Source organism: Manis pentadactyla, chromosome 3 (assembly GCF_030020395.1).
Source record: "Manis pentadactyla isolate mManPen7 chromosome 3, mManPen7.hap1, whole genome shotgun sequence".
NCBI lineage: Eukaryota > Metazoa > Chordata > Mammalia > Pholidota > Manidae > Manis > Manis pentadactyla.
Genome location: NC_080021.1, coordinates 62,383,385 through 62,527,563, shown reverse-complemented (window position 1 = coordinate 62,527,563; position 144,179 = coordinate 62,383,385).

Genomic DNA, 144,179 nt, shown 5'->3' with positions numbered 1-144,179 from the left:
AGCTGTTCTGGTGGTGGGCTCTATTGCCAGCAAGGTGTGGTACACAGTAGCCAGTTGCTTCTCTATCAAGGTGTACTGGACCTCTGCTCCTTTCCATAGTGGTGACCAGAATCCAATAGCTTGGTGTGTCCATTAAACCTGCTGCCACAGACCCAACCCCATCCATAACCATCTTTGGTTACATGAATATGTAGCTCACAGGGCCTTGATGTGTGCATTACTTTCAAGGTCTGTATGGCCTTGACTGCCCGCTTAGCAGTAGTACAAGCAGCTGCACATGTTTCATCCCAGTCCCACCTGATGTCCTTTCATACCAACTGGTGTAAGGGCTTCAGAATGGGTGCCAAGTGTGGGATAAACACTCTGCAGTAGCCCAAGAGACCCCAAAACTCCTATACTACTGCCACAGTGGTAGGGGTAGGGAAAGCCTAGACCTTGTCTATGACTCAGGAATAACTTCAGTTTTACTCAACCAGACAACCCCCAAGAATTTTACAGACAAACAAGTCCCTGAACCTCTGTGCTGTTCACAACCGATCATTTCTCCTGTAGATGTTGCAGCAGTCTAGGACATGTCCCTTCTAATCTGCAAGAGAATCAGACGTGAGCATGGTATCATCAGTGTAGTGATACAGCCACACCATTTGTGGTTTCTTCCATGGCCCAGTCCTGGTCTACAAGTCCATGACAAATGGTGGGACTGTGGAGGTATCCCTGTGGAAGGACTGTGAATGTCCACTGCCAGCCTTCCCACATGAAGGCAAACTGTTCCTGACTTTCCTGAGCTATCTCAATAGAGAAAAAAGCATTACGCCCACAACATAATGTTATATCCCTAGTTCATGACTGAGGGTGTCCATAAGGGCTACTATAGAGGGGAGAGCAGCATGCAAAGGGGGTATGACTTTATCCAATTCCCTGTAGTCCATGGTCATGCTAGGAGCAGTCTGGCTTTTTCACTGGCTGCACTGGGGAATTAAAAGGACTATGAGTGTGCTTTATAATGCCTGTCTTCTCCAATTCCTGTAGAGTTTCTCCAATTTCCTTGTGCCCCCCCAGGAAATTTCTACTGCTTCGTATTTGTCACTTGCTGATGTACAGCAGAACTGCAGGTGGGTGCTTAGCCTGTCCCCTCAGAATTGCCTTTACTACACATACCCTCAGTCTGAACTCACCTGCAGTGCTCTGTAACCACAGGCCCTACATATCTATCCTCAAAATATATTCACGATGTGAGAAATGTAAATGGTATACTTCTTGGTTGTAAACCCCTATCCCCAATGGAATTTGGACTTTCTTCACTCTAATTGCCTTACCCCCATAGCCATCTATCACAGCAGGAGTCCCGGGAAACCGCTCAGGGTTGCCATGAATCAGAGAACACTCAGCTCCTATGTTCACCAGCATCAGGACCTATTGTACATTCACAGGGGACCAATGAATTGCTAATTCTACATGTGGCCTCTGGTCCCCACCACATCTCCCAAGGTGAGCACCTTGATTCCCCCATACCCAGTCAAACTGTGATGCCCAATTGTCCTGTGGTGATGAGGGCTCAGGTGGAGCCTGAGTACTGTCCCCCAGGAAGTCTTGCAGGGACACAGGCCGGACACGGGGCTTTCCCTCCGGCTTCTGTGTCCTGGACCTCAGTAGCTGGAACTGCTACTCTTATTTTAATTGGTGCCACAGTTCTAACAAGATCCTATTGGGCTGCCCATCAAGTTTTTCTTTCAGTACCCTGATCTTTATTAAATCAACCCACTGGTGTGTCCACGAGACCTTCACAGGTCCCTTTGCGCCTCTCCTTTCAGTCATAGCCCATACTTCCTTCCATGCTCTTATTGTTTCAACCTCCCCCAGATCTGCTAAAGTACAAGAAGCCTCACTTATGGGTTGCCCTATGTGGAGGGCAAGAATAGTCACTAGGGACCCAAAGACAGATGGGGGAGCTGTATGGGGAACCAGATTTTCATTCCTGTGGTGAACAACTCCTAATCAGGGCCCTGGGGGTCCATATTATAGATGATGTTTTTCATGCCAAGTTCCCATAATACCTGCCAGAGCTCTGCATACATTTTCCAGCTAGTGGGTTACTATGGTAGGACATCCTGATTAGGCCAAAGTGCCATGATGGCTGCTGTCAGCCAATCCAGAAGTGCCTGATTCCCTGAGATGTGACGGGCACTTTGTAACTGCTGCTGGAGGGAAGGGTGAGTCATCAGGGAAGCCAGTCCACCCATTTCAGAACCCAACATAACAATGTTTTCCACCCCCGTATCCCAGAGACATAAAACCATGTAGGCAGAGGTTCCAATGGCTTCTGCTGATACTGGATGCTCATGTCCACCAGCTCGTCCTGGGTATGGGGGCAGAGTATGGAGTGCTCCACAACCTGGGGAGGGGGCGGCTCCTCCACTTGAGGAGCCCATGGTTGTTGCGTTTTTATTTTCTTAATTACAACTGGGTGGGCCTTTAGTGGAGGAGAGGCTGGTATCTCAGGCAGTAGCCTTGTCAACAAATTGGCCCTTGTTCCCACTCTCTCATCCTCTCCCAGCATCTCTGGGGCTAAATGCACAGCTCTTTCTCCCCCTCTTCCCCAGTCTCCTGCAATGTGGCTCTCTCGCTGCCTCCTCCCTCGCTACTAACATATCTTCCAGGTGTGTGACCCGTCTTCTCAGGAACTGTCCCTCTTTCTTAAGGACATCCCATAGGTCATCGCCCAGCCCCTCCAAGCGATTCTGAAGTGTTTCTCTCTTCTGCCGAAGTCTCTTTTCCTCCTCAATTATCCTCTCTCTCTCCTCGATAGTACATTCCACTATCTTGAGGAAAAGTGATCCTACAATTCCGGCTGTTACACGGCCACTCAGGGCCTCTAGCTGTTTACTTTCTCATTGAGGGCTAATTCCACAGCTCTGGTGTCTCCACCCTTCCCCAGTTCTGGGGAAGGCCCCACCACTCTAGGAGGTGCTTTACTCTATACCAGTTCACCACTATTGGCTCCCCATTTGGAAGCCCCCAGACAGGGGTCTCCTGGGTGAACATGCATCCTCAACCACCGCAGCCACTGGGGGGGGTCTCCTCACCATCCACAGTGGGATTTCTGGAGATCTCCCCACAATCTCTAGGGGCAGCCTGCTCAAGGGTCACACCCATGTAGACAGATTTGGTTCAGAGATCCTGTTGATGATGCCAGGTGTATTCTGGGGGGAAAATCTTGGAGCAAATACCTTTGAAACTGAAATCAGTCAAAGGGAGAAATAAAGTTTATTTCTTATAAGCAGTCCACTTCTGCTCTCCCGTATCTCTTGTGTCCCAGGTGCAGAAGAAGGGTCTCTACCCAACCTCTCTGGCCCAGATACACCCTTGTAATTACCTATTCATGCGGAGATGGCTATTTCTCTCCACCCCTTGGAAATACCTATTGATATGGAGATGCTCTAAGGCTAGTCGAGGTATTCTGAAAAAATTGCAGTTTTACCATATCATATATTCTGTTTCCATTTTTTCTATAAGTTATATCCTAAATCATTCTTAGTAAAATGATTTGCATATCCAGTTCTTAATTGAACATCTCCATCTGGATATCCCATAAACTTTTTCTCCTGGGTTTTCATCTTTTGTCAGTGGCAGTATTGTTAATACAGTCCTCAGAGTAAAAAACTAAGAAATCACCCTTGGCCTCCTTCTTTTTCAGTGCCCACATCTAGCCAGTCACCAAAACCTATCACCTATCCCTCCTACCTTTCAAGTCTTTTCATTGTTTCCATTCTCCCTACCAATGCCCTTAGGTTAGGACATCATGTTCTCCTCTATAAACTATTATAATTATTTCCTGATTCTGCTTTTAGTTTTTCCCCTTGTTTAGTCCATTGTGGATAAATCTGAACACATCATTCCCTCCACTGCTTAAAACCTCTCATTTACCTAATTATAACCCCAGGGTAAATTCTTTTTTTTTGTATTAATCTCTTCTCATAGAAAATTACAAGCATATTGAAAGTTGTATAGTGAACCTCCTAGTATTCATCACCCAGGTTCATTTACGACCAGGCCTGTTTCATGTATATTTTCCTGTCTTCCATGCCTCCCAGACTACTTTGAAGTAAACCCCAGACATCATTTATCATCTACACAGACTTCATACATATTTATGAAAGGCAAGGATTCTTTGAAACACAAGTACAACACAATTATTATTTTAAAAATTTAACAATTCTTAAGATCATCAAGTATCTTTTTAAATTTCCCAGTGTTTCATACACATGCAATTTTAAAAATACTGTTTGAATAAGGAATTAAAGGCCTCTGCAATGCAATTGGCTGACAGTGGTTGATGTATCATTGCAGTCATTTTTAGTGTGTGTGTGTGTCTCTCCATCTCCTTTTCCTTACACTTGGTTTGTTGGAGACACTCATTATTGGACTGGTAGACTTCCCGACACTCTGCTCTTTGCTGATGGCATTCTCTGTGGCATAGTTTCTTTCTTTTTTTTTTTTATTAAGGTATTACTGATACACACTCTTCTGAAGGTTTCACATGAAAAACATTGTGATTACTACATTCACCCATATTATCAAGTCCCCTCCAGACCCCATTGAAGTCACTGTCCATCAATGTAGTAAGATGCCACAGAGTCACTACTTGTCTTCTTTGTGCTACACTGTCTTCGCCATGACCCTCTCCACACCACCTGTGCCAATCATAATACCCATCAATCCCCTTCTCCCTCCCTCCTGCACCCCTCCTCTTTGGTAACTGCTAGTCCCTTCTTTGAGTCTGTGAGTCTCCTGCTACTTTGTTCATTCAGTTTTGCTTCATTATACTCCACAAGTGAGGGAAATAATTTGGTACTTGTCTTTCGCTGCCTGGCTTATTTCACTGAGCATAATACCCTCTAGCTCCATCCATGTTGTTGCAAATGGTAGGATTTGTTTTCTTTCTTATGGTTGAACAACATTCCATTGCATATATATATATATACCATATCTTCTTTATTTACTCATCCACTGATGGACACTTAGGTTGCTTCCATTTCTTGGTTATGGTAAATAGTGCTGCGATAAACATAGGGGTGCATATGTCTGTTTGGATCAGGGGTCTTGTTTTCTTTGGGTAAATTCCTAGGAGTGGAATTCCTGGGTCAAATGGTATTTCTATTTTTAGTTTTTCAGGAACCTCCATATTGCTTTCCACAGTGGTTGAACTGATTTACATTCCCACCAGCAGTGTGGGAGGGTTCCCTTTTCACCTCACCCTTGCCAGTATTTGTTGTTCCTTGTCTTTTCGATGTTGGCCATCCTTACTGGTGTGAGGTGATATCTCATTGTGGTTTTAATTTGCATTTTCCTGAGAATTAGCAATGAGGAGCATCTTTTCATGTGCCTGTTGGCCATCTGAATTTCTTCTTTGGAGAAGTGTCTATTCATGTCCTCCACCCATTTTTTAATCAGGTTATTTGCTTTTTTGGTGTTGAGGTGTGTGAGTTCTTTATATATTTTAGATGTTAACCCCTTGTTGGGTATGTCATTTATGAATATATTCTCCCATACTGTAGGATGCCTTTTTGGTCTGCTGATAGTGTCCTTTGCTGTACAGACATTTTAGTTTGATGTAGTCCCATTTGTTCATTTTTTATTTTATTTCCCTTGCCCAAGGAGATGTATTCAGGAAAAAGTTGCTCATGTTTATATTCAAGAGATTTTTGCCTGTGTTCTAAGAGTTTTATGGTTTCATGATTTACATTCAGGTATTTTATCCATTTCAAGTTTACTTTTGTGTATGGAGTTAGACAATAATCCAGTTTCATTCTCTTACATGTAGCTGTCCATTTTTGCCAACACTATTTGTTGAGGAGGCTGTCATTTCCCCCCAGGGTAAATTATAAAGTTCTTTCTAGGCATATATGGCTGTTCAAGATTTGGTCACTCTTACTCCTAATTCGTAACTCATCTCTTACCGTATTTTCTGTTCTCACCAGACTGAGACATTTAAAGATCCTTGAACAAACATGTTTATTCCCCTTCCCTCCCTCCTTTTTCTCCTGGGCTTTCTCTTCTGTGTGCTTGGAATAGTCTTAGTTTCTTTTCCTTTCTGAGTTATAATACACACACATTCTGGTACTGAATGGATGCTGAATGATGGCACTGGTATTCTCTTTGGCAATGCTCACTGATGTATCTTCTCATGTAACTCTCCATCTCAACATCTGCTTCCAGGCTGTTTCTCTTTTCATGTCAAATTAGGAAGCCCCCCATGATCAACAAAGACTTAGTAGTGATCCTGCTTTGAGATACATAGAGAACCTATCTGGTATTTACCATGTAGCCATATCTGTTTTTAACCAATTATAATTATTTTGCTTACCAGGCAGTAACTTGAGGACACACTTAGTCTTTAGTTGTAGTGTTCCCAATGTTTAGACTGAGGTAGATAATTGTTTTTTTTGAATGAATGAATAGTATGCCCAAGGCCAGTTTAATGCTACCTAAAATTCATTCTCATGAGAACAAGTCCTGGTGAACTTACCAACAGTCCATGTGGCACTGGTTACTCAGTAATGCATGGGAAGAAAAGCTGTGGGTTGTTATTTGTTGCAATTTTCCTATAACCTTATCAGATGCTGCTGAATTCTTAGAGATATGAATTCTTGGAAAGAGAATAGAAATATATAGACAAAATTGAATGTGGTAAAGATTACACTAGAGATCCTCCCTCTTGCAGAAAGCTATAATATTAATTAATTACAGAGGCACATCATAGGTGTTAAAAAGACTGTTGTAATCCTGGAATGTTATAGCTATGGTCTGTAAACAAAGAAATTGGATTAGTTTTACTTGGAAGAAATACATATTTTCAAGCATACAGGTCATTGTCCAAAACTGGATCTGAGCATGCCTTTAGAATTTCCTTTTACTTCATGTCTGACTACATGTAAACAGATACTTTGAGCTCAAGTTGTTTATCTAAGATTAGACAAGGTTCACTGCCAATGAAAGTTGAAATTCCAAGTCCTACATTTCCTGTTTATAGGTCACAAAATTATCACTACATTAAAAAAAGTTTTGTTAGGTTTGCTACATGAAAAATTAAAACAAGAAAACTGCACATAAGAATAAAAATATTTGAGTAGAAATAAGGAATGTTGGGAGGAATGCGCTTAAAATAATGTAGTAAATTCAAACCAGAGAAAGACCAACTAAAGTGACTGCTGTTAAAAATAGTACTATTGTTTTCAGTTATTCTTCTGCATAAAGTTCTTTCTATTCAAAATTTATGTCTTTAACAATTTATGCCTGTGTGATGTTGCCTGATAGTTTCAACATTGAATTTACTTTTATAATATATATGCATGTAGGAAAAAAAAATTTCACTTAACTTTTGACTATAGTTTCTGTTATTATAGCCAGTTGTTTATTGCTTTATTTATTTTCTCAGTCTTCTTATTTTAACATGCTTTGTTTCTCAAAACCCAAGTTTCATTACTATGACTCTATGACTGAAATGATCTTTTAATGTACAGATTGTGTATTTTGTCTTCATTAAAACATACCATACTTGCATATAATGTCATTCATTGTTCTTTACCCTCAACAAACCTATTTTAAATGATTTTCAGGGACTTCTAGAAGTAGATTGAGAAATAAGTGTTGATAACAGTGATTTCTTAATGACTCATGCAGTTAAGCTATTAATAAAAAAGCTGGATTTACCTACCATTTGAAACAACATGGATGGAGCTAGAGGGTATTATGCCCAGTGAAATAAGCCAGGCAGACAAAGACAAGTATCAAATGATTTCACTTATCTGTGGAGTATAAGAACAAAGAAAAAACTGAAGGAACAAAACAGCAGCAGACTAACAGAACCCAAGAATGGACTAACAGTTACCAAGGGGAAAGGGACTAGGGAGGGTGGGTGGGAAGGGAGGGATAAGGAGGAAAATGGGGCATTACGATTAGCACACATAATGTAGGGGGGGGTCACAGGGAAGGCAGTATATCACAAAGAAGACAAGTAATGATTCTATAGCATCTTACTATGCTGCTGTACAGTGACTGCAATGGAGTATGTGGGGGGGACTTGATAATGGGGGGAGTCTAGTAACCATAATGTTCAAGTAATTATACATTAATGAGATCAAAATAAAAAAATTTAAAAACTAGATTTACCATCTGTAGTACAGTTAAAGACATTTTTGGAAACAATCACAGAATAATAGAATTTCATTTAATCTGCAGCTTGGTTGTATTTTGGCAACTGTCTTATTATCCACTGTCTAAGGACACGTCAATCTTCCTATTTCCACTTTGGACGTTATTTTCTAGCTCTCTTTTTAACTATCAGTTTTGTTGTAATATTGTTTCAAATATATAGCCTATATTGTAATTGATTTTTTTAAGTGATCTTTTAGTATTTGTCCCAAATTTGTATTTGTTTGGTTAATTTATATGGATATGCCAATAATTGCTTAAAAATACTTATTTGGATACTATATGAAATAGTTCATTATTATGCAGCATCATGGTAAAAAAAATAGTTGAAATAGTTGTGATATAGGAAACTTTCCAATGTCTGATGATCAATTGTAATGAACATTTAATTGTCCAGTGATCTGGTGGTATGACAAGGCAATTTCTTGAAGTATAGTTCCCAGACCAGCAGCATCAAAATCCACTGGGAATTTGTTTGAGACACAGATTCTCAAGACCCAATCCAGATCTACTGAATCAGAAACTCTGAGGCTGGAACCCAGGTAGATCTAGCAAATTACGGATAATGTACTAATCATGCAGAAACATATTTCAAGGTAGTAGAGTAACTATTACTGAGAGGTTTGCTTTGATACTCAGTTGATTCCTCCATAGAATTTAGGAAGATTCCTTAACTTCTAAAGACTGATCATCTTCATCAGCAAATAAAGATGATATGCTTATCTTCTAGGGGTAAGTGAAGATTAAGGGAAATAATGCATGTAACCTACTTATCCTAGGGTTTGATGCATGGTATCCATTCGATGAATAGGAAGTCTTGTTCCTATTACTATGGCTCAGATAACAGTTATATTTGACAGCCTAGTTTAAGACTCTTACAGTTCTAAATATTTTAGGTTAAACTTCCCAAGTCCAGTTGGTTCAGGGAAATTAGATAAAAAAAAAATTATTTTTATTGAAGTGTAGTTGATGGACAACATTCCTTATCTGCAAAGAACCAGATCATAGACTATGGACATTTCATTGTGCAAAATGCCACCATGCCAGATATTAATTCTAAGTACCATTTCCATCCACACTTTTAGACATCAGACACTTCTCTATACTGCTAAAGATGGAAGATTAGAAACTAGACTCTCTGCCAGTAGCATTCCAATTAGATCCCACCAACAAGAGACACTCTGAACTGAGGGAGTAGCCATTATTCTCAGGGAGCGCCTGTACATACAGAACATGTATGATAGTTCTGGCTGCTTCACATCCTCACCAACACTTTTGAATTATGGCCATTTTAGTGAGTGTAAGTGGAAACTTCAGTTTTCCTGTTGATATTTTATACTTTTTTATGTACCTACTGGCCATTCATAATCATTTTTTTAGTGAAGGGCCCAAATCAATGGTCTTTATTGGGTGTTTTGACTTTTTATTATTGTGCTCTAATAGTTCTTTATATATTTTGTAAACAAGTTTTTTATCAAGATATATGTTTAGCAAATATTTTCTCTCAATAGGTAATTTATCTTTTCATTTTCTCAAGGTACTTTATCTTTTTATTTTTCAAAGAGAAGATTTTAATCGTTACGGAAATTCACTCCTTTGCTGAGCTGAGTCTGAGGTTTTTGTTGATTTAGTTCCCATGGGTGACTCACAAGATTCAAATTCCTCTTTAGTGGTGGATGGAAGCCACCTTGCCCTCATTGTGAGGGCTACAATACTGGAGCATGTTTCTCAATGTTACTGCCGCCCTCTTCACTTTAAGTAGCCTGTGCTACCTATACCACCCAGGGGTCTCTGTCATCTGTGTCCCACAGGGTTCTCTGCCATTGTGCTCATCCTCCAGCAGCTGCTAGCTGTTGCTGATATTTTGGTATGAGGCTGAAGAGCCTGTTCATTTGTGTATTGCCTGTGCCTGCAGGTAGTTTTACCCATTGTTAAGGCAGGCTAGGGGGATAGGGAGGGTTTTTCTATCCATTTTTTCCCTAGAGGTAGCAGACTTTTGCCAGGTCTTGGGGGCAGGTGCATTTCCTGCCCTCTACCAGTGCTGAGGATGCCAATGCTGAGGACATTTGTCTTAAAGCATTATCAGGTCCACAGTGGGTGGGTTTCTCATTCTTCCTCCAAGAGTAGGTGGCTTTCCCTTTGTGTCCGAGAAGTGTCTGCACATGCAGTACATGCAGCTTTTGTCTGTGGACTAGTAATCACCGATCTCCACCTGGAACTCATAGAGCCCAGAGGTCAGACAGGCTTCTCACTTCACTTGCTCCACCCTCCAACTTTGGCAGGTCTGGCCCACCTGCATCACCAGTTCTCTCTGGCATTTTGCATTGTCCTAAATCTTCCTCCCAGGTACAGTGAAAGGCTGTGAGAAATGGTTGGCAATAGGCACAGACTCCTCTTGCATCTGGTCCTCCAGGGGATTCTAAACTATCATGTAGGCCAATGCTCAGCCTTAAAGGAACTGTTTAAAATTTTAGTTTTTTCTTAACTTTCACAGTTTGCCTCTTCTACCTCTCATATTTGTTAAGAAGTAGTTTATGTGCCCATCTTCCCTTGCCATGACTTATCACACTTTGGAATTCAAATAACTTGGTTGATTAGTGACCTCAGGTGTCTGGTAGGCTCCAAAACTTATTACTTTGGTGACTATATACATTTTTCCTTAATGTGAGGGTAATGTTCTCCTGTGGCTATTTACACTTTACGTCCCATTTGCTTTTACACAAATGTATCCTTAAAAAAAAAGGCATTCTCCAAGTCTCACATCTTCTAGCCAATGACCTTATATATCATCCCCTCACAGACATATTTTTTACTATTTTGTAGTGAGGATATGAAAACAAATTTGTGAAAATATGGCAAACAATTAGTGGTAGCTTTCACAGCACCATTAAATATTGGACTGTTTAATATCTCAAAGAGAAGTTGGAAAAATTGGCACAATTAAAGATTTTCTGAAGTAAAATATGTTCTTTGGAGTTAAAAGTTAGATTTTCTCTAGGAACAATGCTCAATATGAAATAATAAATGCAAATTTCATATCTATAATCCTTTCAGGATTTGGAGGTTTGGTTTTGGGCATATTGAAATGTTTAATTAGGAAAGGAAATTTTCAAACATCAGCTTTTTGTTTTTTAATACCGATTTCTATTTGATTTGGCAATGGAGAACATTTTTTCCTTTTTACCTAGCAGCTAAATCTGGTTTCCAAACTATATTCCAGGGAATTATTTTAGGCATAAATTCCTGTTGCTTTTAATTTTTTTAATGAAAAAGTCTCAATTCACAATTTTAAAAAGGTATCAAAAATCTTTTGCATTGAGTTTTCATATAAACATCCTAATAGGTATCTCTAAATCAAATAAACAAAACAGAAAAAGACTTGTAAACACAGAGAACAGGGGGTAGGGGGATGGGTGAAGTTGACAAATGGTAACTACACTTAATCCTGGTGAACATTTGGTAATGTATAAAATTGTGAAATCACTATGTTGTGCCTCTGAAACCAATGTGATATTGTTGGGAAGAAATTCGGTTCAGAGATTCAGGAAAGTCAGAGTGATAGGTAAAGAAGGAATTCATTAAAGTAAGAACTGCAGGGAATGGCAGCTGCCTTGCAAGCAGCAGAGAGCAAGGGAGAATGGAAGGAGGAAAGGGAATGCTCACTGAATTCCTGTTCAGCTTTGGGAAAATCCCTTGCCAATTCCTAGAGCCAGGGTTACCAGGCGTCCAGTGTCTGCTTGAATCTGCATGGCATGTGAACTAAGTCCCTACCACCCCAGGACAAGGGGAAACCGCAGAGCAATGGATGGAGTGAGATGATGTTCTGAGAACTAAAGGCAAAGAAAGGAGATTTTCAGGCAGGCTACTAAAGAACATGATTGTACAGCTGCCGTCCTGTCTGGGTCACCAAGGCAATGAGAACTTGCAAGCCCAAATCAGAACTCTCAGTTGCAGCTCCCTACCTATCTGGAATAGAACAGAGAGAGTGCACACTTGGAGAAAGGGGAGTGTGGGCAACCCCAGAGAGCAGGCATGCTTAAGGGTTTAGGGTTTTGGGTTTTATAAGGCCTTTAGGTAAGGATCAGCATAAGGCATGATGTATGCAGATAATTCATAATTCCTCAAGTTTTGTCTTAAGAATAGGGTTATTTAGGTGACTGTTGGTTCCCATCTTGGCATTCTTTATCCACATAGGTTTATTTGCTCTTCAGAGGTGCATCTCCTATCTTCGTTGCAAACTTACTTAATCAAGAAGCTGGAAGAAGAGGAAGAACAGCGTGTAGATTAAGTTGAAGAATAAGCTGGGCCTTTATCACAGGCTCCGTAAATTTTACAATGGCTTGACCTTGTCCCATTTCCCTGCCCTTTGAAACTTCAATTAATTAACTAATTAACTTTGTGAGTCCTTTATAGCTCTCTGGTTTTATCTGGTTAACTCTCTGAATCACTTTTAGTGGGATTTACTGGCTTTATTCTCTCTCCACCCCACACATGTCTTATTTTTCTGCCTAACAATATTGTCTATAAAGTGTATTTCAATTTGGCTGGAGCCAAGATGGCGGCATGAGTAGAGCAGCGGAAATCTCCTCCCAAAACCACATATATCTATGAAAATATAACAAAGACAACCCTTCCTAGAAAAAAGACCAGAAGACACAGGACACCATCCAGACCACATCCGCACCTGAGAGAACCCAGTGCCTTGTAAAGGGGGTAAGATACAAGCCCCGGCCCTGCGGGAGCCGAGCGCCCCTCCCCCCAGCTCCCGGCGGGAGAAGAGCAGGCAGAACGGGAGGGAGACGGAGCCCAGGACTGCTGAACACCCAGCCCCAGCCATCCGGGCCAGAGCACAGACACAGTGTGTGCGCGGGGGGACCTGGTTACTAGGGAAACAGGGCAGCAAGAACAGTGAGCGGTACTGGAGGCCTGGTGCCGGAGGACATAAGAAGAGTGAGCGGTTATTTTTTTTTTTGCTGTTTTGTTTTGGCGAGCACTTTATGGAATTCTTAAAGGGATAGGGACCCCAATACTAGGGAAACAGGGCAGCAAGACCAGTGAGCAGATGCCTGAGGCTGGCACTGGAGAATAAAGAAAAATGAGCGGCCACTTTTTATTTATATTTTAATTTTCTTAATTAAAAAAAATTTTTTTTTCTTTTATTTGTGGTCGTTTTGTTTTGGTGGGTGCTTCTTGGAAGTCTTAAAGGGGCAGGGCGGGACACTTAATCCAGAGGTAGAGAATCCGGGGATCTCTGGGCACCCTAATCCCCTGGGCTGCAGGGAGCTCGGAGGCCCCTTACGGAGATAAATAGCCTCCAGGCCGCTCCCCCTCCAACAGGAATCCACCATTTTGGAGCAGAAGCCCGAGCCAGGCCACGCCCACAGCAAGAGTGGAGATAAACTCCATAGCAGCCGGGCAGGAAGCAGAAGCCCTGTCTGCGCACAGTTACCCAGCACAAGCCACTAGAGGTCGCTGTTCTCCCAGGAGAGGAGGGCCACAAACCAACAACAAGGGAAGTTCTTCCAGCCATCACTCCTCCCAGCTCTGCAAACTATTCCTATCACCATGAAAAGGCAAAACTACAGGCAGACAAAGATCACAGAGACAGCACCAGAGAAGGAGACAGACCTAACCAGTCTTCCTGACAAAGAATTCAAAATAAGAATCATAAACATGTTGACAGAGATGCAGAGAAATACTCAAGAGATATGGGATGAAGTCTGGAGGGAGATCACAGATGCCAGAAAGGAGATCGCAGAAATGAAACAAACTCTGGAAGGGTTTATAAGCAGAATGGATAGGATGCAACAGGCCATTGATGGAATTGAAACCAGAGAACAGGAACGCATAGAAGCTGACATAGAGAGAGATAAAAGGATCTACAGGAATGAAATAATGTTAAGAGAACTGTGTGACCAATCCAAAAGGAACAATATCCATATTATAGGGGTACCAGAAGAAGAAGAGAGAGGAAAAGGGATGGAAAGTATCTTGGAAGAAATAATTGCTGAAAACTTCCCCAAACTGGGGGAGGAAATAATTGAACAGACCACGGATATACACAGAACCCCCAACAGAAAGGATCCAAGGAGGACAACACCAAGACACATAATAATTAAAATGGCAAAGACCAAGGACAAGGAAAGAGTTTTAAAGGCAGCTAGAGAGAAAAAGGTCACCTATAAAGGAAAACCCATCAGGCTAACATCAGACTTCTCGAAAGAAACCTTACAGGCCAGAAGAGAATGGCATGATATATTAAATGCAATGAAACAGAAGGGCCTTGAACCAAGGATACTGTTTCCAGCACGACTATCATTCAAATATGATGGTGGGATTAAACAATTCCCAGACAAACAAAAGCTGAGGGAGTTTGCTTCTCACAAACCACCTCTACAGGACATCTTACAGGGACTGCTCTAGATGGGAGCACTCCTAGAAAGAGCACAGAACAAAACACCCAACATATGAAGAATCGAGGAGGAGGAATAAGAAGGGAGAGAAGAAAAGAATCTCCAGACAGTGTATATAACAGCTCAATAAGCGAGCTAAGTTAGGCAGTAAGATACTAAAGAGGCTAACCTTGAACGTTTGGTAACCACGAATTTAAAGCCTGCAATGGCAATAAGTACATATCTTTCAATAGTCACCCTAAATATAAATGGACTGAATGCACCAATCAAAAGACACAGAGTAATAGAATGGATGAAAAAGCAAGACCCATCTATATGCTGCTTACAAGAAACTCACCTCAAACCCAAAGACATGTACAGACTAAAAGTCAAGGGATGGAAAAACATATTTCACGCAAACAACAGCAAGAAGAAAGCAGGGGTTGCAGTACTAATATCAGACAAAATAGACTTCAAAAAAAAGAAAGTAACAAGAGATAAAGAAGGACACTACATAATGATAAAGGGCTCAGTCCAACAAGAGGATATAAACATTAGAAATATATATACACCCAACACAGGAGCCCCAGCATATGTGAAACAAATACTAACAGAACTAAAGGGGGAAATAGACTGCAATGCATTCATTCAAGGAGACTTCAACACACCATTCACCCCAAAGGATAGATCCACCGGGCAGAAAATAAGTAAGGACACGGAAGCACTGAACAACACAGAAGAGCAGATGGACCTAATAGACATCTATAGAACGCTACATCCAAAAGCAACAGAATATACATTCTTCTCAAGTGCACATGGAACATTCTCCAGAATAGACCACATACTAGGCCACAAAAAGAGCCTCAGTAAATTCCAAAAGATTGAAATCCTACCAACCAACTTTTCAGACCACAAAGGCATAAAACTAGAAATAAACTGTACAAAGAAAGCAAAAAGGCTCACAAACACATGGAAGCTTAACAACACGCTCCTAAATAATCAATGGATCAATGACCAAATCAAAACGGAGATCCAGCAATATATGGAAACAAATGACAAGAACAACACTAAGCCCCAACTTCTGTGGGACGCAGCAAAACCAGTCTTAAGAGGAAAGTATATAGCAATCCAAGCATATTTTAAAAAGGAAGAACAATCCCAAATGAATGGTCTAATGTCACAATTATCGAAATTGGAAAAAGAAGAACAAATGAGGCCTAAGGTCAGCAGGAGGGACATAATAAAGATCAGAGAAGAAATAAATAAAGTTGAGAAGAATAAAACAATAGCAAAAATCAAAGAAACCAAGAGCTGGTTCTTCGAGAAAATAAACAAAATAGATAAGCCTCTAGACAGATTATTAAGAGGAAAAGAGAGTCAACACAAATCAACAGTATCAGAAACGAGATACCCCACAGAAATACAAAGAATTATTAGAGAATACTATGAAAACCTATATGCTAACAAGCTGGGAAACCTAGGAGAAATGGACAACTTCCTAGAAAAATACAACCTTCCAAGACTGACCCAGAAAGAAACAGAAAATCTAAACAGACCAATTACCAGCAACGAAATTGAAGCGGTAATAAAAAAAACTACCAAAGAACAAAACCCCCGGGCCAGATGGATTTACCTCGGAATTTTATCAGACATACAGGGAAGACATAATACCCATTCTCCTTAAAGTTTTCCAAAAAATAGAGGAGGAGGGGATACTACCAAACTCATTCTATGAAGCTAACATCACCCTAATACCAAAACCAGGCAAAGACCCCACCAAAAAAGAAAACTACAGACCAATATCCCTGATGAACGTAGATGCAAAAATACTCAACAAAATATTAGCAAACCGAATTCAAAAATACATCAAAAAGATCATACACCATGACCAAGTGGGATTCATCCCAGGGATGCAAGGATGATACAACATCATCCAACACATCAACAAACAGAAGGACAAAAACCACATGATCATCTCCATAGATGCTGAATAAGCATTTGACAAAGTTCAACATCCATTCATGATAAAAACTGTCAGCAAAATGAGAATAGAGGGCAAGTACCTCAACATAATAAAGGCCATCTATGATAAACCCACAGCCAACATTATATTGAACAGCGAGAAGCTGAAAGCATTTCCTCTGAGATCGGGAACTAGACAGGGATGCCCACTCTCTCCACTGTTATTTAACATAGTACTGGAGGTCCTAGTCACGGCAATCAGACAAAACAAAAAAATACAAGGAATCCAGATTGGTAAAGAAGAAGTTAAACTCTCACTATTTGCAGATGACATGATACTGTACATAAAAAGCCCTAAAGATTCCACCCCAAAACTACTAGAACTGATATCGGAATACAGCAAAGGTGCAGGATACAAAATCAACACACAGAAATCTGTGGCTTTCCTATACACTAGCAATGAACTAACAGAAAGAGAAATCAGGAAAACAACTCCATTCACAATTGCATCAAAAAAAATAAAATAGCTAGGAATAAACCTAACCAAAGAAGTGAAAGACTTATACTCTGAAAACTACAAGTCACTCTTAAGAGAAATTAAAGGGGACACTAACAGATGGAAACTCATCCCATGCTCATGGCTAGGAAGAATTAATATTGTCAAAATGGCCATCCTGCCCAAAGCAATATACAGATTTGATGCAATCCCTATGAAACTACCAGCAACATTCTTCAATGAACTAGAACAAATAATTCAAAAATTCATATGGAAATACCAAACACCCCGAATAGCCAAAGCAATCCTGAGAAAGAAGAATAAAGTAGGGGGGATCTCACTCCCCAACTTCAAGCTCTACTATAAAGCCATAGTAATCAACACAATTTGGTACTGGCACAAGAACAGAGCCACAGACCAATGGAACAGACTAGAGAATCCAGACATTAACCCAGACATATATGGTCAATTAATATTTGATAAAGGAGCCATGAACATGCAATGGTGAAATGACAGTCTCTTCAACAGATGATGCTGGCAAAACTGGACAGCTACATGTAGGAGAATGAAACTGGACCATTGTCTAAGCCCATATACAAAAGTAAACACAAAATGGATCAAAGACCTGAATGTAAGTCATGAAACCATTAAACTCTTGGAAGAAAACATAGGCAAAAACCTCTTAGACATAAACATGAGTGACCTCTTCTTGAACATATCTCCCCAGGCAAGGAAAACAGCAGCAAAAATGAATAAGTGGGACTATATTAAGCTGAAAAGCTTCTGTACAGCAAAAGACACCATCAATAGAACAAAAAGGAACCCTACAGTATGGGAGAATATATTTGAAAATGACAGATCCGATAAAGGCTTGATGTCCAGAATATATAAAGAGCTCACACGCCTCAACAAACAAAAAACCAATAACCCAATTAAAAAATGGGCAGCAGAATCACAGAACTCAAGAATGGACTAACAGGTACCAAAGGGAAAGGGACTGGGGAGGATGGGTGGGTAGGGAGGGATAAGGGGGGGGAGAAGAAGGGGGTATTAAGATTAGCATGCATGGGGGGGTGGGAGAAAGGAGAAGGCTGTAGAACACAGAGAAGACAAGTAGTGATTCTACAACATTTGCTATGCTAATGGACAGTGACTGTAAAGGGGTTTATAGGGGGGACCTGGTATAGGGGAGAGCCTAGTAAACATAATATTCGTCATGTAAGTGTAGATTAATGACACCAAAAAAAAAAAAAAAAAGGCATTTCCTGTGTGGAGACCTCCAATGAGTTCTACACAAGTGTATAAAGGTCATATAAAAGTGTAGGCAAAGGGTCTGTTTGTGTTTATACAGAGGATCAAAGCCTAATTGGGCTACCCTGAAAATTACGATATGAAAAAGAACTTCCAACATCAGCACTCTCTGGAAGACTCATGCCAGAAGATGATCATCAAAAAACCCCAGCAAAGATCCACGCACTGCTACAGCTGTAGATGCACTCATCCCACCAGTTCCTGGACTTGCCATGGGAATAAAGAAGGAGATATCTAAGCTGGCCTGTGCATACAGTAAAACAACAAATTTGACTGGATCTATACTGTTGGAACTCAACCAAGAATTAGGAGAAGTGCAAATTGTAGCGCTCCAAAATCTTACAACTACAGACTATTTACTTTTAAAAGAACATATGGGATATGAACAGTCCCCAGGAATGGGTTGTTTTAATTTGTCTGATTTCTCTCAGACTGTTCAAGTTCAGTTGGGCAATATCCACCATATCATAGATAAGTTTTCACAAATGCCTAAGGTGCCTAACTGGTTTTCTTGGTTTCACTGGAGATGGCTGGTAATTACAGGTACGCTTTGGTTATGTAACTATACTCCTATTATGTTAATGTGTGTGCGCAATTTAATTAGTAGTTTAAAACCTATACATGCTGAAGTTACTCTACAAGAAGATATGTCAAAGAAATAATCAATCTTCCCATGTTTTCTTCCGCCTGCTACTTCTATAGCTTTTCTTCTTCCTTCCTAACTACAACCCTTAAATAGAATTCGTGCCTCATATCAAATTTACCAAGTATCATAATTCTTCCAAGTGGTAAAGATATCTCAAGACAAATGCTGGGCATAGAAGCCACAGGGCATAAATATGCAAAGAAGTAAAAAGCTAACCTTTTCAAACAATAAGGCTTCTCTCTCACCAGCTTTACATTTCCCTGTATGGCCCCGGAAGACTGGTTAGCCAGAGACGGGTAAGATTCCTCAAGGGAGGAACAACCTAAGACAGGCACAGTCTCAGGGGGGTCATCAGGTGAGAAATTGGGGATCAACAGAGGTGAGGCTTAGAACCTCACCCCCCCTGTTCTGAGAGAAATCTTCTGCATCCGTGGATGTTTTATTGCCCTTGTCTAGCTTGGATTAACACATAGACTACAGGCACACACCTGTTCATCTACATTTGCTCCCTTACAACACTAAACTATGTTTTCTACCTTTATCTTGTATCTACCTACCACTTCAGCATTTTATTAAAAATAATAATAATAGAGAAATGTGGTATCCACATATAAATCAAGTATAAAAATCAAATGAGTATTCATATTTGAACTGACTGTTTATAGTTCATAATGCATGAGCAAAACCAAAAGTTTCTTTGATGACTGCCCATGTACTGCTCACCATGTAACTTATTCAATATGTAAGAATTTGTTCTCCATGTAATAACTTGGTCGTTATGCTTCAGAAGATTGGAGACTGACGAAAATTAGGCTTGGGGTGGATTAATGATTGTGCATTGAGCATTGACTCCCCTATACAGAATTTTACTGTTGTTAACAACCATTTGATCAATAAATTTGAGAGATGCCCTCACAAGAAAAAAAATAAAAATAAAAACAAAAAATACACACTTCCAATTGTAAAATAGTAAGTAACCGGTATGTAATGTATAGCATAAGGAATATAGTCAAAATATGGTAACAACTTGGTATGGTGATAGCTGGTACCTAGAATTATCATGTATATAAATGTTGAGTCACTGTGTTGTACACCTGAAACTAATGTAATGTAATACTTTGTGTCAACTACCCTTCAATAAAAAATAATTATCTACAAAAAAAATAAATAAATAAAAGATTTAGCCCATGATTGGAGAAATACTATAATAATCAAAGATGCTCTGGATCTAGGAAGAGATACAAGCATGAGTCTTCCCCTAGAAGACTTGTTCTTATGTTTTTTGATATCCAATTAATGAACAGTAATGGGATCATTACAGCATTCTCAAGAGCTTACTATGCGCTTATTATTTTATATACAAACGCACATGACTTTTTATAAAATAGGGACTATTACTGTCCCTATCTGACAGATGAGGAAACTGAGGCAGAGAGAAAAAAAAAAGAAAGTGTATTTCAATTTTAAAAATTACCTTTTGAATTATCAACCAAAATCCCATAGCTCTTAGTTTAGAGAAGATTGTCTTTATTTATGGAAATTAGGTCTCTCAAACTTGAATGAAATTATAGTCTGCTAATTTATTGATGGATAAAAATAATTCAACATGCAATTTTTACCTGCAGGGTATAATAAGCATTTGAGTCTATTACATTTCCATAATGTCAAATTAGAAACTAGAGTTCAAATTACCTACATTTCTTAAATGAGTTTTTTAAAAAAAGAGAAGTCCGTGTATAAATGATTTTCAAATCTTAGGTCCAAAATAAAGTCTTATACATTAAATGAAACACTTTCCTCCTTTACTCAGAGCTTTCATAATATTTATAAAATACATTTTTAAAGGGGTTGTTTTATATTGTTTTCCTTGTTGCTTTCTTTAAAACACTAAATTCCAATAGTTTTTGACAAGTTTTTACCAAATTTTAAATTCTCAACCAATTATAACTGTTAATGAGAATTGGTATTGGAACAAAATAGTAACTAATATTCATTAGGTTTGCCTCTATTATTCATTCATGATAGAGAAATTCTACCTCGAACTTTCTTAGGTAGGATTCTTATTTTTATTTTCTTCATACAGTTAAAATTCTTAATATAATCACTCCTTATTTTGTTTCTGTTTATTTATTAGTACAGATTTTGACAATAATTTAATGGTATCCATAGTATACCAGTACGAGATAATGTAGAAAGGAATGAATGAATAAATGAAAGGAAGGAAGGAATGATGGAAGGAAGAAAAGGGGAAAGGGGAAGGTGCAATTATAGCAAAATATTCTCTGTAGTCATACAGAGACTACTTTTCTATTTTTATCCTCTATTTTATCTATGTAATTTTTATTTATATTTGTCTTATTTCATAACTACTTATATTTCTGATAGCTCAAAACTAAAAACATGCTTCTTGAATTTATTTTGATTGTTGTTTATGTCTCAGTTCACTTGGTATTCAGAGTGTTAGTAGGTTTATGTTATTGAGGGGTCTTTAAAACATTTAAGTTATGTATTCTTACATGTCCATCCACGTGTGGCAAATGGTAGGATTTTCTTTATATTTAAAGGCTGAATAATATTCCATTGTATATATATGCCACATTTTGTTTATCTACTTATCTGTTCATGAAAGACATCATGTTAATTAAGTCAGTCACATGCAGAAGAACAAATGCCGAATGATTTCTCTTACATGAGGCATCTAATATTGTCAAAGGTATTTAGCCAAATAGTCAAATTTATTCTATGAGGCTAGCATTACCTTGATTCCAAAACCAGGCAAAGACACTGCAAAAAAGGAAATTACAGACCATTATCTCTGATGAACATGGATTCAAAAATCCTCAATGAAATATTAGCAAACCAAGTTCAAAAACACATTAAAAACATTGTTGACCGTGACCAAGTGGGATTTATTCCAGGAATGCAAGGAAAGTTCAATATTTTAAATCAATGTGATATACCATTTTAACAAAAGGAAGGATAAAAACCATATGGTCATCTCAGTAGATGCTGAAAAAGCATTTGACAAAATTCAGCATCCATTCATGATAAAAACCATTAATAAAGTGAGTACAAAGGAAGTATATCTCAAAATTACATAGGCCATATATGACAGACCCACAACTAGCATACTCATAACTCAATAGCAAAAAGCTAAAAGCCTTAACTCTAAGATCAGGAACAAGAAGAAGATGCCTACTCTCCCTACTTTTATTCAGCATAGAACTGGAAGTCTTAGACATAGCAATCAAGCAGGAAAAAAAATAAAAGGCACCTAAATTGGTAGGGAAGAAGTAAAATTGTCACTATTTGCAGGTGATATGGCTCCATGAAAACAAAAAAATCTAGAATTGAGGAATTCAGTCAAGTTACAGGATATGAAATCAATATACAGAAATCCGTTGTGTTTCTTTATACAAATAATAAACTAACAGAATGAGAATTAAGAAAACACGTTCCTGTACAATTGCATCAAAAAGAACAAAATACCTAAGAATAAATTCAGTCAAGAAGGTGAAAGACCTGTACTCCAAAAATTAAAGGACATTGATGAAGGAAATAGAAGAAGACACAAATAAATGGAAAACATGAAAATGGTCACGTTACCCAAAGTAGTCTACAGATTCAATACAATCCCTATCAAAGTAGCAATGGCATTTTTCACTGAACTAGAGCAATAATCCTAAAATATATATGGAACCACAAAAAACACCCAACAGCCTAGGCAATTTTGAGAAAGAAAACAAAGCTTGGGATATTAGTCTCCCTGACTTCAACCTATATTACAAAGCTACGGTAATCAAAACAGTATGTTACTGGCACATAAACAGACCCATAGGCCAATGGAATACGGAAGAGAACCCAGCAATGAACCCATGCCTATATGGTCAATTAATATATGACAAAGGAGGCAAGAATATACCAAGGGGAAAAGGTAGTCTCTTCAATAAATGTTGGAAAACTGGATAGCTGTGTGCAAAAGAATGAAACTGGAGCATTGTCTTTCCCCATATATAAAAATAAACTCAAAGTGGATTAAAAACCTAAATATGAGACCTGAAACCATAAAACTCCTACAGGAAAACATAGGCAGTAAATTCTGGAACATCAGCATTAGTAATTGTTTTCTGGATATGTCTCCTCAGGCAAGGAAATCAAAAGCAAAAATAAATAAGTGGGACTTCATCAAACCAAAAAGCTTTTACACAGCAAAGGACAACATTATTAAAACAAATAGGTAACCCACTGTATGGGAGAAAATATTTATGAATACTATATTCAATAAGGTCTAATATCTAAAAGATCTAAAGAACTCATACAACTTAACACAGAAAAAACAAATAATCCAATTAAAGAATGGACAGACAACCTGCATAGATATTTTTCCAAGGGAGACATACAGATGACTAACAGATACATGAAAAGATTCTCAGCTTAACTAACCATCAGGGAAATGCAATCAATACCACAATGAGATATCACTGCATACTAGTTTCAGAATGGTTAGTGTCAAAAAGATGTGAAATAGCAATTGTTGGTGAGGATGTGGAGAAAAATGGAACCCCCATGCTCTTCTGGTAGGATTGCAAACTGATGAAGCCACTATGACAGCAGTATGGAGGTTTCTCAAAAAACTAAAAATAGAAATACCATATGAACCAGTAATTTCTCTCTGGGAATTTACTCAAAGAAACCAAAATCACTAATTTGAAAGGGCATATGCACACCTGTGTTTACTATTGCATTATTTACAATAGAAAATATGGGAACAACCTAAATATCTATCAGTAGATAAATGGAATAAAAAAGATGTGGTACCTGTACACAATGGAACATTACTCAGTCATAAAATGAATGAAATCTTGCCATTTCCTACAACATGGATGGACCTAGAGGGTATTAGGTATGTGGAATAAGTCAGAGAAAGACAAATATCATATGATATCACTTATATATGGAATCTCAAAGACAATACAAATGAACAAACAAAACCGAAATAGACTTAAAAACACAGAGAACAGACTAGTGGTTACCATAGGGGAGGGATGTGGGGATGGGTGAAATAGGTGAAGGGGAAATAATAGAATGTTTGTTATCTTGACCTGGGTGATGGTTACATGAGTGTACGCACGTCAAAATTCATCAAGCTATTTACTAAGATTTGTGCGTTTTATTGTAGGTACCTCAGTATAAAAATTTTAAAAATAAAATAATCAAAGGTATAAAGGTAGACAACAGAATGCTTATCAAAGGATTAGAGGAGGAGGAGGATATGGGGAGTTGTTCAATGGGTATAAAATTACAGTTATACAAGATAAGTAAGTTCCAGAGATGTGCTGTACAGCATAGTGTCTACAGTTAACAGTAAGGTATTATGTACTTAAAAATGTGTTAACCTGGTAGATGTCATGTTAAATGTTCTTACCTCAGAAGGCAAACAAATAAAACAACAGAAAGACAGAAAGAAACTTTCATAGGTGATAGGTGTTACTACCTTAATTGTGCTGAAAGTAACTTGAGTGTATATAAATGTCCAAACTCAACAATTATGCACAGTAATTATGTGCATTTTTTCTATATTAACTATATCTGAATAATGTTGCTAAAAATAAATTACTTATTCTTAGACTCCTAAACACCTATTGCATGCCTGTTATGTAATTTAGACCAGACACTTTCAGATTTGTTACTTCACTTACTTTATGAGTAAAATGTTAATGCAACTCTACAGTTAAAGTTTTTATAAGCAAAACAAGTCAGTGGGAATCACCTGTTTAACCAGCATTTATTAATTACTTCCCATGGGCTGGAGGTAAAAGCATGGATCTGATGCCCTGAAATATTAGGCAGTCAGAAAAAAGGTTATTGTCGGAATAGCTGGATTACTTCTCTGACCTTCCTTGAATTGACCTTTTATGAAATACAGTCTCAAGCTCATCTTGGACTTGCTGAATTGAGGGAAATTAGTCTCAGTGGACTGAGACTTTCATTACACATGGTTCTTCCTTGTGCAGAGTTACTGAACCATTTCTTTGCCACAATACTTATATCTCAACTTAAGAATGTACTGTAGCAAAGCCTCGGACTCCCAGGTCTGTTCTGGGTAATAATACCCATTATGACCTTTTCCCTATTACTTCCTTTCCTCACCAGAACAGTGGAGGTGTCCTGGACTAAAACTATCCTCCTACATGATGACAGGTTTATATTCTTTTCAATAATGAGAAAGCAAGATCTTAAAGTCAACAATAAGGGAAACACAGTGACATGACTGGGCTAAGTGCCAGTAACTAGTTCAGAGAGATGGTTGGGAACAAGAAGTGGAAGTACATTTTATCTGATCTGGATAAGCATTCTTGGGGAACAAGTCTATTTCTGAGCCAAGGAAGTTGCTAGAGGTGTTTTTACTGAAACATAGGAAAAGAATTAATAATATTGATGGAACTGTTAAATAAATTAAAATATCTTAATTTTTTTACTATTTCTTTTGCTTATTGACTAAGCTTTTCAAACAGTTATTCAGGTTTCATTAGACCATGACAATCTTTTTTGTCTTTTCCGTAATTATTGCATTACTTTTTTTTAAAAGCAAAGTTAGCTGTTGGATTATAACCTGAGAAGGAAAATCTGGACACTGTGACCTTATCTTTGCCACTCACATAAGTAAAAACATTTGGATGTTTTCTGTATTTTCTTTTTCCTTCAGGGCTTCTAATGTGGTTACTTAATCTTGACCTGAATCTTTAGTAATTTTTTAAAGCAAAGGTACATTGTGAGGTACTGATTTTGGAAGAAGGAAAAGCCTAGTTGTTTCAGTAGTTATTGGCTTCCAGATAATTCTTTTATATGTAATTCTGAAATAGAATGTCCTAGAGACATAATACAGAAACATGAATGATTAACTTATTCATTAAAGTATTCAGTCAGTATTTACTGAGTGTTTTTGATATGCTAAACAGGAGCAAAGCCAGGCTTTGTGGAACCTGACACTCATGGTATTTGGGTTGCTTGTAAGATAAAAGATGCAAAAATATGATTGCTAAGTGAAATGCAAAAGTGAGTGTTCTATTTAGAATAAAAATCATATTAAAATAACTCCAAATGTTTACAAATGCCAGAAACATAACAAAATCCAGAAATATAACATTGAGTAACACAGATCTATAATATTTTCCTTATACTTTTGACTGCCTACACTTTGATAACATTGTTTATGTAATAATTACTTTATAATATTCTCACTATAGAAAAAAGAATGTAATTCTTTTTTTCTCCTCTAGCCTGGTATATAATCTAAAAAATACTGTTATTGATAATTTAGTTTGGGGCCTCATAAGTCATTCTTAAAAATTTTGTAGAAAATTTTATAATTGTCAACTTTGAGAAAACTCAGTTAAGTTTCTTTTACATGTGTCCCAAGAAATTCAGACCAAGTGTCCTTGCAACTCAAATTCTCCTCAGGAGAATTAAAAAAAACTCACAGCCACTCTCTCACAGCCTGACAGAAGTGTGATAGAGAAGGCGTCAGACTGGGAAGAGACAGTATTCTTAACCAATTGTAGTTAAAATATCTTAGTTTTGCATACAAAAAAGTCTGATTGTGTAGATAAATTGTTACAGCTTCTCCATGGCTTTGGAAAGGATCTGGGCAAATGAGAGTCCTGAAGCCGAAGCATCATTACCTTCACAACAAACTACCTCTGATAAGCAGCTTGCTAGATGAATAGTGGCATTATAGTGATGAACCAGATGAGTTCCTAACTCTGAATATTTTCCATTCTCCTGGGCAAGAGCAAATAAGCATATTTAAAAAAATTAATTGTGTTAAGTATAATAAAAGGAGAAATAAAAGGGGAAAATAAAAGGAGGTACAACAGACAATTACTTCATATAGGATGATGTGGCAAGTTCTCAAAGGAGGTAAAATTAGACTTAGGTGACTCCACAGTCCTTGAAGCAGTTCTACCAACTACAATAGCACTTCATTTAAAGTAACAGTTTTATTGGGATATAATTTACAGCCATATAGTTCACCCTTTATATGTATATAATCAATGGTTTTTAGTATATTCACAGTTGTGTTATCAGTGACTGTTTTCTAATTCCAGAATTTTCATCACCCCTGGCCCCCATCCCAGTCATTAGCAGTCGCTGTCTATCCCCTTATAACCCCAGCCCATATCAACCATTATTCTACTCTCTTTCTGTGGTTTTGCCTATTCTAGACATTCTATATAAATAGGACCATACAATATGTGGCCTTTTGAGTGTGGATTCTTTCACTTAGCATAATGTGTCTCTCTCAAGTTTCATCTGTCTTCTGACATGTATAACAACTTTATTCTTTTCTAGCTAAAATGTTTTATTGTATGGACTTATTTTTATCCACTTAAATATTGATTGAAATATGTGTTTTCACTTTTGTACAATTATGAATACTGTTATGATCATTTGTGTACACAAGTTTTTGGGTAGGTATATGTTCTCAGTTCTCTTGGGTATATATATCTAGGAGTAGAATTATTGGGACTTATGGCAACTCTACAATTAACATTTTCAGGAAATATTAAACTATTTTCTAAAGCTGCTGCATCATTTTGCATACCCTTTGCAATGTATGAGCATTCCAATTCACTGCCTCATCAATACTGATCATGTGACTTGTATGGCGAAAGGATCTTTGCAGATTTATTGGGGATCTTGAGATAGGAAGTTTATCTTGTATTATCCAGGGAGAAACAAGTCTAATTGTAAGAGTCCTTATAAGAGAAAGGCAGGAGTACCAGACTCAGAGAAAGATAGGTGATGCCCGGAGCAAAGGTTGGAGCTATGAGACCACAAGCCAGGAAGTGCCAGCAGCATCTAGAAGCTGGCAAAGGCAAGGAAGATTGTCCCCTAGAGTTCCCAGAGGGAGCACAGTCTTACTGATACCTTGAGTTTAGTGCAGTAATACTGATTTCAGGCTTCTGACTTCCAGAACTGTAAAATAATAAAGTTGTACTGCCTTAAGTTGGTAATTTATTGCAGCAGCAAGAGGAAACTAATAGACTTCCCATCTTTTATTTTTTCCTTCTTTTTTACCATGGTCCTCCCTGCTAATTTACTCAGATACCTTGGCATTAAGGACCAGTAATTATTAATAACTGTAATAATAGCATGCACTTATTTTTTATTCTTTGCTCTGTTATCCCATTGTGTGCTTTCTTTATGTGGCAGTGCCATGGATGTCAGCAATGTGGGTGTCCCTAAAGTCTCTGACTTTCTAGGTTTACTCTTTCTTTTAATATTTGAAATAAATTTGCTACAGAATACAATTCTGGTAATTAAAAAAGTACAGCATTCCCCTTGAAAGTCTCATGGTTTATCAGGAAATTTAATTTATTTCAGTATCTTTTACCTGTTTTTTGCTGAATTATTTCTTTCTTCTCTAAGCTTTCACTCTGTGAGTATAATAGTAGTTGTCAGAGACTAGGGGGTGGGGGAAGTGGGGAGATGTTGTTCAAGGAATGTAAACTTCTAGCTATAAGATGAATACATTCTAGGGATCTAATTTACAGCATGGTGACTGCAGTTAACAAAACTGTATTATATGCTTGAATTGCAGAGGCAGATCTTAAATGTTCTCACTATGCATATACAAATGATAACTATGTGAGGTGATAGATGTATTAACTAATCTTATTATGGTAACCTTTTTATAATATATACATGTATCAAATCATCGGGTTGTACAACTTAAATTCACACCATGGTGTGTCAATTATATGTCAATAAAACTGGAGACAATTTGTCACTCCCTGTGGCTATAGTTCTTTCTGTGCCATGTCAAACTACATGTGAGACACAGACCCATTTGTCCCTATTCACTACCTATTTAGTTTATTCAGAGGGTAAATTAATTACAACATGAAGTACTAGAAATAGCAGAACTTTCCCAAAAGTTGGAGTAAACATAGTGCATTGAGTTTCAAGGCAGCAATGTATGAAATGTTTAATACTACCTTGCCAATTGGAAAACGTCTTTGCTTGTTTCCAACATTGGGAATTTCTTACTGTGTCTCCACTCCCACCCCTCATGTTAGTGAACCTGTGTCTTTTCTTAAATTTCCTCCTCCTTTACCTGGTTGCCACTATCCATTACTAAAGTGGTTTTTCTCATCTAGAACTTGCCCAAATTCTATGAACAACCACCTCCAGGGAAAGTGGTTTGTTATGAAACTCCCTGAGGAAAGAGAGTATCAATTTGAAGGAGTTTCTCAAAAGGTGAGAGTTAGGGATGGGTTTTTACAAGGATTTGAGGTTTGGGGTGTTAATCACTGGATGGTGTTAGGGCAGCAGTTAGGAAGAAAGATCTTTCAAACTAAGAGATTTGCTACAACAGTCAGTGGTCATATTTTTGAATCATGCTTGCCCTTGTAGGGTTACTCTGAAATCAGCTTGCCTTTGGTCTGATACTGGGACACAAAAGACTGAAGTAGCTGGTATTAAAATATTTTTAGCTTTTAACTCTACTCCAAACTATTCCAAGGTCTATTTTAAACATCCACACATTCTTTTAGGGACTTTCTAAAACAAACAGCACTTCCCTTTGTTTCTCCACACTTTATTGGCATATAGCAGTACCAGAAGCATTAAAATTATAGCCTTTGCTAAAATCAATTCTTAGAAATGCTGTCTTCCAGGCTTTGTTAGGGACATGAAAAATATGCCCCCTATTGGAGGGCAGAATCAAGAGTGTTAGGTTCTTTTGTTTAAAATAACATAGTTTCTCTCCTGTGACATTGTAGAGTGGGTTTTATTCTATTATTCTCGGTTTTCAGATGAGGAAACTGATGCTTATAGATGGTAAGTAACTTGCCTAAGTGGCAGCATAGAGATGCGATGTATCATTGCTATTAGAGCTACTATTTATTGAGAACTTCCTGCGAGAAAGCACACAGCGTGTGAGCCCCTTGCACTCTGTGGTTCCTCATTTCTCCAGGCTTTGGGACTTTTTTTTATAGATAAATCCTACTATGGATTTATGTTATGTCTTTGTCATGGAAAATGCAATTCTAAAGTATGGAAGTTTTTCAGTTAAAAAAAAATGGTTCCTAGAATGAACTCTTCTAATTTTTGCCTTGACGGGGAAGCTGAAGTTACCTGTGGTTTGTTCTGTTTGTAAAGGGCTGATGAGGAATCTTGAGAAACACTTCTGTCTATTCACCTACTCTCCCCTCCTCACTCTCACTCAGGATCTGTCTGTGTTGTTCAGTGCTTAAGGGAGGAATATGCTTCAGAGCAGTACTTCCTTTTTCCTTCTGTCAGACCAGCCCCTGCGGATGTAGGGTCAGCTGAACTGCAGCTACTTTATGGAATGTTCACACTGTGACTAGCACTCTGCTGAAACATGGTTGATTGACAAGTGTCCCTGGTTCATTTGATGGGGTGTGCAACTATAATACATTATCAGACAGAAGGCGGCCATCTGCTTATCAAGAACATACCTGGTGTCAAGAGAGGGCATTAGAATTTTGTTATTGTTCCAGTAAGATTTCCTTCAGACATACTTGATGCTAAGATGGGCATGTAGATGTCCATTGTGATAGAGTGAGGCAGAGAAATGGGGAAAGAGAAGAATGGAGGGAAGATGGGAGAGAGGGGGAAGGAGAGAGAGAGACTGACTATTGTATCTGATAATAAGGAAAACAGTCTCTCCATTACAGGAGGAAAATGGGAGTCTTCTGCAAGAAGGGCCTTTTTCCTGCTATTACTGGTCACTTTTCATGGCATCACTTCAGCCAACAAGGGTTGAAGATAGAAGTGAAAGGTGCATAACACAGGGATCCTGTTCTGCTGTTCTTACATACTCAAATTTACTATTTACAAAAACTCCATGATGTAGATATTTTAATAAACTTCTTACAAATAAGAACACTGTTCTCGGAGAGCAATTAATTTGTTGGAATTAGAACGACTATATACTGAATTTGAGTTGTTTCCAGGTTGGTTAAGTAAACTGCCCAAAGTTGGTATACTTTGGAATCAACTCAGTTCAGTGGAAATAAACAAAAAAATAGGTTTATGTCCATCATATTCTGCGGACCTTTTTGTGTATTTTAAGACAAGTTACCACACAGTTTCTTTAATACCACTGTGCTTCTTGGAATCCAAGTTTTTTAGGGTTTCTCCTCTCTGTAATAACTCATCTAACCTAGGAATTATATGAAAATATAAGCATCAGAAACCCAAAACTAATGAAAGTAAATGTTTTTGATAAATTCACACTTGTCTGAGGCAAACTACTTTCTTATTTGTTGATTTTCCTGGGTTGCAATGTTCTGTATTCTCTCTTACCATCTCAGTCCGGTTTCTCTGGAAACGTGTCCAAATCTCTTTGAAAGGTAATGAGAGTCATACAGTGGCCACATTTATATACCTCAGAGAAAAGGAAAAAGTGTCCTGATTTCACTGAGGGCACGATTAGTTACTGGTATAGCAGATAATCAAGGCTTACTGAGAGTTAAAAATGAATCAGTCTTTAAATCAATATATAAAATTAATCATTATTTTTAAAAATTCTGTTAACACTTTCAAGATTGAACGACTGCTGTCTTTAGTCATGTGTAAAGGTGGCTTTTCTTGTTTGAAAACTTAGGAATATAATATTGTTTCTGAAGCTAAAATTTAGTCACTCGTGAGGTGGAATTTATCATGAATTATGTAGGTCATGTAAACGTTATTTCTGGCTTTCACAAAATCCTGAAGACTTCACCACTTCCATTTGGAAAATAAAGTCAAGCAAGGGAAATCAGGAAAGAGGATTATAAAAACAAAAACACAATGTTCCCTTCAGCTGGCTTCTCTCCCTACTTACCCATTACAGCTATTATGTTTAAAGAACAATTGAAGGAAAATTATCAGGAAACCTTCTAGGCACTCTTGTAACTGTTCATTGAATCCAGGAGATAAGTTATTGCCATCATCAACTAAAGGCAAGACAATTGGGAGTTCCATGTTTTTACAAAAAGATGGCTTTCCTTACTTAGTAAATAATTATTATTTTCTAGATATACAGAAGTATATCATAGCAAAGATTTGGACATGTTTCCAGAGAAACTGGAATGGGATGGTGAGAGATAATACAAGACACTACTTTACTTAGTAAATAATTATTATTTTCTAATAAATACTTAAGTATATCACAATCATAGGAGACATGATTATTGTCATTATCACCTAAGAGGCAAGCCAATTGAGAGTTTCCATGTGTTTGCGAAAGATGGCTTTCCTTACTTAGTAAATAATTATTATTTTCTAGTAAATACAGAAGTATATCACTAGCAAGTTACCTAGAATTTTCTGCCTACTATTGTCAAAACAGTGCACACAGCTTATTCCTTAGTCCCATGTTTCTCCATTTTATCATGTCAAATTGTGTGATAAAGTGATGATTATAGAACCCTACCCCTAGAGAATCTGATTGAGTATATCTGAGTTTGGGCCTAAGCATTTGTACTGTGCTTTTCTAAAAGTTCCCAACTGTTACTGACACTACTGGTTTGGGTAACCAACATTTTAAACTCTGAGGATACTATTAGGACATAAACTATCATTTAAAAATAAATATTTAGTATTTTTTTGAGGAATAATACTGCTTCAGCATTTTCAAAGAGCTGCTTTATTTCTTGCAATGTGTACTTATCCAGGTGAAATATAGAAGACTTTCTAAACTTTCTCATATTTATACCAGAAATTCTTAACACCTGTAAGGAATATTTAACCTGAGGAAGAGAGGATTAAGGGGAAACAAGGTCTTCAGATATTCTTAGAATATCATGTAGAAGAGAAAATGGACACAGCAGAACTGAAATAAATAGAAATCAAGAGGAGTCAGATTTTGCCTTATGAGGATTTTTGAGCCAGGTAACATCATGTAATAGGACTTCTGTCAATGGAAATATCCCAATCATCACCTGAATGACCACCTTGCAGAAAAATTATTGAGAGGATTCCTTTATATTAGACTGTTTCTATACACCTAAGATTCTCTTTTAGACAATACAGAATTAAAAAAAATATAGTTGAGGGGCTCAGCATCTAAAGAAATATAAAGCTTTTATACATTTAAACTCCATTTATAAGTATTTAAGAATTCAGATGTCATATATGGGAAGAATATGTACTGGCCTCTCCTAAGTCTGTTTTCCTGTTTTTCCTGGGAAAATGGCTCCTTAGCCAGACTATATTTCTCATCTCCCCTTAACTAGGCATGTCTAAGTGTGGCCATGAGGCTAAGATCTAACAAATGGGTTATAATTGAATGAATGAATACAATATCCACTTCACTTAATGAGAAGGCTCTTAGTGAGGAGGCTCTTGCAATATGATGACTCTCTCTTTCCCTCCTAATGGCTGAAGCGGTTGACATCTGGAGCACCAATGGAAGCCTTGTGTTTAGGGATGGATTTTTCTGAATTCCTGGAGCCAGAGCCATCTCCTACCGTTCTCCACTGAGAGAGAAACAAGCTAACTTGTTTCAAAATTAACTTGTGGATCTTTTTTGTTACTGCAGCATATCCTCTTCTCTACCAACTACACTATAGTTTAAGAATTTGGGAGGATAGCTTTTGACTTAAATGTAGAAAAAAATATATAACCATTCATTTGTTAAGCTGGCCTAATGGTATAACAATTATTTGCAAACTGTTGAAATTGAAAGGACACCACTTATTTTTGTTCCATTTAAAGCTCTCTGAGTAAAAAGCAGTATGTGTATGTATGGAGCTGTCCTGAGGTAAATTTTAGTGGCACATAATCTGAATGAAAATTATGGATTCTATTCCATGATGATATTATAAGAAAAGATAAAATTCTCTAAATAGGATATTTGTAGTATAACACAAGTTTTAAAAAGAATGCTCATTAGATTTTTCATTCATATATTAAGTGGTATAGAAAATATGTACATTTTATAATTCTAAATGATACATAAAATAATTTTATAATTCATTGGAATTTTTAACATAAAATAAGAATTTAGTCATTTATTTTTTTATTAAGTATCATTGATATACAATCTTATAAAGGTTTCACATGAGCAGCATTGTGGTTGCAACATTCACCCATATTATCAATTCCCCCCCACATACACCATTGCAGTCACTGTCCATCAGTGTAGTAAGATGCTATAGAGTCACTACTTGTCTTCTCTGTGCTATACTGCCTTCTCCATGACCCACCTACATTTTGTGTGCTGATGATAGTGCCCCTTAATCCCCTTCTCTGTCCCCATCCAACACACCCTCCCCAAACCATCCCCTTTCATAACCGCTAATCCCTTCTTGGAGTCTGTGAGTCTGTTGCTATTTTGTTCCTTCAGTTTTGCTTCGTTGTTAAACTCCACAAAAGAGGGAAATCATTTGGTACTTGTCTTTCTTCACCTCGCTTATTTCACTGAGCATAATACCCTCTAGCTGCATCCATGTTGTTGTAAATGATAAGATTTGTTTTATTCTTATGGCTGAATAGTATTCCATTGTGTATATGTACCACTCTTTTTTATCCATTCATCTACTGATGGACACTTAGGTTGCTTCCATATTTTGGCTATTGTAAATAGTGTTGCAATAAACATAGGGGTGCATATGTCTTTTTGAATCTGTGATCTTGTTTTCTTTGGGTCAATTCCTAGGAGTGGAATTACTGGAGCAAATGGTATTTCTATTTTTAGTTTTTGGAGGAACCTCCATATTGCTTTCCACAGTGGTTGAACTGATTTACATTCCTACCAGCAGTGTAGGAGGGCTCCCCTTTCTCTGCATCCTCGCATGCATTTATTTTCCTTGTCTTTTGGATGTTAGCTATCCTAACTGGTGTGAGGTGATATCTCATTGTGGTTTTAATTTGCATTTCCCTGATGATTAGCGATGTGGAGCATCTTTTCATGTGCCTATTGGCCATCTGAATTTCTTCTTTGGTGTAGTGTCTATTCAGATCCTCCACCCACTTTCTAATCAGGTTATTTGCTTTTTTGGTGTTGAGGTGTGTGTGCTCTTTATAAATTTTGGATGTTAACCTCTTATCAGACATGTCATTTATGAATATATTCTCCCATACTGTAGGATAACTTTTTGTTCTGCTGATAGTGTCCTTTGCTGTACAGAAGCTTTTTAGTTTGATATAGTCCCACTTGTTCATTTCTTTATTCTGTTTCCCTTGCCCAAGAGGGTGCATTCAGGAAAAAGTTGCTCATGTTTATATTTAAAAGATTTTTGCCTATGTTTTCTTCTAAGAGATTTATTGTTTCATGAGTTACATTCAGGTCTTTGATCCATTTCGAGTTTACTTTTGTAAACTGTTCAATTTTGCCAAAACCAGTTGTGAATAGGCTGTCATTTCCCTGTTGTATACCTGTGGCTCCTTTATTGTATATTAATTGGCTGTATATGTGTGCGTTTATATCTGGGCTCTGTGTTCTGTTCCATTGATCTATACATCTGTTCTTGTGCCAGTACCAAATTGTTTTGATTACTGTGAATTTGTAGTAGAGCTTGAAGTTGTAGAGCATAAACCCCCAACTTTTTTCTTCCTTCTCAGGATTGCTTTGGCTATTCAGGGTCTTTTGTGGTTCCATATGATTTTAGAACTATTTTCTCTAGTTCATTGAAGAATGCTGTTGGTATGTTGATAGGGATTGCTTTGAATCTGTAGATTGCTTTAGGTATGATGACTACTTTGACAATATTAATTCTTCTTATCCATGAACATTATATATATTTCCATTTATTGGTGCATTAATTTCTCTCATGGGAGTTTTGTAGTTTTCAGGGCATAGGTCTTTCACCTCCTTAGTTAATTTTATTCCTAGGTATTTTATTCTTTTTGATGCAATTGTGAATAAAATTGTTTTCCTGATTTCTCTTTCTGTTAGTTCATCATTGGTGTATAGGAATGCAACAGATTTCTGTGTATTAATTTTTTATCCTACACCTTTGCTAAATTCAGATATTAGTTCTAATAGTTTTTTGGTGGATTCTTTAGGGTTTTCTGCATACAGTATCATGTCATCTTCAAACAGTGACAATTTAACTTCTTCCTTACCAATCTGGATGCCTTTTGTTTCTTTGTGTTGTCTGATTGCCATGGCTAGGACCTCCAGTAGTATGTTGAATAAAAGTGGTGAGAGTAGCGTCCTTGTGTTGTTCCCAGTCTTAGAGGAAAACCTTTCAGCTTTTTACTGTTAAGTTTGATGTTGGCTGTGGGTTTGTTGTTTCATGTATGACCTTTATTATGTTGAGGTACTTGCCCTCTATACCCATTTTGTTGGGAGTTTTTATCATGAATGGATGTTGAATTTTGTCAAATGCTTTTTCTGCATCTATGGAGATGACTATGTGGTTTTTGACCTTCTTTTTGTTGATATGGTTTATGATGTTGGTGGATTTTCAAATATTGTACCATCCTTACATTCCTGGAATAAATGCCATGTGGTCATGATGGATGATATTTTTTGATATATTTTTGAGTTAGGTTTGCTGATATTTTGTTGAGTATTTTTGCATCTGTGTTCATCATGGATACTGGCCTGTAATTTTCTTCTTTTTGTGGTATCTTTTTCTGGTTTGGTAGTAGGGTGATGCTAGCCTCATAGAATGAGTTTGGAAGTATTCCCTCCTCTTCTACTTTCTGGAAAATTTTAAGGAGGATGGTTATTAGGTCTTCTCTAAATACTTGATAAAATTCAGCAGTGAATCCATCTGGTCCTGGATTTTGTTCTTAGTTTTTTGATTACCAGTTCAGTTTCATTGCTGGTAATTGGTCTGTTCAGATTTTCTGTTTCTCCCTGGGTCAGCTTTGGAAGGTTGTATTTTTCCAGAAAGTTTTCCATTTCTTCTAGTTTATCCAATTTGTTAGCATATAATTTTTTGTAGTATTTTCTAATAATTCTTTGTATTTCTGTGCTTTCTGTAGTGATTTTTACTTTCTCATTTCTGTTTCTGTTTATGTGTATACTCTCTTGTTTTTTTCTTGATATGTCTGGCTAAGGGTTTATCTATTTTGTTAATTTTCTCCAAGAACCAGCTCCTAGTTTCATTGATTCTATTATTTTATTCTTCTTAATTTTATTTATTTCTGCTCTGATCATTATTATATCCCTCCTTCTACTGACTTTGGGCCTCCTTTGTTCTTCTTTTTCTAGTTTCAATAATTGTGAGTTTAGAGTGTTCATTTGGGATTGTTCTTGTTTCTTGATGTGAGCCTGTATTGCTATATACTTTCCTCTTAGAACTGCCTTTATTGCATCCCATGTGTTTTTGGGTGTTGAGCTGTTATTTTCATTTGTCTCCATATATTGCTTGATCTCTGTTTTTATTTGGTCATTGATCTATAGGTTATTTAGGAGCATGTTGTTAAGCCTCCAGGTGTCTGTGTACTTTTTTGTTTTCTTTGCATAATTTACTTCTAGTTTCATACCTATGTAGTCTGAGAATGTGGTTGGCACAATTTCAATCCTTCTTAATTTACTGAGGCTCTTTTTGTGGGCTAGTATATGATCTATTCTGGAAAATGTTCCATGTCCACTTGACAAGAATGTGTATTCTGATGCTTTTGTGTGGAGTGATATCTATTTTTTCTGACACAAGTACTACAACTCCTGCTTTTTTCTCCCTATTATTTGCATGAAATATCTTTTTCCCATCCCTTCACTTTTAGTCTGTGTATGTCTTTGGCTTTGAAGTGAGTCTCTTTTAGCCTGCATAAAGATGGGTCTTGATTTTTTATCCATTCCATAACTCTATGTCTTTTAATTGGTGCATTCATTCCATTTACATTTAGGGTGCTTATCGATAGATATGTACTTATTGCCATTGCAGGTTTTAGATTCATGGTTACCAAAGGTTCAAGGGCAACTTCTTTAGTATCTAACAATTTAACTCAACTTGCTTACTATGCTATTTTAGTCACAATCTAAAGGTTCTTTGTTTTTCTGCCTTCTTCTTCTTCCTCTTCTTTATATATTAGGTGTCATATTCTGTACTCATTGTGTATCCCTTGACTGACTTGGTGGGTAGTTGATTTAATTTTTTTGTTTGTTTAGTCATTTATTGGTCTACTTCCTTTACTGTGGATTTGTTGTTTCTGGTGACTGGTATTTCGCCTTACGAGTACCTACATCTAGAGCAGTCTCTCTAAGATACTATAGAGATGGTTTGTGGGTGATAAATTCCCTCAATGTTTGCTTATCTGGAGATTGTTTAATCCTTCCTTCAAAGTTAAATTATAATTTTTCCAGGTTGAGTATTCTTTGTTGGAGGCCCTTCTTTTTCATTTAGTAACTATATCATGCCACTCCCTTCTGGCCTGTAAGGTTTCTGCTGAGAAGTCTGATCATAGCTTGATGGGCTTTCCTTTGTATGTGATCTTTTTTCTCTGTCTGGCTGCTTTCAATACTGTGTCCTTGTCCTTGATCTTTGCCATTTTAATTATTATATATCTTGGTGTTGTCTTCCTTGGGTCCCTTTTGTGGGGAAATCTCTGCACTTTCATGACCTGGGAGACTATTTCCTTCCCCACAATCGGGAAGTTTTCAGCAGTTATTTCCTCAAAGAGACTTTCTATCCCTTTTTCTGTCTCTTCTGGTACCCCTACCTTGCGAATATTGTTCTGTTTGGATTGGTTGCACAGTTCTCTTATTATTCTTTCATTCCTAGATATCCTTTTTTCTTTGTGCCTCAGGTTCTTTTTATTCCTGTTCTGTAATTTCTATTTCATTTGCTGTCTCCTCTTCATCATCTAATTTGCTTTTAAATCCCTCCATTGTATGTTTCATTTCAGATACTATATTTTTCAAAGTTTCTATCTCTTTCTTGAAGTCCTTCCTGAGATCTTGAATATTTTTTGTAGCTCCATGAGCATGTTTATGATTTTTATTTTGAAATCTTTATCAAGAAGATTGGTCATTTCACTTTCACCTAGCCCTCTTTCTGGTATTTGTGAGGTTTTTGTTTATTCAAAATACTTTTGCCATTTTATAATTCTAATGAAAAATGTGGAATAATCACTCTTTGTAGACAGCACCCTTTGGTGCCCAGAAGCTCTACTGTCTGAGATGCCCAGCACCTGGTGCAATGGCCAGGGTCACAAGTGCATGTTGCCAGCACCTGCCAGGAGGAGAGCTCTTATCCCCAGTTGCAGGGCCTGTCTCCACTGTCAGGTCCAGTGAGACAAATGTGCAGGGAGGAGCCTCTGCGTTATGCCCCTGGAGCTGCCATAGGCACGGCCACCCTCTGGCTGGCCTGGTTTCATGGTGGCAGCAGCAGGTGTGAAGACTGGCCTGCTAGGAGGAAGAAGCAGGAGGCTGCACATTGCAGTGGGAGGCCTTGGCACTGCATTGCCAAGCAGGGGGATGGAGCATCTGAAGTTCCTGAAAGTTTCCAACGTGCTTGGCTGAGTGTGCTAGGAGGATTTTGTCCCCTTGTTCTTTTTCCTGAGCAGCAAACTCTGTTTCATCCTTGCCCTGTTAGCACCCCTCTCACTGTTGTGAAGTCTTTCAAAATGCCCACTTTTCTTTTGTCCTGGAGTGGCCTGTTGTGGCTACCTATTCTCCACAAGCAATTGGAATCTCCCTCTCTCTGAGTATTCTTCCTGTCTTTGCTTTCCCTCCTCACTAATCTCCAGAGCACCATGGAATGTGAGTTCATGCTCCCAGAGCAGATCTCTAGGGCTGGATGTTTAACAGTCCTGGGCTTCTACTCCCTTCCTGCTCCATTCTCTTCCTCCTGCCTGTGAGCTGGGGTGCAGGGAGGTTTGGGTCTTGCCAGATTGCAGCTTTGCTACTTGACCCTTTTCTGTGAGATATTCTCTTTTCCCCAGATATAGCAAGTCTGTTGCAGTCTTTGGGTCACTCTTTCAGGGTTAGTTGTATTTGCTGTATTTTCATGGTACATGGGTTTTTGGGAGGAGGTTTCTGCCTCACTTGTCAGGCTACCATCTTTTCCACAGCAACCCCTAATCATTTACTTTTGTTTTGTGAATTTTACTTTAAATAATTTATAAAACTTAACTTTTTTGTGTGCTAATACATTTTCTCACCTTATCTTCATTATCTCTATTATTATGTTGTTTTACCTAAGAGGAATCTGAGACACACAGAGTGGTATTTCTGAAGTCACACAACTAGTTAGTCATTGAGCTACAGGTTTGAGCCTTATGTGTGGATGGCCCAGTTTTGTTTAGGTTCCCACTAATCATGCTACCTTAATAAATTTAGTTGGCTTTTATGGTAGATTGTTGCAGTGATGGCTCCTTGTGGGTAATGTCTGCATTTTGTTGTCCTTCTCTCACTAATCTCTGTGACTTGCTCTAATCGGTGGGTATTAGTGAATGAGATGCCCACAGGTATGTGAAAAGTTCATCTGAAGTAGGACTGGGGCTGCCTTGCGTTTGGGAACACTGCTGCCATAGAGATGACTGTGCTAGCCCACTTGCGGACATGACCATGAGAAGCAGACATGAGTTTTCCCAGCTAAGGCTCCAAGCTGACCCATCAGCTGATTGTAGCCATGAGTGACCATAGGCAAGACCAGCCAGTGAGCTAGCAAGGTGGGCCTAGCTAGCCAAATCATAAGCAAATAAAGTGATGGTTCTTTTAAGTCACCAAGTTTTGGAGTGGTTTAATTCACAGCAATAGATAACTGATACAGCTTGTAGGTCAAGAGCAATTGTTTTATGTTATCATATTATCTGGCTAATTTTCCATGACTTTAGGATATGATCATTACTGGTAAAATTTCAATCTCATTTTTTGAGGCTCTCCATGTTCCCTCTGAGGCTCTATTTAATATATTGTGATTTTTATTATTTGTTTTTGAATCTTACTTGATTTGAAATTTTTCAGGAAACTAAGTATGAACTTAACATCAACAACAATGTTAATACTTTTAAAATTGTTCACATAATCCATGGAGTTGTACATTCCTAATATGTACACTTTTCTATATGTGTCTTTTACTTCATAAAAAGAAAGAAAATAAATTTATCTATAAGGTAATCAGAGCAAGAGAATTTAGTGCACTATTCTCTAAACCAGTGTGGTTGGCCACCTTTTAAGAGAAGTGTATCATGGTTTAAGCCTGAGGATGGCTTATTCATTTATTTGGCAACTTTAGGCCACCAAAGTGGTTCTTGGAAGAGAGTAGAGAATATGTGACCATCAGTTCTAACAACTGGAGCTGTCACAAGAAGTATAAAGGAAATTCTGTAGGTGGTACAGAATATCATTCCCTCTACTGTTACCATGCTGTCTTTGGCAAACATCATAGGACCTTGATTATTGCACTGAATCCTAAAATACAAGTGGAGCTGTGGGAGATTTTATGTTGAAAACTTTACAGGGTGGCATGGTTTTAACTTAATGTCTTTTTTTAAAAAGAAAATTATAATGCTACATAACAGTGATGAAAAGTTTAGTGGGATATGGGGTTAGTTTTGTGAACTTAGTTCCAGATAACTCTTGGAATGCTATTCCAGGCCTGTTGATATATAGTTGCATTGGCACAAAAGGGTTGGATAGTTTAATTTCTTTTAAAGTCAAAGAAGGTCAATCATTTTTCAAACTTTCCATGGCATGCCTGTCCTAATGATAGTTGTCTTTTCATAGAGGAAAACATCATTTGATAAATTCATAAATGTAAGAATGAATGAGTAGATAAAATGTACCTTAATCAAATTTCTGTCTTTCTCTTTGATTTGCTTTATCTGTAATTTTCTCTGTATTATCCCAACTTTTATTGTGTGTATGGCTGAAATGAGCACTCACTTAAAAACAGACCATATCATTTTGAGCTAAATTTTCTGCAAAATAATAACTGAAATTGTAATACTATGATCTTCACAGTACAATACTCTTTTGCATATATTACAATAAACCTTTAATGTACTATGATTATATATATATAATCACATTATTAAATAATATGTATTATATTATATAATAATGTTATTATTAACTTTCTATGGATGAAGAAACAAATTCAGAGAGTTAAATGACTTGTCCAGATTTCCACAGCTAGTAAGTGGAAGAAATGGTAGTAGGCAAATCTAGGCTTTCTGGTACAAAGTCACATGACTATTTTTCCTTTGTGAGATGGATGCTGTAGTATACTGCCTAGATTTTCTACTACCTCCTCCCAGAACTGAACCATGCATTTATCCAGTTGCTGGGAGTGCTTATACCCAACACTCCAAGCTCAGTCCACCAGTCTTCTTGAGACTTACTAGCCCAACAAAAGCATGGCTTAGTCCATGATCACACCCCTTGGTAGGATGTCAGTCCGCATCCAATTACGATTTGATGTAGTGATATAAAAGCCTGTTACTCTCTTCAGTTTTGGACAACTCATAAGAACCATTTTAGCTCTAGAACTTTCCTGGTATTACCAGCTGATGCCTTTGTTGCATGCACACCACAGTTCAGCTTTCCTCATTGCCCAATCCAGGTATCAACCCTGAGAGCATCTGCCCATTAACTAACCGTGCAAATCTCTGTCTTAGAGTCTGCTTCCTGGGAAATCCCAACAAGTGGACTTTCTTTCTAGTGTTGTTTTCTTTTTTAATGTATTAGGCTTCCTTAGAACTGTATTCATTCAGTCAACAAAAAACTGAGTGCCCGTCTATCAGTCTGAAATGAATTGTGAAAAACAGAAACCACTCTATTTTTGGCAAAAATGGATTTAATATGAGGAATTGGGTCCCTTCTAAACAATTGGATGGCTGGTCCCCTCTGCTAACTGACATATCTGCCACAATAAAAAAGATGGCAATCAAATCATCATGTTGTGCACCTTAAATATATACATTTTTTTTTTAATTTGAAAAAGAGAAGATGGGCAATCAGGGAGAATTGTCTAATTGATGAGTGCAGATCTTAGCACCTTAGCTGCAATTCCAAGATTAGAAAGCAACTGCTAGAACCATCAGACCTGCTATATCTGCACCAGAAAAATGGATGCCTTGTAAAATCTCTGCTCCTTTCTTCCATCCAATGTAATTCCAAATTTAAGTAGATGCATGTATATGATTCAAGAACATAAATAAAATCTGGAAGCTTACCTGGAATGTATTTAGAAAAGGTTTTTTATTTTTTACACTTTCTGGCTTTTGCAGTATAAGAAGTCATTCCAGAAAGAAGTTGGAACACATAAAGTATGAGCCAATCTATTATAATTACCACAGATAATCCTTGCCTTCACCAGGGTTACATTTTAGACAAAATGTAAGATAAAAAAAATGAATAGATATAGCATAAACTTAGTAACACTCTTAGATACTGTAATTAGACCAACATACCTTAAAACAGAAAAATATTTAGGTTTGATAACACAATGTGTTCCTTATAGTAACTCATATAATAGTGTCAGTATAATACAATTAATTGAGATATACCATTTGGCAATGGAAGAGATTTGTGCCTTGAAGGGCAGTGTGCAAGATTAGACATTTGCTACTACTTTTGAAAGAATTCTACTCAACTCAGCAAAATTGGAAATTAAATATGGCGAATTAAATATGGGAATTAAACTTGATGAGGACGTCACCTAACTAACATTTCTCTAGATTTAGATGTGAAAGATTTAGACTAAAGAATACAGACTATAGATTATTCTATCCAAAAATGTTGGATGTTTTCACTCCTCTCCACCAAAACAAAAAGGAAAGAAGCTTTTTTTGCCAAGTGAGTGAGTCTGGCAAATTATAAAAAATTGAGTATAGAATACAGATACTTTAATTATTCTTGGCAAAAGACCCCTTTGAAAATCTTGTAAAAGCTATAAACTCATTATATTCCAGAAATGCAAAAATGTACACATATATGCATATACAAACTATTTTTCAAATATCAGCTGGTTCACAGACCCTTTGTAAGCCTGAGATCTCCTAAAATTCTTGGGTCTTGTTTTAAGAAGTTCTAGTCTAGAGTGGCATGCTCTCTTAAATTTCTGAGGTATTTGTGAGTTTTAAATTCTCAAAAAGTAATATGTGTACATACATGACAGGCATATATGATTTATGTCTACATATATAAATACATATATAATGTATAATATATATTTACATATTATACATTATATATGTACATATATAATATATATGCATACATCTACATTAATATGTGTTTTCTTTTTCATGCGGGCAAAGAAGTATGGCCTGTCAGTTGTCCCAAAAGATTTTTGACCTCATCTCATCAGGAGAACATCTTTTAGAATATTCTACTACCAAGTTTCCCAGAGGCTACAAACTTATTCCATTTGTTTTTGTTTCCCTCTCTTACACACTAATAAAATAGAAGCAGATTACCTAATACCAACTGATTAGTGGTGTCATCTTGAGCAAGTTATGGATTTCCTTTAGTCTTTATGTCTTCATCTATAAACTTCTTTTGTAATGTGATTTATATCCTGTTAAGTGCTAAGATTTTGTAGTTGTTTCAGTTGCTACTAAAATATGGGGTTGCATTTATTGGATTGATTTTTATAGACACAGACAATATATGGCTTAGCACGGGTCCTGCTGTATATTGTGCCTCAACAACATGAAATACTAAAATGAAGAAATAGGGAAATTTCTTATGTCCTTATTCCAACCCACAAAATAAATGAGTAAAATGAGCTTCTCTAGGAACAAATGTAACCTCTTTAACTCATGATAATAAAGCTATCATGTAGTCTATGACCCAAGTCCCAGTCTCAGAGCAGAATAGGTAGTGATAATGCCCCAGAGGACCTGGTCTATGTTTTTCATCCTAAATTTGCCAAAGGAGTTCAGTGGTTAAGGAACTAAAATAGAATAGCTGTGGCTAAATATGCTTAGATATGGAATTGCTTGGGGTGTGGCCTCAAAGATGCTAATTGGCCAGGAAAATATGAATAATCAGTGACCATAATAAAGTTAGCTCAGGACATGAATAACAGTGTGAAAAGCTAAAAAATATCTGTGCCTGCATCTAGAGAGTAGATTTAGAAAACTTGGTTTATTTTATTATTTCATGGGATAGAGTGCTGGAAACTAAAATGCTGTGTCACCAATCCAAGGAGAGGGTGCTGGAATGAGGAATAGTATGACATTTGATAGCAGGGTAGGATGCTTAAGTGGGAGGCAGCACTGGTGGCTTTATAATTTGCTGTTTCGTTTCTGTGTTTGGCTTCTGCTGTAACCAGCTGGCATAAAGGGTCTCTCTGATGTTTTGAATCAACAAGGGAATAAAACTCACTCAGGCTTCACTGTAGATAACCTGAATATTTTGACTTTGGTTCATGGCAAGAGAAATAGGATTTATTTAATAATCGTGGTGGTGTGTTGTTTGAATTGATCTTCTTTATGACTTGGGGATTAATTTGTTAAGGAGTGCCTGGATTTAATAAAGGCAATATATACCTACAGAAGGAAATTTTTATCACATCTGAAAATAATTGTCATCTATGAACAATGACTGCTTAAGATATTTTGTATTATCTGTTGGCAAGTAGTAGAAATTGTTGAATTTTGATTGAAGGATTAAGCAATGGTTCTTCCTAGTTTCACCTTGATCTACTTTGATTAGGATTTTTACTTGAAATTAGTATCACTGTTATACAGTCATGAAAAAGAGAAATGTTGTATGTCCTTTGTCTTTGAAATGATCTCTACTTTTTCTTTAATTTTTTCTATTGATGTGTAATGCATAACAAATAAATTTACATGTATATAAATTTAAAGTGTTTCAGCTCAATTATTTTTATATGTTAATGACACCTTTATAATCAATGTCCATGTCAGGATGTACAAGAAGCTTCCTTTGTACTCTCCTACTCATCACCTTCCTCCCACCTCCCCAAAGAGAACAGTTATTTTGACTTCCATTATACAGGTTGTTTTTGCCTATTGAAGACATTTATATAAGTGTAATCACATTGTATATTTTATTATACTACATAAATTGTGCCTGACTTTTTTCAGTCAGTGCTGTTGTGAGACTATCCTGTTGATACATTTAGAAGTAGATTGCTTATGTTCATCACTGTGCAATATTCCATTGCATCTTTATTCTGAATTACATTCTTCTATTCATGAATATTTGGGTTGTTTCTAGGTTTTCACTATATCAAATAATGATATTGTTGAATTTTTGTACATGTCTTTCAGTGCACACATATACACATTTTTAAAATCTAGTATATTTGCTGTGTCAAGGTATTCGTGTGTTTTACATTAGGAGATAACTGTCAGCTTGCCAAAAAAGATTATACCAGTTTTTACTCACTGGTGCTACTTGTCCCCAGCATTTCTGGTAGATGTATACTGTTGTCATTGTGTGTGTGTATATGTTTTTTCATTTAATGTTTTTCTAAGGACTTTAATTTGCTTATAGCAGTTTTAGGTTCACAGCAAACCAAGAGAAGGTACAGAGTTTCCCATGTATCCCCTCCCTCACGTATGCATAGTCTCTCCCATTATCAACATCTTCCACCACAGTGGAACATTTATTGCTATTAAAGACCTACATTGGCTCATCATAGTCACCCAAAGGTCATAGTTCACCTTAAGGTTCACTCTTGGTGCTATACATTCTTGTGTGTTTGGACAAATGTGTAATGACATGTATCCATCATTAACATATGATATGGAGTATTCTCACTGTCATAAAAATCTCTGTGCTCTGCTTGTTTTATCCCTCCCCTCTCAACTACTGATAACCAGTGATCTTTTTACTGTTTCCACTGTTTAGCCTTTATCAGAATGTCATATAGTTGGATTCACACAGTATGTAGCCTTGACAGGTTGGCTTCTTTCACTTAGTAATATGTGTTTGAGGTTCCTCCATGTCTTTTTATAGCTTGATAGCTCATTTATTGTTAGTGCTAAATAATATTCCATTGTCTGGATGTTTCACAGTCTATTAATTCATTTACCTACTGAATGACATATTGGTTGCTTCCAAAATGACAAATTTTGGCAGTTCTGGATAAAGCTGCAAAATGTCTGTGTGCTGGTTTTTGTGTAGATGTAAGTTCTCAACTCCTTTGGAGAATTATAAAGGAGAGTGATTGCTGGATCATATGATAAGAGTATGTTAGCTTTGTAAGAAACTGCCAAGCTGTCTTCCAAGGTGGCTGTACCATTTTGCATTCCCACCAGAAATGAATGAGAGTTTCTGTTGCTCCACATCTTTGTCAGCATTTGGTGTTGTCAGTGTTTTTTATTTTGGCCAGGTGTATAGAGATAGTTCACTGTTGTTTTAATTTGCATTTGTCTGATGGCATATGATCTAGAGTATCTTTTAATATGCTTACTTACCATCTGTATATCTTGTTTGGAGAAATGTCTGTTCAGATCTTTGGCCCATTTTTCAATCAATGGTTCATTTTACTTACTGTTGGATTTTAAGAGTTCTTTGTACATTTTGGAGAACAGTCCTTTGTCAGTTCCAGGACTCCAAATATGTTTTGCAAATATTTTCTCCCAGTCTGTAGCTTTTATTCTTATTCTCTTGAAGTTGTCTTTCACAGAAACTTTAATTTTAATGAAGTCCAGATTATTATTTATTTTTTTCATGGATCATGCCTTTGGTGTTGTATCACAAAACCATTGCTTTTTAGATTAATGTTCATGAACCTAACTTTTTTCTTCACTGTGATTCAGTGTCACCTTTACCGTAAGTCAGTGGCTATATGGATGACCCTGTTTCTAGACTCTTTATTATATGCTTTTAGTCAGTTTTTCTATTCTTATGTCAATAATATAAAGCCTTAATTATTGTGTTTTGGATAAGTCTTCATATCTGGTAATGTAAATACTCTTTGTTCTTGTTCAAAATTACCTTGCCTTATCTTGGCTGTTTTGCATTTTCATATGAATTTTCAAATTTATCAATGTCTATAAGAACAATGCTATGACTTTAATTGGGATTGCATTGAATCTAATTAATTTGAGGAAGAACTGATATATTTACAGTCTTAGTTGATTTCTCTGTTTATTTAGCTCTTTAATTTTTTCAGTAATATTTTATGATTTTATGTGCAAAGACTTTACACGGTTTTCATTACATATATATCTAGAAATTTGATGTGTTTGATGCTAAAACTAATGCTCTCTTTAAAATTTTTTTATTTTTGAGTTTTTTTATCCAGCAGCTGCACTAGATTTATTTATTGATTCTAACACTTACAACACCTTTTGGATTTTTTTATGTGCACAATCATGCCATCTGCAAACAATGCTCCTTTTATTTATGTCATTCCAAAACTTAAGATTTTCATTTCTTTTTATAATATTGCACAGACTAGGGTACCCAGTACAAAATTGAACAGAAATGATGATATCACACTTTCTTACTCTGTTTCCAGTCTTGCTATGTCTTTGTTAAATATAATGCTTGCTATAGAGTTTTGTAGATATCCTATATCAGATTAAGAAGAGTCTCACCCATTCCTAGTTTGCTAAAAATTTTTATCATGAAAGAATATTGAACTTTATCAAAAGCTTTCCCTGCATCTATTGAGATAATTATGGCATTTTCCCCCTTTATTCTGTCATTGTGATGCATGAGATTTATTGCTTTATGATTGTTATAATTCTCTTACAGATCTATAATAAACTTAGTTACTGTTGTATTATCTGTTTTATGATTTCATTTGCTTACATTCATGTAGGAATTTTCAATTGTGTTCTTCAAAGAAATTTGTCTGTAATTTTCCTCTGTTAATGGCCTTTTAAAATTTAGAGTAAAAGGCTCTGCAGACCCCATAAGATGAGACGGGAACCATTCCTTGTTTTTCCTCGTCTCTGAAAGTGTTGTGTATAATTATTATTTCTTCTTAAATGCATGGAATAATTCAGTGGTGGAGCCATCTGGGGCAGGGATTTTTAAGCATGAAAGTTGTTAATAACATATTCAATTGCTTTATTAGATATTGGGATAAGATGAATTTTTATTTATTTTTTCTATCAGCTTTCATATATTTTATTATTTTCCCTTTGGTGAATGTTTTTCCATTTCATTCAAATTAAAGAAAAAATAACTAGGACTATATTTCATTATACAAAGAAAAGTTTTTTTTACATATTTTACCAATTACTTCAAATATGTTAAATGTTATGTAATATCAAAAGGATATTTTGCTAATAGGTAAGCCTTCATATGCTACTTTGATCAAAATGTGTTCATTTTCAGTGAGACATTAGATTAATTAAAATAAAAATATGTTTTAAATAAATTTTATTGGTAACCCATGATACCTGCATTTCACAAAACTGTAAAAGCTACATAGTTCCAACAAAGCCTCTTTTTGTTTGCTATTGGGTGTTCTTAAGATTTCTATTTTCTTCTTTTTAAGTTAAAGTTCTTGCTACTATGAAAGGCTTCTTAACAATCGAAAGTTTAATTATTTTTAAAATTCATGGCTTCATTGTCTATCAGTATTTCATAAAATAAACTTATACTGCATCTATTGCCTATATCCTAGCCACTGTCATGAATTTCAGATATTTTTTATTATATGTACATTTATTTTTTTCAAACATTTAGATTAAAAAGTGACAAAAATTATAAATTTAATCTAGTTTTTCCAAGAGAATTAATACAGATTTCAGTCCCTCCAGAAATATCACCCTAGGTTGTAAAGTCCCCTCAGTGTTATTTACATTTCTCTCCTTAGGAATGGGTTCAGAGTGAAACAAACCACAGGTAAACTCACAGGGTTTCAGTAGTGATGGTGACATGAGGTGAGAAATAGTAAGGGCAACATTCAGGATCTAGGTCAAGAATATTAGTGAGGGCACCAGCAATTCAAATTTAGGGTAACTTGTATGAAGTCCAGAGGCAAGGACTACACAGGCTGCCTCTATTAGGAGTTTAATTATACAAGTTTTGGGTCAGCTCCCATTTTTTGTGGCTATCCAGGCAAGCCCTCTCACCTATTTAGCATGGCCTGGTGGACCAAGGAAAGCACCAACAACTGGGTGCTTTTTATTGCTAATCCTGGCCTTGACTCACTCCATGACCTCTCTTGATGTGTTTCTTCTGCTGGAAAGTGGAGATGATAATGACCTACTTAACAAGGGGTGTTGTGTGGATCAACAGTTAATAACATGTTTCACAAGACAAGGAAGCATTGAGCTTGTAAATGCTAGGAAAGAGTTTCTCCACACTACAAAGTAAATTAGTGCTTCTCTTGAAGAAACCCCAATATGCCAGAACATGAACATACAAAGCAGTTGAAATAAGGTGAATTTTTACTTGACAGAAGTAACTTCATTTTCCAAAAGAATATACCACAATTTTCCTTTTGATAGTTGGTTCACTCTTTTGCATCTAAAAGCTTTTATGAAATTCATCCATACCTATTCCATCATTTTAGTGTTTAGTGCATTGTACTTGTGTTTTTCTCCTAAATAGTCAACTAATAACTAATTATCATATAGCCTGTCACCTGTATGTAATCATAGGCATTAGTAAAAGCAGCTCAACTTTCATAAACCTTTTTGTTACTTTGGTTGCTTCATCATGAAGGACTCTTGGGGAAGTTGTGTTAAACTTAATGAAATTTTAATTTATGAATAGCTTTCTAGGACTCTCTAGCATATCACATTAGGTAATTTACTTACAGTACTTTAGCACTGAGTCAGCTGTTTGCAGGCAAAATTACATATGCCTGCCAAATTAATTCTCCATACAATGCATTCCATTTCCTTTGTGTCTGCTTTGTTATTCACAAAGATGAAGAAAAGTGACAGATGTAAATGTAAAAGAACTATGAGTTACTTTACTAAAAAATTAAAGGTAGTGATAATTTCTAGCCACAAAAAGTACTTAGCAAATTCTGAAACTATTGTTGACATTACCAAGAGGAGGTCAAGTACAAAGACAAAAAATTGTCCTGGTAAAGGAATCTGCAAATAGAAAAGTGAATCCCATGTTTAGTAAGTGTTAAAATAGTTTGAAAACCATGAAAGGGAATGACTATGCATTTAGTTGAAATTTTGCCCAGGCTATGGCCTAACATTTTTTTTATAGTGCTAGTAATATTTGTCTTTTTGTAAATTTATGGATATTTTAATGGAAATTTGAACGTGTTTATATAATACATATATTATTTGATCTTTAAAAATAAAGTACTTGTAAGCTCATTAGTTCATTTGATCTTTATAAGTTTCTTGAGTAATACGAAGAGTACATATACACCCTTTTCTTTCTATAGGAGGAAAGTGATGGAGACAGTTTGTTCAGTTATTCATCCTTTCATTTTTTTCCCAAAAACTATTTGTGAAGGCTTATCCATAGTCACAGTAATTAAAAATTAGAGTAAAATTATCTTTGAAATGTCAGTCAAGTCTTCTTCACTGTGCTGTATTCCTTCTGTTTTTCTCTTACCATCTAGATTATCTTTGCTCATTCTTCAATCCTTTTGTTCTACTTCTAACTTCTTTCTACTACCTAATAATATTAGAAAGAGAGAGAGGGAGGATAATCGCTTTATATTGAGGTGGTAAGGAAGTACTTGTTTATTTTTTGTTGTTGGTTCACTAAAACATTCCATTTAGAATTAGATATAAATTTTCTAAAAGCAAGATAAATCACAGAATTATAGGAAATCTATACTACTTACAATCTAAATGATGATTAGCCTTTGCAAATGGAAAAGAGTTTTGGATCAAGGTCTTTGCAGAAAAGATTCTAACAGCCTCAATCTACCAGACATATAATTTCAAAATTAACTTATTCTATAATGTAATTCTTTTATTTCTTTTTAATTGAAATATAGTTGATACACAGTATTATATTGGTTTCAAGTCTACAACATAGTGATTCAATAGTTAATATACATTATTAAATCCTCACCCCAGCTAGTGCAGTTACTATCTGTCAACATAGAAAGATGTTACAGAATCACTGATTATATTTTCTATGCTGTAGTATCATCCCCATGACCAACTTATAATATGATTGAGAATTTTGAGTCCTTTTATCCCCTTCATCTACTCTGCTACCCACCCCAACCCCTCCCCCATGGTAACAGTTAGTGACTTCTCAGTGTGTCTGAGTCTACTGTTATTTTGTCCATTTTATTTTGTTTTTAGATTCCACAAATGAGAGAAATCATATGGCATTTGCCTTTCTCTGCCTGGCTTATTTCACTTAACATAATGCCCTCTAGGTCCATTCATGTTGTCACAAATTGCAGGATCTCTTTCTTTTTTATGGCTGAATAATACTCCATTTTGTATATGTACCACCTGTTTATCCATTCATCTATCAAGGGGCACTTAGGTGCTTCCCTATCTTGGCTATCGTAAATAATGCCTCAATAAACAAAGGGGAGCATATCTCTTTTTGAATCAGAGATTTTTATCTTTTTTGGGTAAATGCCCAGAAGTGGAATTGCTGGGTCAAATGGTATTTCTATTTTTAGTTTTTTAAGGAACCTCCATTCTGCTTTCTATCATGGCTGCACCAATGTACATTCCCACCAGCAGTGTAAGAGGGTTCCCTTCTCTCCACATTCTCGCTAATATTTATTTCTTGTCTTTTGCCTGTTGGCCATCTGTATGCCTTTGGGAAAATGTCTGTTCAGGTCCTCTGCCCATTTTTTATTTGGATTATTTGTTTTTTGGTGTTGAGTCATATGATTTTTTTTTAATTCTTAAACTTTGATTTAAAGGAATATTTCACTCCTGTTAGATATTAAGTGCAATAGAATAGAGACTTGGTCTTATTACAACTGCACTATTCCACTGCCTATAAATGTTCAATATTTCAATATTTTGAAATGAGTCTATATAAAATTAAGGAGGTAAGGACTGTTAGCAGGCCTTCCGCAAGGACCACCACACAAATTTCATCACTATAATCCTGCACATGGATGGTTGGGGACAATATTCATCCTACAATTCAAAGTATAACCCTGATATAAAAGAATACGTGACCAAAAATGTCAATAGTATGAAAATCAATGGTTGAGAAACTCTGGTCTAAAGTGAAAGAGACACCAAACCTTCTTTTATTATTTACAAAATAATTTTTTAAAGTAATAAATTCCTTCCATAAGCAAAACATATTTCTAGATGATGTGATTACCTGATTTTTTGCATTAGTTTCTGTTATAACTACAATTGTATGACATAGGCATTTGAGGTGGTTTCAGTTATATGGTCACAAGCACACAAATGTCATTTTTCATTAGCTTTATTCAGTGGTCATTTTTATGCTTTGGTTTGATTGTTGGTATCATTGACGTACTGTGGAATTAGGTAATGTAATTAAGCACAATGTCATCTCATTAAGAGCACACTTACCTTAATGTCTTCTATGCAGGTTGCAAATAATCTTTTTAAGCTTTAGTTACATCTGCAAATGGATTTAATACCTTACTCATAGACTTTCTATGAATTAGAGATAATATAAAGAGCAAAGTACTTTGACATATATAGTAAGCAGCTGAAAGAATTAGCCATTATTATTATTCTTCACTATATATGTTCCCTTTTTTCTGTTCTTGGAATTTTACCTTCACTTTATCCAGTCTTCACCAGATATTGGTGGTGTTTTATTATGATCCAAAAAACAAAATCTCAGGAAAAACTGATAAGACTATACTGGGGATATAACAATCCATCTGATTAAAAAACAAAAACAAAAACAAAACTTAATTATGGCATCAGAATGAACATCAGATTATATTCCATAAAAAGTCAGGTAAAGTGAGACTTTGTCATGTTTTCCTGTTGCTTTGTGTACCTTGTGTTCTTGTGTTGTTTAGTACATGCCTGCTCCATCATTTCCTGGTTTCTGAGGGCCCTGTGTCTGCAGTTCATGAAATTTGTGCAGTAGAGGGCACTCTTGTATCTTTGATAAACACTTCACTGTTTTCAAACAAATTAGGACCATATTGTATTGTATACTTGAAAATTGCTTAGAGATTAGATCTTAAATGATCTCACCACAAAAAAGAATTGGTAATTATGTGAGATGATGGAGGTGTTAGCTAATACTACGACCAATCGTTTTGCTCTATAGAAGTGTATCAAAGCAACATGTTGTATACCTTAAACACACACAGTGGTTTATGTTAATTATATTTCAATGTAGCTGGAAAAAAGAATTATCCATCTCAAAAACATACAGACATACACACACAATAACATTCAAAACTTTAATCAGCTGGATTCCATAGGGGTATCTGACTCTCCCTAGTATTGTTTCTGTGGTCTACTCACTGCGTGGACTATGCATTTCAAGTACTCAGGTACACATAAGACTGCAGCTATTATCAGATACACCAATAAAATTCCTCAATCTCTTTCATGGTGAAAGGCTGCCATAAATCATTTTTACCTTTACTGTACCTCTAAAACCTTAGCTATTACATCTATCTGGAAAGGTCTTCTTTCTTCAAGTAAGATTCAAGAAGAATTAATTCTGTTGTGATTACTTTTTCCTGATAGCCTAATACCTTAAGATTTTCACATTCTAGGGCAAAACATAAACATACACACATATATATACACAGAGGAAACAAAACCTACATTAAATAATAAAATAAATTCACTTATTAAGACTGTTTCAGAGAACCATGCAAACTGTTTTTAAGTATATATGCTCATTAAAAACTCACAATTCCCATATTACAGATGAAGAAATACAAAGAAATTTGTTTAATATCACACAGCTTTTAAATAGCACAGCCTCTGATCTTAGCCCAAACTGTGACTATAGAGCTAATGACTGTAGTGCTACGTGAAACAGTTTTCCATTGTGTATAACTTGCACTGTGCTAGATAACATGATACAACTTTTTCTATCTAGGCAATAATATCCACCATTAAAATGTTGATGCTGGTATACACAGAGCTTACTTGGGTACTGATATGATCATGCCAACTTACAAGTAACATTTTTGAGACAACTAGAGAAAATATTAAGGAATTATTGTTAATTTTTGGAGGTGATATTGTCATTGTAGTTATATTAAATATATTTATTATTTAAAACTACATTCTGAAGTATTTATAGTAGGTGAAATTATTAGTTGTTTAAAATATTCTTTAAAATCTCCAGAAAAATGGAATGGGTGATAGATTAAATAAACTAGCAAAATACTGATAATAACTGTGGGTGTTACATAATGGCTCAAGAGAGTTCATTGAGTTATTTTTCTAATTTTGTGAATGTTTGAAAAATTTCATGATAAAAGTTTAAAAGGGAATATTTATTAATTGAAGGTACAAAAACTGTCTCAATAAATCATTATTAAAAATAAATGTGGTCAATTTTAAAGTATTTGTAGTACAGAACTTTACTTTCTACAATGAACTCGTCTCATAGAAACACTGCTTTGAGTTTGTTAGATGAAAAAGTCATTACTTCAGGAATTAGGGAGGAGTACATCATTGATTTGAGCACAGGTAAGTTTTGATGAGAACCAGGTGGGTATAAAAAAGGAGGAAGTTGATCAGGGAACCTGTTGAGAAGAGACATCCGGATGTAACAGTAAGCAGGGGCACTGTGAGTGAATGCGCCTCTGGGCAGAGCTGGATGGACAAAGGGGAGTGTGGAAAATGGAAAGTGTAGCAGTAAATGTTTATTTAGTATGTATGTCTGGTGATTTTGGGTACAAAAGAAAAACAACTGTCTTAAGTTGTTGATTATTAGCTCAATCAAAGTCTGTATAAAAATAGCCCAATACATGTTATAGTGGTGAAATACTAGGCAGATACATTTAAAGAAAATTACAGGAAGGGCATTCTAAAAGAATGGAGAAGAATGAGATACTATAGATAACACCTATATGGGGAGAACTAGACACTCAATTGTGAATCATGTTTGTATCATGAAAAATTTAAAAGCATTTCCTTGGTAGCAGATAACAGAATTTTCAGAACACTTTCTAGGAAAACATAAGACTCAAATTTTCTAATTTTATAATAATTAAAAATAACAGAAATCATTTCAACTAAATTTAAATTGTTGCCAACTGCTTCTTAATCTACCTCTGGTGTTTTCCCAGGACTAAGTCATAGATTTTCCTTTGTTAGGAGTCAAACACTTAGTGAGATCAATTATATTTTCTCTGTACAGCAAAGAAGCATGAAAGACTCAAGTCTGAAAGCTGACCCTTAACTTTTTTGTACTTATTTCCCCTGCTTTAGGCATGAAAAATTTTACTAAAACATTGTAGTTATACTTTCAGAGGATGAAGTTTAAATTCTCTCCAAAGAAAGCCTTCCCATCTCTTCAGTTCCTATCTGTGACTCAAACTGAGAGGGATATAAAAACCCTTCTCCTCAAATACAGAATATTTGCAATGGAATGTGCCCCAAAAATATTAAATATTATTAATTAGGTACCTATATTGTGGGACTTTTCCTTTTTCAAACTCTTTTTTTTTTTGCTCATAAAAGCTTATATCACTCATTAACCATATGAGTTATCTTTTTGCTTTTTGCCTCCTGAAAATTTTAAACACATCCAAAGAAAACTCTAGTATTTTTTTTCACAGATGCATTGAAAGATATTGGACAGAGATTATTATGACAGTGAGGTGACATTACTCTTAAGACAAAATGTGAAATTCTGATTAGGAAAAATATATAGTGATAAAATCTAAGGAAACTTAACTCTGTTTTGTTGTGTGATTGTAATTTTCCCTTCATCACTTGAAGAATAAGTAGGCCAAGAAAGAGAGTTTTCTTACCTGTGTTGGAGTAAGTAGTTGACAATTAAAGATATTAATTAAAATATGACTTTTATTCAAGAATTTGACAACTAATAAGTGAACTTTCCAGACTGTCTTAAATGTTAACAGGTGTTCATGTGAATTCTTGTATAAATAAGAAAAATGACAGTCTTCAAATGTGAACATGAGAAGGGTAGTAAAATTAGTCAGTGGATTCTCAAAAGCCTATGAACTTATTTATCTTGCTTGTTTACTTTCTTTTATTTTCTATTTCATCTTTTGTGACACTTTTAAAGTAATATTAGTGTTTTAGGAGAATTAATATTGTTTAGTAAAAGCAAAATTGTTCATGTTGTATTTGTTTCAGGATCTCAAAAGTAGGACTTGAATTCAAGAAAGACTGTTGGATACTAATAGAATTCTAGATTTCATACATTGCAATTGTAATAATATGGAGTGAGTCACACCTCCAAATTATGTCTGTTCAAAGAGATTATAATGAATTATAAACAAGAAAGAAAAGGGACAACATAATTTAAATCTTATATCCAGACAGCATAACAACAAATGTAGAGAATTGATATTGTTAAAGTAGAGATCCTGCTGTTGCCCATTTTGTCTTTTGTTGTGAGGGATTTATGGATCTTTTGTTACGACAGACAATAATCTATGTTGTCATTAGAAACTCCTTGCCTTCTGCTCCTGTCAGCCTCTGTCCTTAAATACTAAGACCTACTGTCCTAATAGGTGTCATGGCACTTCAGAACAAACTTCAAATTCTCTAAATTTATATACCTCATAAGTAAAGCACATATTCTCTACTTTTTTTCTAAATATTTATTTACAGAGACCTGTAACAATGTTCAAGGTGTGGAGCCAGTATAACAGAAGTATTCCAAAAAGGGGAACTCATCTCCATAAGATGAATGAGAACAGAGTAGTGTTGATTTTTACTGTCACCAGCATTCATACTACTGAAAGTTCCCCTGGCCAAGTCTTTAATTGTTCCTAAAATTTCAAACAAGAGAACATAAAAATATGTCTATGATTCAATAGTCCTTATAGACAGATTGAAGAAAAGAACTTTTATTTTGGATGAAATGTTCGACATATTCAATTAGTCATAATGATTTTAAAAGGTCATATCTTAATATTTGCCCTGGAATATAATCTGCACTTATGATGTTCACTAGGAAAATTGTAGGCCTGTAGAATTGGAAGAGATCACTTACTGATTTCTTTTGGACAGTATTTTCCTGGGTCTTTCAGGATCTCCTATAAATAATGGGAACAAATTGTGTTGTTTTTATACCTTTTAAATTACTTTAAATTGGTAAAGGAACACTGTAGTAAAGTACACATACTAAATTATATTTCATAAAAATATCCAAGGACATACCAAAATAATATTTACTTGGGCAATCTCATATTGACTCATTTATATGTAGTCCTTAAGTTTTTTTTTCCTTTATTTAAAAAATATATTTGGACATCTTGATTAAAAACAAAAACACAGCATCAGTTAAGTTTGTAGCAATACATGATTTAATTATGTTTTTACATTCTGGCCTATGTATATTTGTGAGAACATTACTATTGCACAAATGCCAGACAGGGTTCAGAGGTATCCACTTTGAGTAGATTCCTAACATACAGTGATGAGGAATTCAGTGGCAAGTAAAATGCAAATATGTGTTGTTATGATGAAGCTTTGCCGTTGGCATGAATATTGCAACTGAAACAATAAAGATAAGTATTTTGAGAAGTAGATTCCATTTTACAAATATCTGTCTAATAAATATAACAGTTTGAGGTTTTTTCCCCTGATTTATATAACAACTGAACAACTTTAATCTGCTTTTATAATATCTGTATCAGTGTTACCATGTCACAAGGAGAGATAGGTATCTTCATTTTAAATAAAATGGAAAAACTGTCTCAAAACTGAGTATTTGACAAAGATGTCCCTCTTTCCTGAAAAGTAACTTAGTTATAAATTGTACTTCTAACGATTTTAATGAAAATTCCATCAGAAGTGGATGATGAACATGTTCAGTGATTCTCACCTTATCTGACAAATTAAAGATAACAACAGTTGTTAGGTGTTATTAGTGATTCACATTTTATGGCATTTTCTTTTCTTTTTGCATAGCTTCCAGTGTCACACAGTCTTCTCTTGAGCAGATCCGTGTGAAGAATAGATCATGTGGTGTGTGGTTTATTTAGACTCTGGAGCTAGATTTCCTGCATTCAGATCCTGGCTCTGCCCTTTACTAGGTATATAATGTTGGACAAATTACTCAACCTCAGCTTATTCTCCTCATCTATGAAACAGAAATAATATATCAAAGGATGTTATGGTAATTAATGAATTAATATTAATAAAATGTATGAAACAGGGTTCAGTAGGAAAAACTTAGGTTTTTCCTATACTGCTCACACATAGCATTTCACTTCTGACACACTGGTTACCGAATATGGGGGATTCCCCCACCAAGCGATTCTCTGACACCAGCTGGGAGTCCTATAATTCAATTCCATTTTGACATTATCAACCCAGAGTTAGGATCATATCCAACAAATTATGGGCTCAGTCCCACAAGACTTCCCCTCCTCATTTGAAATGCCAAAAGCAAACCCCAAGTTGTCACTTGTACTTCTGACCCACAGGCTATGTGTATATATATATTAAGGTTCCCATGACTCCTTCTTTGGGTTCAATAATTTTCTACAAGTCTCACAGAACTCTGAGAGGCATTTTGTTTACTAGATTACTGTCTTATTATAAAAGGATATAATTCAGGAACATCTAAATGAAAGAGATGAATAGGGTAAGGTAGGGGGGAAGGGCGTCGAGTTTCCATGTTCTTTGAAACGGCGATTCTTCCCCGTTTCCACGTGTTCAACACCTGGAAGCTTTCTGGACCCATACTTTTAGGATTATTTTGGAGGCTTCATCGTACAGGCTTAATCAATCATTAACTCCATTTCCAACCCTTCTTCTTCCACCTCTAGAGAAGTGGGGGTGGGACTGAAATTTGCAAGCTTCTAATCATGGCTTGCTATTTCTGGTGACCAGCCCCTAAGCAGAGGCCCATCCAGAGTCACCTCATTAGAACAGAAGACGTCCCTGTCACCCAGGAAATTCCAAGGGGATTTAGGAGCTTGTTGTCAGGAACCAGGGTCAATGACCGAATTATAGAACAAAAGGTGATCATAGATATTATTTGTTGCTTAGCTTAGAGAATTACAAAGGTTTTGGAGCCAGGAACTGGGGGCAGAGACATATATATATATATATATATATATATATATATATATGTGTGTGTGTGTGTGTGTGTGTGTGTGTGTGTATTGAGATTTTCTGTTATCTCACAAAGCTCTACAAATAGTGTTATTTAAGCAAAAATAAATATAGATTCTTGAATGGTTATTGAAATTTCAGGGTAATGTTAAACATTTTTGATTTGCAACTGTTTTAACAAATCAGTGTCTTCTCACATATTTCTAATGACTAAATCATTTTGAATATTTGGCTTTTTCAAATGGTAGTGCTGTAAAATTCGGTCCAATGCATGGGCCAAAGTACAGTTATTTTACATTTAGCCCAAGTAAATCTACCTCTTATGTTAAGTGTGCTGTCCTCAAACACACATAAATTGAGGGACCGTGTGCAAAATCTCCACTCAGAACTTGCTCTTGTCAAAAGTTTCTGACCTTGAATGGTACAATATAGAGCTTTGAAAATTTTCAGTTATGGAGTATAACTTTTGATAGTGTAAAACTGTAATTGTAGTACTAAAAAATCCTATCTAATTACCTTGGCTTGAGTTGTGTTTTTTAGTTTTGTGATTCTTTTACTCAGTTTATGCTTGAACTTTAGAATAACAGGATGTGATTGAATATTCAGAAGTACATTATTATCTGTGCCTCTTTAAAGAAGTTGGAGTGATTTTGTTTCCCTCAGAATCTGATCTGTCAATCACTCAAAAGACTTTTTTTCCCCTGTCCTTCTTTACCAAAATCCACTACTTCTAGGTTGTTTGGCTCTCTGTTAGCACTCACAAGCTGAAATCCTACCTCAAATAAACCATAAATATTTTATAAAGTCTCCCACTTTTCTATCAGAAAGATGGATCATGTGGTGGAGGAATGAAGTCTCAAGAGCAATACTTAAGTATTAAGAACTCAAGCATACCTCAGATGCATTTTTCTAACTGGTGTACTTCATTTGGCCTTGAAGTCTTTAAGGTTTCCAGATTCAATACTTCTGAACTTCTTTGTCTACTCAGATATCCTTGAAGTGCTGATCTGTGACAGACCTATCAGCCACACTTTAGCTACCATGTGTGTTCTGGATGGGCTATGTAAGAAAACATCAGCCAGAACCCTGTGTTGTTCATGTTGCCTTTGTTCTGCAGCTCTCTGGAGCATGTTATCCCGATAAAGGCAGAGTATGCAAACAAACCTACTTTAATGGCTTCAGTGGTTGATTGGGGGTTAGTTTCCCTTACCTCATTATTTCTAAAAGGTACACATTGAAACACCATGAAACTGAATGAATGTTTTGCTCAATTTTTGTTAAAAAGAGGTGGTTTAATTTAGGCAACTGGGCTTCAGCTAGATCATAGTTAGAAAGATATAAAGTACATTACCATCAGACTTGCCTGGGAGGTGAAACCTTCCAGGAAGAGTGAGTGAGTGAGTGAGTGTGTGTGTGTGTGTGTGTCTAAATCTCTTTTTTTGCCAAATAATGAACATTTGTTTTGGTTCATTCATTTTAACTGATATGCTACGTAATTGTTGATTTGCTACTGACTCAAATCATAATTTGGTAAGGTATTTACATTTAATCTGCAGGCAAATTGTTACTTCATATTATTTTAAGTATCTTACAGATATATTTTTACAGAGATAATGAGGATCTTGAGCTTAGTGATGGTTTAATAAAGAACTTATATCCCTAGATTGAAGTAATCAGCATGAGTTTTTCCTTATCAGTTGTATAGATAACATGGACTTTGGAGACATATTCTGGAGACATATTCTCTGGCATTTATTTAATTTTGAGATATATTAACATAAAAATCACATTTTCCATTTTATTTTCTTTTTTGATATTATCTCATCCTTAGAAAACTCTCTCACTTCCATTTTATGTTCTTTACATAATCTCTTTACATATAATATAATATAATAGTATATTTTGTAAATATAAATTTTTATTTTTATTTATAAGGGATAGGTAAAATTGTGTGAATGACAGGAACTTTCTCTCACTCTGTTGAGAAAGTAGAATCAGCACTCAGGCGTGGGGAAGTTTGATTCCTAACCCAAGTTTTGCTGCAAAGCAGTTGTTTGACCTAGAGCAATTCATACATTGGGATAACCGTCACCATAGTATCTGTTTAGGTTTGCTTCCTCAATGAACTGCCCTTCACATATGTCATTGCACGTGAAAATTCTACCTATCTTCTATCTTTCATCATCTGTTCTACCTTTGATGCTTTTTTCCAACTAAACCAAACTGATCTCTCTCTTTTACAAATTGAAAGAATCATAACCCATTGATGTTAGAAATGTCTTATAACATAGACCAACTTCCCAGTTAAAAGTCATTCATTCAAGCATTTCCACAACAGATAATGAGACTGCTTGAATACTAGTGTTGATGAAGAATTCAGTGCATCAGAAGAAATCCTATTTTAATCTCTAGAAAGCTCATCTATTAGGATTTCATACTCAGGTTTCCTAAGTTTTACTTCATAAGTGGAAAACATGCAAATATTCAAGCCAGATATATTTTTCTTCACATTAACAAAACCACTTCACTCTCCCCAGAGACTGTCTGCCTCTAGACCTCAAATGTACCCCTTATCTGAGAGTGCAGGAATATTTGACTGGTAATCAAATAGGATCTTTTGCAGTGTAAGGAGGCATTTCCTCATCTTCTGAATGGGAGCAGTAATGGAAATAGGGCATTTACCTTACCCCCCACACACACACATGTGTGTGCATGTGCACCTTTAAATCCACTAGTCCCTTTCTTTAAACTTGGCAAACCCAGTCCAAGTTGCGAGGAAGAATGAGGGAATTAACCACTTACCTTCTACAGAATGTATATTTAGAAAATCATCCCTTGAAAAGTAAGAAAAAAGGATGGAATATAAACCCTAGTTGATGACAGAGTTTCCCAATGATAAAAAATGCCCTCTACATCTTTTATTAATTAAATCAAGCACACCAAGTCACCCTTGTAGAATAGCTTGTGTTTTATTTTCAGAATCCAACAAAAATACTGGGAAATCCAAATTGCTACTTTTTCCCAGTTCTTGATGGAAAAAATGGAAACAGTGGGATAAAATACAAAGTCTACTTGAAAAGAAAATTCAGATACAGGTTTAGGTAACTGCCATTGTGAAAAATTCTTTCAAATCTAATTAATGATATTTTTTGGTATAATCAAGCACTCTGTCCTGTTAAAATCTTCAAAATATATTTTTAAATTCTTGACTATGGGAATTTTATTTGTCTACTTTTAGTAATTTTAATTAGGTTTTGTTTTCCCAAACCTTTATAGAAATGTTCCTGGCTCTGTCAATTTGTGCTGGTAAATGTGGAGTTACTTTTTCCAAAAGAAAATCTGTCTTCGATTTTTATGAGTAAGCATTTTCCTGGGACATTGAAAGGGGAATCCAGTCATACAACAAAATTACTTTGCAAGGAAAAATGAACACAAAGGCAAATTATATCATTGTACAAACCTAAAATGCTGAGAAAAAAGTCATTGTATCTTATTTCCCATTTTAGTCATTGTATCTTATTACCCATTTTATCTTACTGTCTTATTAGAAAGATTTGCCTTTGTGATGTGAAAGCAAAAAGAGGAAGTATGTCTAAAAAAGGTAGGAATTAGTATGCAATTTACCTTTGAAGATTTTAATTTTTTAAAAAGTATTACTGGATGAAAAATAATTTGCAGTCATCTAGCACAGTAAAAAAAATATTCTTGCTTTGCAGTCTTGAATTTGTTTCTAGAAAAACTCTCAGATATGTGCACAAAAAGATATATACAAAAATGTTTATTGCAGTAAAAACAAACAAAAAGAATGGTTACAAACTAAATGTCCATCAATAGGGGCTAGATAAAATATTTATAAGATGGGATATAGCATATCAGTTAAAATGAATGAACCAAAACAAATGTATCAAAAAATAAATCTCAAAGCATGATAAAAGAATTATCAAATGGTAAGGTTATACAAAAATGTATGGTACCACTTGTGTATATTCATGATAAAAGACAAAAATATTACATGTTTTCAAACAATACATAGACATATATGCAAATGAATTTAAAGTATTATACACACATACTCATGCATATGAAATTATACTAATTTCAGGATAATATTTATCTTAAAGGAAGAGAAAGTGACTAGATATGGGAAGAGGGATTTCATATTTATCTATATGTTAGTCATTGTATAAAAACAGATAAAACAGGAATATTCTGGTTGGTGGATAAATGTTTATGCATTATATTTTCTTTGAATATTTCTACATTTTAGAATTTCTCAACAATAACCATGAGAAAAAAAACAGTAAATCAATTTAGTAAAATGTTAGTTATTTAAGTAAAGAGAATTATTCCCTGTCTTTATTTGGTATTTAGCATTCAGTAGACTTTGTTCTTCTGGCATGTATGTATTCAGGATCACAGGACTTTTACACCAGTTTATGCAAGACTTCTAGATCTGAATTCATTTATGCGGGTACTGAGCTAATTGATGTAGCCAGAGGTAGATTCCAAGATTCTTTGAAATATGAACTCAAATAACACAATATCATAAATTTCTCTTTCTATTAATACACTATTGTACATCCATATCCTACTTATTACTTGAGGAAAAACTCATGTTATTTCAGAAATCACCAAAAAGAGCTCTTGCTATTTTGAAATGCCTATACCACTTAACCTCTTTTTCCATAAATTGGTATTTGGAGTTTTTCTAAAATTTTGGTTTGAAATTGATTCAACTTAAACAAAATATTTCCTTCCATGTCCCCCAGGAACATAGAGAACTTACTAGGAATTGTGACAAATGCAGGGTCTTCCCACCCCTGTGCTCTTAGGCACTTTCATTGTATGGAATCATTCATCTACCATGTTCACTCTTAGTTAAAGGGTAATTTCAAGTATGTACCTCCACCATGGAAGAGGAGAGGCTTATATTCTTCAGGTAGGATGCTAGTACAGGTCTGAAGCCTCACCATAAGAAACCTTTTCCAGTAACATTGAATACTGAATGCATGGCCCCAAGCAGGGTCAGTGGGGGCTAAGGTCATTCCAGAAGATTTGGTGTACTCGAGACACTTTTGGTAGAATCAAGAGTTTCAATAAAGCCTGCAGCTGCAGCAGACTGGCCCTAAAGTTCCAGGAACAGCAACCCCTTGGACTCTCCTATTTATTAGTCAAGTTATTCAGCCTCAATTCTGCGAGCTAACTAAATAACTTTGCCAAAATTACTTAGTTGCTCTCTGTTGCTTGCAACCTAAAAGGTTAATCTATTAAATATTCAAGGTGAATGAAACTCCAAAATAGCCAAAAATAAAATAAAATATATGCACATTTTATAACAAAATGTAGAGAAAAAATAATCACTTTGAAGTAGAATCTTAGGTACGTATTGTGTCTGTTTCAACATTCATGCATTATACTGATAAATGTCAGGATTTTTTCTTTAATTCAGTATACAAAGATTAGTTCACTTATCACCAAGAATGTAACTACATTTAAAATTTTTTCCTATTTTACTCAGAGCTAAAGTTTTCTATGCTAGATATATGATATGAGAGGGATGTGAAGGAAAAGCATTGTGTATCTTTGTGGCTTTGTGTCACATGGGTATTATTACTAGAGTTGGAAACACACTAAATCAAAGTGGCTAATTCTGTCTTAAAAAATGAAAATTAGAAAAACATTAATTTTTAATATCAGAGGAATTGGTAATATTATTTAATAACTAAAAATATAATCATTCCTGGATGAACTAAACATATTTTTGCCCTTAGAGTTCACAGCTACTATGTATAAATCTCTAGATTTTTCAGTTTTAATATCATTTGGACTAAATCATCACTTAATCTCAGAAAATACAGATCTTAGGTAGGTTGGTGTTTCAGTTTAGTGTTGCTAGTTGTTGTGGTTGAATTGTGTCTCCCCAAAATTCTTATGTTGGTACCCTAACCCCCATTTATTTAGAATGTGACTGTATTTGGAGATTGGGCCTTTAAAGAGGAGATTAATTTAAAATGAGGCTGCTAGGGTGGGCCTTAATGTAATCTGAGTGGTTTTATAAGATGAGAGAATTTGAACACACAAAACGACATCAGGCAGCATTGACACAAAAGAAAGACTATGAGAGGACACAGTGATAACACTGGCTACCTACAAGCCAGGAGAGAGGCCTCAGGAGAAACCAGCCTTGCTGATACATTGATCTCAGACTTTAATTTCCAGGTCTGTGTAAATACATTTCTGTTGTTTAAGTCTCCTGTCTGTGGTGTTTTGTTATGATAGCCCAGGCAAACTAATAAATTGGTATGACTGAGTTTTCAATGACTAATAAATAAAACCTGAAACAAATAGGATTAAAATGGTTTTTTGTATCTGCTATAAAATAGAGATCCCCAAACTCACAAACTTATCAAGAAAACAATTAAATATGGTGTAATATAATTAAAATAAAATGTTAGGCTATGGTTTTACTGTCTTTATATTTTAGTACACATCATTTTTTACTTTTTGATTTTTTGGGTATGTCACTGTATGGTGGCAAATTTTCCTTTTAGGGAAAGTGTAGGTTTCCATTTAGGGAATTAAGCCCTGTCTACTTTCTTGATACTAAACTGTCCATTGTTTTGATACCATGTTGATTAAAGATGGTACACTTCTTTCATTAATGTTAATTTCCTGTTCTTAATAAAATAACAAGTTTATAACCCTCTGTCAAGACTGGCAAGAGACATTTACTCACCTAAGAAAAAAAACTAATACTCTACAGAGGTTGGCTGTAAAAAATAAATAATAATAAAACTTAGGGATTCATTTGGGAACTAAAAAATAGAATCATAGCTCCCTACGCCTTAGCCCAATTATTAGGAACATTAGAGAGAAAAAATATATATTGGCAGCAAAATGATAGTCAAAAAGTTTTCAGGAAGGAAGAAAATGGTATAAGGTAGAACTAATCAGAACATTCTTAATTCCTAGGTCATGAAATCATATTTTCTTGACTTAGAATGACTCAATTTCCAATGAATTAAAAGAGATGATATGTAGTAAGTAAACTTGTTCAGTGTTCCTATATAATAGACACAATGTTGGAGTCATTTCCTCCTTCCCTTATGTAAACCGTCAGAGGATATAAAAATGGAAGAAATCATTTAGTGAGAAGAAAAGAAAAATGTTTTTAAAAATGTTTGAGCAATATTAATGTGAATATGGTTATTTTAAGTATTTGGACATATTAAGCAGCAAAGAGCAGTATGAAGAAGAGGATGAGAGGTCTCATGTATAGTATTTATGTGCAGATGGAGGATTTTTGAAAATGTATATGAACAATTTGTATTTCATATGCAAAGGAATACTGTCTTTGAAGGATTTGAAGAAGAAATTGATGTGGGCAAAGCAATGCATATGAGAGTTGATTTTGGCAGAAGTGTCTGGCAGTGTACTATGGAAACACAAAAATGTCAGGGGGTGGTGGTGAGACTACATATGTGGGAGCTGGGGACATGAGATGAAACCAACCAGATGTACAGGAGACCAACGGAGAAACAGAAAAGGATCCTCTGAAGGAAGAAACACTGACAGAATTTTCTGTCTTGGGTCCAAAATAATGATAAATAGTTGATTTTAGGATATGGGGTCTTAAAAAAAATAATGGGATAATAAAGAATCAGAGAGCAGAAAGATACAAGTACCAACATTTGTTAACTAAGTATTTTGAGTGGAGTAGGTAATTTATTTACATTGTAGGAGATTTAAAAATTAAACATGAAAAAAATATTTACTTCTCATTTCTTAACCCAAGATCGTTAATTTTTTGGCATATATATATATATGACACACACACATATAGTTTTGTATAATATACATACATTTTTATAATACCATTTTAATGAACTATATATTTTGAATATTTGCCACAGTATTACAACAATTATCACACATTATTCTGCTAAACCATGTTCCATGAGATGTTAGTAAGTTATCTATAAAAATAGGGTCAATTCAATTTAGAAACATTTTGCTACAGTATCTCTTCTGTCCTTGTATCTGGAGAACTACAGTGGATGTCAGAATATTAACATATCTGAGAACTAATGGCACCTAACTTTACATAATTTTATAGATTCTAAATACTTGTATTTCCATAGAATACATTACAGGGATTAGTGTTAATACATGTTTGGTAAATATTGTTCTATTTTAATATCTGTATTTTATCCCATTATGTAGATACAGCATATTTAATAAATCTGCTATTACTGAAGTCCAATAATATTTCCTTTTTTTTATTTACATAGAGTTAAGATGGAATATCCTTGTATCTATAACTTTCAGCACTTAGCTGATTATATTCTTACAGTGTTTTTCTGTTGGTGGATTTGTCAGAGAAAGTGTACACAAATTACTATAGTTTTAAACAGTATTGTTACATCAGTCTTCAGAAAGTATATACTAATTTATTTTCCCATCAACATTTGATAGTCAACTACAAACTGATTTTGAAAAAATAGAGTACTTGTCAAAGCTGTATTTGTAGGATAACTGTAGAAGTTTTTTATTTAAAAATATTTGCTTTAATGTGATATTTTAAATTATTTTTTGTTTTAATAAATAAAATTGGGGAAAATATCTTTATACATGGAATTAAAACTAGAAGAGATTTCCCCACAGTCACATAGTAAGCAACAGATCTGGTTCTAGAACACAAGCCTCTTTAGTCACAGTCTTGTTTTCTAAACTACTAATCCACAGTCCTTCAAGAAAGAATTTCCCTGTCATAGACTCAGACCCGGCTAGTAACAGAGAAGGTACCAAATCCTAATCACCATGTCAGTGCAGTCAAGAAATCTGGGTTTTATTTCCAGCTCTGCCATTCCCCAATTGTATGAGTATAGACAGTTTGTCAAGAATTTAGTTTGCTGTTGTGTAAAATGAAGTGGGTTCCTTACAGTATAAATGTTCTATAATAGTGAATGTGAGTAAAAATATTATACCTCCTTAGATATAAATTGCTCTATTTATGACTATCTCTGTCTTTTTTCTTTTGAATAGCCTTGCTTTCTTTTTAAAATTTTGGACTTAAGTACTTTATCATTCTGTTTACTATAAAAAATATTAATGATTTTATTACTACTATTAGATGGTATCTTTTAATAAAATGAAGAATGAATGAAAACAGATACATAAATTTTGAAGAAAATGTAGATTCTTATTAGTGGAAAAGGAATTAGTATAGTTCTGAGAAAATAAATGTTTATGAGCTACTTAAAGCCATCATTATTTAATTTTTTTTTCAAAATAAGTTCTGACTTATAGAAAGGTTACAAGAATAATATTTAGAATTCCTGGACACCTTTTGCTTAATTCTCCAAAAGGTAACATCTTACTATATTTGCTTTATCATTTTTTCTAGGTGAGTAGGCATATAGATAGAAAATTTTTTCTTTGGCCATTAAAAGGTAAGTTGCAGGCAAGATGCCCTTTAATAACACTTTGTTAAGTGTCCTTTTATAAACACTTTAATATTTATTTCCCAAAAACATAACCACAGTGCAGTTTTCAGTAAAAGGAAATAAATATCGATTCAATAATTCATTGTGACTTCACCAATGTCTATACTGATGACCTTTGAACTAAAGAAAATCCAAAATCATGTGTCATGTTCAATTGTCATATCACTTTCATCTCCCTTAATTTGAAGTAATTCATTATTTTCTTTGTTGCATTTTATGGCATTGACAGGTTTGGACATGAATAGTTTTGCAGTATCTCTCAATTTGAGTTTGTCTGGTGTTTTCTCAAGATTATATTGAGGATACACACTTGGGATAGAAATGCCATAGAACTGATGTTAAGTTTTCAATATATTATACCTGGTAGTGGTTGTTAATTTATCTTGTGACATGCAATGTTAATCTGATCATTTGGTTAAGGTGGTTTCTGCCAAGTTTCTCCCTTATAAAGTTACTACTGTATAATTTGTGATTATTGTCATGTGAGAATATATGCAAAGATATTGTAAGCATCTTGTTACTCTTGATGGACTAATTATTAACACTCATTGATGATTGTTGATCACATCAGTGATTATAATAAAGAAAAGTGTAATGGTGTTTGGCAAATGGTGATTTTGAATGCCATCGTACTTGTACATTTATTAGTTATCATGCTACTAAAAATAAATAATTTCTCTTCTTCCCAGTTATGTACTCATTTATTTATATCACTATGAATTATAGAATCTTATTTTATTGAATAATAAATCAGTTTATTTTTAGTGTTTCTAGAAGGTATTTTTTTTTTCTTTTTTCTTTAACTTGAGGGCATATACTCTAATCATTATGTTAAAAGTGACTTGACTTTGATCTCAACCATATAGTCTCTTACTATAATCATTTGATATTCACGTTGTAATGGTAGTAAGAGCTCCTTCAAATTGGCTCTGGGCCCCATGCCATGTCATTCTTTGTGCATTTCCTTACATTCTAGATCAGAACTAATCCAGGATTATCTTATAGTTTCCCAACCCTTTTCTGGAATCTGCCATTTTTCCAAGGATTCCTGGTTCCTTTAAGAGGAGAGTGGTATTTAGAAACCAAAATCAGGTATTAGTTGTGCTCATTGCTACTGGGGAGCATTGCTTCTATATATTTCTAAAGTATAGAAGCAGGTAGTTCTCGCACTGATGTGGCAAGTCCAGTTCATATTCACAGGCCTCATTCTGTCTTCTTAATTTCCATAAAAGGTTTCTCCTTTTTCTGAGTGAGAAACCTGTCTCCCATTTCCCCAAAGTTTTTACTTATGTGTTCAGTTCTAGAAAATATAGACAGTGATTTCAGAACTGCTCATTCATGATTTTATTATAAATAAACCTTTATTATAATAAGTTTTTTATTTATTATATTATTATAATAAGTTATTTATTTATTATTTATTATAAAAAGATTTATAATAAATAAATCTTTATTATAAAATAAACCTTCTGCTTGGATTTCAGTTTATTTTTAGTGTTTCTAGAAGGTATTTTTTTTCTTTTTTCTTTAACTTGAGGGTGTATACTCTAATCATTGTGTTGAAAGTGACTTGATTTTGATCTCAACCATTCTCTCTTCAATTTGTAATGTTGTTCATTTGAATACAGTTAAAATGTTTCTGTTGTATTCAATTCTAGAGTGTTTGTATGGATTTATTTAATTTTTCTGAGTACATTAAACATTAATATGACTGTGAAAGTCAGATATATTTAAAAATGTATATAGATTTCCAAAAGTCTGCATTATGCAACTTTACTTTTAGTAACTGTTTTGCTAACTGAAAGAAATCCAAAGAAGATTTTATGAAATAAATCATTAGCATACCAATGTAGGTCTTTCATAAAAGTGAAGTGGCATAATGTGAACTTTTGGAAAGGAGAGATATTCCCTTTAGGTCATTTCAGTTTATGAAAGATTTCATAGGAATGCTCTGCTTTTGGATAACAGAGAAAAGCTATATTCATAGAATATACTAATACACATTTTCCAACCATTTTCTAAAAGTCACCAATCTCATTAGTGTTTAGGTTTATTCTTTCTGTGTTTCTTTGTGTTTACCCAAGTAAATACATGCATATATTTTATTTTTCTCCTTTCACAAAAGATGACATACTAAAGGTACTCTTCTGCATTTAGGTTTTTCACTTAAAAATATATATTCTGTAAGTCACTCTGTATCAATTCTTCCTTACTCATTTTTATACTTGCAAGGTACTCTATCAGATGTACTGTATAGATGCAGCAGAGTTTATTCGATCACTCCTCTATGTATGGACATTTACATTGAGTCCAGTATTTTTCAATAACAAATAATGTTGAAGTGAATATCCTTGAGCACATCATGTATTTTAGTGTTGATGGAGATGTATCTTCAGATAAATTCCTAGAACTGGGGTTACTGAATTAGTAAGTAAACACATATGTATTTTTTGGTGGGGAGTTTGCCAAATTTTCCTCCATAAGGTTTGTATAAATTTTTGTTCCCACCAGCAATATATGAGTCTCTTCTCCTAGTCTCACCAATAGTTGTGTTGTTTTACATATTAATTTTCCAACTTGGTAAATTAAAAAAGGTGAAAATAGTGATGTTTAAATAGCTTTATTCTAATTATGTGTAATGGTGAAAGGCTTTTATATATTTAAGAATAATATTTTCACCTTTTGTTTGAGAATTTATCTTTTATATTTTTTTGTCTATTATGTTTTCAGGCTTTTGTAATTTTTCTCTCAATTTTTAAGAGTTCATTATGTATTAAATTATTATCCCTGAATCTGTCATATATGTGTGGCAAGTATTATCTCTCACTTTATCATTTGTATTTTTATGTCATTTATGGTATTTTTTTCATACTAATGTAAAATTTTTTATATAGTCAAGTAATTCTTTTCTTTTATTGCTTCTGGATTTTTAGTTATAATTAGAAAAGATCTCCCTATATATAATTTAAAGAAAGATCTACCCATATTTTTGATTATCCTTGTGAAATCTTCACTTTACATTAATCAGTGTCACCTTATTTTCACTAAAGGTTTTTTCCTTATTTTACCTTTTATTAGATATTTTTCAATATTTTTATTACTTCTCACCTTTTTAGTATAGTTTATATTAGTTGACTTGCTGTTAGGCAATAGTGTGTGATCTTTTTCTGAGAGAATTAGTGATTCCTTATAAATGTAAAAATTGTAAACATTTAAGAGCAATTTACAGAGCTAAATAGCACCATGTTAATAAATTCATGATAACTTAAATGATATGAGCTACTTTAACTAAAAATGGTAATAAATGAAGCTAGAGAAATATCAGACAGTAAATCATAGATTTCTTATAAGACAAAATTATAAGATATTCTACTTAATTCTACTTAATTTTGACTTATTCTTAAGAGAAGAAAGGAATGTTTGTAGGCTTTTATTACTGAAGTGAGATCATTGGTTTTAAGATACTGTGGCTCTAATGTGAATAATGGGTTAGAAAATGTCTGAAACTTGAGGAAGGGAACCAAATTAGGATGCTGATATATCATAATAGTTTATTCAAAAGAACCAGTGTTTGTGTAAGAAGTGGATAGATTTAAGATATATTTGGAAGATAAAATTAACATGATTTAGCAGTGTATGAATTTGGGTGTGAGGGACATGGAGTAGTCCAATATAAATCATAAAGTTTTTATTTAAGTCGACTGCATACAGTTGTAGCAATCATTTAGGTGTCACAATACAACAGGAGAAAGATAAGGCTTGAACTGAGAAAGGTGGGAAAAGATGGTAAGTTGATTGGTTGGAATGTTACCTTGTAGAAGACAATGGGACCTGAAAGTGGAGGTTCAGTAAGTCGTTGGATATATGGCTTTGATTCCCCAGAGACTCGTCTTGGCTAAAGTTAATGGCTTAAACATCCTTCACACAGAAGAGGATGAGTTTTCTTCAGTAAATTGTAGAAGTGCTATAATCACAGTTACTGAAAGTGACATTGTAAGGTGAAAATGGACAAATACTGAAAGAAAAGTTTCTTTCTGAATATTATATATACAGATGCATTTCAATGAATCTATTCATTTCAGCCGAAACTCTGGGGATGTTGGGCTTGGAAAGAAAGCTTCAGTTTGTGGGTAGGTGTAGCTTGAGGCCAGATTTTCTGGTCAACCAACTGACAATTATAGATGTGAAGGTCTCCTTTACTGATGCTTTCTTTTCTTAAAGGAAGGCCAATAGGCCACAGGGCTTTTACTAAACAAAAACAATTCTTGACATGCCTTTCCCTGATGCATTAGGAGGCAACAATGGGTGTTAGGAGAGGGAAGGAAGCAAAGTAGCTAAACTCATTCGGGATAACTGTTGATGCTTAATGCAGGGGTCTGTGGCAACGCAAAGCTTCTGATCTGTATATTACGTAGTGTCTTTAAATCCCATATCTACTGAACCCTTGTGAACTTTGAAAATATAATACAATAATGTATTTGAACGAGTTAATGTGGAAAGTCAAAAGCAGTAAAAGATCACAAGACAAGAAGGTTAGTCTAGCCAAAGAAAATGGTGATAAATTATAACCAGGTGTCTTTATTTCCTGATTCTTCAAGTACTGCACACTCAGCTTTCTCTGCTAGAAAGGGCAGCTTGTGAAATACCATACAGCATTTGTCAGCTTCAATAATTCCTTGCAAGATCTCAGAATTTTTTGCTTCAATCATAACTACTCAGAGGCAGAAGACATAAACCACTTGGAAATTACATATGTAGTAAAAGAAAATCTAATGTTCATTGTGATTTAGGAAATTCATAGAAATACCTTATTGGTGTGTACTGATGTTTGTCTGCTGTAATCATTCAGGACAAAGTAGGCCTAATTGTGGCATTGTTTATGTACACAAGTCAAAATCCAAGTTGTGAAGCACTCCATAATTATATACTGGCTTTTGTAGCACAAATATAAAATTCCTGTGAATGTATTTCACACATTATTTATTTTCTAAGTTTCTTCACAAGGCCAATTTTTCTTTATTGCCCAGTGTACTATTTGTAGAGTCCTGTGTTTTTGTATTGGTATTTGTTTTAGGTCATGTTATTTCACTAGATTATTTGAACCAAAAAACAGTCAAAGAACTCTCAAATCTAAGGGAAAAGGGTAAGGCAAAACCTGAGATACAGAATAGAGAAACCATATGAGATACAAAGTATGAGAACATTTTCTAATATTGACCTAAAAAACAGACTAACCAGAATAAGTCAAGAAAGAGGTCCTGTCACCCAAAAATATAAGCCAGGATTCCTACCTCCCATCCCAGGTTTAAGGAAAGGGATAAAATGATAGAAAAACCCGTTTTATCTAAAATATCAGTGTAAAAGAAGAAATAATATTCTTCTGCTGCATCGCAAGGAGGTATACCTTTATATATGAACATTTTCATGGAGCTCCTTATCAAACTATTGATTCCTAAAGTTACTACTTTCCTCTAGGTGTTTCAGTCTTCAGACTTGTAGCCTCAGGGGATAGAGATATATTCTAACCATATTAGCCAGTGTATAATTAACCCATCATATTGTAAAGGATGCAGATCTTTTGGAAAGGGGTATGTACCCTTCTGATGTCTGACAGGTGTTAGTAGATGATTTGAGCCACCAGTGAACAAGACATTCATTTTTTTTTTAACATGCTTAAATATAATTTCCTTGAATAAAAATCATGTACACATTTATTTTTATTCTTTCCTATTAAGAATACTATAGAAAAAGAAGTTAGAATAAACCAGTTTTCAAATTAAAACCTCTTATTTCAAAAGATCTCTTTTATTTCAAAAATAGCAGTGACTTTAAGGTGGGAAAAGCAAGTCACTCTGCCACTCTCTGGTTATTTTCTATAAATTAAAAAAAGGAAAGGATATAGAATCAATGTATGCAATAAGCAATTGGGAAGATAACTTATTACCACATAACTAAGTTTGGGATATTTCAAAGCATTATTTTTTTTTAGAAGTGGAGAAGATATGCTCTTGGATCGAGATTGATAAATATAACAGTATTGTATTGGAGTGTGACAGGGATAAGTAGTTTAAAACATCCTACAGCTCGCCATCTGATAACATTCCTGGAACTAGAAAGCTTGTACCCACACATACTAAGGAATAAAAGTTTCAAGTTATTAAATATGAGTAAGAAAAAGAGACTGATGAAAAATCTTGGAAGCAACCAAGATGTCCTTCAATAAATGTATGGATACATAAACTATGGTGCATTCAGACAATGATATTTTATTTGGCTCTAAAAAGAAATGATCTATCAGTAAATGAAGAGATATGGGGAAACCTTAAATGTGTTTTACTAAGGGAAAGAAGCCAATCTGAAAAGGCTACCTGCAGAATGGTTCCAACTACATGACATTCTGGAAAAGGCAAAAATATGGAGAGAGTAAAGAGATCAGTTGTTGCCAGGATTAATGGGGAAGCAGAAATGAATAGGCACAGCACAGAGGATTTTTAAGGCAGTGAAACTACTCTGTATAATACTGTAATGGTGGATCATGTCTCATACATTTGTCCAAACCCAAAGAATGTACAACACCAAGAGTGAACACTAATAAAAACTGTGCACTTTGGATGATTATGATGTGTCAATGTAGATACATTGATTGTGAAAAATGTACCCCCCTAGTGGGGGATATCAGTAATGGAGGCAGTGTGTATGTGTGCTAGGGCTGCATGGGAAACCCCTATACCTTCTGCTTAATGTTTTGTGAACCTAAAACTCCTCTAAAAAATTAATTCTGTTTTTTGAAAAAAAGAAATGAGGTATCAAGCCACGAAGGCATGGAGAGGAAATAAACGCAAATTATTATATGAAAGAAGCCAATCTAGAAAACCTGCACATTGTATGATTCTACCTACGTCATAGTCTGGAAAAGGCAAAGCTATGGGGGCAGTAAAAGGATCAGTGGTTACTAGGGGTTATGGAAGAGAGAAGGATGAATGGAAAGAGCTCAAAGGATTTTTAAGGCAGTGAAATTATTCTATATGATACCATAATGGTGGATACATGTCATTATACATTGGTCTAACCCATAGAGTGTGCAATACCAAGAACTCTAATGTCAGCTAAACTCTAATGGATTTTAGATGATAATGATGTGTCAATATAGATTAATTAATTATAACAAATGTACTACTATGGTGGTTGATGTTAATAGTGGGGAAGGCTGTGCATGTGTGCAGATAGTGGATATATGGGAACTCTGTAATTTCCACTTGATTTTTCTATGAACCTAAAACTGCTCTAAAAAAATAGTCTATTAAAAAAAGGGAAAAAGAAATAAACTGAAACTCAACCAAGCTGTAACTCCAAGTGACTCAGATTAAGATACCCAGAAGAAGAAAATCTTTGGCTTAGCTGAAGCTTATTGACATGCAGACTGTCAATTTGAATAAAAAAAGGAACTTATTACCAAGACTGTTGGATATTTTCTGACCGGGAAGTATTATTTTGTGGAAATGTTTCAAACAATGCATTGTTTAAAGACACAAATTCAAGGAATGTTAAACTGCTTGATGAACTCTATCTCTACCATAAAAAACTAATAGCCAGGCAAAATTGTGTAGGATCCTCAAGTTTCAATTTTAGAAAGGAAACCTAATCATTTTTCAGGAACTGTAAATTAGGAAATTTATCATTTTGGTAACTTGTTTGTATTTAATTTAGTGACGTCTTTTTTCCTTTTAGTGATCAACAATAAAATCCATTAGTTTGCTTATTTTTAGTGGCAACAAAGAAAGTGGGGAGACAGAATCCCCATTTCACTTAAGTTTTAGGAAAGAGAAGTCCTCCAATGGACAGATGGGTTGGTCGCAGCCACTAATGTAGGAATAAAGTACAATCCCTTTGGAGGAGAGGAGGGAATAAAAAGGGAGAGAGGGCTGTAGCTGTAGTTAGGCTGAAGATAGACCCTAGGACAGTGCATGGAAAAGGCCTTTGACCATCTGTAGTAACAAGTCCTCATATAATTTCCAAATAACATTAACATCTTATAGACATTTGAAAGAAAAGAATGTTTTTTTTTTCTTGATGAAGATACTAGAAAGAAGAAGCTAAGTGCAATTGAGAACAAATTTTAAAATAGAATGTTGTTTACTATTTAGATAAGGATTATTTCCAATAATCACTGTCATTTGTCACTGGTAAGGTGAATATGGTCAAACCTCACACTGCTTTTTTTTTCAGTTGCATGGCAAAATAGGATATAATGGTACTAAACTACATCTCATTAACTTTGCCTCGGCTATTGACATGACAAGTTGTTTTTATCTTGAAACTGTGCTAAAATATACTTGGCTTTGCCAGGTCTCTAAAATGGCTCACTGTTTTCTTGCCAGAAAACAAGAAACTAGCAATTTTTAAAATGGATAATAATTTATGCTCTAATGACCTACACCCACCTCATTTTGGGTAATACAGTGCTATTTCATTTAAATGTTTTAATGCATTCAAACTTAATTTATTACTAGTAAAAACTACTCAGTGACATTCACAAGACTGAACTCCTTTGTAACAACATAGCAGGTACAGCAGGGGTGTAATTTGGCAATATAAAATGCTCTCCTTGATTGCGTAGTACATCTACCTTGTTTTTAATGGAATGGAAATTGCCAACTTCAGGACTGGATATTATTTTTTTCAAGTTTCACTTTATTGGTTTATAATACATTAATAACAATGCAAATTTTATTCTAGTTATCATAATGTATGTATTTGATTATTGTGGAAGATAATAATAGTTAATAATAAGTTGCTCATTTCAGTCTAGATAACATTGGTTAAGGAGCATAGGCCAAATGGAAATGAAAATGTAAAAGACAAAGTACTTCCAAATAACTGAAGACAGTGACAGTCTAAGTGCACTTCTTTCAGTATGTCCTCCCCAAACAATTCAAAACTATGAGAAGAAGAGCAACATAAAACAGCAACAATAATAGCAAAAACTATATCAAAAATTGCCTTATGTGTGACTTGAAGACAAAGAATGACCAAATGTCAAAATAACAGTAAATAAAGGAAAAACATCAAATCATAGGAAACAATCTTCACAAGATAGCACCACCGCAAGCCTTTGCAGTGGGCAAGGACAGGCCTAGAAAAACTGCATGGAAAAGAAAAAGAGAATGATTTTTTTGGCAATTCAGTAATAAAGGGAAGATTAAGGTCCTAACAGACAAAACAGAACTAAATGTCAGACACACACAATGTTTTCCCTAAGCATAAAAAAAAGAAATAACAAAATGCACTTGAAGTCTGGATTTTGATCTATTTTGATGTACTAACAAGAGGATGCCAGTGAACCAGAAATTCCATAAAACACCCAAAGTTCACAATGATTAATGAAAGAAAACTCAGTAAGTATGCACAGAATTATTTTTAAAAATTCAATAAGCTTTAACTGATATACTTATATTTTTCTTTAAAAAGGAAGGAAAATGTAGCAAAAACAATTATAAGACAACACTTAAAACTTGGTTAAATATGCTCAAACAAGAATTTGGAGAAAAGAAAGAGCAGGAAAGAGAAGAAAAAGAAATAAATAAAAGAAGATGGATTAAATTCACAAAGGAAATGGAAGACACAGAAATAAAAACAAGTATATGATGCCTAAGAAAGAATAACGATAAATAAAAACCTCATAATAATTTAGGAAAGTAAGAGAACAACCAAGAAGACAAAAATTAAAGAAGTGAAAGAACAAGTTAAGAATGTGTTAAAAATGGAAGATAGACAAAGAAGGAATAATATTTGTATAAGTGGAGTCACTAAAGATTAAAATAACACATTGGTACAAAATTAATATTTATAATTGTTATTGAAGAAAAATTTCCAAAATTGGAAGCCTGAATGTATATATTGAAAGAGCCCACTGGGAAATTAAGAAAATAGTCTCCTGTGTGGAATCATCAACTTTGAGAAATAGGCTAGCAAATCTATTAGACTTCAGAGATAATGACAAATAATCCTTAAGGATTCTACAAATAAGATCAAATAAATTACAAGAAAAATAGTTATATTGGAAGCAGAGTTTTCAAAATAATGATACAAAGCCTTTCTCTTCTTTTCTTTCTGAGTGTGCTTCAGTTTTTTTTGGAAAGTCTTCAGGAATACTTGGAAGATGAGTTAACTTTTAGTGACCAGTGAATGTGAATTATGAAATTGAAGAGCTAAACTTTTCTGATGAACTAAACACAATAGAGATATAATTAATGACAACCTTGGGCAGCCCCACTTCTGAAAGTTCAAAGCACTAATAATGTAGGTTCTGGTCCAAAGGACATAAATTGATATCAGAAAAGTTTGACTTGCTCAATTCACTTCGTTTCTCCCCAGTGGCTGCTAACATGCAGTAACTGCCCCCAGAGCTTTTAATCCTCATTGAGTCAATTCTCAAACATTCCGTTGTTATTTCATACCCAGGACCATGTAGCTGAGGTTCCAGCTATAGCTATGATGGATTTAAAATCATGCCTAACTCTTCAAAAAAGAAAGAATTTTAGAGTTGTTTCATCTTCATTTCAGGTAACTTAGGTAATTATAAAATGATCTCTTAATTATTTTTTCCTCTTGTAGTCATCATTATCTAAACCAAATAAGCATCTCTAAGTCAATAGGACCAGGGAAGGATTTTGCTTTAGCAACTGTAAGAAAATCATTTCAATAAAGTGTGGAGGATTATTTTTAACTTCTCAAATCATTCCCATCTAGGAAGTACGATTATTTTTATTACTAGATATTGAAGTTTCCAAGGGGAAAATAGATAATAATAGATAGATTCTTATCTGGTATAGTTATTTTATACTATGTAAATATTCTTTGAGATCTAGGTATCTGTCTTTTAGCATTTCTTAATCTTTTAAATTCATTTTTCTTAAGAAACTTTTTCTTAGAACCTTGAGGATGTTAGTTATAAAAGGAAATACATGAGCCATATTATTTATATGTATAAATAACTTGAAATACTTTGAAAGTATATATATATAAAATTTCAACAGAGCAATAAGGATATAATTTTAAGTAATCTGTCATTATTTTCTTTCTTCCTTCACTCTTTACTTCTTCCCTTCCTTCCTGAATAAATTAATCCAAGATATACTCAGTAGGGCAGAGTTTCCCACAAGTAGAGGAAAAGGCCCAGTGCAGGATGTTGTCATCGATCAGATTGGAAATATCATCCATTTGGGAATGGGAATGGCTGTGCTGGGGGCTGCCTAATTTGGGGTATTAAAGCCCAAGTGATAAGGAGAGATCTGTGTGAGGCATGGATGTAGCAGTCAGCCAGCAAAGTGTTTGGGATCTGAAGAGAAATGAAGAAAGCATCCACAATGAGCAGAGTGGCACTGACATGAGATTGTCTACCTTCAGAGGATTCATCAAATTTATAAAAAGCATTGAAAATAATTGGAACCAGATTTTTACTCAAGTTTAAGGCCCAGGAGACCCACGGATTGGCCCTCTGTACCTGAAAGGCTACCCAGAGGCTCCCGCACTGCAATAGCACCCATAGGTTTACTGTTGAAGATAAGAATACTGAGTATGTAAAGGAAGAAAACAAGAATGCTGAGGATATTGTCCACTGCCTGATAATAGGCAATGTGAAGGACACAGCATTGATTTCATAAAATTGCCACCAAACCATGTGAAATATGAATATAATCATGAGAACACATTGGATAAATCCAAATCAAGAATAACTAGAAAATAACTGACCTGTAATCTTCTTCAGTCAAAACCATAAAAGTCAAGAAAAATCTAAGAAATCTTTTCAGATTGAAGGAGGCTACAAGAAACTTGGCAACTAAATGGAAAAGTGATCTTAGGCAAGTGAATTCTGTGACATTATTGGCAAAATTGAGGTCTATAGATTAGAGGTAGTGATACATCAGTATTTGATGTATTGTGGTTACATAAAAGAATATCCCTGTTGTGGGACATATACATTGAAGTATTTGGAGTATTGGGGCATTATGCTGGTCACAAACTCTCAAATGATTCAGGGAAAAATAACTTTTGGGGTACTATTCTTTTGACTGTTAAAATTAATATAAAATTGTTTTAAAATAAAAATCACACATTATAAAACAGTATTTAAGAATAAACTCAGGGTGGGGCCAAGATGGCAGTGTGAGTAGGACAGTGGGAATCTCCTCCCAAAAACATATATATTTTTGAAAATACAGCAAATACAACTATCCCTAAAAGACCAGAAGATACAGGACAACAGCCAGACTACATCCACACCTGTGAGAACCCAGCGCCTCACGAAGGGGGTAAGATACAAGCCCCGGCCCCGCGGGAGCCGAGCGCCCCTCCCCCCAGCTCCTGGCGGGAGGAGAGGAGTCGGAGTGGGGAGGGAGAGGGAGCCCAGGACTGCTAAACACCCAGCCCCAGCCATCCGGACCAGAGCGCAGACACAATGCGTGCGTGGGGTGCTGGATACTAGGGGAACAGGACAGTAAGACATGTGAACAGGTCCCCCCAAGCCAGCACCCTGGGGACAAAGAAAAGTGAGTGCTTTTTGAAATTCTTAAAGGGACAGGGACCCCACAACTGGACGGAAGCATCCCGGGACACTTCGCCCAGCAGCTGGGAATCCCGGGGAACTCTAGGAGCCCTAACCCCCTGAACAGCAGCTCTTAGACCCCTCACAGCGATAAACAGTCCCCTGTCTGTTCCCCCTCCAGCATCCATAGCAGAGCAGCAGCATGAGGCTGGCCACGCCCAGAGCAAGGGAGCTTCCTCCATAGCAGCCAGGCAAGAAACAGAGACCCAGTCTATGTGCAACTGCCAAACACAAGCTGCTAGGGGTCGCTGTTGTCCCAGTAAAGAAAGGCCAGGAGCAAGTGGAAAGGGTCTTGGCTCTCCCAGCTGACAGACAAGTCAACAGCTTACCACTGCATCTATCAACATGAAAAGGCAAAAAAATTTGATCCAGACCAGACTAACCCAGACATCTTCCACATCCTCCCCTGAGAAGGAATCTGGGGAGATAGATTTAACCAATCTTCCTGAAAAAGAATTCAAAACAAAAGCCATAACCATTCTGATGGAATTTCAGAGAAATATGCAAGAACTAAGGAAGGAGAATACAGAAATAAAACAAGCTCTGGAAGGACTTCAAAGCAGAATGGACAAGATGCCAGAGACCAAATGGACTAGAAAACAGAGAACAGGAACACAGAGAAGCTGACACAGAGAGATAAAAAGGTGTCCAGGAATGAAAGAATATTAAGAGAACTGTGTGACCAATTGAAATGGAACAATATTCGCATCATAGGAGTACCAGAAGAAGAAGAGAGAAAAAGGGATAGAAAGTGTCTTTGAAGAAATAATTCCTGAAAACTTCCCCAAACTAGGTGAGGAAATGGCCTCTCAGATGACAGAAGCAAACAGAACTCCCATGACAAGGGATCCACAGAAGGCAACACCCAGACACATAATAATTAAAATGGCAAAGATCAAAGACAAGGACAGAGCATTAAAGGCAGCCAGAGAGAAAAAAAAGGTCACCTACAAACGAAAACTGATTAGGCTGTCATCAGACATCTCAACAGAAACCTTACAGGCCAGAAGAGAATGGCATGAAATATTTAATGCAATGAAACAGAAGGACTTTGAACCAAGAACACTGTATCCAGCACGATTATCATTTAAATATGAAGGAGGGATTAAACAATTCCCAGACAAGCAAAAGTTGAGGGAATTTGCCTCTGACAAACCACATCTACAGGGTATCTTAGAGGAACTGCTGTAGATGGGAACACTCCTAAAAAGAGCACAGAATAAAACACCCAACATATGAAGAATGGAGAAGGAGGAATAAGAAGGGAGAGAAATAAAGAATCATCAGACAGTGTTTATAATAGCTCAAAAAGTGAGTTAAGTTAAACAGTAAGACAGTAAAGAAGCTAACCTTGAACCTTTGGTAACCACAAACTTAAAGCCTGCAATGGCAATAAGTACATATCTTTCAATAATCACCCTAAATGTAAATGGACTGAATGCATCAATCAAAAAACACCGAGTAATAGAATGGATAAAAAAGCAAGACCCATCTATATGCTGCTTACAAGAGACTCACCTCAAACCCAAAGACATGCACAGATTAAAAGTCAAGGGATGGAAAAAGATACTTCATGCAAACAATAGGGCGGAAAAAGCAGGTGTTGCAATACTAGTATCAGACAAAATAGACTTCAAAACAAAGAAAGTAACAAGAGATAAAGAAGGATATTACATAATGATAAAGGGCTCAGTCCAACAAGAGGATATAACCATTAAAAATATATATGCACCCAATACAGGAGCACCAACATATGTGAAACAAATACTAACAGAATTAAAGGAGGAAATAGAATGCAATGCATTCTTTTTGGGAGACTTCAACACACCACTCACTCCAAAGGACAGATCCACCAGACAGAAAATAAGTAAGGACACAGAGGCACTGAACAACACACTAGAACTGATGGACTTAATAGACATCTATAGAACTCTACATCCAAATGCAACAGCATACACATTCTTCTCAAGTGCACATGGAACATTCTCCAGAATAGACCACATACTAGGCCACAGTAAGAGCCTCAGTAAATTCAAAAAGATTGAAATCATACCAACCAACTTTTCAGACCACAAAGGCATAAAACTAGAAATAAATTGTACAAAGAATGCAAAAAGGCTCACAAACACGTGGAGGCTTAACAACATGCTCCTAAATAATCAATGGATCAATGACCAAATTAAAATGGAGATCCAGCAATATATGGACATAAATGACAACAACAACAACACAAAGCCCCAACTTCTGTGGGACGTAGTGAAAGCAGTCTTAAGAGGAAAGTATATAGCAATTAAGGCATATTTAAAGAAGGAAAAACAATCCCAAATGAATAGTCTAATGTCACAATTACCGAGATTGGAAAAAGAAGAACAAATGAGGTCTAAGGTCAGCAGAAGGAGGGACATAATAAAGATCATAGAAGAAATAAATAAAATTGAGACGAATAAAAAAACAGAAAAAATCAATGAAACCAAGAGCTGGTTCTTTGAGAGAATAAACAAAATAGATAAGCCTCTAGCCAGACTTATTAAGAGAAAAAGAGAATCAACACACATCAACAGAATCAGAAACGAGAAAAGAAAAATCACGACGGACCCCACAGAAATACAAAGAATTATTAGAGACTACTATGAAAAACTTATATGCTAACAAGCTGGAAAACCTAGAAGAAATGAACAACTTCCTAAAAAAATACAACCTTCCAAGACTGACTCAGAAAGAAACAGAAAATCTAAACAGACCAATTACCAGGAACGAAATTGAAGCGGTAATTAAAAAACTACCAAAGAACAAAACCCCCGGGCCAGATGGATTTACCTCAGAATTTTATCAGACATACAGGGAAGACATAATACCCGTTCTCCTTAAAGTTTTCCAAAAAACAGAAGAAGAGGGAATACTCCCAAACTCATTCTATGAAGCCAACATCACCGTAATACCAAAACCAGGCAAAGACCCCACCAAAAAAGAAAACTACAGACCAATATCCCTGATGAATGAAGATGCAAAAGTACCCAACAAAATATTAGCAAACCGAATTTAAAAATAATCAGAAAGATCATACACCATGACCAAGTGGGATTCATCCCAGGGATGCAAGGATGGTACAACATTCGAAAATCCATCAACATTGTCCACCACATCTACAAAAAGAAGGACAAAAACCACATGATCATCTCCATAGATGCTAAAAAAGCATTCGATAAAATTCAACATCCATTCATGATAAAACTCTCAACAAAATGGGTATAGAGGGCAAGTACCTAAAAAAGGCCATATATGATAAACCCACTGGCAACATCATACTGAACAGCGAGAAGCTGAAAGCTTTTCCCCTGAGATCGGGAACAAGACAGGGATGCTCACTTTCTCCACTGTTATTCAACATAGTACTGGAGGTCTTAGCCATGGCAATTAGACAAAACAAAGAATACAAGGAAATACAGATTGGTAAAGAAGAAGTTAAACTGTCACTATTTGCAGATGACGTGGTATTGTACATAAAAAACCCTAAAGACTCCACTGCAAAACTACTAGAACTGATATCGGAATACAGCAAAGTTGCAGGATACAAAATTAACACACAGAAATCTGTGGCTTTCCTATATACTAACAATGAACCACTAGAAAGAGAAATCAGGAAAACAATTCCATTCCCAATAGCATCAAAAAGAATAAAATACCTAGGAATAAACCTAACCAAGGAAGTGAAAGACCTATACCCTGAAAACTATAAGACACTCTTAAGAGAAATTAAAGAGGATACTAACAAATGGAAACTCATCCCATGCTCTTGGCTAGGAAGAATTAATATTGTCAAAATGGCCATCCTGCCCAAAACAATATACAGATTCAATGCAATCCCTATCAAATTACCAACAGCATTCTTCAATGAACTGGAACAAATAGTTCAAAAATTCATATGGAAGCACCAAAGACCCCAAATAGCTAAAGCAATCCTGAGAAGGAAGAATAAATTTGGGGGGATCTCACTCCCCAACTTCAAGCTCTACTACAAAGCCATTGTAATCAAGACAATTTGGTACTGGCACAAGAACAGAGCCACAGACCAGTGGAACAGACTAGAGACTCCAAACATTAACCCAAACATATATGGTCAATTAATATTTGATAAAGGAGCCATGGACATACAATGGCGAAATGACAGTCTCTTCAACAGATGGTGCTGGCAAAACTGGACAGCTACATGTAAGAGAATGAAACTAGATCACTGTCTAACCCCATACACAAAGTAAATTTGAAATGGATCAAAGACTTAAATGTAAGTCATAAAACCATAAAACTCTTAGAAAAAAACATAGGCAAAAATCTCTTAGACATAAACATGTGTGACCTCTTCTTGAAGATATCTCCCCAGGCAAGGGAAACAAAAGCAAAAATGAACAAGTGGGACTATATCAAGCTAGAAAGCTGTACAGCAAAGGACACCATCAATAGAACAAAAAGGTATCCTACAGTATGGGAGAATATATTCATAAATGAGAGATCTGATAAAGGGCTGACATCCAAAATATATAAAGAGCTCACACACCTCAACAAACAAAAAGCAAATAATCCAGTTAAAAAATGGGCAGAGTTGCTGAATAGACAGTTCTCTAAAGAAGAAATTCCGATGGCCAACAGACACATGAAAAGATGCTCCACATCACTTGTCATCAGAGAAATGCAAATTAAAACCACAATGAGATATTACCTCACACCAGTAAGGATGGCTACCATCAAAAGACAAACAACAACAAATGTTGGCGAGGTTGTGGAGAAAGGGGAACCGTCCTACACTGCTGGTGGGAATGTAAATTAGTTCAACCATTGTGGAAAGCAGTATGGAGGTTCCTCAAAATGCTCAAAATAGAAATACCATTTGACCCAGGAATTCCACTTCTAGGAATTTACCCTAAGAATGCAGCACTCCAGTTTGAAAAAGACAGATGCACCCCTATGTTTATCGCTGCACTATTTACAATAGCCAAGATATGGAAGCAACCTAAATGTCCATCAGTAGATGAATGGATAAAGAAGTTGTGGTACATATCCACAATGGAATATTACTCAGCCATAAGGAAAAAACAGATCCTACCATTCGCAACAACATGGATTGAGCTAGAGGGTATTATGCTCAGTGAAATAAGCCAGGCAGAGAAAGACAAGTACCAAATGATTTCACTCATATGTGGAGTATAAGAACAAAGGAAAACTGAAGGAACAAAACAACCGCAGACTCACAGTACCCAAGAATGGACTAACAGTTACCAAAGGGAAAGCGACTGGGGAGGATGGGTGGGAAGGGAGGCATAAGGTCAGGGAAAAAGAAAGGGGGCATTTCAATTAGCATGTATAGTTTGGGGGACGCACGGGAAGGGCTGTGCAACACAGAGAAGACAAGTAGTGATTTTACAGCATCTTACTACACAGATGGACAGTGACTGTGAAGGGGTGTGTGTGGGGGAACTTGGTGAAGGGGGGAGCCTATTAAACATAATGTCCTTCATGTAATTGTAGATTTATGATACCAAACTAAAAACAAGCAAATAAATAAATAAAATAAAACTAAAAAAAAAAATGAAGAAACTCAATTATTCTAAGATCTGTATACTAAAACCTACCATATACTACTAAACTTGTTTATTCAACTGAAAAACCATTTAGGAAATAAACTAAATTCTAAACTAAATGTTAAAGAGATTCTTCACACGTTTATTATTTTTAGTAATCAATTTAAACAATTTTTTCCTGAATAGGATAAATGAAACATTATTGCTAAATAAAACAGTAAAATACAATTTATAGAATTACATATATATATTTAAAAAATAATCTAGCAGGTAAATTATATTGCATCCAGTGAGAGGAATTTTTCCATAACTGTTCATTATGTTATGAAAAGTTTGCTATTTTATGAGATAAGGAAAAATCTAAAAACTTACTCTTGAATAGGAAAAAGAAACTCAGGACTTAATGAAAAAATCAATTTCTTGAAAAGATTTCTAGCTATTCTGTTGTAACTCTTATCATTGCTTATATATTTGTTATTTGTTTGAAAAATCTATAATTTTTTCTCTTAAATATATCACTCAACTTTTTAGGTAAAGTAGAACAATTAAAAAGTTGGATTTTGCAGACAGAGAAATATAAATGCTGCATATTTTACATATATATGTAATCTAAAATCAAATGAACATACAAACAAACCATAAGTAGGCTCAGAGGCACAGAGAATAGGTTGTTAGTTGCCTAACAGAGGAGATTAGGAGGATGGGTGAAATAGTTGAAGGCAATAAAGAAGTACAAACTTCCAATTATAAAATAAATTAGTCATGGAGATGAAAGTACAGCACAGGGAGTTTAGTCAGTAATAATATATTATCTTTGTATGTTGACAGATGGTAACTACACTTATTGTGGCTTGCATTTAGTAATGTAAATATATAATTGTTCAATCACTATGTTGTACACCTGAAACCAATATAATATTATGTGAACTATATTTCAATTTAAAAAGTTTTGAAAAAAGAAGTTAGACTTTGAATAGCAAACCAAATATCTTACAGAGATTAACATTTCTAATTAAATGATTTGAAATTGAGTTATTATTTGGGATAGGTTTTCAGTTATCAAAGTAATTAACTTTGCTATCAGTTCTAATGGAATGAGGATTTCTAAGAATAAAACCATTACAAAACTGTGATTGCAACTCCATTTTCTCCTCTGGATCCTTATGATTCCTGAACAAAAACTTATTCCTCCACCTACAGTTATATGTCCTGCTGACATTGGCAGAGACAATCTTCATCTGGTGCTCAGAATTCAGATTCTTGGCCTTCACTGATCATTTCTGACGGACTCAAACACTCTGAAGTCTGTCATTGAGGCCTCTAATGAGTTGTCTTTTGGGGTAGTGATGAACAGGTCTTGTTGAATGTGACCCATTTCCATGTGCTTTAGCCTTCTTCCCCCTTATGGTAATTTCTTGGCCTCTGAGATTTGGTTCTTTATCCCCTCTTCTGCAAACTGTGCCCCACAACTTGCCAGAAAGGGGTTTGAGTCCTGTAGTTCATTAAAGCCTATATTTGCCTGCTGTATAAACCATTTAGTCATCATTTCACATCCAGTATTGTGTGTGAATGGGGATATCTTTCCTCAGTCTACTTTTAGGCAAATTCCTCCAGGGGCTGGCAAGGGGTTTCCTTATATTGGGAAGAATTTAAGATAATTTGTATGTCAACTGTTGATAAAGTGTACTAGGACCACACAAAGGGAATTGTGAACTGTTCGGATGCACTATTCTGTTGGTCCTCTCAGTGGTATAAATAAGATTGGATGCTAAGGTCCAGATTTGCCTGGAGTTTTAAATTTTTAATTTCATTAAGATTAAGAGGTAGAGAAAGCAAAAATATTTTAATGTGTCTATTTAACCTAAAAATATTTGAAATAGGTATGTTCCTTTTTAAAACACAATTAAAATTAGAATAACCTGAGACATATGCACAGCACATCCATGTTGTAAAGCAAAACCACCTGCCATCTCTTAAAACATCAGGGAATGTGAACCTCCCAGAAGCAGATCCAAATCTTGAAATCTCTCTAGAGCTGGTCATTTAATAATCAACTTATTCATAAATATTGTTAGACTTTGCTTTTCCTCTCAGGAAGATTTTAATGGTTTAGAAGACCAGAAATGTTAAATGATAATTAATATAAGCAATGTAAATGTAGTAACAAGATTTAAGTGGTAGTTCCTAATAGGAAACAGGGTGATCTCTGAGTTGAGGGGAGGGAATACAGTCACTTTACAGTGAGTGACCAGAGAAGATTTCACCAAGGAGCTGTTAGAGCCCTCTAACTAATTCATTTCCAGTCTTCAAGACTTTGTCTGAATTGTAGTCATCTACCTAAGAAAACATTTGATGTTTCTGATTTCTAAGTTTTTGTTAGAATTTCCTATTTTGCTTTAGCTTTTTTCCCAAAAAACTCAATCTCTTCCCATAAGCTTATTTTATAGACTCTCCCAAACTGTTTTGACCAAGCATAGCATTAGCTTGTTTAAAGCCCACTTCTGTTTGAAATGTTTTAGGATTATAGAGGAGTTACTTCAAAAAAAATTCCACAGACTCAATTTATCAATAGAATTTTCTCACAGTTAACTTGAGAGGCCCCCAGATTCCTAAGTGCCTTCAGTACTAGGAATATTTAATCCAGATCTGGGTGCCAGGCGCACAAGGGAATGAATGGAGAAGGCTGTTCTTTTTCACTGCATTCACCTAGACCACTGTAGATTTGCCATAATAAAGGGGATAGCAGTAGCTTTTGTATACAAATTCAACATTCTGTCTAGTTTTTTGCTGTGAAAAATAATGTCCAGAAAATCTTGTCCAGGACTGATTTTTTAGATTAGCATATCTTTATCTTTGCCTTACCAAATGTATTTAAGTAATAATAATAACAAAATAATAACTGAAATTTACTGAGCATTTGCTATTTGGTAGTAGTTTTCTTAACAATATCTTTATGCTGTAGATATTAATATCCCTATCGTATCAATGGGGAAATTGGTCTTAAAAGATGTATAACTTGTCCAAGGTCACACACATTAAAGACCAATTAGAGAGAATTATATCTTAAATCCAGGGCTGTTGGACACCAAATATGTGTTTCAACAGTTCTCTTTGATGGCCTCCATGTACATTTTTCATATGAAAACTATTCTTAGCAAGAATTAAAGAAGTAGTATTATTATCCCTCAGTGCAGTAATGTGACTATGCTTTGGCTTACTGGTATAAATTAAAATCAGTTTATATAATGACTGAACTTCCTCAGTGGTAAAGATCAACATTGTCACTCCTGAGAAGTAGCAAAGAGATTATATTTTCTGCATCAGGTCTGTTAAAATAATGCTTTCATATATTGGAGAAGGCAATGATGCTGACGTTGTACCTAACCAACACAGTCATTTATCTCTCAGCAAAAATACCACAGGCAGTCTGGTCAGGATGTGTTCAAGTATCAGTCATATCTACCACTTACCAGCAGTGTAAAAGGATATTACTTGTTTTAATTTATAGTGGGTTTTCTCCTAGAAACATTGTCTCTTTAAATCTCACCTCTGTTAGGCTTCCTGATATATTCTTGAATAGAAGTGATGGGAATGTTCAATTACTTTTTGATCAGCAAGTATCCCACACTTGATACAAAATGGTATGTGGAAAATAATATATGAGTGGAGAGGTTTGCTTCACCTCTCATCAGTATCATGATTCCTGTTTATGCTTATCTAGTACAACTTGATACATAAATGTAAATAGAGATATTTTAATATAAAATAATAATAAAAAATATTATGGACCTACCAAAGAAATAAAAAAGACAAGTGGTGATTAGTATCTCTGATTAAGTATGATTATTCATTCTAATTATTAGAAGTATAGAAATGTTTTTAATTGTTAAATAAGTCTCCCATGCTTACAAACCAGTGAGTATACTGCTATTTAAGGTTGGCAAGATGAACTCATGCCTTTATGTCTGCTTGCTCTCAAAATGTCAATCTGAGAGTAATAAAGTTATATTTTAAGACATCAACTGAAAAAAACAAATGAAATGGAAATAGAGAAACTTGCAAATACTGAGTTGATAACTAATTACTGAACCCTAAGGAACTACCAGACATTTAACCTCCAGACAGAAGACTAGAAGTTGTTTCTTTGGAAAATTTAACTGAAATGACAAAACAAAACAAAATAAACACACCAAAAACAGATCTAAAGATACTCATGTAGGAGATTCTCCAAGTGATAAACCAAGTTAGGTTATCCTTCAGTGGAATTCAAAGTCCTCATCCTGCCTAAAGCAGTTTACAGACTCAGTGTAATCCCTATCAAAATACCAATGTCAGTTTTCAGTGAATTAGAGCAAATAATCTTAAAATTTTTATGTAACCTCAAAAGACCCCAAAGAGCCAAGCAATCTTGAGAAAGAAGAACAAAGCTGGGGGATACCATGTCCCCTGATTTCAAGCTATACTGTAAAACTACAATAATCAAAACATTATGGTACTTGTACAGGAACAGACCCATGGATCAATGAAACAGAGTAGGGACTCCAGAAATAAACTCATGCATATATCATCAATTAATATATGACAAAGGAGCAAGAATATACAGTAGGGAAAATAAAGTCTCTTTAATAAATGATATTGGGTAAATGGAAAGCTACATGTAAGAGAATGAAATAAGATCACTTTCTTACACCATACACAAAAGTAAACTCTAAATGGATTAAAGATCTCAATGTAAGACATGAAATCATAAAACTCTTAGAAGAAAACATAGGCAAGAATCTCATGAACATCAATATGAGAAATTTCTTTATGGATACATTTCCAAACATATGGATATATTTCCTTCCATGGGCAAGGGAAACAAAAACAAAAATAAACAAGTGGGACTATATCAAACTAAAAATCCTGCACAGCAAAGGAAACCCTCAACAAAACAAAAAGGCAACCTACCATATGGGAGAATGTATTTGCAAATGATATATCAGATAAGGAGCTAATATCCAAAATATATAAAGAACTCATACAACTGAACACCAAAAAAACTAAATAGCCCAATTAAAAAATGGACAGAGGACCTGAACAGACATTTTTCCAAAGAAGACATGCAGATGGCCAGCAGGCACATGAAAAGATGCTCCATAATGCTAATCATCAGGGAAATGCAAATCAAAATCACAGTGAGACACCACCTCACACCGGTCAGAATGGCTATTATCTGATAAGATGAGAAATAACATTTTGGGTGAGGATGTGGAGAAATGGGAACCCTCCTACACTGTTGGTGGGAATGTAAATTGGTAATAACCATTGTGGAAAGCAGTATGGAGGTTCCTCAAAAAATAGAATACAATACAATACAGTGCTATAAGGTAAAAGGCACCAGGTTTTATTTTTGACTTTTTAAAACAGACTAATTTCAAATTTGTTGTATTTATACTCTGAGCCTTAGTGCAGTACCATGGCCTCTCTTTAACTGATACATTTTGACAGTAATGTGTAGAGCATAATTGTTACTTCATTTAAAAATGCCCCATGATTGAAATCATAGCCAATTAATTAACAGATTTAAATTTATTAGCAAACCCAGACAGTTGTGACTAATAGTGTTTTCTGTGAAATTATAATTTGTAGTCAGTAACTATGATGACTTTGAAAAGTAATATTTTTTCCCTCTACTATTTGGGTTTTTAATCATTCATGGTTTTGAAAAACCAATAGTTTTTCAAAACCATGTTATATTAAGTGAACATAGCTAAGTTCCCCAAAATATATGTACCTAGGAAAATTTCTCTTTTGAGTGAAGTTGGTTATGGTTCTTAAAAAAGATTTTACTTTCCCATCGTTGTTATAAATCGGTGTTTCTTAAACTTCAGCAACAGTGAAAACAAAATCCTTTAAAAGAAAAACATTTTTGGATACCCTGTATTGGCTAGAATAGTTTTGTTTAGAATATCTACATAATATTATAATGAGCTACAAATTAATTTTTGCACAAGTTTTCACCATGACACAATGTCAACAAAACTACAAAATTTATAACGTTCAAAATAATTAGATTTTAATATAATGAATCATATGCCCTTTAATAAAATCTAAGTATTAGGAACTGATACATGATGCTGACTGCTATATATTCTTTTATCATGACTGTACTATACCTGTGCTGACTGACTTAGTTCTCTTACCATTGTTATGTGTCTGAACTGTAAACTGTTTATATAGTACATGAATCATTTTGATTTCATTTGGTGCAAAACTTCTTTTACATATTAAGCTTATCTCTACTTTCTTGGTGGTATTCTCATGAGGTTAAAAACTTAAGAAACTACTTTATTCTATAAAAGTGTATATTGACTATGAATTGTGTCTGAAAAAATGATTTTTTCTTTAAAATTGTAAAGAAAGTTCATAATGATATACATTATTGCCATTATGATTTAGAACAATTTATGACAATTGAATATGAAACATTTTGGGGGATGTGATTACTCTGTACCCATGTTGCAAACACAAGTGGAAAGGTGATCACCAAATGTATGAGTCCCAAAGTGAGAGCAAATATGTTGAATATTATTTTTAGGTTATTAGCAACATAAAAGCAAACTCTTGTTTCTGGCCATGATGAGACTGGAATTAGCTTCTGTAAATAAAAAGATATTTGAGAAAATGCAGAATAAAATTATTTTCATCTGTTAGAAAAAAAAAGCAGCATAGGAACAAGTTCTGACTAATGGGGAGTAAACAAAGTAAACTCCACAATGGTCCTGAACTTAATGTTGGAGAAACTTCCCACACTGCAGTAGATGAAGGAAGAGCACAAAAAGGTCATGGCAGTTTTACCAATCTTGAAAAAAAAATCTGGAGGGCTTATACTACTTGATTTCAAGACTTACTGTGAAGCTGCGAACAATTGGGTGTTATTGGTGTAACAATACATCAATGGATCATTGAAACCACAGAGTTCAGAAATAGAAGAAAACACAAACATTCAATTACTTTTTAAAAAGAATACCTTCATTCTTGATTAATAATTTCATTGGATATGGGATTTTGAATAATACTGATTTTATTTTAGCACTTTAAAGAAGTTCCTTTACTGTCCTCTAGCCTTTATGACTTCTGATGAAAAGTTCACCAGTATTCAATTTGTTTTCCTGTCTATGTCATTAATGTGTCATTTCTCTCTCACAGCTTTCAAGATTCTCAATGGGTTAACTATGATGATCCTTGGCATATTTCTTTGATTTTATCATATTTGGGTTTACTATATTTCTTGAATCTGTAAATGTATGTATTTCAGTAAGTTTTGGAAGTTTTCAGACACTTTCAAATTCTTTTTCTGACCACTTCTCTTTTCTCTTTTTCTTGTATTTCAATTGCTCATATATTGTCCTTTTGAAATTTCCCTCAGATCTCTGAGGATCTGCCTCTACTTTGTTGAGTCTCTTTTCCTCTCTGTTCTTCAGATTATACAATTTTGATTTATCTGTCTACCTAAATCTTCCATCATTCCCATTTCACTCTGTTGACTATCCAGTGAATTTAGTTCTAGATAATGTATAGTTTAATTCTGAAATTAATATTTTGTTATTTTTTTTGTAGTTTACATGTGTTTGCTGAGACTTTCTATCTTTTCACTCATAGTGAGCACATTTGCCTTTACCTCACCAAGCAGAGTTAAAATAACTCTTCTGAAATCTTTGTTGTATAATTTTTGGCACCTGTATTGCCTTTGGTTGGCATCTTTTGATTGTCTTTTCCCTTGAGGTTGGGTCCTATTTTCCTGGTTCAGTTTATGTTAAGTAATTTTCTTGCATATCCTGAACATTGTTAACATGATGGTTTGTGCATTCCAGATTATGTTATAAACTCCAGTGTTGATGTTTGTTTTTATCAGGCAATTAACTTGGCTAAACACTAAACCAGGCAGATATTAGCTCAGTTCTTCAAGCCTTAGTTGTTACCTCCTTGCAGTTTGCCCCACACAGAAGTGGTTCAGCAACCTGCATGGACTTACGAATTTATGCATAAAATTAAGTACCTCTGGGTATTTTTTCTGGAGCTTCTGTCTTAATCTTCAGAGGCTGTATTTGCTCCAGGAGTCCTTCCTCTGGTTCTAGAAAGATAGTTAAATTTTTCTCTTGGAATTTGAGTCACTTGACATTACAGCCAAGGTCAAATTGCATATTCCTTCAGTATAGAGAAAACAAGAAAAAAAAACTCACTTGTTGGATATTTGCTCCAAGTTTTGACACCTCTCCACAAATTTCCTGCTTTCATTTAGTCTCTAGACCCTTCAGTTATTTTTTGTTGCTGCTGTTCATTGTCCAGATTTATGGCTTTTTTAGGAGGGAATCAGTTTTTTAGCTTCCTTATGCCATTGACAATTTATTACTAATGGAGAAAAGCCCAAGGAAACCTCTGCTTGCTTCTTATATATTTGTGACATATTAAAGTTGGGACTCTCTTGGAAAGTTCTTATATCTTCAATTTAGAAAGGAAGTAGAAAATATTGCACCTGCAATGCTTGAGGACTTTTCCTGATTCCTTAACCTACATGAAACATGAAGACTAGTGATGTCAGTTCTGTGACCGATAGAGCCACCACAAAATTGTGTGTCAACTCAGTCTTGACAGACAGGCCATACTTCATTGTCCCCCTGCTCTCTCAGTCCCAGTCTGCTTGAGTATTTTTCTTCTTCCTCAGCTGTACAGCTTAATATTTCTTGATAGTGCCAGTGACTCTACAGCCAAACACAACTTGTTTCTTGCCAGGCGTTGGTTCTGCTCTCACAGGCTGTGTTCCAGAAAACCAAATTCTTTCTTTAACATCATAAATATAGCTGACTATTCATTTCTCATATCTTCCTTCCTTTCTTCAAAATTACAATCCAGAGAAGGAGGCACAAATGCTCAGTGAAATTACATTAAAATTAAAAATTGAAAAGAAATTTCAATTGAAATGTAATTTTTACTTCTCTTTCAGGGATTTAAATTTTTTTAATCTACCTATTCCTATTCTTTCTTTTTTTGTTTTATTTTACAGTTTATTTTGTGGATCTAAAGAAATGAGCAGTGGGGAATTGAGCAGATGAAAATTGTCAGGTTTCTTGCTACATTTTGCTGTGTCTCCTGGAAAGAGTCTCATTCATTGAAAGTGCTATTAAAAAGTGGATAACATTCTTTCAGAGATATCTTAGAATCTGAGATTCCTACCCTAATGTTGGATTTAACATCTACAAGGTCACTTTAAGCAATGAGGCCCAGTGATATACTCTGCAACATTATCATATCACATTGGAAATAAGCTGTTGTTTTTATTTAACTATTATTAGTATTTTGGAACTAATAAGCCCTTTGAATACATAGAAATTATTCAAACAATGGTTCCTCTTTTCATACTATTCCAGAAATCACAAAATCAAGGAACCTGGGGTTGATTTATGGCTTTACTGCACGAGAACCTGGGGTTGATTTATGGCTTTAATGCCATTAACCTAACAGAGGCTCCAAACAGAAAATCATTCTGTAGGGGAAGAAGCCAAAAAGAAAAGTAGCCCTGTGCTGAAAGAGAACCCATTATGGCTGATTTGGTGATATTAATGGCATTTTGCTTCCTTTGCACTATTGTAAAACCTAAACATTTTAATGGCACTCATTTCTTTGCCTGGGAGGGCAAGATTACATTACTTGATGCCCTTTGTAAATTTTAGGGAATATGTTATATAGTTATTTAATCCTCAGAATTTACTGAGTTTAGGGAGCTCTATTCCTTTGATCAGAAGCTATGAAGTGAGAGCCACTCTAGGCTTCAGATCCTGTCTGCCAGCCACTGGCCTTCATGATAGTTCATGCTGCCAAGTGGACAGAGACCAATTATTTTCTGGTTCCCAATTTCTGAGTACTGCACTGTAGGTTAGACCAACCCAGAAGGTTGACTTTGTGTATACAGTACTCTAAAATGGCATAATCAACACATTTTTCTTCCTGCACATGGCAGCAGAAGAGAAGAGCCTGCTCTATTAATTGATCTGCTTGAAACCTTGGTCCACAGGGAAATAAATCTTTCAACCCTTGAGTTATAAGGACTGTAGTTTTCCTAGGGCAGTGTGGATCTTTTAATATTCTTGTTTGTGCAAAGCCAAACTTTAGTTTTCAGTATTCACATATATTCAGGAACACTAAAAAATCATTTTTATCTACCTATTAAAATTATTTTAATAATTATTATGCTATCTCATATTAGAATCTCCTATTTTGCATGCCCACAATACATATCTACAACATTGATCTCATTTAGGGAAATAGTAACAGTAGAACAAATGAAGGATATATAGCTGTTCTTCAGTCTTACCAACACACCAATTACTCATACATTTCTATTATTGAAGAACAATTAAGAATCAAATTATCAATAAAATTAAACTGAGGCAGATTGGGTGACTGTGTCTTAATTATTTACCACTCTCTGTTTACATATCCTTTGTCTCATAATTTTGCAAGTCCTTCTCCAGAAGGTGGGCCATACTTTTCCCCCTTTTCAGGCTTGTCCAGTGTATATGAGTGCATGTGTCATGGCCAAAGTTAAAGAAAGCAATTGCATGAATGGGCTTGCTCTTTTGCTCTTCTGCCATCAAAAGAGGAACATGCAGCTTGCCCTCAATTCTTCAGAAAATTAAAAATCCCAGAATAACTCAATTTCCTGAAGTTAATGTAGTGTTAACCACGCAATGAAAAATAATTAAAACATTCAGTGAAAGCCGACTTATTTTACAGCCCTAGAAAAACTTGGTTTAGCTTATTAGTAATTGTGATACATGTCTATATATGACACCTCTTCACTAAAGAGTTCAACATTGCCATTTCAAATCAATCCTTACAAGATCCAGTGTGGCACTATAAGAGGTTTATTTTCACTGATGGTAGTCAAAGGCATGTGTTTAATTTAGATATAAAATAAATAATGGAACAAATTTTGGTATTTAATATTAAATGAAAGCATTTCAAATATAACAGGAAATCCTCATGTCTATGGTCACCAGAATGTCTTTGTGGCTTACTGGTTTTACATTTTGAAAGATGAGTTTTTTATTCCCACCTCTTCTACTTTAAAACTTACAATTTTGTCAAGAGTTCACATGTCTGTGTATTCTCATTTGGTGGAATCTGAGTTTGAAGCTCAGTGCTTTAAATGCTTAGCACCAGGGAAGGGCCATGCTTGTATATACCCGCTGCCATCAGTCTCCGCCGAGCAGGAAGATGCGCAGCGCACGATGCCCTCTGACTGCAGAGGTGGTCTTGCAGCTGGGCTGGAACAACTTTCTCACCAAGTTCTGTCTGAAAACTAGAAGATGCCTTTATTGTTCTTCTGACCGAGTTTTGTCTACTTGTGAGTATTCTGGCTCATTTAGATTTCTGTGATTCTCTGCCCAACTCTATTCTATGAATTCATTGCCGAGCCCATTCACGGTCATGCTTTTAGTTTAGGACATCCTCCGTGCTTCTTAGTGGTTTGTAACCATTCCCAGGCTATTTCCCTGGAATTGGGGAACTCTTTAATACCTAGTGTGATTATTTTCTTTGTACCCTAACACTTACCTTTTTTTACTACTATTTGAGGAAGTTCCATGTTCTATGTTTACATATACAAAGAATGGCTTAGGCAAATATCTAAGAAGAAACACTTTAGTAGGTAGAAGTTGAATAAAAATGAGATTTTTGTCAATGAAATAAATAGATTCAAACAGCAATACTAAATGTTGTTCATATACCTGTGGTTTTAGTGAATGGCTGACATTGGTGGAAACAATACTTAAATCCCTACAAAGAAAGCAGTATAATAAATTATCAAATGGAAAGTGGTATGTGTAGTTAGCATTTGGGGATCTTCTAAAGTTAAAAATATCCCAGCTTGCTATTCCTAAGTAGATATATTCTCAAAATTAGGACATGTCAGTACTCTGAAATTTAGCCTTTCTATATATTTATTTAAAATCTTCCATAGACTGGATATGATCTTAGTTGCCAAGGGGTAGTGGTAAACATATATCTCTGCACTCATGGGGCTCACATTCTAGTGGGAGAGATAAACAACGAAAACAATAAACAACTATTATATTAAGCCTTAGTTATATTTTTGGGAAATGCTATATAAAAAAGGACTTAAAAATCTCAATGAGAGTATGTAACCTAATCCTACCTGGTGAAAAAGTGCAGAGAGAAAGTAAACTTTATTTGAAATAAAATTTCGAAGATGGAGTTAACTAAGTTAATAAAAAGTTCTGGGTGCAGAATTTTCAAGAAGAGAAATACCCTGAGGCTAGTAGGAAAGTGGTGTGTATCAGTTTCCTAGGGCTGCTATAAGAAAATACCATAAACTGGGTGCCTTAAAGCAACAGAAATTTACTTTCACAGTTCTGCAGATACAGGTAGAGATACAAGTTAACTTTAAATTTGGTTAGAAAAGAAAATTTGTGCATGTTAAAAGTGTAAAAGCTACCCCTAAAATAATAGAAATATAGGGCTTAAATGAAATAACATTTTTATCAATCTCAGAAAATCTCAGATAATACTGTTTTTGAAGTATTCACTCTGGTTAGCATTGCAAAGGGAAGATGTGTTATGGGAGTTGAAGATGGATTTGAAGGGAGAAAAAGTGTGAAGGGAGGAAAAGTTCAGAGAACATTTCGATACTGGTGATGGGAGTAGAAATGGAGTAATATAGATATTTTAAGGAGATACTTAGGAAATAGATTTAATAGTTTACTGTATAATCGATGGGGCAGAAGCCCATGTACTCCTAAACCTTACAACCTTCTGAAGTTATCATAACCACTGAACTTTTAAAATAACTGAGAGTAAATCCAATTCCCCCAAATTGAGAAATCTATTTCCTCTTTTCTGCATCTCTCAAGATGCATATGCAACTGGTATGTCTTTTAGTGATCTGATACTTAGATCTCTTCTCTTCTGAGTTCTCAATCTTTATTATATATATGTACTGTGATTTTCTGTGTACCTTGCCTCAGCTGTTTCATAAAACTCAGTTTTTTCTTTCTAGTAACCAATAATATCACAAAGCATTATAGTATATCAGATTTTTATTCAAAATGGGGAGTCACAGAAAAATGTAACAGAATAGCATCAACTTTAAAGTATTAGTCATCCCTTATCTTAAGACTTCATAGCCCTCTTAGCCATCACGAGTTTATCCCTGGTTATCATTACCCCTCAGGCTCTGCCCCTAAACCATGTGGTTCTGCCTTAACCTTTTTCCTTCTTACATCTAACCCTCTTTCCACTTTCTTTTCAGGGCCATTCACTACACACTACTTTCATAAAAAGAAAAAAAAATTAAAATAACAAAATGAATTCCTGTCACTGTTTTTATGCAAGCAATACTTCCTTTATTCTAGATCGTAAGTTGGAGCAATTTTGTAACATTCAATTAGGCCATAAAAACATTTTGTAAAATAAATAACAGTTGCCTTCCCTCAAAGGAAATCTGAAGTTCAAGGATGATTCCAAGGTTTCTGTCTGGTAGCATTTATTGAGCCAGGAACACTGAAGGACCAGTATTTTGGGGAGTGGAGGGAGAATTGGAATTATAAGTTCCATTTTGAGTGTGTTGAGTTTAGATACCAGAGGAAAACCCATTTGAACTGGAAGTTGAAGAATAAGGTAGGCATTCAGTGGTGCAGCTTGGAGAATTATATTCTATGAATCTTTGTCATATAGACAATCATTGAATCCATGGGAGTCTCTGTAGCAGACACAGAAGATGGTATAGACTGAGAGGAGGGCACTTAGTAAGTTATAACTCCAGCACTCAGAGTTTGAATAGATGAAGAGCAAGAGAGATCAACCAGAAATTTTCCAGAGCAAGAGAGAATGAAATCCAGGGGTTTCTAGTGCCCATGGAAGCCAAGTGAAGCACAGAGGTGGGAGAAAGTATTTTTCAAGAAGTTGTGATCAGCAACATGTGCCAAATGTTGCCATAGAGTCCAACAAGAAAAGATCAAAGGTAATCCATGGGGCATAATTATCAGCTTCTAATAATAGTTTCAGTATGTGAGTCATGTGAGTTAAAAATCAGACTGGAATGGATTCATGCAGTGAGGTAAGTGAAAATATGGACTGTGTGTACATATAAAATTTTTGAGAAGGGTTAGGCTTGAGCAGAGGAGTGGCTAGTTGGATAGTTGGAAGGGAAGGTGAAATCAAGGAAGAAGAGTTTATCTTAGAATGGAAAAGAGTTGATTATGTTTGACTGTTTTGTCATCATGTTTAAAAGCTTATGTGAAGAAAAGGAGTATGGAGGATGATGAAGATATAAAAGGCAAATTATCTTGGAGAAAGTTTCCAAACTTTGTGTGTCTTATTTTTATTTTTTTTGCAGTAAACACATTGCAAGCTAACAAATGTAATAAAACAATGCTTATCTCTGGTGTCCCTGAATAGAGTTACACATTTTTCTTCTGAGAGGTTTTATATCCAGTCTTTAATACTTATATTTTCCTTTTCCTTTTTGAACAAAATATACTCTGAAATACTATTTTTTATTAAAAAAACATTGATTCATTAATTTATGCACATAATTTACACAGTGATACTATGCTAAATTCCATACAGTCGGTCCATCATGTTTCTATCAGCAGCTTTTGACTAATGACATCTTTTAGAAGTGAGAAATATGAAACATTGCTTGACAGTCATAATCAATGCATAACTTAAAAACTGTCCTTGTATGAATAAGACCTGAAATTCAAAATATCTTTTTCCAGCACCAGTTTAAGACAGTTTTATTGAGCCCTTATTACAATAAAGGCATTGTGGTAAGTATAGGAGACCAAAGATGGATAACCCTCTAGGTCCTTCAAGAGGAATGTTCCAGGGACACCATTCAAACCAACACTTCATCTGTATGTGTAATGGAAATACCATTGAAACAATAACGAAGATTTTACAGATTGGCATCACATTTAGGAACCACTATCCAGATTGCATCCTCACTCCAAAAAATTATAAAACAGAAAAGAAATTCCAAAATTGATATGCATTTCAAAAAAAAATTAAATGAGATACAGTGCATCGACCCTTGACACCACCTTTCATGTGCACTTCTCTCTTTTCCTCAGTTTCCTCTAACACCTAAAATTTTCAGACCTTCTCATTTGTCATATGTACAAGGAACACTCAACCTCCCACTCAAGACTGTTGGTCTCTTCCATTTACCTCTCCATGTTTTCCCCATCCTTACAGTATCCATAGACACAATCTCCATGTGATGCTACTTCCAGAACATTCAGTATCCTTACCTTGCTTTGCTGACTATTTTCCTTTGTAGAAGATAGAGAAATCATGAGGCAGTATGTTTAGGAGAGTTGTTTCAAGTTGTCCTTCCCCTTGACAATTGTTTGAAATTGAGCCCATAGCCTGGAGAACAAGGCAGAATGTTCTCAGACTTTTTACTCATTCTAGTACTGATTGTTTACTGTGTAGTTCGTGTGTGTGTGTGTTCACATATATGATATATGTTGTTTGTATATATATTGTATATTATATATATATAGGGCTGTTTATTTTACAGTAAGACTTGTTTGTGTTTGGATAATGTTTTGGCATACTGCAAAATATTGAGTGATGCATTTTTGCTTTTTTCTTTTGAGATTCTATCTATGGGCCATCTTGTATTTCTCACTATTTAGCTTTTAAACCATGTCATTTAAAAATTACATAGTATTTATTGTTTCATTTTTATCACTTTGATTTGAAATAAATATCTTATTTTGTCTTACACCCTTTCAACCTTTTAATATCTTTGGATTATTATTTATTTTAATGCTCTAAATTATTACTCATTTTTTCTTTTTTTTAATATTCAATCTAGATTTATCCATTATTATCTATTTCAAGTCATTCCTAAAACCCTTTAAAAAGTTGCAACTTTCCCAAGTTATTATTTTATTTCTTGTCTTATCCCTTTTATTTTAATCGCTTTGCAGTCATAAGTTTAGTGGTTTAAATTTTTTGCCTTACTGATTTTATTGTTATAATTTCAACCTTCCCATAATTATGCATTTTTATACTTCTGTTTTAATATTTTTCTACTCTCTGGTTTTTAAATTTTTACTTACAATTTTAACCATTCTACCTACTTTAATCTTGGGCTTTATAATTTTAACATTGTCAACTTATTCTCACCCTTTAAATTTAGTGCAAAATTTGACAATATCACAGTTTATGTGATAGGTGTGAAAGCTCCGAGTGGTGGCTGAGATGTTTTCAGATACAGCACACAGTGGGAGTAGTGTTGAAGGAGGATGTAATGAATTCCAGAAGATGGAACACAATGCACAATAAAGGAAATGGTATTTCAAGTACAAAAGAAAATTAACTTCATTGAGGTCTTTGTAGAAGTCCATCCAGCATGATGAAAGTGCTTAGTACTTAACTTTTCCAAGTCCCTTCATCTACTTAACAATCAAAAATAGTTCCTGTTATTGTATCGAATTTAACAAATGACTCAATGGAAGTTTCATGAAGACTACTTCTTCCTAGATTGTCCAGCTAGTAAAAAAGTATAAGCCATGTCCATCTGATGCTAGTTCCTCACTCCTTTGCACCACATATGCTCACTTAAGTGGTAGGTCAGAAAATGACAGGGAGGCACTTTGAACCTAATTGCTAGTAAGTGAGCAGAAACAGAACCAGCTAATGTACCAACTATGAGGAAAAATGGCATTCATCATAAAGGTGTATTTAAAATAACATGAACAAAGTTTGCTTACTCTTTCAAGGTGGTATGAAAGGTAGAAAGGGGCTTACCTTTTATAGTTTACTACATACTTCAGGTATTTTTATCCTGAAAAGGAAAAATACAGAAAGGGTGTCTTTTAATGACTCTTTTTTTTGACTCTCATCAAAATTCAAAGGTTTAAATCTTACCCCCTAACACTGATAGAAAATTTATTTCTAATTACTTAGTAAAGCAACTGCTAATTGGCATCTAATTACCTTAAAAATACGTTTCTGGGAAACATGCCCATTTCATGAAATCACTGGATTTACAATAATTTTCATTTAGAATTCTAAACTAGTATGACTATGCTCCTTAGGCTTTCCACTACTTTATAAACAGTCTTGTTGGCCACAGAGTATTTATGGAGTATATGCCAAACTTAATTCAACTAAGAGCCCGGATTTGTTTTTCAGTATTTTGAAAACTGCGTAAATTTTGATGATTGACACTCAAGGTGTGATTCTTTTTCCTGGACTGAAAAATAAATTAAATCTTTCTACTTTTGAATAATAAACATCCAAATTTAAACAGGGTAAGAGGGCTTTGGTTATTTGTTTTTTAAAGTTCATTCACTATTAGAAAGTTAACCTAGGAAGAAACAACCTTTTCTGTTCATTTGATTTTTAATTTCTCAGGAAAAATACCAGTGATTTGTACTAATATCTTAATTCGTTTCCTTAAAATTATCTATGTATTCCTTCTTGACCAGATTGATTAAACTCAGTGTTATTTCTAGTGTAGGTTCACATTTTTTCGGATGTTATCGTGGATTAACATGTCAAGTAAGCAGCATGTGTGACTTAGGTTATTAAGTTATGTGTTTTGAATCTGATTCATGTATTATCCCTTAGTGCATGTTTTTATATGGCTGTATAGTTTATATTATATTGATTATTAATTGAATTTTTAAATAATTTGATTATTAACAGCCTTTATCTTCAGCATTTTGGGATCATGAAACATTTTAGATAATTTAGTAACTTTCTTAATTTTTTCATTGGCAGCAGGTGCCAAGGTTTTTAATAATGCCTTAAAAAAAACTAGGCAAGACATGTAATGAAAGCCATATACTGTTTAGATAAAGCAATAAAGATTGTCAAAAATAACAAAAAATCACAAATGTTTTGCTAGTAAATCCTGAAAATAAATACCTGTGTAGGATAGTATAAAACCATATGTGGAAAATAAACATTTTATTAGATGAAAAGTCAAACCAATTTTTTTGTTTTGGCCAGGGAGTTTACTTTTTGTTCAATCACAGTATGTTTTCTTAGTTCAAGGTTCTAGTAACTGCCCCAGATAAACTTTCATTACTTCACTTTTTTCTCATTTTCTCTTCATTTTATTTGTTTTATTTTTGCTTTTTTGTAATGTTGTTGCCCATGTGTTCTCTGAGTTGGCTCTAAGAAGTAGAGGAATTACTTGCTAAAAATCATCACTATTTTCAAAACAGACAAATTAGGATTAACCAAAATGAGATTTGTTAATCTACTCATTAAAAAAACAAACAAGAAAGCAGAGAAATGATAACAGCCATCCACCGTCTGTCATTTATGCAATCTGTCACTTCTGGTCCTTAATTAGAAAAATCTCAGGATAGGTACAGATGGCAGGTGGGTACATTCTTAGTTACTCCTTTCAGTTAATGATTTGACTTCACTGTGTTTCCTCTTCAGTCTCTTGTTTTGAGGCTGATATGGAGTGCAGTATGGAGAGACTATTGATATTAGTATCTCCATCAGGTCTCCTCTTCACAGTCATTGGGTCAGAATCGGAGACAGAACCTCTAAGATGGATTCATCAGGTTGTCCCTTTGTTGTGATTTTGGCCTATTGCAGTTTGATTTTTCATTTGTAAATGATGGAAAAGCAAACCAGCTAACATTCCTCTTCCCCAATTGTTACCTCACATAACAGAAATAGGTAAGAAGTATGACTCATTTCTGCACACACAGCAGGATCCAGGCACTCAAACACAGGACTCTTGCTCCACCTCTAGGCTTTGCATTCCTTTGAGTTGGCTTCATTTTCAAGTAAAGTTCACCAGCAGCTCAAGACTTACATCAGCTTTATGGTAGTGATCCCAAATCAAATAGAAAATGATTTCTCAATTTTTCCAGTATAATTTCTGATGACTGCTTGTTGTAATTGAATCATATACCCATTATGCCCCCAAATCTATATTCATGTAAGTAGGATACTCTGGTCAGCTTATGGTATAAACCCCAATTTGTGTATATGAGGAGAGCTCCCCACAATTAAAATAAATACCACAAAAAAGAGAGGCACTCTTTTACCAAAATGGGTGGCTACACATGCTGTGCAGACACAAATAACTGCAAGGATATAAAAACATATTGAAAATTTTGTGAAAGTTTTCAAAAGAAAAATATGGATTTTTGTAGGGAATTTGAAATAGATTAGACTATAGCTAAGGGACTCTTATGAGAGAGAAGCACTGAGAATATTTGTCATGAGTCTATGTGTGTATGTGTGTATTATAAGTAGTTGGACTTAAATTGGATGATGAAGTTCATAACCTATTTTTGCATTTACTGTTCTAACAATTAGTTGTGTTACTAAAAACACATAAAAACTCAATGATAATATATTTTAAGTGGGTATAACATCACTTTTAACTATTTCCCTATTTTTGTATAAATTGACTTTTTAAAAATTATTTTCAAGTATTGGGTTGTTTTTGAATTAAGGATTGGTTTTATAAATTCCTGAAGTCATTTTTTTTTCATTAAAGTGTGTGAATGTTTATATAATTCTTAATTTATATTGACAAATTTATTTCTCACATTTTAAAGTGTTCTCTTAGGGTCTCTTTTCATCTTTCTCTACATATTTCACATGGCAAACTAATATACTCTTACTCTTTTAATTATCATCTTTACACATATGGTTAGTAAGTCTGCATATCTAAATTGAGAATCATCTCTTGAGTTCCTGACCTCCAGCGCCAACAGCATATTGTCATCTCCACTTGGATGTCTGAGTTTCAAATTCAACATGTACAAAACCCACCCGTTGCCATATCCCCATCCCAAAGTGTGTGCTATATTGGATTTCTTTTTTTTTTACCCTTTCTTCCTTAGAAGTCCTTTCCTTACTTGCCTCTACTAGATGAAATCACAGCATTTCTATAGTTGGGACACCTAGTTGTTTTCCCACTAACAGTTCTTCATCTTTTTCTGAGTAAGTGCTGTGCATTTGACTGCATGTCCATGACAGATGATGTCTACTATGTCTGAGTCATCTAACAATGATCCAGGTACTATGCTATGTAAATCAAATGTCAGGTGAGTCATGAAAACTAAAGGTTCATGATTCAGGCAGCCTATGACCCACAGTGTGTGTGTGTTCTGTTGTACTAACTTTCATAGTTGTTGCGAAGTAATTTTTAAAGCGTTACAATTTTCAAGTTCTATGAAAGCTTAATAAAAAGATCTTAAGAACTGAGCCAATATAAAATTGTTGCATTTTTCTGTGAAAATATTTTTCATTTTATTTTTTCCCCTTAATACTGCTTAGCTAGTGATAGACAAAAATATAAATACTTCTCTATTTTTACAACTTGATTTTAGGTTGAAAATTATCAATCTTCAAAGAAATTACTAAGATAAAGGAAAAGCAAAATTATTGTAACAACAAATTCTGCTGTGTTTCCTAAGAATTGCCTTACAAGGAATAAACTCACAGACTCCCTGACTCCCTGTTAGGTTGAACCAATGGGAACACTATCAGAAGTTAGAGCCAGGGAAGGAGTGAGGCCAGGCTATTTACTTCCTGCTCCCTCCCATCAGGGTCACTACCGGCTGACTGTTCTGCAGCTGAAGGTCACAGCTTAAGTCAGGCAGCTCACTCAGCCCAGTTTTCTCTTGCCCAGTGCTCATAACTATTCCTACTCTTATCCTTAAAGGGGATAATAATGTTTCCCACCTCTTTTAGCCCCTCAAGTACTTACTGCACTATACCTTGCATTTTCTGTAAAACCTACCATGCCTTTGCTAATAGTCACTTTAAAAATCTTGAATGTATGTGTGACTTTTATTTCTTGCTAAGACCCTTGCTGATGCAGATATGCAGGTAACAGATATCCAGATATCTGGTGGCTATTCTTATTATCAAATTGTGGAAAAAACATGTACTAATATCTACTCAAAATTTATTCTACATATAATATAACCTAAGAATCATGGAGTATAACCTGAGATTCTCTATGCAAAAATGATTGTTTAGACAACTCCATAATAATGTAAAAACCATAAAAGTAAAAGTCAAGAACAATTCTTTCTAGGCTTTGGAAGACCTAATATTTCTTCCCTCTTCCCTGTTTGTCAGAATACTATGAGACTTTTCATGTTTGTGAAAACATTTATTCAGTGACCTAAATGTTGTTTAATAAGAGGCAGCCTCACTATACAGGCTTTCCGATTTCCAAATGAAAATTTATTTTGATACCTAGCCAGTTGACTTTGCAAATGCATAAAATACTTGGCCATTATCATATTTCACTAAAATCTGAACTTTGCCAAAACATACATTTGGTCTAAACCCGTGTTATTTCCTTTTTAAAGGTTGGGGTTAAATGAAGCTTTTTACATCTATTTTATATTTCTCATCTCTACCAAAAAAATGTGTTTTTAAAAACTTTTCCTTTTGTAGATTGCTTTTCATTAATTAATGTCAGCATATTCTTAGGAAAGGACTAAGTTCCTTATATTAAATCTTTGAATTCAGGTGTATTTGTTTCTTATTTTATTAAAGGTGAAAATTCAACAAAAAAAGTTAACTGATTTGGACAATTATTACTGTTATCAGTGTCACTTCTGTGTACATAGGGTGCTGTAATGTGCCTGACTTTTCATCCATACCCTTCTTAACCAACTCTCCTTGCCTGACCTTACATATTATTCCTCAGTTTTGTAGCCATTTTAAGTTTCCTACCTGTCATTTTAGGGCATAGTGTTTTGAGATTGCCAACCTGGACAGAGTCCTGAATCTTCAATTTGTCTCAGAAAAGAATCTGAATTTAAATAAGCTCTCATTGAGTAACTACCATGAGCTATACTAGACATTAAAGCAGCAGCACAGCTGGACTATTAATGTCTTTTTTCAATTTAGAGAAGGCCTCTCTTTCCTCTGGTGGCTGCAGCTCTTCACTTTGGGTTTCAGCCACCAGGGACCAACTTGGCTGAGTGCCTTTGAACAGTGCACATACACAACCATCACTGAGGATCAAACATATAAATTAGACACTGGCTTTACTTTGGGAATTCATAACTAAATTGGGGAGATAAGAATTAATTTAAAAAGTAATATTAAAAATACTGAGTCTATCTATACATCTTACTATGCTGATAGACAGTAACTGCAGTGATGGGGTGAGTACTTGATAATATGGTGAAAGTTGAAACCACAGTGTTGTTCATGTGAAACCTTCATAAGATTGTATATCAACAGTACTACAATAAAAAAATTAAAAATAGATTAAAAATACTAAGTCTGTAATCAAGATAAGAAAATTACGTGCTATGGAAACCCATCACATGAAGGTAATAACTTAAAGGGTTAACAAATTTCTACAACTCTTAATGTAATAAAGAATTGCAAACCTGGGGCCTAAATTGGTATATTTTTTAAAAATCCAAGACTACCCATTGTGCTTTTCCTGTACTTGGTTATTCTCAGAGGACATCTTTTTGTGAGTACTGAGAACAATTAACTAATCTTAGCACCCGCTATGTGCATGTGACACATAAACCTCCAAGAGCACACACACCCTCACTTTTAGTTAGACTCTCATGCTAACAACAAGTAAACCTTCCTTTTTCTCTCACCTCTTTTCTGGTGATTGCATTCTAAGAACCTGAATATAATACTGTTTAGTGGTGTCAGTAAGGTTTTTTACAGAGAAGATGTACTCTAAGTATTGAACAATTTCAGGCAAAGAGATTTCTGCCTAATGAGGGTGGATAGAGTAGAAGGAGAATATTTTGCATGGAAAAAGTACATGCCTAAATGCTCTGCAAAAGCACAAATGGTTGCAGCGTATTCAGCAAGAAGCCGTGACTTGCTGAAACCCAGAGTCTATATATGAGAAGTCATGGCAAAATGAGGTGAAAAGATAGGTAAGTAAACAAGCAAAGAAACAAACAAAAGGGACTTCTGGAAAATATGCATTTTTCCTAAAAGGCGGTTGAGAACCAGAAGTCTTCAAAGGCACAGATTTATGTAGATTGGTTTTTGGAAGATAACTTTGACAGTAATCTGCAATAGGGAAAAGTGGAATAAGACTAATAACACTGAGAACATACTAGAAGTTGTTGCCACAGTATAGGTTCTCCACCTGGGGCAATTTTGTCCCACAAGTAATATTTGTCAATGCCTGGAGAAAGTTGGATGGAGGGGGACTGTGCCATTGGCATCTAGGGGCAAGGGCTGCTGCTTAACTCCATTGCGTAACACAGTTCCTAACAAGAAGGACTTAACCCTGACCAAAATCAAAATGGCAGCGATGTCTCTATTGAGAAAACCTGTTTTGAATAGGGTGGTAATGTATAGTATCACACTGAGGGTTTGTGTTTCAGTAATGAATAATGATGTTGAAATTTTTTCCTTTGCTCAACTAATACAATTTAGCATTTTGTCAGCTTTTTAGTGCACTGATATAACTATCTTAGTGAAATATCTGTTTAAATAATTTATGTACTTTTAGAAAAAGGGTTCTTTTCTTATTTTTGCATTTTGAATCACCATTTACATTTAAATCACCAATAGTTTTGAACTAATGTTGCTATATGGTATAACACAGGGATCAAAGTTTTTATTTTGTTTAAGATAAATTGTTGTCTTAAAAAATATTGACTCTTCTGATTCATGAGCATAGTATGTATTTCTATTTATTTAGACCTTCTTAAATCCTCTCATAAAGCTTGGTAAATTTTAGTGTACAGATCTTGCCATGATTTGTCATACTTATTTCTAAATTTTTCATATATTTGGTGTTATTGTAATTGCAATTTAAAAAATTTTCTGTTTCTAATTCTTTGTTATTCTAATGAAATACAAGTTATATTTGTCAGTTGACCATATGTCCTGCCACTCTGATAAACTCAATTATTAATTCTAGAATTTTTTTTTGGAGATCTCTTTATGATTTTTTTATGTAGACAGTCATGTTACCTGCATGATTTAGTGCTTCTTTTCGCAAGTTGGGTGCTTTTCTTTCCTTATTGCATCAGATTGAATTTATATATTGTTATTTAGTTTCCAAAATTATGCAATCTTCTCAGCATTTTTCTGTTACAGTTATCTCACTTATTTCCATTATGGTCAGATACTATATGTTGTACAGCTTCCATCCTTTTATGTTTATTGAGGCTTGCTTTATAGCTCAGAATATGGATCATATTATTAAATGTTTCATGTGCACTTGAAAATAATTAAACTTGCTGATTTTCTGTCCATGTGTTCTATCAATTGTTATGAAGAGGGTATTGAAATATGTGCCTATAATTGTGGATTTTTCTATCTTTTCTTGAAGTTCAATCAATTTTTGATTTATACATTTCAAAAATCTGTTATTAGTATAAAAACATTTAGATTCCTAAAACAGAGACCAGTGGATACAGTACAACAGCCAGGCTACATCTAGATCTGCGATAATTCAGCTTAGCACAAAGGGGGTAAGATACAAGCCATGGCCCAGTGGGACCTGAGTGCTCTCCCCACCCCAGCTCCCCACCGGGAGGAAAGGAGTTGGAGCAGGGAGGGAGTGGAAGCCCAGGACTGCTATAAACTAGCTCTAGTAATCCACACCAGGAGTGCAGGCACACATCACATGGTGTGCTGGATACTAGAGAAAGGGAAAAGCAAAATCTGCGAGTGGGTCCCTGCAACCGGCTCCACTGGGACAAAAGAAAAGTGAGTGCTTTTTGAAAGTCTTAAAGGGACAAAGGCCTCACAACTGGACAGAAGCATCCTGGCACACTCAGCCCAGCAGATTGGGAATCCTGAGGAAATTCAGGCACCCCAGCCCCCTGGGTGGGAACACAGCCCTGAAGTCCCTCACGGCAATAAGCAGCCTGCCAGTCATTGCTCTGGCCGGTGCGGCCCCCAACACAGCAGCCCAGTAGCTGGGGAGTGGCTGCATGCGCCCACGGCAGCTGCCCAGAATCTCCTTCTGGCGCGCAGCCGCCTGGGCCAGACCCAAAGGCCACCACTGGTGCACAGCTGCCTGGTGCAGGCAGAGGAAACTGGGGCAAGGCACGAAGAGGCGCCGCTCTCACAGGAGAGCACACCTGGTGCACCTACCACTTCCCGCAGGGCTCTGGGCTACCCTGACAGTGACCCCACCCATGGCAGCTTAGGGGATTAATCTGGAGGCTGCTCCAGGACTATGGGTAACTAACAAAGGCAGCAGAGAAGGGCAAGGTGACCAGCACCAGGAAAGGACTTTGTTCTCCCAGATGACACACACGCTACCTGCCTACAGCTACCTCTATAGCCATGAAAAGGCAGAAGAATTTGGTCCAGTCCAGAATTACCCAGACAACCCCTGAGAGAGGGCCTGGGGAGATATAATTAACCAATATTCCTGAAAAATAACTCAAAATAAAGGTCATAACCAAGCTGATGGACCTGCAGAGAAATATGCAAGAGCTAAAGGAGCAAGTAGGGAGGAAGAATACAGAAATAAAACAATCTCTGGAAGGACTTAAGAGCAGACTGGATGAGGTGTAAGAGGCCCTTAATGGAATAGAACTCAGAGAACAGGAACACAGAGAAGCTGAGGCAAAGAGAGATAAAAGGATGTCCAGGAATGAAAGAATATTAAGAGAACTATGTGACCAATCCAAAAGGAACAATATTCACATTATAGGAGTACCAGAAGAAGAAGAGAGAGAAAAAGGGATAGAAAGTGTCTTTGAAGAAACAATTGCTGAAAACTTCCCCAAACTGGGGGAGGAAATAGTCTCTCAGATGATGGAAGCCCACAGAACTCCCAACACAAGGGACCCAAGGAAGACAACACCAAGACATATAATAATTAAAATGGCAAATATCAAGAACAAGGACAAAGTATTAAAGGCAGCCAGAGAGAAAAAAAAGGTCACTTACAAAGGAAAACCCATCAGGCTATCATCAGACTTCTCAACAGAAACCTTACAGGCCAGAAGAGAATGGCATGATATACTTAATGCAATGAAACAGAAGGGCCTTGAACCAAGAATACTGTATCCAGCATGATTATCATTTAAATATGAAAGAGGGATTAAACAATTCCCAGATAAGCAAAAATTGAGGGAATTTGCCTCCCCAAAACCACCACATCTACATGGTATTTTAAAGGGACTGCTCTAAATGGAAGCACTCGTAACACTAAATAGATGTCAACAGAGAAAATAAAATCACACCAACGAAAGCAGACCAACCAAATACTAACTAAAGGCAAAAAATAAAACCAACTACTCACAAAAGCAGTCAAAGGAAACACAAAAGAGCACAGAATAAAACACCTAACATATAAAGAATGGAGGAGGAGGAATAAGAAGGGAGAGAAATAAAGAATCATCAGACTGTGTTTATAATAGCTTAATAAGAGAGTTAAGTTAGATGGTTAGATAGTAAAGAAGCTACCCTTGAACCTTTGGTAACCACAAATCTAAAGCCTGCAGTGGCAATAAGTACATATCTTTCAGTAATCACCCTAAATGTAAATGGACTGAATGCACCAATCAAAAGACACAGAGTAACAGAATGGATAAAAAATCAAGACCCATCTATATGCTACCTACAAGAGACTCACCTCAAACCCAAAGACGTACACAGACTAAAAGTGAAAGGATGGAAAAAGATATTTCATGCAAACAATAGGGAGAAAAAAGCAGGTGTTGCAGTACTTGTATCAGACAAAATGGACTTCAAAACAAAGAAAGTAACAAGAGATAAAGAAGGACATTACATTGAAAAAGGGGTCAGTCCAACAAGAGGATATAACCATTATAAATGTATATGCACCCAATACAGGAGCACCAACATATATGAAACAAATAATAACAGAATTAAAGGAGGAAATAGAATGCAATGCATTCATTCTAGGAGACTTTAACACACCACTCACTCCAAAGGACAGATCCACCAGACAGAAAATAAGGACGCAGAGGCACTGAATAACACACTAGAACAGATGGACTTAACAGACATCTACAGAACTCTACACCCAAAAGCAGCAGGATATACATTCTTCTCAAGTGCACATGGAATATTTTCCAGAATAGACCATATACTAGGCCGCAAAAAGAGCCTCAGTAAATTCAAAAAGGTTGAAATTCTACCAACCAACTTCTCAGATCCCAAAGGCAAAAACTAGAAATAAATTGTACAAAGAAAACACAAAGGCTTACAAACACATGGAGGCTTAACAACATGCTCCTAAATAATCTATGGATCAATGACCAAATAAAAACAGAGATCAAGCAATATATGGAGACAAATGACAACAACAGCACAAAGCCCCAGCTTTTGTTGGATGCAGCAAAGGCAATTCTAAGAGGAAAGTATATAGCAATAAAAGAAAAAAAAACATTTAGGATTCTTATGTCCTCTTGAAGAATTGACCTACTGTTATGAAATGACATAGTTTACTCCTGGTAATATTCCTTTTGCTAAATATCCATTTTCTGATATTAATTTAGTCACTTCAGCTTTTGATTAGTAAGTATGATACATCTTTTTCCATCCTTTAACTTATAATCTGTGTCTTTCTTTTTTAATCCAATTTGTCAATCTCTGCCTTTTAACTGAGGTGTTTAGACCATTTCTATTTACTATTGTTAATGATATGGTTAGAATTAAATCTTCCATCTGGGTACTAGTTTTCAATGTATTCTACCTTTGTTCACTTTATTTTCCCTTTTCTTTATTATTGAATATTTTCATGATTCAATTTTATCTCCTTTTCTGACTTGTTAGATGTAACCTTTTGTTGTTATTTTTAGTGTTTCCTTTGGAATTCCTACTGTATCTGCTTCATTTTTTTTGGCTCCAAGTCTACAGATTTCAGATTTCTTTTTTTTGTGCTATCATTAATGTAAAATTACAAATAACATTATGGTTACTAGACTCCCCCTATTATCAAGTCCCCACCACATACCACATTGCAGTCACTGTCCATCAGCCTACTAAGATGCTATAGAATCACTACTTGTCTTCTCTGTGATATACTGCCTTCCCCGTGTCCCCCCACTACATTATACATGCTAATTGTAATAACTCTTTTTACCTCTTATCCCCCTACTAAGATGCTATAGAATCACTACTTGTCTTCTCTGTGATATACTGCCTTCCCCGTGTCCCCCCACTACATTATACATGCTAATTGTAATAACTCTTTTTTACCCCTTATCCCTCCCTTCCCACCCATCCTCCCCAATCCTTTTCCCTTTGGTAACTGTTAGTTCATTATTGGGTTCTGTGAGTTTGCTGCTGGTTTGCTCCTTCAGTTTTTCTTTGTTCTCATACTCCACAGATGGGTGAAGTCATTTGATTCTTGTCTTTCTCTGCCTGGCTTATTTCACTGAGCATAATACCCTCCAGCTCCATCCATGTTGTTGCAAATGGTAGGATTTGTTTTCCTCTTATGGCTGAATAATATTCCGTTGTGTATATGTACCACATCTTCTTTATCCATTCATCTACTGATGGACACTTAGGTTGTTTCCATTTCTTGGCTATTGTAAATATTGTTGCGATAAACATAGGGATGCATATGTCTTTTTCAAACTGGGCTCCTGCATTCTTAGGGTAAATTTCTAGGAGTGGAATTCCTGGGTCAAATGGTATTTCTGTTTTGAGATTTTTGAGGAACCTCCATTCTGCTTTGCACAATGGTTGAACTAGTTTACATTCCCACCAGCAGTGAGGAGGGTTCCCCTTTGTCTACATCCTTGCCAACATTTGTTGTTGTTTGTCTTTTGGATGTTGGTCATCCTAACTGGTGTGAGGTGATATCTCATTGTGGTTTTAATTTGCATTTCTCTGATGATTAGCAATGTGGAGCATCTTTTCATGTGTCTGTTGGCCATCTGAATTTCTTCTTTAGAAAAGTGTTCAAATCCTCTGTCCATTTTCTAATTGGCTTATTTGCTTTTTGTTTGTTGAGGTGTCTTAGCTCTTTATATAATTTGGATGTCAACCCTTTATCAGATATGACATTTATGAATATATTCTCCCATACTGTGGGATGTCCTTTTGTTCTACTGATGGTGTCCTTTGCTGTACAGAAGCTATTTAGTTTGATTATTAATTAATTAATTAATTTTTATTTTGATATCATTAATCTACAATTACATGAAGAACATTAGTCCCACTTGTTTATTTTTGCTTTTGCTTCCCTTGCCTGGTGAGATATGTTCATGAAGAAGTTGCTCATGTTTATGTCCAAGAGATTTTTGCCTATGTTTTTTTCTAAGAGTTTTCTGGTTTCATGACTTACATTCAGATCTTTGACCCATTTTGAGTTTACTTTTGTGTGTGGAGTTAGACAATAATCCAGTTTCATTCTCTTACATGTAGCTGTCTAGTTTAGCCAACAGCTGTTGAAGAGGCTTTCATTTCCCCATTGTATGTCCATTGCTCCTTTATCATATATGAATTGACTATATATGCTTGGGTTTATATCTGGACTCTCTGTTCTGTTCCACTGGTCTATGGGTCTGTTCTTGTGTCAGTAACAAATTATCTTGACTACTGTGGCTTTGTAGTAGAGCTTGAAGTTGGGGAGCATAATTCCCCCTGCTTTATTCTTCCTTCTCAGGATTGCTTTGGCTATTAGTCTTTTGTGGTTCCATATGAATTTTAGAACTATTTGCCCTAGTTCATTGAAGAATGCTTAGGTATTTTGTTAGGGAATTGAATCTGTAGATTGCTATAGGCAAGATGGCCATTTTGGCAATATTAATTCCTCCTATCCATGGTTTGTTTCCATTTATTGGTTTCTTCTTTAATTTCTCTCCCCAGTGTCTTGTAGTTTTCAGAGTATAAGTCATTACCTTCCTTGGCTAGGTTTATTCCTAGGTATTTTATTCTTTTTGATACAATTGTGAATGGAATTGTTTCCCTGATTTCTCTTTCTGCTAGTTCATCATTAGTTTATAGGAATGCAACAGATTTTTGTATATTAATTTTGTATCCTGCAACTTTGCTGAATTCAGATATTAGTTCTAGTAGTTTTGGAGTGGATTCTTTAGGGTTTTTTACATACAATATCATGTCATCTGCAAACAGGGACAGTTTGACTTCTTCCTTGCCAATCTGGACGCCTCTTATTTCTTTGTATTGTCTGATTGCCATGGCTAGGACTTCCAGAACTATTTTGAATAAAAAAAGTGGGGAGAGTGGGCATCCATTTCTTGTTCCTGATCTTAGGTGAAAAGCTTTCAGCTTCTCGCTGTTAAGTATAATGTTGGCTGTGGGTTTGTCATATATGGCCTTTAGTATGTTGAGGTACTTGCCCTCTATACCCATTTTGTTGAGAGTTTTTATCATGAATGGATGTTGAATTTTGTTGAATGCTTTTTCAGCATCTATGGAGATGACCATGTGGTTTTTGTTCTTCTTTTTGTTGATGTAGTGGATGATGTTGATGGATTTTTGAATGTTGTACCATCCTTGTATCCCTGGGTTGAATCCCACTTGATCATGATTGATGATCTTTTACATTTATTTTTGAACTTGCTTTGCTAATATTTTGTTGAGTGTTTTTGCATCTATGTTCATCAGGGATATTGGTCTGCAATTTTCTTTTTTAGTGCTATCTTTGTATCTGCTTTATTTTTACATTTGACTTTCATTAGATGATATACCACTTTACATAGGTTATAAGAGCCTTATGACAGCATATTTTCATTTCTTCCTCCTCTGTGCTGTTGTTGTCCTGCACTTTATGTATGTTATATATGTTATAAACATCACAATGCATTATTATTTTTCCTTTGAGCAGCAGTGATTTATTAAGATATTAAATGTAGTAAGCAAAGTGGTCTCAATTGCAGAGATGGTTACCATTTCTGATGTTCTTCATTTTCACCTGGTATCATTTTCCTTGAACCCAAAGGGTTTTCTTTGACATTTCTAGGATTGCAGGTTTACTTGTGATGAAATCAGTCAGGTATTTTATACCTAAAATTGCCTATTTCTCTTTTGATTTTGAGAGATAATTTGACTGTTTAGAGAAGTCCAGGTTGAGAATACTATAACAATGTTCTTGCATAGTCTCACTTCATTTCCAATGAAACATCTGCTGTCTTTTTAGCTTTGTTGTTCTGTATGTTATATACCTTTTTAAAATTGTTTATTGAAATATAGTTGATAAACAAACACTATATTGGTTTGAAGTATACAACATGGTGATTCCACAGATACATACATAATTAAATGCTCACCCCAACAGTGTAGTTACTGTCTGTTAACATAGAAAGATGTTATGAAACTATTGACTATATTCTCTCTGCTGCACTTTCAAGCCTGTCACTAATTTATGTTATGAGAGAGATTTTGGTCCTCTTTATTGCCTTGACCTATTTCACCCACCCATCCCAACACCTCACCCATAGTAACCACCAGTTACTTCTCAGTGTCTGTGACTCTATTGCTGTTTTATTCATTTTGTTTTTAGATTCCATATGTAAGTAAAATCATATGATATTTGTCTTTCCCTGGATGAAGAAATAATCCACTTAGTATAATATCTTCTAGGTGGCTACATCAATTCACATTCCTACCAACAGTGAAGGAGGGTTCTCCTTCTCTCCACATCCTCACAAGAACTTTTTATTTCTTGTTTTTTGGATGATGGCCTCTCCATCCATGCTCTCTTTTTTATGGCTCAATAATATTCCACTTTGTATATATACCACTTCTTCCTTTCCATTCATCTATTTATGGACACTTTGGTTAGTTCCATATCTTCACTACTGTAAATAATGTGGCAATAAACATAGGGGTGCATGTATCTTTTTAAGTCAGAGATTTTCTTTTCTTTGGATGAATTTCTAGAATTTAAATTACTATATTGTATTGATTTTTATTTGTAGTTATTTGAGGAATCTCCATACTTGTTTCCATAGTGGCTGCATCAATTCACATTCCTACCAACAGTGAAGGAGGGTCTTCTTCTCTCCACATCCTCACAAGAACTTGTTATTTCTTGTTTTTTGGATGATGGCCCCAACTGGTGTTAAGGTGATATCTCATTGTGGTTTTGATTTGCATTTCCCTGATGACTAGCAATGTGGAGCATCTTTTCTTGTGCTTGTTGGCCATCTGTATTTTTTCTTTGGTGAAATGTCTTTTCAGGTCCTCTGCCCATTTTTTAATTGTGTTATTTGGTTTATTTGGTGTTAAGTTCTATGAGTTCTTTATATATTTTGGGTATTAATCCCTTATAGGATAATCATTTAATGAATATATTCTCCCATACTGTAGGTTGCCTTTTTGTTTTGTTGATGGTTTCCCTGGTGTACAGAAGTTTTTTAGTTTGATGTATTCTTAATTGTTAATTTTTGCTTTTTTTCCCCTTGCCTGGGGAGATGTGCCCAGAAGAAAATTACTCATGCTTATGTTTAAGAGATTTTTGCCCATGTTTTCTTCTTGGAGTTTTATGGTTTCATGTCTTATATAAACATTTCAAGTTTACTTTTGTGTATGGAGTTAGGGAGTAATCAAGTTTCATTCTCCTGTATGTAGCTGTCCAGTTTTCCCAGCAACAGTTATTAAAGAGACTGTCTTTTCCCTATTTTATATTGTTGCCTCATTTGTCATGTATTAATTTGCCATATATGTGTGGGTTTATTACTGGGCTCTCATTGATCTGTGTTCTGTGCTTGTGCCAGTACTGTTTTGATTACTATAACTTTCTGATATAGCTTGAAGTCAGGGAGCATGTATGCCCAGCTTTGTTCTTCTTTCTCAAGATTGCTTTGGATATTTGGGGTCTTTGTGGTTCCATATAAATTTGAGAATTAATTGCTCTAGTTCACTGAAAAATGTCATTGGTATTTTGATAGGAATTTCATGGAATCTCTGAGTAATTACTTTCAGCAGTGTGGCCATTTTGACAATATTCTTCCTATCTATGAGCATGGGATAGAGTTCCAAATATTGTGTCTTTAATTTCTCTCATGAATGTATTTTATACAATTCTCATATAATTCTTTAAATTTCTAAGAAGTTGTAACTTCTGCTTTTCATTCCTGATTTTGTTTATTTGGGTCCTCTCCCTTTTTTTCTTGATATGTCTCTCAAGTGGTTTGTTTATTTTGTTTATTTTCTCCAAAATACCAGCTCTTGGTTTCATTGATTTTTTTTTCTATTGTTTTCTTATTCCCTATTTTATTTATTTCTATTCTTATCTTTTTAATGTCCCTCCTTCTACTAACTTTGGGCTTTGTTTGTTTCTTTGTTTTCCTAGTTATTTTAGTTGTGAGTTTAGATTTTTTTAGTTTGGATTGCTCTTGTTTCTTGAGGTAGGCCTGTATTGCTATGTACTTCCCTCTTAAAACTGCTTTTGCAGCATTCAACATATTTTGAATCATTGTGTTTCAGTTTTCATTTGTCTCCATGAATTATTTGATTTCCTCTTTGATTTGTTCATTGATTCATTATTTAGAATGCTGCTGTTTAGCCTCCATGTGTTTGTGCTTTTATTGGTTTTCTTCATGTATTTGATTCCAAGTTTCATACCATTGTGTTGTGAAAAAATGCTTGATACAATTTTAATCTTTTTGAATTTATTGAGGCTCTTTTTCTGTCCTAATATGTATGTGATTCATTCTGTAGAACATTCCATGTGCGTATCTGTTAAGTCAATTTAATCTAGTGTATCTTTCAATGTCTTCTTTTCTTTCTTTATTTTCTGTCTGAATCTATCCATTGATGTAAGTGGGGTGTTCAAATCCTCTAAAATGATTGTGTTGCTGTCTCTTTCTCCCTTTAGGCCTTTCAGTATTTGTTTTATATATATAGGTGTTCCTATGTTGGGTTTATAGATATTTACAATTGTTATATCCTCTTGTTGGACTGATCCTTTTATTATTATGTTAAGTCTTTCTTTGTCTCCAATTCTTCCTTTGTTTTGAAGTCTATTTTGTCTGATATAGGTATTGCTACTCCTGTTTTTTTCTTCATTTTATTTGCATGAAATATCTTTTTCCATCCCTTCACTTTCAATCTTCTCATTTTTAGAAAATTTTTTTCTCTTTATTCCTCAGTTTGGTTACTCTGCTGTTCTGTATCTTCTATCACACTGATTCTTTCCTCTGTTTCCAGCCATCTACTATCCCTTTCCTCTGTTGTATTTTTCATTTCAGTTATTGTATTTTTCAATTCTGAGTGGCTTTTTTTCAAATTTTTTATCTCTGTGAAGTTCTCATTGAGATCACCAGTTCTTTTCCCCAGTTCAATGAGCATCTTTATGGCTTTTTGAATTGTTTACCAGGAAGATTGCTGATCTCATTTCATTTAGTCCTTTTTCTAGTGTTTTATCTTGTTTTTGTTTGTTTGTTTATTTGTTTGGAACATACTTCTCTATCTCCTCATTTTGTCTATGATTCTCTTTCTTCCTTTGTATTACATAGATTAGCTATGCCTCCTGGTCCTCAAAGTAATGGCTTTTTGAAGTGGGCATCCTGTGGTGCTCAGAATCTCAAGACTATCTGCTCACCAGTGCCTGGTTCCTTTTTGTGGTTGAGCCACAGTTGCTGCTAGCAGGCTGTGGATGTGATCTGCCTTTCTGCTTGTCTTCTGGCAATGGCTGATCCCCACAGTTCACCTCTCTGCCCCCTTTGTGTGAGGTGAGGCACTTCTGCTGGGATTTGTTGTGGGTGGGGCCATTCTGTGCCTGCTGTTCAGCATTGACAGTCTGTTGCTGGCCTGAATATATAAGGGTGGGGGTACACACTGTGGGGTGTTGGGGTTGAGCCAGTGGGGCAGGTGGAGAGTTTAGAACTGGTCCCCACAAGCATCTAGTCAGTTGAGCTGAGAAAGAGCTGGGGGAGCCTAGAAAGTGTCATCTGCCCTATAGCTGCCTGTCAGCAAAGTCAGATGTCTGCTGGGCCTAGTGTGCTGGTCAGGGAGGATATGCAGGAAAGTATCTTCATAGGGTTGAGCCACCAGTGAGGGTGATGATGCATTTGGAGCTGGCTCTAGCAAGTTTCTGACCAGTTGCAAAGGGAAGGCTGGGAAGGTGTCCACTGCCCGCCCTTTCTCCTCTTTAGAGGGCTCATTCTGATTTCTCCCCCTCTGGCATACTTCCCACTTCTGGAAAATATTTCAAATTGTGCCTCTTTGTGAGGTCTCAGCAGACTAGTATACCATGCCTGTCCTCCACAAGCATCAAGAGTCTTGGCCCCCCAAAGTTCTGCAACTTTCCCTGGTGTTCAGTCCCATTGATCACCAAAGCTCAATGCAGTGTGGATTTGTGTTCCCAGAGCAAATTTCCAGGGCCAGGTGTGCCAGGTTCCTGAGTATTTGACCCCTCCCACTCCTTTCATCTCCCTCCTGCTTTTGGGCTTGGATGGGGGAAGGGCATAGGTCCCAAATTGATCCCAGCCCTGCCCCTTTACTCTTCTCAATGTGGTCTTTTCTTCTTCAGCAGATGGAGATGGTCTGTTCTGCAGTCTTCAGGTCATTTTTAGGTTAATTGTATTTTCTGTAGTTGCTTCCTCAGTGTGTGCATGGGAGGAGGTTTTTGCCTTGCTGTCTTACTCCACCATCTTTTTGGCACCCTTCCTTTATATGTTTTTTTTCTTATAGCTGCCTTTAATATTTCTCTCCATCACTCTCAAATTAATTTGATTCTGATATCCCACAGTGTAGTTTTCTTCTTGTTTCTGGTGCTTGGGGTTCCTTGGGGATCCTAGGTCTGTAGCTTTATACCTTTTATCAAATTTGGAAATGCTTGGCCTTTATTTCTTTAAATATTTTTGTTCTGTTCTCTATTGATTCCTCTCCTTCATGAACTCTAATTGTACATACATTTTGCTTATTGAGTTGCTCATATCTCTCCATTTTTTTTCAGCCTATTTGTTTTGGTGCTTTGTTTGGTTTGGTTTCTATTGCACTATGTTCAAATTTATCAGCCTTCTGCAATATGTCATTAAACCATTAATCCTGCTTAAAGTATATGTTATCTTAAACATTAAATCTCCATAAGTTTTAATTTGGGTCTGTTTTCATATCTCACATGTCTCTACTTAGATATCCCATATTTCCTATGGCTTCTTGAACATATGTAATAAAGTTATAATAATGACTTTAATGTTCTTGTCTACTAATTCTATCACTTGTGTAATTTCTAGATAGGTTTCAGTTAAATATTCTTTCATGTCATATTGGAATCACTTTTTAGCTTCTTTGACTATCTGGTAATTTTTGATTGGATGCCAGACATTGTTGTTTTTACTTTGTTGGATAATGTCTGTGTTTATAGTTCTATAAATATTTCTATTCTTTGTTCTGGAATATATTAATGTTTCTGAAGAGTAATTTGGTTCTCTTGGATCTTACTTGAAATCTTTGTTATATAAGCAGGGCCAGAGCAGTGTTGAGTCTTAGTCAAGAGGTTCTCAATTAGAAGTAATTTTTCTCCTCAAGTTATATTTGGCAATATCTGGAGACATTTTTATTTTCACTACTTAGTAGTTGTGGCAGTAGTACAGTCTTTTGGCATCTAGTTGGCAGAAGCCAGTGGCGCTGCTGAATATTGTAGAGGACAGTTCTTCCTAACTCAATAAAGAATCACATACCTCAAAATGTCAGTGGTGCTGAGATTGAGAAACCCTAGTCTATGAAAATGATGGTGACTTTGTACACTAAGGAATTGGCATGATAAGAAGGGGAGAAGCCCAAACTGAGAATCATTTCTGAGGCCAAAAATACAGCAGTTGTGTTCCAATTCCATGAATATTCAAAAGAGAAGTCAGTAATTTTCAAAAAAAGGCTTTTTTTTAACTTATGAAAGTGGATGGTTATGATTCCATTAATTTGGATCAGTGAGAAAGAAGGTTTTAAGAGAATATGAATAAAGTCTCTTGAAAATGAAAATGGTGAAAAATTGTCTCCCCTCTGATAGGCCTGCTGAATGTGAAAGAAAGGTAACCAAACTTCCAATCACCACATTTATAACAGTTGATGATTTCGGGCTACTGTGTAACCACAGACAATATCTGTGAAAGCAAAGTAGAAAAACTTGTGAAATATATATTTTTTTAATTCTTTGATTTTGCTTTTTGATGCATGATTTATTGATATGTCACAATGAGGACTCAAACATTTTAGTATCAGGGATTGGTTGGAATCAAGGTTTTTGTTCTAACATGCAGTGTTCATACGTACCCTTCTCTCCATGCATACATCCCTTTTTATCCCCAATTAATGGAACAATGAGGTGGTACTGTCTTAATACTAAATTATTATATGTATAAGTTTTTTTGACATTCCAACCTATGTTTTATCAGTGTATGAATGTAAGAAAGTTATGCAAATAAGACAATTATTTGTGTCTTACTATAGCTAGTTACAAAGCTGTCCTGTTATTAATATTCACAAGTTCTTTCCCAAAAGAATTATTATCAATTAATGTTGGACCTTTTAAGTTCAAGTTCATCTAGACTGGAAGCTGAATTATTCCTGGGTTAGGAAGCTGATACTGAACTTCCTAACAGATACTGAGTCTGGAAGAAAGGATCAGGTTAAGGATACAGCTAACATGCAAGTGGAAACTTGGACATAGTAGACAACATCCAGGGAATATGTGCAAAGCAAGAAAAGAAATGATTTAAGGAAAGGAATACTGAAGAGTTTTAATTGAACACAGAAAGTTCCTAAAACAAAGGAGTTCATAAAATACATAGACTATCAAGTAACAAAACCTTAAGTTTCTTAAGTCATAAATCAAGAGCAAAAAGGAAATTTAAATAATTTTCTGATATATTTATAAACACATAAATGGAAACTTAGTAAAGTAGAAAAAGGCTACAAAATTTTGTAATGGATTATTGTATAAGAGCTTAGAGGAAAAAAACATGATAGGAAGTAATTATTACATGGTGATTTTAATGAACCATTTTCTTCTTGTTACAGTTTTATCCCTTCTCTACTGAGAGAAACAGTGAATACTGGGGTTGCAATGGACACCCAACATCAAGATGGCTTGTATGTTAATTCTTGAGATTGTGGCATAAACTCTTTAGAATTCCTTACTTGTAATACCCACTGTGACATCACAAATAATTATTTGAAACCTACCACAAAGAGGACAGATTAAAAACCACTAATACAATCTCTTGGACAGCAGATTGCCACTGAAACCCCCAGCAATGAAGGAGTCCCATAAGAATGTCATCTGTCTCCTTTTTTCCTTCAGTTTTGACTGCTTCAGATCTGTTAGTTGATAAACAATGTTCCCCCTTAACACCTAGGAGTAGTTTGTTCTCTAAATCAGAAAAGTAAAGTTAAGTTTAGGGACATATTATGATATACACTGAGATTTATTTTCCAAATGGCAAAAAGCATTAAAGATGTTGAACAGGGGAATTCATGGTTATAGTGTTACCATCTTTCTGCCCACTAGTTTTCCTCACTGATTAAGCCTATGAAGAAAGGTGACATTCAGAATGTGAAATGTCATTACTAAGAAATGTTCTGGGAAAATTGATGCATTGTGTGGGCTCAATCAGAATTTTCAAACATTTTAAAGCAGACTCAGTAATTCTTATGTTTGGAATTCTATTAAAAATCAAATACGAAGCAAAATTTGGAGAACACTGCGTTACTTTGTCACATTTTCAGAAATGTCTACTTACGATAAAATTTTTTAGTCTTTAGAGGATAGATTTTCTTAAACTTATATAGCTGAGTATATTGTATGGGACAAGTCCTTCATATACGAGAAGTTAGAAAAGGTTCTGACATACAGTAGTAATAATGATGCAGAAATCATAAATAATGTTTTTAATGGTAAAATAAATTGATGTAAGTGGGGAAATGTATGGTTTTGGATGATTCATTCCTTCCTTCCTTCATTCACTAAAAATGTTTTCTAATTGTCCCCTCTCTTATTGACTCCAGATATAAAAATGGCGAGCGAACAGGTGAGCCATTAAGAAAATCAGAAACTAGTGGATAAAGAAAGAATGAGTGGATGATTACCACTCCATAGCAGTGTTCCTTTGCCTGTGCTGTCAGAATGAGTCCTTTCATAAAAGACAGCCAAAGTGCAGCGCTTTCAGTATCACTTATTCTTGATTGATACTGTTCCCAGTAAACTATATTTGCTTTTTGACGCATTACAGGTCTATTATACTATTCTACAATAAATATCAACATCTTACCTTTCAGAGAAACATACAATTGATACAAAATCTATAATTTTTTATTATTTCTATAAGTTTTTGAGAGAACTTTTCTGAGCACATACAAAAGGGATAAAACATGACCTTCTGTATTCTCTAGTATATTGTGATTGAGTAAGAAGTTAAGGCAGCTAGCTTGTGATCCATTTGTATCTTTCTCCAAAAGAATGTTCCTGGGCTGGTGGTGGGGAAGCAGGGACAAGGCAGATGACTTGGCCCAATCTCTTTTTCAGCCAGATTTCTGCAGGGGAAAAAGAAAAATCTAATTAAATTTCCTAAAGAAAAAGAGCTATTTATAGGATGGTCTTAGCAGAATGTCCCTGGCCAGAAATTACTTATGGTAAATAAATGTGGAGTCTATGGATTTATGAAAGATGGGTCTCTGGAAAATGTCATATAAACTATACAACTCTCTGGAATATAAAAGGAGATGTTTCATAACGTAACTGTTTCTGGATGAGTAAGAGAAATCTCACTCCTCTGGGGACTTCATCTATTATTGGGAGCCAAAAAGCATGTGTCTTTGGTAGGAAAAAAGAATGTGAGGGGACAGGCAGGATGTCCCAGACCTCTCTTCACTTCACTTATGCCTCTTGAGGATCTACATCCTTTGCATTATTAGTAAACTTGCCGGTGGACAAGATATCTGATTCATTCATGTGAGTCTCATTTGACAATTTGATTTGCTTGATAGCTTAGTGAATAATAAAGATCAGAGACTTAGATTTAGTTCATTTGTACCAGGCACAGTGCCATAAGATATGTTCAAGAACATCAAATACATTAAAAAAATATTATTACTTAGGTGTATTTCAATTGAGTAACACATTCTGAAAACAGATTCTGTTGGAATTGAGAATAAATTACACATCATATGAATTGATATCTGCCTTTCTTGACAAGTGTTTATACATTTGCAAAAGTACTGAGGGGAGAAATTCCAAACACTAAGGGTCAAACATTTTTGTAAGACCTTCTGTTAAAATGTTAAATTTTCTTCTTTAACCATTAAGCTGGAAATCTCAACTACAAAACAACTGGGTGAATGAGCTCTGCTACAAATGTATCAATTCTAAATTTTACAATTATGTTCAAGTACTTACCTAGTCCAGTCTCCCTCCAAAACAGTAAGCTCTTACAAAACAGTAAAATGTTGATATTTATTGTAGAATAGAATGGAAAATTGTCATTTTATCTCTGAATAAATCCATCCATGGTTAACCCAGATATTCCTGTTCTGGTAACTTTAGATTCAACTAAATAAATTAGTAATTTCCTAAATAATTTAAAACAAATTGCATTACCCAAAAAGGGAGAAAGAAGAGGGAAAGATCTGATGATGCAGCTTGATGGCACTGCTACTATTGGAATAAATGAAGAAAAAGATTCTTGATAAGGACTGAGAAGAAAGAGCTAGAAACTCAGAAGGATGACCAGGAGTGAGTGTGACATCCCAGAAGAATTTGATAAGAAAATACTGTTAATAGTACTAAAACTCCCATAGAGAAATAAAGAAAAAAAGTAGCACATGTGAGACATATATATTTTTGCATTCCCTAATTCCTATGAAGAAATTTCAGTGACGTGATCACATTTTAAAAATGACTAAAAATAATCCTGACCTCAAGCAGCTCACAGGCTAGGGGTGAGACCTACTTCAACGAATAGCTATAATATTTATAATCCAATATGACAGGTATTAAAACAGAGACATATAGAAAATGTTTTAGGAGTGGATATGTGTAAGTACTTAACTCTGCTTGGGTAGAGGGAACAAGAGCTTTTAGAAATGCAGGGATATTTGAACTGGACAAGTAAATAAAGATATAATTTTGTAAAAAGGGAAATTCTCTAGTACTGACTTGTAAGAATAAAATGCCAAATGTGGAATGGTGAGCAATTTGGTGGATTAGTCAGTTCTTACAGCTTTATCTAGAGATTTGATCTTCCTGGCATGTGTTATAAACCTGCCACATTAAGTGGTCCTCCCTGTTCTTTCTGTATAATGCCAAACATATTTATTAATAACTGTGTATTAATAGTAATATACTAGTAACAATATATATTGTTATATGTATTATTAGTATAACATACAGTAATAATTTCTTAATATAAATAATATTACTGTGTTACTATTACTCTACAGAGACTAAAAGGAAATTAAGTAAAATGTTTTTTCCTCTGCCTATTTCACAAATTCTTTCTATTATTATCAAATATGTATTATTTACTTGAGCCAATGTCTGTTCTAGATGAACAGGCAGCCAACCTTCCCTCAGGGAACTTACATACTAGATACACGACACTGAACAAGTAGTCTCAATTGCACTAAGTTTTGTAAAAGAGCGGTGCAGTGTGCTGTGGATGCGTAGTGCAAAAGATCTAACCCTACCTCAGTGACCAGAGTTTGTTTATTGAAGAAATTAATTCAGGATGACACCTGAAGAATAGTAGGCTGTATGTCAGCAAAAGTGTTTGTGAGAGTTGAGGAAATAGAGAACTGCTCCTGGCAGAGGAAGGAATATGTGAAAATATGTGAAGCATATTTGAAATAAGGGCCCTATGCTTGAAAGGTAGAGCATGAAAGGAGCAGTAGAAGGTGATGGGAAGGGAAGGGTAGGCATGAAGTAGATTGTTAGGACTGTGAACCATGTGGTCCTCATCCTAGGGCAAAGGATTTTCAATGGGGAAGGGATATAACCAGATTGGCTTTTCCTAGAAAATTGCTATTTCACACTACATGGATTCAAAGGTGGCAAGAATGGATGCTCAGAACTGGTAGAAGATTACTGGTGTACTAGACTGGCATAGATGATGATGGCTTAGAGGTAGTGAGAGCAGATACAACTTAGTGGATTGTGAAAGTGTTTGGTAGTGGTATCAACAATTTGGTGGTTAATTAGATATGAGGGATGGGGAAGAAGAAAGCAGCAAGAATGACTGCAAGATTTCTGAGTTCAGTAACCGGGTGTGGGGTGCAGTATTATGTAATGAGCTAACAAACACCAGATGAAAAACATTTTTGGAGATGACAACTTCATTTTGAAGTGTTGCATTTTAAGGCTGTAAGATTCTCAGGTGTAGATGTCTAGTAGGTGGCTAGTATACAGGAATAGAATTCAGAAAAATAGATCTTGATTTAAGATAGAAGTTTGGGAGTTAGATGTTTACATAGAAGGCTAAGGCAGTCATAGAATGCATAGAATGCCCACAAGATTGTTTAGAATGAGAAAAGAGCCTAGAACAGAGCCCAGAAGCAAAACAATTAATCTGGTTTCTCTCACTCTTTGCCTAATTAGGAAAGTCCAGAAGAACCCCTTGATTTCATAGTCTTCCTGTCCCTCTTCACTTTACCCCTATGAATAGTTTTTTTTTTTTTTATGGCACTCTTGAAAAGAAACAAAGAAACAAAAACAAAACAAAACAAAAAAAACATACCAAAACAAAATGATAGATAAATCCTCAAAAAATCTCACACAGTTTTGACAGAACAAACAAAAGTTTGAAATTTCTATAATCCAAATGAATTAATTAATGGTGTAATTATTTTGGAAGTTCAAAAATAAGAAAGGATCCTAGAAAAGCAACAGTTAAGAGACCGTCCCTCCAACATCATTTGTTAGTGACTCTCATAATTGTAGAAGGGAGCAGAATTAGGAGACCAGAAAATATCAATATATAAATACTGGTAGAGACATAATGGACATGACGATCTACAGACCAGATTGATCTCTGTCTTCTCCCTAATATCAGAGCACATTAAGGTTCCACAATTACAGGGGTAGAGCCTTTATATCAACAACAATATAGTTTATTTTAAAAATGCAAAGAATGAAATGTGGAAATTAGCCAAATTTTAAATACTTTCAAATTATATTAAATTAATTTTGATCAAATAACAAATCAATAATTTAGGCTATAGTTTGGCAAATTACAGTCCATAAGTCAAATCTGGACTACTACCTTTTTGTAAAAATAAGGTTTTATTGGCGCATGGCCATTTGTTTACATATTGATTAGAGCTGCTTTCATGGTACAATGATAGAATTGTGTAGTTGCAACAGAGACCATATGTGGTCCACAAGCCTATGATATTTATAATCCAGCTGAACCCTAATTCAGACAATCTCCATTTTATATCACAGTTTAAATAATAATAATAATTCATTCATGTCTGTATAGCTCCTTACAATTTATTGAACATTTTGCCATAATTTATACTTTTCAAGATAGGTAAGGATGACTGTTATTCTTCCAATTTAATAATGAAGTAACTTAATAGATGACATCAATTTATTCATGTCCTTTGATGATTTTTTTAGGTATATGTCTTTAAAAATCAAAATATAGAAAACATTAGTATGCAGTTATTAATTATGGTGCACTTTCCAATGGTAAAAAAATGGAAGGAAGTCGTTAGTTATAATATATGAACTAGACTGAATATTGTGCAATCATTAAGTAGGAAAAATATTCAGTAACATGGAAAAAGTCTATGATAGTATGTCACACAGAAAATATCAAAGTAATACTCTTTGTGAATGTAATTATCTATGTGGTACATTTATAAATACAAAGCAAATACAAGAAACTACAATAGTGATTATGTCAGACTAATAGGGTATGAGTCTTTTGATTTGTTTGGTATTTAATTTAAGCTGTAGTCCCAGTTCAATCTAACATAAAGCTAGGTATGGCCGTTTAGTAGATGTGATTAAAGTCCACAATCAGTTGACTTTAAGTAAGAGAGATTGTCTTCGATCATCTGGGTGGGCTTGTTTTTGTCTGTTGAAAACTTCAAAAATAGAGCTCAAGCTTCCATAGTGTAAAGGAAGTTCCATCTGTGGACAGCACTAGCAGCCCTTATGTGAGTTCCAGCATGCCTTACCTGAAGTCCTGCGCTATGGATTTCAGACATAACTAGCCAGCCCCCATAATCATAAAAATCAGTTCCTTTTAACAAATTTTTCAATATGTAGTTCCTACTGATTCTGCATCTCTGGTGGAACCCTGACTGATACAGATACTGGTAACTGGACGTGGAGTGCTACTGCAACAAATACTTGAAGATGTAGCAGTAGCTTTAGAATTGGGTAGTAGGTGGAGGCTGGAAGAATTTTGAGAAATACTATTAAAAAAGCCTACACTGCCTTGAATAGATTGTTAGTGGAAATATGGATATTAACAACTCTGCGAGTAAGGACTTAGAGTGAGGGGAGGAACATGGGAAACATGCTCTCATACCTAAATGCCTAAAACAGAATCATTATAGAAATATGGACATTACAAGTGCTTCCATTGAGGGATAATGTGGGAAAGAGAAACCTTTTATTGCAAACTGAAGAAAAGTAAATATTTGCTCTGCAGCAGCAGAAATCTTAGCTGAATTGTGTCCTTTAGTTATGTGGAAAGCAGAACTTGTAAATGATGAATGTGGTCAGTTCACTTAGGTGATTTCCAAGCAAAACATGAAAGGTACAGCCTCGTTGCTTCTTGCTGATTATAGGAAAATCATGAGGAAAGAGATAGTTTAATTGTTAACTGTTAAGCAAAAAATATTTAGGACTTGGTGATTTTGGAAATTCTTGGTCTTTCTAGATTGTAAAAGATGCTTAAATTAGGAGAATTGCTGTCAGGAAAGCATGGTCTTGAGAGAAAGCCAAGGGTAGGACTGGAAAACTTTTGTTTAGTACCTCAGAAGAATCAGAAGATCAGAGGTTCAGTCCCATAGAGGGCTTTTTGAAGAGATTAGCCATGTTATTCATGGACCCCTTGACCATATCAGCAGAAGCCAGGGATAGAGATGTCATTATCCAAGAGAAACTTCTGGAAATTCTCTTGTCTAATAGGGTAAATTCTCATACATGGGAGATCCACAGTGTTATTCATAAAGTTATACCAGTAGAAACACTGCCAGTTTGGGCCAAAAAGAACAGAGAGAGTACCAGCTATCACATCTCCAACAAATTGATAAAGCCAATCACCTGAAAACATGTTCTGCCTTTGCAGGATGGCTCTTAGGGTAGAGTCAGGAGCCCAGAAAGTAAAGCCATCAGCCACATCGGATTATATACGAGACTTGAAACCAAATGGAGCTCTCACAGATAATACTGGGACCAATGACACTTAAATTATTTTTCTTCCTTTTAAAATGACAATGTTCATAAAACACTATACTGTACCTGCCCACTATTTTATTCTGTATGCAAATAACTTGCTTTTTGAGTTTCATTGGTGTACAGCTGGAGATGAATCATGAATCAGGATGAATTATATTGAGAGCTCTAGCCATAGCTGATATATGTGATAATATTTGAGGCTTTTGAGCTGATGATATTTAGATGATATATTAAACTTTGAGTTGATACTGTAGTTGGTTAAGACTTTGGAGGATGTTAAAATGGGATGCGTATATTTTGAATATGAGACAAATGTGGCTATTTCAGGGCCAGAAGGTAGACTATAATAGGCAGAATAATGCTTTCCCTTAAAGATGTCTATGTGCTAATCCCCAGAACCATTGAATAAGTTGTTACATGTCAAGGGGGGGGAATGAAAGTAGCAGATGTAATAAAGTGTGCTAGCCAGCTAACCTCAAAATAAAGAGGTTGCCCTAGATGTAAAATAGTTGAGGAATGTAACCTCAAAGACCCTAAAAAGCCAGTGAAGGAGGCAGAAGAGTCAGTGCCAGAGCGATGCAATGAGAGGACTCCGCTGGCCCCTTTTGGCTTTGAAGACAGGAATGCGGATAGTTAGCTCTAGAAGCTGGAAAGGCAAAATAAAAATCTTCCCTAGAATCTCCATAAAGTAATGCACTCCTGCCAACACTTGGATTTTTAGCCCAGAAAGACCCATTTCAGAGAATGACTGGTAGAATCAAAAGATAATATATTTGTGTTGTTTTAAGCCATTAAGTTTGTTGTAATATGTTAGAGTAGCAGAGGGAATGGAAAACCCAGATATAGGGATACATTTTTAAAATTATTTTTCTTTTCCAAACTCTCTGTAATGTCTATATTATCTTTGCAGTTGAATATATTAATTTTTTTAGCTTCAAAAAAAAATTACTTCATATTGGAAGCTCTCCCAATATGCCAAAGCTAGTAAATGGAAGACCAAGAATTTAAACCTACAACTTCTGACTAATTGGTATATGCCATCCACTCTTACCAGTTGCCCTAAATATGATGAAACAGTGAAAAAATAAAAAGGAGATAGCCTGGATACCATTTTATAGATTTATAAATTCAGCCAACAATGATTGTGTTCTAGAAGCTGGCTTTCTGGAAAGCATTGAAATGCAAAGCTAGTAAGAGGGTGCCTGCTCTAAAGAAGCCAAATGTTAAAATATATGAAAATTAAAATTTTAAGTTGCTGTGATGCGAAAGTCACCTTTTTGTTGTGACAGAAAGATTTATTTGGTAAGGATGCGTGTTGGGGAGTCAAAGGGAATACATTCTAATATGTTGTATGGGATCATATTCTCGGAGAGCTTACATAGCAGACAGAGGAATTTCACATTGGCATGGTAGGAAAAAATCACTACAGATGTACTGGCTTGAGAGTACCATAATGAAATCATTATTTAAACAAGATTAATTTGGTAGCTTTATAGCTGGAGATTCAAAAGAGAAACAGAGTAAGAGGTGCCAGTTAAGAAGAGGTGCCAGTTAATTCAGATGCAAGGCCATGAGAGATTAACCCAAGAGGTAGCAGTAAAAACAGAGGAAAAGGAATGAATATGAATACTTGTAAAAGGAAATATTTATAGGTCTTTATAACTCTTTGACCTGATGAAATGAAAGAAATAATCACTGCAACTCTATATTTACAATCTGTGAGGCATGAAATCACGTCAGACCTAGCAATGGACCCAGTCTGAATGTGTCATTTTCTAATGCAGCAAAATTCAACCCAGTAGGGTTCTCTGAGATTAAATGCAAATCTTTAAAAAGAAAAACTGGTTTGGGGAAACCATAGGTCAGGTATTGGCATATAGTATACCATTTGCAAGAAGCAGAGTAGGCAATAGTCTGTGAAAAGGTAATATCTGAGGGGCTTGGGAAGAATGAATATAGGGACAAAATACCCAGTGCTTGAAAGAAGAAATGGACCTGGGGTTAATCAATAAGAGATCCTACAAGAATTCAACAACCAATACACAGATGGAGGAGAGAGTTTTAGGCAGGAGGGCCTTACCTGTGATATACCACAAGACTATCACCTGTCCCTGAATTCCTAGAAAGTATGATTTGACTGATACTATCATCTCATTATATGTCTAGCAAAGTGACTTCTGTGGAATTGCACTATTACATTTGTAATGTACTTAATGTTGTTTTGATATAAATCTTTGAATTTTACAATGAAGCAACATCTACGCCCTTAAACTGTGACAGTAAATGTATTAGATTCACAGATCAATAAAATGTTATTCCTACTTTCAAAACACTCAAACCTAGTTTTACTCATTGATTCAGAGTCAAATGCATTGCTATATCTAAAAATGTGGTTTTGGGGAAAAAACTGCTAAATATTGAAAATCGACTGAAAAGTGTCTTTTAAGTGAATTCCTTCATTTTCAAATAAGTTAAAATGTTTATATGTCAGTGATAATGATTTAAATATAAATGGGCTCCATTTTCTTATTTCTTGGACAAAATGTGACTACTTTTCCTCTACAATCAAGTCTTGGTTTTGAAGAAAAATGTGGCAGATGTGTCCCCTCTAGCGGCCACAAAGTATATCGTCACATGGTACCGTAAGTTTCAGTGGTTTTGTCAAAATGCATTTCACATTTCGGGCTTACTAATTTAATGAACTTATATCTGAAATATTCCATTAATTCTTAATTATCTTAACTGTAGTAATTCAAACTCAAATTATAACTTCTTAGAATATAGGAAAGCACATGCTATATGTTTTCTAGTGAACATTTACTTTCAAACCTCAGAAAATTTTGTAAAAGTAACACAGTAAGGACCACATCGAATAAATGCATAAAAGAAAATACACAGATTAAAGTATCCCCCTAAATTGATATAGTTTATATTGCTCACCATGCTGTGCTAATATGGACCTAAAGGAGAATGGAGAACATCTGGACACTGAGTTGCTATAGTAGCCATATTCTACAGAGAAACAGAACCAATGGGATATATGTATATAGAGGGGTTTACTTTAAGTAATTGGCTCACACAATTTTAGAGGCTGGCAAGTCTGATATCCATAGGGCAGGCCAGCAGGCTGAAAATTCATGTAACAGTTAATAGTGTAGTCGAGAGTTCAGAATCTGCAGTGCGGGGCAGAAGACTGGGAACTCTGGCAAGATTTTTATTCTGCAGCCTTAAGATAGGATTTCTTTTTCTTTGGAAAATTTCAGTCTTTCTTTTTAAGAACTTTAACTGATTGGATGAGGCCCACTACATTATGGAGGATAATCTGCTTTACTTAGTCTATGACTGTAAACATTAATCATATCTGCAGATACCTTCACAGAAGCATCTAGACTAATACTTGACCTAACAACTAGGCACCATAGCCTAGCCACATTGACAAATAATGTAAACTACCACCATTGCCAAGCACAATTTTAAGTTCTTTAAATATATTATTTTTTTATCTTCATCACAATCCTATGAGGCAAGTGTTCTTAATAACTCACTGAAAGAAAACTGAGGCACATGTTGGTAAAATAACTTGCCTAGGGGTTACAGTAAGTGGTGGAACTGGGTCTGAACCAGAATCCTTGTTCTAAATACTAAATACGAATGTTTCACTGCATCTATTTTCCATGAAATAATTCAAGTATACACAAAAAGACAACAGAGAATATTGAACATTCTTGTGCCTCCCAGTGAGCTTTGTCAGATTTTATCATTTGGTTTCATTATTTTTTGATATTTTAAATAAATAGATCATACAAGACACATTTGAGGTCAGTAGTATTTATCTCCCTAATTCTATAACTCACTCTTCCTCTTCAGAAGTAGTGACTATTCTGAATTTGGCATTTATTATTCTCATGGGTATTTTCTAGAAATTTTATACACAAACTTGTATCAATAAAAAGATTGCTGCACCCCTATGTTTATCGCAGCACTATTTACAATAGCCAAGAATTGGAAGCAACCTAAGTGTCCATCAGTAGATGATTGGATAAAGAAGATGTGGTACATATACACAATGGAATATTACTCAGCCATAAGAATAAAACAAATCCTACCATTTGCAACAACACGGATGGAGCTAGAGGGTATTATGCTCAGTGAAATAAGCCAAGCAGAGAAAGAGAAATACCAAATGATTTCACTCATCTGTGGAGTATAAGAACAAAGGAAAAACTGAAGGAACAAAACAGCAGCAGAATCACAGAACCCAAGAATGAACTAACAGAGGATCAAAGCCTAATTTGGCTACCCAGAAAATGAACTAAGATACGATATGAAGAAGAAGTTCCAACATCAACATACTCTGGAAGAGTCATCCAGAAGATGATTATCAAAAAAACGTCAACAAAGATCCTGGTGCTGTTGCAGTTGTAGCTGCATTCATCCCACTGGTTCCTGGAATTGCCATTGGAATGAAGAAGGAGATATCTAAGCTGGCCTGTGCATACAGTAAAATAAAAAATTTGCCTGGATCTATACTGTTGGAACTCAACCAGAATTAGGAGAAGTGCAAGTTGCAGTGCTCCAAAATCTTGTGACTACAGACTATCTACTGTTAAAAGAACATATGGGATGTGAACAGTTCCCAGGAATGTGTTGTTTTAAATTGTCTGATTTTTCTCAAACTATTGACATTCAGTTAAACAATATCCATCATATCATAGATAAGTTTTCACAAATGCTTAGGGTGCCTAACTGGTTTTCTTGGTTTCACTGGAGATGGCTGGTAATTGTAGCTCTGCTTTGGTTATGTAACTGTATTCCTATTATGTTAATGTGGGTGTGCAATTTAATTAGTAGTTTAAAACCTATACATGCTTAAGTTACTCTACAAGAAGATATGTCGGAGAAATAACCAATCTTCCCATGTTTACTTCCGCCTGCTACTTCTATAGCTTTTCTTCTTTCTTCCTGATTAAAACCCTTAAATAGAATTCGTGCCTCCTATCGAATTTACCGAGTATCATAATTCTTCCATGTGGTAAAGATACCTCAAGACAAATGTTGGGCATAAAACCCACAGGGCATAAATCTGCAAAGAAGTAAAAAGCCAACCTTTTCAAACAATATTGCTTCTCTCTCACTTACCAACTTTACATTTCCCTGTATGGCCCCGGAAGATGACTGGTTAGCCAGAGACGGGTAAGATTCCTCAAGGGAGGAACAACCTAAGACAGGCACAGTCGCAGGGGGGCCATCAGGTGAGAAATTGGGGATCAACAGAGGTGAGGCTTAGAACCTCACCCCCTTGTTTTGAGAGAAATCATCTGCATACGTGGATGTTTTGTTGCCCTTGTCTAGCTTGGATTAATACTTAGCCTATGGGCACACACCTGATAATCTACATTTGTTTTCTTACAGCACTAACCTATGTTTTCTACCTTTATCTTGCATCCACCTACCACTTCAGCATTTTATTAAAAATAAGAATAAGCATAAGAATAAGAATAAGGGAGAAATGTGGGATTCACATATAAATCAAGTATAAAAATCAAACGAATATTCATACTTGACCTGATTGTTTATAGTTCATAATGCATGATCAAAACCGAATGTTTCTGTGATGACTGCCCTTGTACTGTTCACCATATAAGAACTTGTTCGTTGTGCTTCAGAAGATTGGAGACTGATGAGAATTAGGCTTGGGGTGGATTAATGATTGTGCATCGAGTCCCCTGTACAGAATTTTATTGTTGTTAACTGTTAACAACCATTTGATCAATAAATATGAGAGATGCCCTCTCAAAAAAAAAAAAAAGATTGCATTATTTTTTCTTATTTTTATCTGTAAATAAATGGCACAATATGATGTATAATTTACACTTTGTTGGATTAGAAAATACATTTTGGGGATTTATCTACACTGATACATGAGGCTCTAGTTCATTAGTTTTAACTACTGTTTGGTATTTTATTGATTGAATGTACCACAATTTATTGTTCCATTCTTCTGCTAATGGGCACTTGGATTACTTTAGGCTTTTCACTATTACAAATAATACTCCTGTTAATACTCTATGCATGTGTCTGTGAGTCTTCCAAGAGAGTTTCTCACAATACACTGAGAAGTGCTACTATTAATGGAGTGATAACCCCTAACATGAACCCCAAAGATTTTCCTCTTCCTGCTGTCCCCACCTTTGTGTAATCCCCTCCCCTTGAGTTGGGGGACTTCCTGTGACTTGCTTCTAACCAATTGGATTTGCTGAAGGTGATATGCTATCACTCCCATGACTAAGTTATGTTATATATGACTCTGTCATAGCACACTGGAGAAGACACGCTCCTTAAAGGCTTGATGAAGTCAGTGGCTATGTTGGAGAAGCCCATAAGGCAAGGAACTGCCGATGTCTTCTGGGACCTGAGGGCTGTGTTCAGCTAAAAGCCAATAAAAATTGGGATTTTAGTAGTACAGTCACAAGAAAATTGATTTGGCCAACAAGTTGAATTTGGAAGCAGTAATAGGCACAATAATGCTCCCTAAAGATGCTTACCTCCTAGTATCAGAACCTGGGAGTATATTACCTTCCACAGTATAAAGGAACTTTGCAGATGTGATAAAGGGTAAGGATCTTGTGATGGGAAGAGCATCCTGGATTAGCCAGGTGGATCCAGTCTAATGATAAGATATTTTAAGAACAGAGAGCTCTCCCGAACTTTTCCGAACATTTTTCAATGGTTAGAGAGAGAGAGAGAGAAAGGTCAGAGAGATGCAACATTGATATGGCTTTGAAGATGGAGAGAAAGGATCATGAGCCAAGGAATATAGGCAGCCTCTGGAAGCTAGAAAGGTAAATTAAAGTCCATAATGGAAATAGCTATGTGATAAACTTCCCTTTTATCAAATGTAGTAAATATCTTTATGTGTGAAAATTACAGAGTTCCCATATACCCTCTGTCTCCACACACACACATCCCTCTCCCAATGTCAACATCTACCACTAAAGCCTTTGTTACAGTCAATGAACCTACATTAAAACATCATCAATTCCCAAAATACAAAGTTTATAGTAGAGTTCATTCTTGGCTTTGTTAATTCTAAGGGTTTTGACAAATATACATAATTATGTGTATCCACCAGTATAGTATAATATAGTATCATTTCACTGACCTAAAAATCCTCTCTACTCTATTTATTTTTGCCTGCCCCCAGGCCTGACAATCACTGTTCTTTTTTACACTTTCCATAGTTTTGCCTTTCTCAGAATATCGTGTAGGTGGAATCATACAGTAGGTAGCTCCTCAGAATGGCTTGTTTTACTTAGTAAGACACATTTAAGGTTACTCCAAGTCTTTCCAAGGGCTGATAGGTAGTTTTTTTTCTCTTCAGTTTGACATTTGTATTTTTTAAATGCTTAAAGGTGATATTTTACCTCTCAAAGCATTTTATATTTGTGTTTAGTTATGAACATTTTCCCTATCACTTAAAAAGCTTAGCATGTAATTGAATTTGACCCTATAAGGAAATCACCAAAAGAATTTCTTTCTAGTAGCATTTAGTAAATCAAACCATGTTTTAACACCATCAATAGGATATATGTATGTATGTATTTTTAAGTAGTATGCCTGTGGTATATAAGAGCAATAATATGGATTTCTAAACATTACATGATTCAAAAACCTAAAAGTTTACACTTTTCCTTTTTTTTTTTTTTGATGTACTAGCGCTAGAAATTTTTTGACGCACTACTTTTGAAAGTTGAAAAAGTTAAAAGCTGGTCTGTGGTGAATCCTCTATACTTATGTCCAAGGACATCATAATACTGACACTTTGTCAAGATAGGGATTAAATATACTAACTAGTAATTTATAATGTGTTGTTTAAAGTCCAAAACTCACCTGGAGATACTCTGTACCAGTTTGTCTACTTTGTTTATTGAAGATACATAGATTGATGGTTTGTATCTGTTTCACCAGTTTAAAATCATTGTGGTCTTAGCTCCTTGACTAGTGGAGTATAAAAGACCCATCCAGTGAATTTACACCTTAGCTCTGTTGATTCATGATTTCTCTCACTTATCTTGGTGGTCATGGTCCACAGTTTAAACATGTCCCCTGTCTGAGAAAAAAGCTGGAAGCCTCACCTAGAAATCTCCTTTCTTTCTCATGTTGGTGTATGCCTCTCTTTCTCCTGCTGTGTCATATCTTTCACCTTTAGTAAAGCTCAATGTGAGTAAACCCTGTGGAGTTTCTTGAGTTCTTTCAGTGTTCTGACCCTGTGTAACCACTGCCCTTGGTGCTCTCGGGATACTTAAAGTGGCCCCCAACTCTATAATCAAGTGATGGATAAGGCTTTCCTTGGAAGAAAGGAAGATGAGGAAATGGGGTATGAAGAACCTTTGATGCCACGCTAGGTCCCCCAGGCTAACCCACAGTTGAGTGGTACTGTGACCGTTGACAGCAGGATTAGCATATCAACTTGGAAATGGGTAGATCTGGAGCTGGGGGAAGTACCTAAATGGATGAAAAAATTAATTTAGACAGGAGGGAAGTCAGTAAAGAATTCTGTGTCTTGGCTGCTTTGGCTGCTTTGGCAAAAATGAAAAGGAAAAAAATGAGGCTTCCAGTTGGCCCCAGGGTACTACCACTGATTCTTTCTGGAACGGGAAGGGACATGATGAAGCGGGGCATAGTACAAATATTTCTTTTGATCAAAGTGTTCCCCTGTCAAACTGATAATCACTGAAAGACTAAACAAGCTTTGGGTGGGGATCAAGAGATACCCCAAACCTGGGAACATTCAAAGAATTCAAGCAGTATACTTTTTGCAGAAATGTGGATACCCTAATCTGCTGAGCTGGTGGAAGGCGGGGTTACAGAGAAGTGTCATGAGAGAGGGGATAATCCAACTCTTTACTTACGAACTAAACTGAATAATCCTGAGGGTGCTGAAATGTTGAAAATGCAAACAACTTCAAAAAGATTATATAGTGATAAAATGTGCTTCAATTTTTAGGCCTTTTACCCAAGAAAAATTGATGTGATAAATGGGGCTCAAATGCTTAGGATTCTTGTGTGACCCTCCTCATGTGAAAGAAGCTGTCACACACAGGGCATAAATCTGCAAAGAAGTAAAAAGCTAACCTTTTCAAAGAATATTGCTTCTCTCTCACTTACCAGCTTTACATTTCCCTGTGTGGCCCCAGAAGATGACTGGCTAGCCAGAGACAGGTAAGATTCCTCAAGGGAAGAACAACCTAAGACAGGCACAGTTGCAGGGGGGCCATCAGGTGAGAAATTAGGGATCAACAGAGGTGAGGCTTAGAACCTCACCCCCCCTGTTTTGAGAGAAATCATCTGCATACGTGGATGTTTTGTTGCCCTTGTCTAGCTTGGATTAATACTTAGTCTATAGGCACAGACATGATCATCTACATTTGCCCTCTTACAGCACTAAATTATGTTTTCTACCTTTATCTTGCATCTACCTACCACTTCAGCATTTTATTTAAATAATAATAATAATAATAAGGGAGAAATGTGGGATTCACATATAAATCAAGTATAAAAATCAAATGAATAATCATATCTGACTTGATTGTTTATAGTTCATGATGCATGATCAAAACCGAAAGTTTCTGTGATATGACTGCCCTTGCACTGTTACCCATGTAAGAACTTATTCACTATGTAAGAACTTGTTCACCATGTAAGAACTTGTTCGTTATGCTTCAGAAGATTGGAGACTGTTGAGAATTAGGCTTGGGGTTGATTAATGATTGTGCATTGAGTCCTCTATACAGAATTTTATTGTTGTTAACAACCATTTGATCAATAAATATGAGAGATGCCCTCTCAAAAAAAAAAGAAGCTGTCATAGACCTATTGGTTCAACTCTTCACAAAGGGTTAAGTGTTGGGAAGAAAGATTAGGAATTTTCAGGGAAGAAAGGGACATTAAGATTAAAAGAGATTGAAAAAGCTGCAGGACTTTAAACAGGGTGGGATCATTCAGATAGTCAGTTTAAAATGTCATCAAAGAGGAAGTGATGGATGGAATAAGACTAAAAATATTATAGATTGCTGGAGAGCTCATGTGGTCCAGCTGCTCCACCAACTACATTATAAAAAGACTTGTTCAATGTATCCTAGCTTTGATGAATTTTTTCAAAAAATTCTTAAAGTGACAAAAAAAAATCCTCATAACCAGCCCTGACTAAAACAATGGTTGTTAAAGAAGATATATCATGTTGCTTTCAGGGTGGAGAGTGTCAGGCTGTTAGTAGCAGAGTATCTGAGGTCATTTGTATCAATGTTGGTGAAATATCATGGGTGTGACAAAAAAATTTTACTGGAATTATTCTACACTGGCTCATAGTTACTGTCCTATTAAATGTGCTAATGAAAAGTTAAAAAGTAACATAATTACATTAAGAGGGTGTGGTACATTGTCAATGACTTAAAACTGAAAATTTGGCTGAAAATAGAAATTTGTGAGCAGAAGGTATAGTTGTGGTTGTTTATGGTTGTGTACCAACTCCAGGATGTGTAATTGGAACGTTTGCAACTGTAGCACAGGGTGGCCTCTGAAACCTGGCCAAAACAAAGCCATTTTGTTTACACATGCCATTTCAGAGCACGTTGCCGGGCTGTATCCCCAGACTGCAGTTCCAGACACTCCTCCCCGCTCCCCTAATCCTAGGGCAAGGTGCAGAGAATACAGAACTGCCTTGGGACTGAAAAAAAAACATCTAGATAAGGAGGAACTCCACAATTGCCTGCTTTTCTACACACAGTGATTTGCATTCCTGCAGGTAGCAACCTTCTCCCCATTCCCTGATAAAAACTAGTTTAGCCATAGGGAGGTGGTGACTTCAGTAGAGCAGCTGCATGAATGTCAGCCAAGCCAATGCTCCCTAAAGGAACCCCTTAATGAAACTCATTGACTCACCAAGCTGGACTTGAATAAATTGTTCTTTGGCCCATCGTGTTGTCTCACAGTTTCAGGGACGATATTTCTTTTGTGTACCTCCCCTCTGGAAACTTCATTCAACAGTGCCATCCTAAATGGGAAGCAGGGGAGGCTCTTCCCTTACTCAAACTATTGGAGAAAGTGATGTTGTAAAAATCTACTCTATACTGTTTTAATT